At 36.4% G+C, this 142,116-nt stretch overlaps 13 protein-coding genes, 1 long non-coding RNA gene and 1 pseudogene across 15 annotated transcripts; 6 read left to right on the forward strand and 9 right to left on the reverse strand.

Annotated features, from left to right (window-relative positions):
- Nucleotides 1-21,597: 21,597 nt before the first annotated feature.
- On the forward strand, nt 21,598-24,334 carry LOC110768307 ((-)-alpha-pinene synthase). 2 transcript variants are annotated; one of them, XM_088252666.1, is made up of 7 exons: nt 21,598-21,802; nt 21,900-22,179; nt 22,271-22,646; nt 22,723-22,941; nt 23,066-23,204; nt 23,295-23,543; nt 23,809-24,334. In XM_088252666.1, exons 1-7 carry the CDS (start codon nt 21,677-21,679, stop codon nt 24,103-24,105), a joined length of 1,686 nt encoding a protein of 561 aa, XP_088108792.1. In that variant the 5' UTR covers nt 21,598-21,676; the 3' UTR covers nt 24,106-24,334. The 2 variants fall into 2 exon arrangements, with proteins under 2 accessions (XP_088108792.1, XP_088108793.1); XM_088252667.1 differs by having other exon boundaries at nt 21,598-21,799.
- A 7,407-nt stretch (nt 24,335-31,741) lies between these two features.
- Nucleotides 31,742-36,084, forward strand: OCT4 (organic cation/carnitine transporter4). Its single transcript, XM_088251349.1, has 2 exons — nt 31,742-32,276; nt 34,775-36,084. Exons 1-2 carry the CDS (start codon nt 31,835-31,837, stop codon nt 35,965-35,967), a joined length of 1,635 nt encoding a protein of 544 aa, XP_088107475.1. The 5' UTR covers nt 31,742-31,834; the 3' UTR covers nt 35,968-36,084.
- Nucleotides 36,085-38,475: 2,391 nt separating this feature from the next.
- Nucleotides 38,476-39,412, reverse strand: LOC110768311 (uncharacterized). The gene is made up of 2 exons (XM_021972023.2): nt 38,870-39,412; nt 38,476-38,730 (listed from the first exon to the last, which is right to left on the reverse strand). The coding sequence occupies exons 1-2, from the start codon at nt 39,187-39,189 to the stop codon at nt 38,673-38,675; spliced, it is 378 nt and encodes a 125-aa protein (XP_021827715.1). The 5' UTR covers nt 39,190-39,412; the 3' UTR covers nt 38,476-38,672.
- A 4,176-nt stretch (nt 39,413-43,588) lies between these two features.
- Nucleotides 43,589-46,621, reverse strand: LOC110768308 (RNA-binding (RRM/RBD/RNP motifs) family protein). The gene is made up of 4 exons (XM_021972021.2): nt 46,378-46,621; nt 45,205-45,273; nt 45,015-45,121; nt 43,589-43,978 (listed from the first exon to the last, which is right to left on the reverse strand). Exons 1-4 carry the CDS (start codon nt 46,520-46,522, stop codon nt 43,880-43,882), a joined length of 420 nt encoding a protein of 139 aa, XP_021827713.2. The 5' UTR covers nt 46,523-46,621; the 3' UTR covers nt 43,589-43,879.
- Nucleotides 46,622-50,399: 3,778 nt separating this feature from the next.
- Nucleotides 50,400-53,796, forward strand: BGLU41 (beta glucosidase 41). Its single transcript, XM_021972024.2, has 13 exons — nt 50,400-50,535; nt 50,619-50,685; nt 50,809-50,867; nt 51,286-51,361; nt 51,448-51,519; nt 51,621-51,708; nt 51,783-52,038; nt 52,164-52,279; nt 52,360-52,583; nt 52,955-52,986; nt 53,070-53,172; nt 53,247-53,355; nt 53,501-53,796. The coding sequence occupies exons 1-13, from the start codon at nt 50,419-50,421 to the stop codon at nt 53,724-53,726; spliced, it is 1,545 nt and encodes a 514-aa protein (XP_021827716.1). The 5' UTR covers nt 50,400-50,418; the 3' UTR covers nt 53,727-53,796.
- LOC148295059 (uncharacterized) lies at nt 52,169-54,420 on the reverse strand. Its single transcript, XR_015835263.1, has 3 exons — nt 54,177-54,420; nt 52,939-53,446; nt 52,169-52,565 (listed from the first exon to the last, which is right to left on the reverse strand). It is a non-coding gene; the product is annotated as an uncharacterized LOC148295059 (long non-coding RNA).
- Nucleotides 54,421-55,197: 777 nt separating this feature from the next.
- LOC110752201 (mRNA capping enzyme family protein) lies at nt 55,198-59,727 on the forward strand. Its single transcript, XM_021952799.2, has 13 exons — nt 55,198-55,479; nt 55,975-56,114; nt 56,206-56,274; nt 56,360-56,431; nt 57,312-57,413; nt 57,576-57,632; nt 57,744-57,882; nt 58,106-58,170; nt 58,296-58,346; nt 58,464-58,526; nt 58,745-58,868; nt 59,053-59,114; nt 59,246-59,727. The coding sequence occupies exons 1-13, from the start codon at nt 55,404-55,406 to the stop codon at nt 59,339-59,341; spliced, it is 1,116 nt and encodes a 371-aa protein (XP_021808491.2). The 5' UTR covers nt 55,198-55,403; the 3' UTR covers nt 59,342-59,727.
- Nucleotides 59,728-60,383: 656 nt separating this feature from the next.
- On the reverse strand, nt 60,384-62,614 carry LOC110752202 (Uncharacterized conserved protein (UCP012943)). The gene is made up of 3 exons (XM_021952800.2): nt 62,105-62,614; nt 61,225-61,411; nt 60,384-61,066 (listed from the first exon to the last, which is right to left on the reverse strand). The coding sequence occupies exons 1-3, from the start codon at nt 62,461-62,463 to the stop codon at nt 60,671-60,673; spliced, it is 942 nt and encodes a 313-aa protein (XP_021808492.2). The 5' UTR covers nt 62,464-62,614; the 3' UTR covers nt 60,384-60,670.
- A 3,975-nt stretch (nt 62,615-66,589) lies between these two features.
- LOC110752204 (serine protease, putative (Protein of unknown function, DUF538)) lies at nt 66,590-68,094 on the reverse strand. The gene is made up of 2 exons (XM_021952802.2): nt 67,546-68,094; nt 66,590-66,915 (listed from the first exon to the last, which is right to left on the reverse strand). The coding sequence occupies exons 1-2, from the start codon at nt 67,997-67,999 to the stop codon at nt 66,860-66,862; spliced, it is 510 nt and encodes a 169-aa protein (XP_021808494.2). The 5' UTR covers nt 68,000-68,094; the 3' UTR covers nt 66,590-66,859.
- Nucleotides 68,095-75,636: 7,542 nt separating this feature from the next.
- On the reverse strand, nt 75,637-77,765 carry MORF9 (plastid developmental protein DAG). Its single transcript, XM_021952801.2, has 5 exons — nt 77,369-77,765; nt 76,405-76,502; nt 76,253-76,318; nt 75,996-76,172; nt 75,637-75,914 (listed from the first exon to the last, which is right to left on the reverse strand). Exons 1-4 carry the CDS (start codon nt 77,713-77,715, stop codon nt 75,997-75,999), a joined length of 687 nt encoding a protein of 228 aa, XP_021808493.1. The 5' UTR covers nt 77,716-77,765; the 3' UTR covers nt 75,637-75,914; nt 75,996.
- Nucleotides 77,766-86,401: 8,636 nt separating this feature from the next.
- On the reverse strand, nt 86,402-88,884 carry DFL1 (Auxin-responsive GH3 family protein). Its single transcript, XM_021952798.2, has 3 exons — nt 88,404-88,884; nt 87,373-88,304; nt 86,402-87,271 (listed from the first exon to the last, which is right to left on the reverse strand). Exons 1-3 carry the CDS (start codon nt 88,727-88,729, stop codon nt 86,685-86,687), a joined length of 1,845 nt encoding a protein of 614 aa, XP_021808490.1. The 5' UTR covers nt 88,730-88,884; the 3' UTR covers nt 86,402-86,684.
- A 16,611-nt stretch (nt 88,885-105,495) lies between these two features.
- LOC110752206 (Transducin/WD40 repeat-like superfamily protein) lies at nt 105,496-109,922 on the reverse strand. The gene is made up of 4 exons (XM_021952804.2): nt 109,464-109,922; nt 109,085-109,252; nt 108,328-108,812; nt 105,496-106,036 (listed from the first exon to the last, which is right to left on the reverse strand). The coding sequence occupies exons 1-4, from the start codon at nt 109,765-109,767 to the stop codon at nt 105,665-105,667; spliced, it is 1,329 nt and encodes a 442-aa protein (XP_021808496.1). The 5' UTR covers nt 109,768-109,922; the 3' UTR covers nt 105,496-105,664.
- Nucleotides 109,923-117,299: 7,377 nt separating this feature from the next.
- Nucleotides 117,300-117,725, forward strand: LOC148295060 (pyruvate decarboxylase 4 pseudogene; annotated as a pseudogene).
- A 10,677-nt stretch (nt 117,726-128,402) lies between these two features.
- On the forward strand, nt 128,403-131,644 carry LOC110752198 (transcription factor bHLH123). The gene is made up of 7 exons (XM_021952795.2): nt 128,403-128,909; nt 129,112-129,712; nt 129,897-130,004; nt 130,132-130,197; nt 130,405-130,470; nt 130,552-130,602; nt 130,740-131,644. Exons 1-7 carry the CDS (start codon nt 128,593-128,595, stop codon nt 130,890-130,892), a joined length of 1,362 nt encoding a protein of 453 aa, XP_021808487.1. The 5' UTR covers nt 128,403-128,592; the 3' UTR covers nt 130,893-131,644.
- Nucleotides 131,645-135,094: 3,450 nt separating this feature from the next.
- Nucleotides 135,095-138,888, reverse strand: FQR1 (flavodoxin-like quinone reductase 1). The gene is made up of 4 exons (XM_021952803.2): nt 138,731-138,888; nt 136,862-136,955; nt 135,754-136,016; nt 135,095-135,658 (listed from the first exon to the last, which is right to left on the reverse strand). The coding sequence occupies exons 1-4, from the start codon at nt 138,751-138,753 to the stop codon at nt 135,427-135,429; spliced, it is 612 nt and encodes a 203-aa protein (XP_021808495.2). The 5' UTR covers nt 138,754-138,888; the 3' UTR covers nt 135,095-135,426.
- Between the last annotated feature and the right edge of the window lie 3,228 nt (nt 138,889-142,116).

The raw sequence follows: 142,116 nt of genomic DNA on the forward strand, positions 1-142,116 counted from the left end.
TTCTTGACATTTTATAGCTTTTTACTTCCTTTTTGTGTTTTCATTGCTTTTACCTTGGTTAGAATGAAAATGAGCTAAAAGTGCATTATTGGTTATAAATTCTGATTTTGTTCATTTTCGTAGGTCAACTTCTTGGCCTTGGATCAGCATGCTCTGTTGCTCGGATGAGGTGAAGATCTTCATGAAACTTGTTCCAATGGATGTTGAACAGAACATATCCAAATTTGAGCTCCATTGGAAAAGTATAGCCTATCCAACTGATCCTACATGTTACAGCAGCTCTAGAAAATTGTTTTGCTCCAGCTTTTACCTCCATAAGTGTCATCTTGATTCTTCTTGCTACCATACCATTTGGTAACAAGAAATTACTTTGGTTAAGAGATATTTTCTGAAGCAATGAGCATCTTTGTAAAGACAAGAACAAAAACAACCCATCATGGCAAGGAGACAAGGCAACAGGCTTTGGCAAAAGAATGAGTTTTATATTAGAAGTGTGAGCTGGAAATGATGGGCAAAGGAGAATGAATGTACAATCTGCAATTCATTCTATCATTCTACAACTTTGCAGAGATTTTGGAGCTGGAGATGAAGCTTGGAGCTAGGGCTCAAGGAGGAAGACAAGGGCAACAAAGCAAGAAGTGGAAGAGATTTCCACCATTGAAGACCTTGAGCTCCCATTTTCACAAAATCTGTAACTTCTTTCTAGTTTTATTTTGAGTTTGTATTTGAAATAAGTATGAGGAACTAAACTCCATAGCTAGGGCTTAGGTTGAAGCCCTAAACATGATTACTCTGTTGTTTTGATGCTTGAGTGTATGAATTTCTAGATTTTGTTGATGAATTTCAATTCACTAAAATAATCTATCCTTGATGTATGTTCTTCTTTGATTGATCACCTTTGAAAGCATGCTTCTTGAGGTTGTTGGGATTGTGTGTATTCTTCATATTTTCCTAAGCAACAAATGGATAGAGTAAGAATCATCCATGTGAATTGGTTTCTTGAATACCTAATGTAAACACCATGCTATTAGGATTCTTGTGATGTTCATATTCTCTTTGAACTTAATGGGTTTTCCTTGTAATTAAATCGAACTACGAACCATACCTAGGTTCAGTTATGGGGAGGGCACAAGTATTGTAGCACGAACCATGCACTTTACGTATATTAGAGAGAATCAATGCGTCTTGAGCCACAACCCATGGTCTTGATTGCGAACATCTTCATCAACACGTTTAGAGTTCATCACTTGAGCATCCATGAACACGGGTAGAATTGTTTAGGGTGGATTCCGAAACCCTAGTGTTTGTTACTTGGTACTTTCACATTTTGATAATTCATCTCTGCCATTCTTGTTAAATTTAGAGTTCATTTACTTTCATGCATTAGAATTAGGTCACTTGAAACAAACCAAACCCCCCCTCCCCCCCCCCCCCCCCCCCTCTCAAGTGTGTTGTGTGTGTGTGTTTGAAATGTTGTGTGTCTTATTTATTTGATTTCTGTTTGTTTCCGTAACTATTTTTGACATTTGGTCTTCGTTGTGTTCTTCATTTTTGTGTGCTGAATCCAACTGTATAAAGAACTTGAAATTTGGACAAACAGTTGGAAAGTTATAGGCAAAACACTGGACAGAGGTCGAAACTGGAAAAACAGAGAAATGAATCTGTCCAAAAACGACCGGTCGTCACTGTTCACGACCGGTCTCACTGTTCACAGGTGATAAATAGGTGCTAAAAGGGTGATAGAAAGTGCTGTTTGTATTTTTCTTTGGTTTCTTGTGTTGTTTCATTTCTTTTACGCTTCTTTACTCATTTTTAGTTTCCATTTTGCATTTGTGCATTTGTGGTGTGTTAAGTAAGTGTTAAATAAGTGTTAAATAAGTGTGATGGAGGAAGCAAATGCATTTGGCTCATTTCAGAATGAAATGCCTATGAACGAATATTTCCCACAAACATACAATCAGGAGTGGAGAAATCATGCGAACTTTTGGTGGAGCGACAATCCAAATGTTCAACAGGGGCCATATCAACCATATCAAGGCCAACATAATACTTGTCCACCTCATGGTCAACCTCAACATTACAATCCATCACCACTTAGCCAATCTCACCAACAACCTACAGGACAATCTTTGGAAGAACTTGTTGCTTCTTTGGCTAGAACCACAGATACTTTCATGAAGGGGACAGAAAGCTACATGCAAAGGAATGACGCCCACATGCAGAAGAGAGATAAGGCCATATCCAATCTAGAAAATCATGTGGGACAAATTGCCATAGCTTTGAGTCAAAATGAACCTGGGATGACGCCTAGCCAAACAGTGATTAATCCAATTGGGCGTGAGCATGTTCAAGCAGTTACCTTGAGAATTGGTAAGGTACATGGTGAGGTTGATAATTCTGAAAGTCTAATTAAAATTGATGATGAGATACAGGTTGAGCAAGTGATTGTGCCTAATGAAAGCGCTTAAAATTACTTTTGAAATCTACTCATGTGCGTAAAAAGAAAAGAATATGAAAGGGGTTGATTAGATGGCAAAGAGATTTGAAGAAACTTCATGTTCGACACAAGGAGGCAATTGAGCCAAAACCCCCCAAGTGACCATAGTATGTTGGAAGTCCGGCAAAAGACTTTAAACTTAGCGCTTCTTAGGAGGCAACCCAAGGTGAAGAGAAAGAGTTTGATGTCGTCCTAATCGCTTCAAAGTGGAGTTTCTCTAGACTCAAACTTTCTTTTATTTTATTTTATTTTTATTTTTATTTTATTTTACTTTATTTTATTTATTTTATTTTTGAGTTAGGGTTACAATTTTCCAACTAAGGTAATTTCGAATTTCTTGTTGTTTCTCTTTGTTTTTCTTACTCTTTTTTTCTTTTATTTGTTTGTGTTTCTATTTTGTTAGTAAGTTTGGGAAGTAGATTGCTTCATGATTGCACACTCTGAACTTTGGCTCAAATGCTTATTCATTTCATAACATGTGATTCCAAATATAAACTTGAAAATGCATACATAAATTTCTGAATCACATGTTTCTTTTGCATTCTGGGCCACCTGAGGCTTCTGCTAATTGCCTCTATTTGCTCGCACTTGTAGAATCTGCAGCAGCTCTACATGGTCCTCAATTTTCCCCTGCAGTGTTTCCACATGCTGATTGGCGCAGTGGAACGGTTTCTGCAAGTCTGCCACTTGAGCCTTCAGGGCAGCCACCTCCTCACTCAGAGCTCCACACTCTCACGTTCTTGCTAGTAGGCGCAAGCCTAGATTTGTGCTCGAGACTGCGTGGAGCATGGTAAAAGTGTGGGACTCCTCCACTGCCACCTTGTCAGACCTGTGCGCTATATGCCAATGATCTGCCGGTGTGAGCTTGCTTGCAGTCATGCCTTCCGGCAGTACTACTCTACTCGGCACCGCCTCAGAGAAGTTTGAGGCCGAGCCATGGTGATAGGAAGAGTTTGGGAAGACAGGGGTTGGAGGAACCATTATCTGGGCATTCAGTGGTGCAAGTGATAACTCAAGGTTGAGGTCATCAATGAGCATAGCTGAGGATGCCATTGTTTTGTTTCTGGATTATTTGGTGGTTTTCCTTGAGTTTGCAGGAAGAAATGCAGGGTATCATTAGCTTACCGAGGCGTGGTTTAAATAGACATCTACTGATGAGGGATTCGCGGTCCAGCTGTTTGCCCTTTTGTTTGTGCCTAATAAATCTCGGTTGTAAAGCTGACCGAAGGGACTTCCTCGAGGCCCTAGCACCTGCCCATGAGCTGAAACGTGGCGTTTCGTTGGGCATTTGCCTCCCTAAAAGACAAAAAAAAAGCTGCGAAGGCAGAATCCTCTCGGCCTCTCGACAGCGGTATTATCGGCCGAGGCCGAAGGACGCAAGAGCCATAGCCGAAGATATTAAGGTCACATCGCCACATGGCAGCAGGGTCCCACACTTTATTTAATGAAGTAACGCCTCTGTTTATTGCAGCAAACCCGCTGGCCGCAAAAAAGCATTTAATGCACGAGGGAAGATGGAAAGTGACTGAAATCAGGGTTTGGTGATGGGAATCAGAGTAGTTAGGCGCAAACATTCTCTCAAATATTCTTACAACTTGAGAGGTTAGGTCACCAACCACCAGACCAGGGATTTAATGCGTTCTCACTGCCAAAGGTACAGAACCCACGATCAGGGCGGCAGCCGAGATTTACCGGGATTTATGGGGTCACACCACCATGCTTCACGATCCCAAATGTCGATTAGACTACCCACTTGCTCTGATCAGGCTCCACCATTAAGATTTTCAGCCTCGATTACTCCTCCAGAGCTCCTCCTATAAATACCAAGTTCAAATTACATTCAAATGGTTCAAACACCAAACCAAAAGCCTCCCACGGAGCAAATTTATATTTTCCTGTACTGCACTTTCAATACCTTTACTTGCTTTCCTAGGAGTAGTGATAGATTGTAAGGAAAATCCATTCATCAATATATCATACGACCCTTGATTTTCAAGGCGCTGGAGCACCATCTTTGTTACTCTCTCATCCACCCCATATATCATACGACCGTCACTCTCCGAGCAACGCGCCAGAGCACCGCCCAAAACCCACCATCAACACCACCACTAAACGGCCTTGTAGCTCAGGCCATGAACCTAACGACCGAGATCAGTTCCTCTCTCGGCCACAATCGTTTGATTAGGAGTCGAACTCAAACAGGCGCACCACTTAACCATTTTATCCAAACCGCATCACCATCTCGATGCACGGTAGACCGTGCTGGCACGCCCGCGCACAACAGCACCGCATCCAAAAGAAGGACGTTACGTGTTGACGCATATCCCCTCGGCCCAGAGCACCAGGCCTTGAGATTTGCGTAGCCAACACCTTTTCTCTCTATCCCTTCGCTTCACGAGCAATCTGCCGTTCGCGTCCTATACAGGGGAGCATTTCTACTATCACTTTATTTTTTTCCCCTCCCTGTTTTCTAGTGCATTGTGTTTCGCATGTCCCTTTCGACTGTCATCTTTGTTTTATTTAAGTTTGGGAAGTGTGTTGACTTTTACAGTTGTCGTCTCGTTTTAAGTTTGGGAAGTGTGTTTACTTTGTCTCTGTCTTTGTCTTTTGTAACTTTCTTTTCTTTTATTTCTGAGTGAAAAACAAAAAACAAAAAAAACAAGGGAAGGGCGAAACAAACAGGCACACCAATAATACATTAGAAATCACTTTTTCACAGTGCTCGGTGTCTCGACCATAGGAGCTTTGAGTTTGGCCCTATGGCTGTCCTCCTCTGGGTTTTCACGCACAGCCTCTTGGGGCTCATCACTCGAGCTCCCAAAGATCACACTCTTAGCTTGAGCATAACTTCTCTCGCGATCTGCTTGCTTGCGTTTACCCGGTCGGCCTAGGTCCTCCAGCTGTTTTCGCATGTCTCGAGAGTACAACTCTACCATCTTTGATAGGTTTTTATTCTCGTCTCGCAATACTTCCAGCTGATGTCGATTCACCTCCACTATCCTTGCCCTCTCCCTTTTCAAGCTTTTTATAGCACTCTGACACTCTTCAACCATACTTCGCTCCGCCGCCAACTAACCTCTCAGCACCTCTACCTCATGGGACTTCACAAGTAGGCGATGCCCCAAACTTGCGACACATGCTGTACTCTACACGCTCAGTCCAGGGCATCACTTGTGACCCGGTTATCATCTCTTGTCCCGAACACACGTATATCTTTGGGAGTCACTAAATTCCTGCCCACTCCAATGGCAACATCGTTGTCCAGGAGTATTGAGTCAGTTACTGTCACGGGGCCCCGTGCGGAGGCAAAGTAGGGCACCCATACTGGTGCCGGTGCTTGGCCCCATGTATGAGTCGGTGGAGCAAGGTTGAGATCCAATGAAAATGGGTAGGAAGAGGCCATTTGATTTCTCACTCTCTTTTCTTCTTTCTTTCTTTTCTCTTTTGTGTGTTTCTGAGTTTGTGTTTTTCACACTTTCTTTTTACCTTTTATAGACTTAGTTTTTATTAACCCTAGCCCCTGCAGTTTTGAGTTCTGCGCGGCCCTTACGGCTTATCTCTATATGTTGCCGCACCCGCTCCCCAACCCCTTTAATTGCATTTCTGCCTTTAAGTGCTTTCAAGAAACAAAAGTCGTCACGCCTTCCTAAGAAGCCAATAACTCTGGCTTGGGAATGTGAGAGGGACCTCTGCTTGTCGACACGTCTCTCACTTTGTTGCCCATGACTCACAGGAGCCGAGACATCAGGGCCCACTTTTTTCTATTTTTCAGAATTCTCGCTCTTTGTGCTTCTGACAACATTTCTTTGTTTTCATTTTCTAAGCGTTTGGGCTTTCATTTGGGTTGTGTTTTCAATTGGTTTGGGCGTTACAATGGGTTGGATTTCTGTGTGCGTAGGACTGTTGTTAGGGCTTACTGTTTTGTTTGGTTTTGTTTGGTTTTGTTTTGTTTTGTTTGCAACCGTGTTGTAGTTTTAATTCTTGTTTGTTTTTATTTATTTATTTAATTGCTTTAATCCCTTTATTTCTTGTTATAACATTGTTGATGCCTAAATTCTTCAACATTGAGGACAATGTTTATTTTTAAGTTTGGGAAGGGATAGCAAGTCTTTTTTGTTTCACTTAATTTCTTGCTTTCTTTTATTTTGTTTTCTTTTCAGTCTTGAGTCATTTTGTTTTCAAGTTACTTTTCGGACATATATGATGAGATTGTGATGAATGTTTACATGACTTGATTGAAAATGTCAAAATATTTTTATTTATTTATTTATTTATTATTCACTAAATGGCATCATTCTAGCATGATATGTTTGAAACCCTCCATGCACTTGCCATTTGTTTCATAATTCTCCAGTTGAGGGACTTGCATGATCCAAAGAATTGTATCAAGCATGAATTAGACTTGTATAACCATATAATGTGAGCTTTGAGCCTTGTGCTTCAATTCATGAGTGTTATACACATATTCTTATTTTCTTGTCATCCGAGTTGTTGTTTGATCTCATTATTCATTGACCTGGTTGAGCACTTAAAAGACATTCATTCTTGTGCAATTTGATTACATGACATTTGAGAAATGATATTAAGGCCCTCTTTGGACCGTTTGTGCCTTTCAAGCTAACCGTATGCATGCTTAAGCATGATTTTTCATTGTAACCACTTTGAGCCTACATGTAAGCCTTTTCTTTCATTTAACCAATTATTATTCCTAGCCTTAGCCTGAAAAACAAGAACTTACCTTTCTAAGGAACTCATGAGCTTTAATTTGGATGTGTTTTTCATGCTAAGTTTGGGAAGGGGTTTTACTATTAAATAAAAATAAATAAAATAAATAAAAAAGAGAACTTCACTCATAGGGTGAAAGAAAAGAGAAAAGTTGTGGTTGAGTGACAATGGATTCAAATTTCAACTCCAAGTTTCGTTATTGGCCACAAAATAAATTGATGGTTGTTCAAATAGAAGAAAGGAGTGTGAATCAAAATAAGTGGAGGTATAAGGCTTTGTGGTCTATTTGATCACATAAAAAATCGAAAATCTTAAGCATGGGGATTCAAAGTCTTGTAATCAACTGTTTTATGCTCTTGGACTGTGAGTTCCTTGGACTTTGTTGTATCCATATCCTTCATTTCTCACTCATCTTACACCCTTAGCCCCATTACAACCTATAGTAAAGACCTAAATTGATCCTAAATGTCATGTGGTTGATTGCACCCATTTTTCAGCTTTTAAGTGTTTAGCATCCTTCTGAGATCATATTCATGCATGTTTTTCATCTTGCTAATTGTGAGTTAAGTCCCTTATGGTTTAACTCTATTCTCATGTCAATTATTGAGTGATGCATTGTAACCCTCTTCCGAGTGATTCATTTGTGAGAGGACAACTTTGGTAAGATTTGAAGTTACATTTGTGCTTGGTATGATTTTCGAAGTTGTGTGAAAACTGAAATTGGAGAATTAGTAGAATTTGGCCATCACACTACTACACTTTGAGCATGTTGTGTTTTGAACTTTGCTACCTTGTGAATGATGTCTAAACTGAACTTTTCTTGTGAAAACTTTTAAGTCATTTGCATAAGTCGCTCTTGTTCGGTTCATTTTTACACATGATTTTTCATGTTATTCACCCACTATTTTGAGTTAGTTCTTGACATTTTATAGCTTTTTACTTCCTTTTTGTGTTTTCTTAGATTTTACCTTGGTTGGGATGAAAATGAGCTAAAAGTGCATTATTAGTTATAAATTCTGTTTTTGTTCATTTTCGTAGGTCAACTTCTTGGCCTGGGATCAACATGCTCTGGTGCTCGGATGAGGTCGTGATCTTCATGAGACTTGTTCCAATGGATGTTAACTACAACATATCCAAATTTGAGCTCCATTGGACAAGTATTGCCTATCCAACCAATCCAGCATGTTACCACAGCTCTGGAAATCCGGATTTGGCCAGCTTTTACCTCCTTTGTGTCATCTTAATTTCTTGTTACCATAACTCTTGGTAACAAGAAGTTACCTTAGCTTTGAGATATTTTCTGAAGCAATTGGCATCTTATTGAGGACAAAGCTTCATCATGGCAAGGGGACAATGGGCTAAGGCTTTATCAAAGGTGGTAGTTTAATATTAAAAGGTAAAAGCTGGAAAGGAGGAGAGAGGGAAGGAAAGGAATTGCAATCTGAAGTTGGGGGAGCCTTTTGAACGTGGGAAAGGAAGTCATTGAAGAGATTACACAGAGGAGAGCAGATTTTGGAGAGCTTGGAGCTTGGAGAAGGCCAAGGTGCAGCCAAGCTAAGTGGAGAAGAAAGCTTCCACCATTGATGACCTTGAAGCTTTCATCATTTTCTCAAAATCTGTAAACTCTTTCTAATTTTATTTTGAGTTTGTATTTGGAATGAGTATGAGCAACTAAACTCCATAGCTAGGGCTTAGGTTGAAGCCCTCAACATGATTACCTTATTGTTTTGATGCTTGAGTGTATGAATTTCTAGATATTGTTGATGAATTCCAATTCACCAAATTAATCTATCCTTGATGTGTGTTTTTCCTTGGTTGGCCATCTTTGAAAGCATGCTTCTTGAGATTGTTGGGTTTATGTGTATCTTCATGTTATCCTAAGCAATAAATGGATGAAGTAAGAATCATCCATGTGAATTGGTTTCTTGAATACCTAATGTAAACACCATGCTATTAGGGTTCTTGTGATGTTCATATTCTCTTTGAACTTAATGGGTTTTTCTTGTAATTGAATCAAAGTACTAAGCACACCTAGATTCGATTATAGGGAAGGCACAAGTATTGTAGCACTCGTACTGCACTTTACGTACATTAGAGAGAATCAATGCGTCTTGAGCCACTCGTACTGGTCTTGATTGCGAACATCTTCATCAACACGTTTAGAGTTCATCACTTGAGTATTCATGAACATTGGTAGAATTGTTTAGGGTGGATTCCGAAACCCTAGTGTTTGTTACATCTTGATTCCACTCTTTGATAATTCATCTCTGCCTTTCTTATTCAATTTTAAATTCCATTTACTTTCATGCAATAGAAATAGGTCACTTCAAACAAATCAAACCCCCCCCCCCCCCCCAAATGTGTGTGTGAGTTGCGTGTTTGACACGTTATGTGTCTTTGTTACTAAATTTTATCTATTTCCGTAATTGTTTTGGACTTTTGGCTTGCGTTGTGTTCTTTCATTTTCTGTGCTGAATCCAACCGTATAAAGAACGTGAATTTTGGACGTACGGTTGGAAAGTTATAGGCAAAACATTGGACAGAGGTCGAAACTGAAAAACAGAGAATTCGACTCTGCCCAAAAAGGACCGGTCGCTTTTACCTGACGACCGGTCGCTTTTCACGTCAAAACAGAGAATTTCGACTCTGCCCAAAAACGACCGGTCGCTTTTACCTAACGACCGGTCGCCAGACCAAAAACGACCGGTCGCTGGTCACTGTTCACAGCACATTTCCTTTTTTTTTTGTGTTTTGTTTGTTTCTTTTACATTTCTTTACTTTCTTTTTAGTTTTAAATTTGCATTTTTTGCATTGTGGTGTGTTAGTTGAGTGTTCTCTTTGTACTCGAATTAGAACTTATAGGCAACCGACAAGTTCTTCGTGGGATCGACCCCGTACTTACATAATCTATACTTCGATAGATTCGTGCACTTGCGGGTATTTTTAATTGGTTGTTTGCACATTAAATTGTGTCCTTTTAGGAATGCAACAGCTCTCTCTTTGGAAAGTGTTCGGAAAGATTTGTTTCGAGTCTTGTTTTAGTTTCTGTTTTGCTCGAGGACTAGCAAAAGATAAGTTTGGGAAGTTTGTTCGGTTCATTTTGACACATGATTTATCATGTTATTCACCTAATATTTTGAGTTAGTTCTTGACATTTTATAGCTTTTTACTTCCTTTTTGTGTTTTCATAGGTTTTACCTTGGTTAGAATGAAAATGAGCTAAAAGTGCATTATTGGTTATAAATTCTGATTTTGTTCATTTTCGTAGGTCAACTTCTTGGCCTTGGATCAGTATGCTCTGGTGCTCGGATGAGGTGAAGATCTTCATGAAACTTGTTCCAATGGATGTTGACCACAACATATACAAATTTGAGCTCCATTGGACAAGTATAGCCTATCCAACTGATCCTAAATGTTACAGCAGCTCTAGAGAATTGTTTTGCTCCAGCTTTTACCTCCATAAGTGTCATCTTGATTCTTCTTGTTACCAGTCTTCCGAGGTCGTCTCACCTTTCGAAGAGCATTAGTTTGACCTTAGAAACTCCCCGGTAGTCATGCACTTACACATTAAGTTCCGGGAACTAGGGGTTGAATTTTAATTTGCAGATGAGATCGATTATTTGAGTTATGGTGGGAGTGGACAATTGATTTAACTGTGCATTACTTTTTTATAATCGGAATGTTTTTATATTGTCTCATAATATTATTTTAATTTTGAGATCATAATATTATTTTAATTGTGGGATTATCAGATTATATTATGACATTTGAATTTGTGAATAAGTGGGTTATAGTATTTATGTTTTTGGGATTTTGATATCTATATACGTATAAATATTTGGATATTAATTGCTAGTTACTTTACCACACGTGGCGTTGGATTTTCCGACATGTGGTAAAGAACTCGGACACAGTGGTCAATATCACTTTACTACACGTGGCGTTGGATTTTCCGGCGTGTAGTAAGGATCCGGGCACCTTTGGTCGGGTGTGTCGTAGGCCTTGACTGACAGTCTGCGTTCGTAGGACATAGTTGGTTGAGCCACACGTGGCGTTGGATTTTCTGGCGTGTGTGCTCCTTTGTATATTGGTTATTTTACCCACATGTGATGTTGGATTTTCCGACGTCTTGGCCCACTTGGTTACTATCACTTTACTACACGTGGGGATGGATTTTCCGATGTGTAGTGAAGATCCAGGCACCTTTGGTCGGGTGTGCTGTAGGCCTTGACGAGTAGTCTGCGCGTGTAGGACATGGTTTGGTTGGGCCACACGTGGCGTTGGATTTTTCGGCGTGTGTGCTCACTTCGATACTAGTTACTTTACCACACATGGCGTTGGATTTTTTGACGTGCAATAAAGGATACAAACACTTTGGTTACTGTTACTTTACTCGTGGGGTTGGACTTTCCGACGTGTAGTAAAGTAATAGGGAGAGAGAAAGGGATTATTGTACTATATCGGGAAAAAGATTAATGCTTAAAAGAATTATGCTTAGCATATGTGAATTGTTGTAGGGAAAGGGTTGTTGAGTTATGAGTCTCAAGAACGGAGTGAGTAAAGAAAAATGGGTTCACGAACTAGATATTGTGATTTTATTTAAAAGGAAAAGATGATTCTAGAATTAACTTGTTGGTATTACTGAAAATAATTGTATATTATCTAGTTCGTGATTATTGATTGAAAAACTACATGTGGCTTGATCCCTCAATAAGGGTATGTAGGTAGCATGGAGTCTCACCCAGGTGCAAGCATGAGATAAATTATATTTTTGGAACTTTAATTTGGTCATTGGGATCAAATCCTATTTATTAGATTTGTTGAGTTTGGTTTTGAATTTGTCAGTGGGCCTGAAGGCCAATTGAAACTTAGGCGAGACTAAATGCCTGTTTATATTCCATTTTGTACTGAAGGGATGTGGTTAAAATGTGTTTGTGGTTGTGACGGGGCTGAAACCCGTTTTAGATTGATGAATGACTGTGGATTGGGTCTTTACAACTACTTATGAATGTGCCTGGATGGTAGACTATGCATGTTGAAGTTTGGGAATTTTAAACTATGATTTTATTTTTACAAGTGAAAAATAATTTGGTAAATATCCGTTTTTCAAGGGAGACTGCCGAAATTTTGGCAGAAGTCGAATTGTCTATCCTTTAAAACTAGGGTTAATGAGCTTTTTAGTAAAGTGGGCTCATCATAGGTTAGTTGTCAGACGGTGGGTTCATCATAGGTTAGTTGTCGTCTATCCTTTTGACAAAATATTTGTACGTTTAATGCTTATAAATATAGCTGGAAAAATATTTTTTCAACAAACTTCCATGTCGAAAAAGCACAATTCCAGCGAATTATATTTATCACAAATAGTAATTTATGGTGGGAAATACTATTTTCAACAAATAGTCATTGATTGAACAAATAGCATGGCAAGAACAAAAGATCTCGATCAAAAATTATTTCCAACAGGTGCGCAAGTATTTGCGACCACATTTATGGTTGGAAATGAATTTCTATGGTCATTTTGAAAATCTATTTTCGATAAAAATATAAACAATATCGATGAAATATGGGTGTCGAAAATACATTATTTCCGAAGGAATAGTCGGAAAAGGGCATGAGACTTTCTGCAGAAATTTCGGCAGAATCTCCCCTGTAAATTGAACTTTTCCCAAAATTTTCAACCTGTTAACAACACAATTAATATCCACAACTAGTAGCATGCACAAATTAACCTTCAAGCAGTTTACAAACTAGGCCTCTGGCCTTCAATAATTCAAAAACAGAACCACCAGCGAAGCTCTTAAGTCAAATAATGAAATTTAACAAAGCAGATAATGAACGCAAATTAAATTATGCATGCCCACCATAATTAACACAAAATAACTTCTAAATTTCCATCATGCGATGTTTAACAACCCAACACAATCACAAGTAGTTTAAGCACTCAGTTTCAATCGAGCTTTAAAACCACCAACAAGGTCGGCACCAAATTCAACCAAAAACCAAAATAAGTGAAACAGGAATCCAAACAACTAAATTAAAGTTTCATAAATATCTTTAGTTCGCGGCTGCACCTAGGTGGGACCCCAGGCTACCTACGTACCCTTACCGAGTGATCAAGCCACACATAGTTCTTTCACAAAAATCCCGGTTCAAATAACATACAATCAATTATAGCAATACAAAATAGTAAATTCTAGTATTATCCCTTTCCGTTTTCTTTAAATCTCATCATACCCATCACAATCCCCTATTCATCTTCCTGTTATTTTACTACACGCCGGAAGATCCAACGCCACGTTTGGTAAAATAACGGTAACCCAAATACACAGATCCTCTATCACACGTTGGATAATCCAACGCCACGTGTGATAAGCTAATAACATAACCGTACATGCCCACACGCCGGATACTCCAATGCCACGTGTGGCAAGGTAACTAGTATTTCAATAAGCCCACATGCCGGAAAATCCAATGCCACGTGTGATACTAACAACAAAATCATATATGCCCACACGTCAGAAGTTCCAACGCCACGTGTGCGTACCATAACACTAAATCCTACGCGCACAGACAACTTTATCACACGCCGGAATTCTCCAACACCACTTGTGATAATCCATAATAAATCACAGTGTCTCACATGCCGAAATATTCCAACGCCACGTGTGAGACCCGATAATCACAAACTTTCCCACACGCTGGAAATTTCCAACACCACATGTGAGAAATCCAGTAACTGAGGGATGGTACTTAACATAGTGTAATTATATAATTTCCAACATAATCCACATTATTTATTTAAACCCAATAAACCATAAGTCATCCTAAACCTTATCTCAAATAATTTGACCTCTCACATAAACCCATTTGACAAAGCAAAATCAAGCTTTCAATCTCGAGATAAACAACAATCACAATTAAATAATACTAATATAAATATACTTGAATTTCCCAAACTTTATTCGAAAATCATATTTCATGCATATACGTTTAATTACTGAAAATAATGCATATTTAAAAACAAAGTCCCCTCACAATTTAGCAATCTACTTATAAATAAATATATATATATATATATATATATATATATATATATATTCATTCCATGATCATATGAATCCACAGTAGATTTCATGGTCACTACTACAAAAATTGAAATAGACGACGGGGAAACGCCGTCGTCTTTTTCTTTTTCAAACCGTCGTTAAATCGACAGTCGTCTTTTTGAAAGTCAAACTACGACGGTAATTCATCGTCGTCTATTATATGTAAAAACGACGGTTTTTAAAAGAACCGTTGTATATTACATGTAAAGACGACACTTTTTCTGAAAAAACCGTCGTTATTGAATGTAAAGACGACACTTTTTTTTATAGAACCGTCGTCTATTAAATATAAAGACGACACTTTTTCTGAAAAAACCGTCGTCTATTTAATGTAAAGACGACACTTTTTCTGAAAATACCGTCGTCTATTTAAATGTAAAGACGACACTTTTTCTGAAAAAACCGTCGTCTATTTAATGTAAAGACGACACTTTTTCTGAAAAAATCGTCGTCTATTTAAATGTAAAGACGACACTTTTTCTGAAAAAACCGTCGTCTATTTAAATGTAAAGATGACCCTTTTTCTGAAAAAACTGACGTTTATTATATCCAAAGACGTCTATTAAATCTAAAAAAGACGGTTTTGTTCCAAAAATCGCCGTTTATTATCTGTAAAAATGATGTACTAATTTCATTTTAGATATCCTAAAAAATTATTTTTTTCATAAAACTTGAAGATTCAATTGTAATTACATTGTTTACCAATCTTGATTCCTACTATATCCATACAAAATACCATATTTATAACATTATAACCTATAATTACAAAATACCATATCCAAAGCATTAACCTATGGTTGTTGTATCTTCCACAATTTGTACTTGTTCTCCACATTCAGCTGTCATCTTGGAGTAGTGTTCTAAGTCATCTTGGTCAAATGGATCTTATATTCTTCTAAGTTGTCATCTTGGCCTTTGAGCTACACTTGATATAAGCTGCAGCACCTATTTGCCATGTCATCTTACCTGAGCAATCAAAAACCACAATAAGATTACATTATCTTGCTGTCATTTTAACTAACAAAAAATATGCATAAGCTTATGCAGGAAAAGTTCATTTGTAACACAATACAGAAGAACATTTTGACTAACTTAGAGTTTCTTTTGTGACGTGGATGGCGAGCTCACCAAGAAGGCGCGATGGAGATCTGTCATCGAACCTCAAGCGACATCGAAGACCAAATCTGATGTTCTAGGATTTTCCCATCTCGCAAGGTCTCTAGATCTGTTTTCAAGGTCATCTTAACTAACAAAAAATATGCATCATCTATACAAGCATAAGCTTATGCAGGAAAAGTTCATTTGTAACACAATACAGAAGAATATTTTGACTAACTTAGAGTTGCTTCTGTGACGTGGATGGCGAGAGCTCACCAAGAAGGCGTGATGGAGATCTGTCATCGAACCTCAGGCGACATCGAAGACCAGATTTGATGTTCTAGGATTTTCCCATCTCGCAAGGTCTCTAGATATGTTTTCAAGGACATCGTCGTCGTTGACTGTGAATATGGCGTCGATGGCGGCTAGTGATGACTGATGCGAAGAACGATGGCGTTGATGGCGTCGCTGCGTCGATGGCGTTGACGGCGTCGCTGCTTCGATGGCGTCGATGGCTGGTAGGTACGTATGAGGAGTAGAAAGGTGAGAGATGGAGTGTTTCAGATAGCTCAGGAGGGTTTCAAGAAGAGAGGAGCTCAGGAGGTTTCAAGGAGGGAGAGATAAAATTTTCAGATACAGGGGAAAATCTGAAAATTTGTCGAGCGCGAATTCACTTAAGTGGCCTTTTTTTAGCGTGTTTTAAAAGACGACGCTTGTTAATGAGAGATAAGGTTTTCAAAGACGGGAGAAAATTTGAAAATTTGTCAAGCGCGAATTCACTTAAGCGGCCTTTTTTTAGCGTGTTTTAAAAGACGACGCTTTTTATAAAAAAAATCGTCATCTTTACATATAATAGACGACCCTTTTTAAAAAAAAAACCGTCATCTTTACATATAATAGACGACCCTTTTCATAAAAAACCGTCGTCTTTACATAATCCGTCATTCGTTTGTTTTAAAATTAAGTCGTTTATTATGATTTACAACGTCTTTAATTTCTTAATGCCGACGTGGTTTGTGGGTTTTATTAATAATATTTTATTCTATTTAATTCAAAATATTCATAATAAATTTAAAATAAATCCAAAAAATGCAACGTCAACTCCTATGAAGTCATTGAGATATTTTCTTCCCCCTTAAGCTTTAAAAAATTAAGTTTGAGTTATACAAATTTAAAATTACCACCAAAAAGAAAAATGTTTTCATGAGTCACAACATCACTTATACTTTAATGGTTTAGGGTTTAGGGTTTAGGGGGTTAAAGGTTTATTTTTGGGGTTTAGGGTTTATGGTTAATATATATTAGGCCGTAAAACCATAATCCCTTTTCTAAAATTATTTAAACATATATATATAATTTAGGGTTTATATTTTATGGTTTAGGGTTTAGAGTTTAGGGTTTATGGTATAGATGTAATAAGCGTCATGTTTATTTATATTGTTAACGACGGTTTTTTTGTTTTCCGTCGATGATTATCGAAGAGCTCATTTCTAAACCATGATTTCTTTAAAATGACGTTGTACACACATAACAACGTCATAGTTTTTTAAAAAGCGACGTAAAAGGTTTTTCAAACGACGCTATTTTTCAAACCGTCGTCTTTACATATAATAGACAACCCTTTTTATTAAAAAACCGTCGTCTTTACTTCATAATAGACGACCCTTTTTATAAAAAACCGTCGTCTTTACATATAATAGACGACCCTTTTTATAAAAAAACCATCGTCTTTACATATAATAGACGACCCTTTTTATAAAAAAACCGTCGTCTTTACTTATAATAGACGACCCTTTTTATAAAAAACCGTCGTCTTTACATATAATAGACGACCCTTTTTATAAAAAAACCGTCGTCTTTACTTAATAATAGACGACCCTTTTTATATGAAAACCGTCGTCTTTACATATAATAGACGACCCTTTTTATAAAACAAACCGTCATCTTTGCATATAATAGACGACAGTTCTTTCAAAACAACCATGTCTTTACCAAAAAAAGGACACTTGATTTTTAAAAGACGACGCTTGTCATACCTGCTGTCGTTGTTTTTTGGTCAGATTTTAACTCTAAAGAAAAGCTTTTTAATAAGACGACGCGTTTTTATTTGTGTGCATCGTTATAAAAAAATTCTCAACCGTATCTCCATTTTTTAGTTGTTTAAGTCACTTATCCACGACGGTTTTTTGTTACCGTCGTCTTTTTCTGGTCGTCTTTTGCCCTTTTTGTAGTAGTGGGTACTTTAATCAATGAGAATAATACTACTTTAAACCAACGATCATTCACCTGAACATAAATTTCATAAAGATCCGAAAACAATTTAAATAAAAATTCAACACTTGCTTTCACACAAATTCCATATTAAAAGAACTAAACACTCTTAAAGACAAACATCCACTTAAATACTAATACTCAAAGCCAAGACCCTAGACTCGCTTTCAAAACCCATCAATCAGGTGTCTCATACTCAACCATTCCACAACTTCAATTATCAAACTAATAATCTAAGAATTCATATGATATTATAGAACCATCTCAAAAACCCGACATAGTCAATAAAACTCAAATAACAATTAAGACTTGTTTACTAGGTTATCCTAATACTTTTCGAAGGGTGAAACAACCTCGGAAGACTCACGATCAACCGAGGGTCAAACTTTCCAAAATTTGGTCAACTGGGCCCGTTGGGCCCACGACCTCTGTTTTATGATCCGAACGTTCCTATGGGTTCCACAAGATTTAGAAAATACGTCATGTAAGTTTGGTCCAGATTGGACGGTCAAATCACTCGCGATCGCACAATTTGGCAGTTATCGTAAAACGTAAATTTTAAGTTATTGAATCGGAACATCCGGGGCTCCGATCCACGATCCGCGAATTCCTACACGATCCTAGGAATGCCTAGATCAACATATATTAACGAACAATAGGCGAAATCCGTTCGAGACTCAAACGACATCAGAATTGAAATCCGAGCACACCTACGCTCTCGTGACAATAAGGTGATCGCATCGGGGCACAATGCCCCTCTGTCACAGTACCCACACGCGGGCAGCGCGTGGGTGTCCTAAGCGATACCATTCGCCGGAAAACTTCAAAATCAAGGGCTAATATTTCTACCCTAGGTTCAGGACATCAATTGGAGCCACTTTTGTTCTTGGACCTACCCCAAAAAGTCGACGGAAGTGGCCGGAATCGGAGGCCGAAAATCAGCCAAACTTCCCTCGCTTAATCGACTACCAAAACGCATAAATTTCTCAAAACTAACACAACCAGAAACTAGAACGTCTCGAGAGGTTGAGAAAGCATACTTGGATCGCAAGATTTGGTGCCTAAAATCATTCGAACGAATGCTGGGAAGTTTTGACAAAAATCAAGCTGTTTTGGCCTTTTTCCGACGACCAGGTGCAGCGGTGGCGACGGCTGAGGGGTGGGATAGGAAGAGGAAGTCGAGCTTGACGTTTTGGTACAGGTCCCGCCGGATTTGGTGGCCAGACGTGGCCATGGTGGCCCAAAAACCAGGCGGATGAATAGTAATAAGGGGGAAGAGGTGGGAGAGAGGGAGGAATAAGATAAATAGAACCCGGGTACTGTAGCATCCGGTACTGTAGCGACACTGTTGCTACAGTGACAAACTTGAAAATTCTCGTTACAACTCGGAATCGAGCGTGCCGCATGTCTATAAACTCGTATCGTCGAGCTCTACACAACGGTACCACCCAAATCCCCAAATTCTTTCCCGAACTAAAAATGACCTTTTTGCCCTTTAGTATTAATTGATATTTTAATTTTCAAAAACCTTAATTAATTCAAATCATTTTACTTGATTATTTATTTCAATTTATTTTCTCATTTAAACTTATTTCCTATTATTTTAATTATTTAATCTTCCCTGAATAAAAAGCCAACTCTTAAATCATTTAAATATTCCCAGGGTAAAATTGTCTTTTTCTTGAATAATTTAATATTTAACTATTAATTTAGGACTGGATAGTTACACCATCATCATTATTCAACCCTTCCAATTTATTCCTTCTCCTTCTAATGACAGTAGAAAGATGAAAAAACTTAGTGTTTCGATCTCCTTCCTCAGCCAAGTATTTCGAGATTTTTGCAACAGCTTTGAATTCTTTTAAATTCAATATTTGTAAATTAATTTGGTTATGGCACATGAGATTTTGTCACTTAAACTTTCAAGAACGAAGACTACTTTTAAACAAAATAGAGTGGGCTATTGCCACACAAATTCTTATATCCCAACCCATATTTTCTAAGAATATAATCACTAGTCATATTCCTTTGTGAAAATTATATTTTTCAAGCTTTATCTATCAAGGCTGTATATATTAGGGATTGTAAGGTGCTAAGTGTGCTCAGATCTATGTGGATAATATTTCTGTACTGAATTGTCAATATGTCCCCCTTATGTCTTCTCAAAAACTTGTCCAGCTCTCAAAATTCAATGTAAGGATCAAAATTGAGGACCAAAGAGTAAACATCTTAGTTTTCATTTGATCCTTACTGGTTGGTGGGTTAACCGTACCACTCATGCATTAGGCGGTTCTTCTTTTTCAGGATTGGCCCATTTAACCGGTGATCAAAATTATGGCCGTTCAATATCTGAATTTCCTATTTGTCAAGGCTGTATATATTTTTGAATTTTTTCTGAGTGTGGATATTATGCCAAGATTGTAAGGTGCTAAGTGTGCTAAGATGTATGTGGATAACATTTCTGTACCGAATTGTCAATATGCCCCACTTGATGTCCTCTAAAAAAACTTGTCCAACTCTCAAATTCAATGTAAGAAAGGATCAATGGCTTGATTTTTGGTTGTTTTAATTTGAGTTAGCACTCTTAATTTGGATGTCCATACCATAGTTTCTTTGATCCAGTGTGATCGTTAATGGAGGAGCCTTATATCTTAATTTTGATATTAATAAGGGTAAACTTGAAAAATAAAAATTAGTTTATGTGATACATTAATGATATTGTTTTAAGTGTAAAGAAAGTGACACATGTCCTTAGTTAAAGGGGTAAGGTCCAAACGAATTTATGACAAGAGAGGAGAGAAAATATATTACTTATTAATCATGTTTAAGATGGTGTTGATTTGTTTTTCAATGTCATCCAAGCCATTAAAACTGATTTCATCTAAGGGTTAAAAAAGTGTGTATCCTGCATTCAAAATAGTGAAGGGGGTACCATGGAAATTGTTGATTGGACAATGCATGGGTCCTAATATTCCTCCTCAACGGCTAACGTGGCTTCTTTACGAACAACACGTGTTTTTTTCCTTTTTATTTTTGTTTTTCTCTCAACCCCTTTAACTCAAGTCTTTTGCTGGTTTTTTTTAACTTGGGTAAGTTAAGGAAAGAGAGACGAAGGCGGGGGAGGGTGACTTGCAGGTTTTTTTTTTTTTTTTTCTAAAAAAAAAATTCATGGTTGTTGAAGAAAGGAGGAGGGGAGGGAGAGGGAGAAGGAGGAGAAAACTTACAAGCTAAATAGAGGTGAAACCAAAAAAACTTGTCGGTGCCATTCTAGCCACACCAAGTCAGGCAAAAATGTAAAAAAAAAAATGGCCAGAGACACCATACTAAGCCAGCCAAAATGGAAATAAAATGAAGATCTATCTTCAGTTGATAGGAGGATCGTGGGAAAAAAAAATGGAAAAAAGGTGGTCTTTATTTCATCAAAATTACTAAATTATAAGAAGGAAAAAAGAAAGAAAGAAAAAACAGCCAGAGAGAGGAAAGAAAGAAGAAGGGAAAGAAAAAAAAAAAAGGTTGAAGGACGAAAGAGGGTAATAAGCAGCTAGCGGAGGGAGGAAGAAGAACGTTTTAATATTTTTACTATTTTAACCTATATATTATATCTATTTCTTATAATAATATTACTTATACTAGCCTACCTACCAAGCCCAAGGCACCGCCCCTGCCTTCGTCTTTTCCCCCTTAAAACTAACCCAAGTTAAAGAAAACCAACAAAAAAAACTTGAGCTAAAGGAGTTGAAAGAATAAAAGAGAAAAGATGAGATAAAAGAAACACCTGTTGTTTCAGGAGGCAAGCATTGTCCTTGTTGATGTGGAAATTCTACCTGCTATGCACGATTCTATTATTGCTTTGCAATAATCTTATATCCCAACCCCTTGCCTATATATATCCATGTTTTTCATAGCAAAGCTCTAAGCATATAGAAAACAAAACCGTACTAATAAGTGCACCGTCTGATTTTTTTTTCTATAAAAAAACATGTCTATCCAAGTTTGTGCTGCAGCTCAATCACCAAATGCCAAGCCTGAAATTATTCGGCGGACAGCAAACTTCCCACCAAGCATTTGGGGTGATCGGTTTCTCAACTATGATTCCCAAGACGTTGTAATCTCATGCAAATTATCATTATATTTCATGTTAATTTTTCTCAAAAAATAAATTTCACTCATGTTTTGCTTATTTAATTAATTACTGGCCGCAGATAACAAATGCCCGGAACCAACAAGAAGTTAATGAGCTGAAAGAAGTAGTGAGGAGGGAAGTGTTCACAACTAGTGCAGGTGACTTTTCACATCAGCTCAAGTTTATTGATGCAATCCAGCGCCTTGGCGTGGCATACCATTTTGAAAGTGAAATTGAAGAAGCATTGGAGCGTATGCATGCAGCGTTTCGTGACCATGACTTTAGTGATGATGGAGATCTATACAACGTTGCTCTTGGTTTCCGGCTACTAAGACAACATGGATATAAGGTTTCATGTGGTAAGTTAATCAACAAATTATAATGTAGTGGAGTGTAATGTGACTGATTTTGGCCAACTAATGCCTGTTCATTTTTATGTCAATCAAGCAGATGTGTTCAACAAGTTCAAAGACGAAAATGGCAGCTTCAAGGAATGCTTAATTGCTGATGTTCCGGGGATGCTAAGCCTTTATGAAGCTGGGCATCTAGGCGTACGGGGAGAAGAAATACTAGATGAAGCTCTTGCTTTCACCACCACTCACCTTGACTCTGCTGCAAAAGCTCATGGAAGCTACGAACATGCAGAACAAATCACTCAAGCCTTGGAGAGACCTTTGCGAAAAGATCTAGAGAGGGTATGTGCCAGGCGTTACATGTCAATCTACCAAGATGAAGCTTCACACAATGAAGCTTTGTTGAAACTTGCAAAGTTAGATTTCAATCTTGTTCAGTCTTTGCACAAAAAGGAGCTCAGTGAGATTACTAGGTAAGTCTCTCTTTTAATTGTAAATGTGAGCATATTTACTCAAGTTACATATACAGCTAATGTTATTGCTCATTAGGTGGTGGAAAGAAGTAGACTTTGAAAAGAAGCTGCCTTATGCAAGAGACAGGATCGTGGAGTTGTACTTTTGGGTGGTCGGAGTATACTTCGAACCCCGATACGTCGGAGTAAGAAAATTTCTTACAAAAGTGATTGCCCTGGTATCAGTGATGGATGATACCTACGACGCATATGCTACGTTTGAAGAACTTGAGATCTTTACTGCAGCAATTAAGAGGTACTACTTTGAAATCATAATTTTCTTTTTAAGAATTTAGAGCTGATTTATTGTAATTGCAGAAGTCTCCTAAATAAGCCAACTTATAAGCTTGAGATGAATGAATGGTTTATCAAATTTTCAGGTGGGATATGAGTTGCATAGATGAACTCCCAGACTATATGCAAATATTTTATCGTACCCTTTTGAATGTTGTCGATGAAATTGAGGAAGATATTGCAAAGGATGGAAGATCATACCAAGTTTATTATGCAAAGGAATCTGTATGTACATAATATATATACACTTTTGCTTATAATATATTTAAATTATTTTCTTCCACAATTATCTAGCTATAACGTTATGTCCTCCAGTTGAAAGCTGTAGCCCGAGCTTACTTTGAGGAGGCCAGATGGTTCAATGAAGGATACACCCCAACCATGGAGGAGTATCTACATGCTGCAATAGTTTCTACTGGTTACCCCATGCTTTCAACTGTATCCTTACTTGGCATGGGAGATATTGTAACAAAGGAGACATTTGAGTGGCTGTTCAATGACCCAAAAATTGTTAGAGCTTCCGCAACCCTCTGTAGGTTCATGGATGATATTGTCACAAGCAAGGTATGAAATATTCTTGTCATGCTATTAGATTAGGTATGCATGTTTAAAATGCAAAGTTTCATATCGAAAACTTGACAAAATAAAATACTATATATAATAAGTGGTTCCACAACTAATAGCATCATGGCCTTTGATGATAAAAACTCACACTAGACTTTGTTGGTGGTTAAGTTGGGAACAACATCGGTGTTAGCAGTAGTAGTAAGAATCACAATCTGATTTTCTATAATATTACCGAATTAATATTTTGAATTTCTATAAGCAGTTTGAGAAAGAGAGAGGCCATGTTGCTTGTAGTATTGATTGCTACATGAAGCAATATGGGGTGTCGGAGCAAGAGGCACTTGATGCTTTGAACAAGCAAGTGGTGGATCTGTGGAAGGACATAAACGAGGAGTTTCTCAGACCAACTGCAGCACCAATGGCTGTCCTAACGAGAGTTCTTAATTTAACAAAAGTGATGGATCTCCTTTACAAAGGTGACGATGGCTACACGCGTGTTGGTAAAGTGGTGAAGGATAAAATTGCTTCACATTTTATTGATCCAGTGCCAATTATATGAGTTTTTATGCCAGACTGTCTTTCGGTCTTTGCTCAAATAAGAGAGGGACCTCCATGCTTTGAGTTAGGTCCTGCCAATAGGCGTTTGAACTTTTATTTAAATGTGTGTAATAATGTCCTGCATGCATCAATGAAAAACATAAACCGACACTACTTGGGTCCTGAATGCTGAGGACTGTATCTTTTCCTCATTTCCTGAATGACTAAATAAACTTACCTTGTGGATGCCACCATGCACTGTTGTATGCTTAACTTTGCGACAAGACAGTGTGTCATCGGCATAGAATATTAGTATTTTTTATTGGGTGGTGTGTTGTGTGGATTTCAGCTGCATCCTCAACTTGTGATACTCGCAAGTGCACGAGCCGTTCGGTAGTATAGCGTATGTAAGTGCGAGGTCGATCCCACGAGGATTGGTGATTGAATGATTCAATTCATTTTCCCTACACAAAACAGAAATGAAAAAGAAGGGAAATAAATAAAACAAGGAAGAAAGAAAATAACTAACTCAAGCAGATAAGTTCCCAAGTTCAATTAGATTAACGGATTGATTCTAGCTAATGTATGATTAAGCCATGGTGTGTGGTCATAACCTTGTGTTCCTAATTCCCTAATTTGATCATTTGTTGTCTAACCTAAAATTAAGCATTAGGAACCCATTAAGCATAGAAGAACAATTTAAACAACCAAGCATGTATCTAATCCCTGTTGTCGAATGTCCATACATACTCTTCCTATTCATAGTTCAATTCGAATTAAAGTATGGTGTCTACTCTTAATTCAAACCAAGATAGCTAACATGCAAGCCTAAATGGTGATCAATCATTCAAACTAGCATATTAACTTATAAGCATAATGAATAAGAACAAAAATCATAATTGAAACTTGGAAACTAATCAAACTTGAAACTAAAGAAAAGAATTTACATAACAATGAAAATTAAAGTAGAACTTGGAAAGACTTAAAGGAAAATTTCAGAACAAAGATCTCATTATAACAATTGAAAACTAGAAAGAGAAACTAAGAGAATTTGAGGGAGAGAAGGGAAGGGAGCTCTAGAGAAGTGTTTGAGAGCTCCCCCCCTTGGGGTGTGTTTACAAGCTTAGAGAACTTCCCTATTTATAGGCCTAGGGGAAGTGAAAATCTGAATTCAATATGGCTAATGCATACAACACTTGTTTTATAAAATCTGAAATGGTTGATGCACTTGTATTAGAAAATCTTGAATTGGTTGATGCACTTCACCAATAGATCCCACCAGCAGCCCTAGCTCATCTTCATGTCACCATGACCAAGCTTCCAACCAGAAATGATAGCTCATACCTAGCTCACCATGACCAAGCATCCAACCAGCACTTTAAGCAACTTCAAGGGCTTACAACTTGGGCTTCTCTTAATCAAATTAGGACTTTAAGCACTCGAAATTGAAGTTCAGAATGTCTTCTTTCCAGCCATACAAGTATTGGCCCAATCCAAGCTCGGAGGAGGAAGTTAAGGCCAAAACAAATTGCTAACTCGTTTTGCTCGCTGACAAAAATCCATCCTGAGCATGGTTCTGTGTTTGCTAGGTAACGGACTCCAGATTTATCCAATGGGGCTGAATTTTGGATATGTTATAGTACACACCAATTGGAACAACTTTCATGAAGAATGTGGCCTCATTCGAGCTATGTAGGTTATTGAAACAAAGCTTGCAATGTGACCTACGGAACTGGACTGGCAGGGGGCTGTAGCCAAAATGAGTTTGTCTTTAAGCTCTTCATCCATTCATCCAAATTAGGCCTTAACATGCTTGAATTGCATGAATTATGCTCTCTAAAGCCATCATTATTACCTAAAGCTCAATGAACTGAAAGATAAACACAAAAAGGATTAAAAGCACAAGTTTAACTCAAAAACATAACCAAATCATAAGCTAGAAGGGTACAAAATGATATACAATTATGAACCGATCATGGTGCTAGAGGCATCAACTTTGGGCACCAACTTGCTCACCAACTCTCTAATAGAGGTGGAGCCCGCCAATACAACGGGTCCCACGCTCTATTAGAGAGTTGGTGAGCAAGTTGGTGCCCAAAGTTGGTGCCTCTAGCATTTTCCTTTTTTATTTATATTTTTTGTTCTCAAGGGTTCCCCCATTTTCTTTCTGCTGACCATTCTATCTAATTTTCTTGGGCCCATGAAAGGGAGACAACCCAAGATATTTTTCATGACAAATTGTGCAAGATTTTTTGTCTAAGATATTGCTCTATCTCTCTCTTTTTTTTTTTATCAATTTGATGTGGAGACTTGAACTTATGATCGCTCTCAAAATTTCAAAATTAGAAACAAAAGTAGCACTAAACGAAGAACTAGTTGGTCCATCTTTCTAATCCAAACAAATTAAATTCAGCTGTTAGTTGTTGGGAATAAGTTATTGCATCCACAATGGGCTCCCTAAGAGCATCTACAATTATGCTCTCTATTTTTTAGTTAAATTTTAGCTAAAAACATATAAAAGTAATTTTAGAAGCTCTGTATCAAATTTAAACTCCAATAATGCTTTCTAGTTTAGAGAGTCATAAATGCTATAACTCTTTTTTAATTGGTCCATCTTTATTAAAATATATATATATATATATATATATATATATATATATATATAATAGTTAGTATTAATTAAAGATTTGAAATACTCATTAAATAAAGCAGCATTAAATTATAGGGAGCCACTACGAGTCCTTTCTTTCTCCTCATATTTAGGAGCTTCTAAAGGTCTCCATACTTTAGAAGATGGATAGGGAGCATGTGGTTGAGTTGTATGTTCCCAATTCCTTCTTAAAATTTGTCTAAGGAGGTGGCTTAGGGAGCCCATTATGTAAGTAGAAGCTCATACATTCCTGCCAATAGGAGTGTGAAATGTCTACAAAAGGTTTTTTTTTTTTGTGTGTTTTTTATGAATTATTTTTGTATATGTGTCAAACTGTGATTCGCAGGAAGAATTATTATCTTAGGTCCGTGGAAGAATCACAAGAGAAAGCTTAAAGTAAACCCTTTTCTTTTTCTGTTTGTCTTTCTTTTATCCCACACACACCACCACCATTTTTCCTTTATATATTTTGATGCAAATCAAAAAGTACACACCTAAAAATTGATTTGCACCACCAAAGGCAAATCAATTTTTACACCACCACCATCTTATTCGAGTGACCGAAGCCCTCTTCTCTCTCCAACAAGAAAACCTGTCAGAGAGTCCGAATCAGAGAAGCTTTGCATCGACGACATACTCCAAAGTATATCTTCAAGTAGGGGTGTTTGCGGTTCGGTTACCGCAACTTTTCAATTAAATCATGAACTAACCGACATATTGTGGTATGCTAAAAGGACAAACTGTGAACCGACCAACAAATTGAGGTATACTGCATGTTGGTATATTGCGGTCGATATTTTCACAACACATAACCTTCATTGTCTAATTAGGAAAAATGTATTTAAAAACCACAGCCATCAACATTAATCTTCACTTTAAGATACTGAAAAACCAATTAACAAATACACCAAAGACAGAGGCAGAGCCACAATGGGGTCAGTGGAGTCGCACGACCTCTTGGAAGCCATGGAAATAAGCTTAGAGGTCCCTTGGAACTGCTGGTGCGACCTCTTGGAGTTGCACACCAAGTGGTCGACGAAATGTCTGAAAGAACCAAAGGGTTTGCAAGCTGAAGAAGAAGGCTACGGCGGGCTTTTTTTTTTAAAAACAGCCTGGGCAAAATGACATCGTTTTGGCCCAGGGAATTTTTTTTAAATGACCTGGCCAAAACGACGTCATTTTGGGCCAGGTCTGAAAAAATAAAATAAAAAACAAATAGGCCAGCGTATCCCTCTCTCTTCACAGACCCGATTCCTCCATTCTTAAACCCCTTATTTTTTTGTTTTCTCCTCCAACCCTTGGAGCTGCTGGTGCGACCTCTTGGAGCTGCACACCAAGTGGTCGACGAAATGTCTGAAAGAACCAAAGGGTTTGCAAGCAGAAGAAGAAGGCTGCGCGCGGGCTTCTTTTTTTTAAAACAGCCTGGGCAAAATGACATCGTTTTGGCCCAGGGAATTTTTTTTAAATGACCTGGCCAAAACGACGTCATTTTGGGCCAGGTTTGAAAAAATAAAATAAAAAACAAATAGGCCAGCGTATCCCTCTCTTCACAGACCCGATTCCTCCATTCTAAAACCCCTAATTTTTTTGTTTTCTCCTCCAACCCTAAGTTCCCAACTCAATTAGGGATGGCAACGGGCCGGGTAGGGGCCAGGTATGACAATACCATCCCCGTCCCCGCTCTCCATCCCCGCCCCCATCCCCGAACCAATCCCCGTTTAATAGGTTTCGGGGAATCTCCGTCCCCGTCCCCGTCGGGGGACTATCCCCCATACCCGCCCCGAATCCCCAATTTTTTTTGCATAAAAAATATTTATCATACATTTTAACATTAAGTTTCATATTAAATTATCATTAAACACATTCAAATTAACTATAAAGTTCAACTCAACTATTCAAAATCACATCGATATGAAAATCCAGAGAAGATTAGGAAGAATTAGGAAAGGGAGGTTAACTTAGGGTTAAACATAAATATTATAATTATATATTTATTTATTTAAATATAAACATATATATTTTCGGGTCGGGTTCGGGGATGGGGACGCCAATACCATCCCCTCCCCATACCCGTCGGGGATCCCCATACCCGATACCCGTTTGGCCCCGAAATCTCCCCCCGTTAGGGTCGGGGAACCAATGGGGACCCGCCCCCACGGGGATTTTTGCCATCCCTAAACTCAATCCCCCCCTCCCTCAAACCCTCAACTCCATTTCCTCCCTTGCTGCCGCCAATGGGGTGCTTCTGTGCTGTCGTCATCGCCGCCGTGTGGCGGTGTGGCCAGCTACTCTCTTTGTTTTTGCTCATTGTTATTGTGAAATTTCACAATTCAAGTAAGTTCTAAACCCTATGTTGCTATGTATGATATATTTAATTTAATTGAAACCCAATTCATATTTATTTTGATTATATTGTGAGTTTTTATTTTCGTTATTTTGTATATGTAGAATATATTTAATTTAATTGAAATCCAATTCATATTTATTTTGATTATATTGAGATTTTGTTTATATTGTGAGTTTTTATTTTCATTATTTTGTATATGTAGAATATATTTAATTTAATTGAAATCCAATTCATAATTATTTTGATTATGTTGATGGTTTGTTTATATTGTGAGTATTTATTTTGTACATGTAGAGTTATTATGGAACGGTTTTTTAAGAGATAGTCATCATCGGGTTCGGGTAGTTCGGATAATGTTGATAGTTCAAATAATGTTGGTAGTTCAAGAACTCCAAGTTCAAGACAAAGTTAGTTAGATGGTGTTTTGGGTCCGAGTTCAAGACAAAGTCAGTTAGATGGTGTTTTGGGTAATCTTCAAGCGGATCCTGGATTAAGAACTCGAATGATAGATTATGATGCTAATATGAGAGATGAGGTCCGAAGATCATATCTACAAAAAGGACCTCATCGTGGACAATTATAGCTTGTAATGTTGTTTCCGTTATGAATTATGAATGAAAGTACTATGATTTCATTTTCAATATTTTTTTCCATCCTAAATTTTTATTGGGACTTTTACATTAAGACCCCTTGTGGTAAGATTCCTGACTCCGCCACTGACCAAAGATGCTTTAATTACCAAACCCATAAGACCCTTCAAAATCCATCATCACTTAGCAATATTGTATAGGAACTCCTACAAATCAAATATCGAAGTCCAAAAAGACTCGTAAAAGACATCCAAGTCATGAAAGCAAATGCAAAACCAACTTGCAGTTGCAAATCACAAATGTTCAGCAAGACAGAGGGTTTGGTGGAGGATGTTCCTCGTATTCTGGCTTCTATGCCATCTTTTTCTGTTCATTATGTTCTCCGGACTGCTAATGGGGTTGCCGATCGTATTGCACTTTATGGTCTTAGTCAGGAGGATCTTGCTTTTCTTTTTTATGTGCCAAGCCTATGATTATGGGACTGTCTCTATGATGACCGTCCTACCAGTTCTAGTTTTGTATGACTCCTCGTCTATGGCGTGTGTGGTACTCTTTTCTCCTATGAGGTTTTATCCCTTTGGGTTTTCCTCAAAAAGGTTTTAATGAGGCCATCTTATGTGCACGCTGTCACATCTTGTATTGTGATCTTGATGTGTTAATGAAATCCATTTTCTCAACAAAAAAATATAAAAAATAAAAAAACATTACAGAACTATCTATAAAAAAAAAAATGTATAGACAAGTACTGCACTGTATTGAATCGGCCCTGCATATTTCTTTTAATTTCTCCAAGTAAATGTACCCTTAGCAGGTGTACTGCTGAAAGACACTTTGCTTTGCAAACATAGGAGCAATATTTAATATATCTTAATGTAAATTGCAATTTCAATCTCAAATAATTATAAATATTTATTTTAATAATTAATTATATTATATTGCGGTATACCGCAGTCTTTAGACATGCAGAACCACATCAACAAAAAAACCGCAACTTGCGGTCGATTTTCCCGACATACCGGTTCCGTTGCGGTGAAAATATGGTCAATTTTTGTGGTTTTGCGCTTTCTCGGTAGAAAATGTCAGCTCTATCTTCAAGCAATAAATTTCAGACCAAAAAAAAATTCTTCAAGCAATAAACCAAATCTAGAAACCACCAAAAAAAAATTAAAAAGAGCTCGACTGGCTATAGCCTAGTTGATACCACCAAAAAATTAAAAAGAACTTGTAGAAGTCATTTCTATGGCCTAGTTTTTCAAAAAAGAAGGCCTTTTGTAATATCAACCATAGCCCACTACCCAAAGGCCCAGTCCATCCCTGCCTTCTTGGCAGGCTCTCCCATCAAAAAGGCCTTTTGATGCATAAATGTTTACAATTTAACATACCTTTAAGCTGCAACCCAACATAACAATAATATCTCACCAAAATGTATGAAATTTCGAATGAAAAAAGAGTAGGGAACTTAAACGATGGTGGAAGAAAGGAAATACTTCATTCCTTATCATGTAAGCAGCAGTGTGAAATGTGTACATAAGTTTTTTTTTTCGTGTTTTTAATGAATTATTTTTCATATGTGTCAATCTGTAATTCACAGGAAGAATGATTATTCTTAGATCCGTGGAAGAATCCCAAGAGAAAGTTTAAAGTAAACCCTTTTCTTTTTCTGTTTTTCTTTCTTTTATTTTCTTTTTAAAAAAAATTTTATCCAGCTTTCTCGTTCTCTCTTTTGGGCTAGGAGTTAGTGAATCTTGACGACCCACACACACCACCACCAGTTGTCCTTCAAATATTTTGGATTTACACAGCACAAAACACCCGTCACTGAAAATAACTATCTCCATGAAGAGTGGGTTAGTGCCAAGAAAAAGGATCCCAAGAACATTCCATAATCTACACAAGCTCCCTTCGTTTTAAGACCCCACCCTACAAAACCTATCTCAATCAAAAACCGTAGTCCAACAAGTCAAGGGCTGGAATGCCCTCCACGTGTCAAGCCAAAGGTATCACAGTCCTAGTGACGCGGTACAAGTATATATATCCCATACATAGTTTTTACACATATAAAAAGGCTTGGCAAGTTAGCGTATATTCAACTTCCATATGATAAAAAACGCCGCCCTCGCCACCATCGCCACCAACTCTTAGAAGAGATATTTAGCCACTTAACATGCCGGCCACCTTATCATCATCTGATTCGAGTGACCGGAGCCCCGAGCTCCGGTCACCGCTTCTCACTCCGACAAGAAAAATCGCCGGAGAGCCTGAATCAGAGAAGCTGTGCATCGACGACATGCTCCAAAAATACTGCGGGCAGTTTGGCCCGTGGCAAATGAGGCACTTTGTGCTGACCAGCTTGGCTTGGGCTCTGGAGGCCTTCCACACCATGGTCATGATTTTTGCGGATCGTGAACCGGATTGGAGGTGCTTGGGGGGAGCCGCTGGCTCTGGCTGCGATGTGACGGCCAGTACGGTTTGTGGGCTCGAGCCCGGTTCGTGGGAGTGGACCGGCGGTCTAGGGAGCTCGACCGTTGCTGAATGGGGGTTGGTTTGTGCGGAGAAGTATAAGGTTGGGTTGGCTCAGGCCTTGTTCTTCGGTGGCTGTATGATTGGTCAGTTGTCCTACTCTTTCTCTTTCATTTATCTGTTTGTTTTTCTTGTTCCGAAAATCAACCGATTTCACATTGATCATGCAAAATAATCGGCCAAATTAATAATTAAATTTAAATTAGATCGATCACGACGGACATTAGAAAACAAATAAGATAAACTTGAAACGAGAATTACGTTTTTGAACCAACTTGTTTGATAGCGAATTTGTCGATGATAAGATGTTACATGTGGTTTGACCCAAAAACAAAAATAAGATGTTTACATGTGCGAAGATTACGAGCATATTATAGATGCGAATATACATAAAATATGCGAGCGGAATATATTTTCACTGTAAAGAAATACAGTAATTCAAAATATATTAGGTTATATTGGGTAAAAATAGAATTTCAAAAGAGGGAATTTCGATGAATAACATGGACAATTATAGAGAATTGAAACATCAATGCCCTCTTCACAAGGAGGGTTCCAACCAATTCAAATTTTACATTACAAGCACAAAGACGGTAAGTAATAAGACCATCTCATATTTAGACCATAAATTTGGAGTCATGTGCTTACGGATAGGATGACATGAGATATACTTTAGTAGTTTAATGTGTTTTTAAAAGGCTTCTATATTGTTATCATTATCAGTGGCGGCTAAGTAGTTTTGTCTCTTTCTTCGTAATGAGAGCAGCAAAATATATAAAAATAATACTTGCAAACAAAAGTGTAATATTAAAACAAAGATTGTAGCAAGTAAACAAATACATATATATTTATGATAATAGTTAGAGTTTCAGTTGAGAGATCTGTCTTGTTTTTCACTAATTTGAATAGTCTATAAGATTATCTCTGCAAGATATCACTTGAATCAGATATCATTTGACCATTCAGTTAAATTACTATAATTTTAGTATTTTCTTGAAGCACCGTATTCATCGATTTTGTTGAACACAATTAGATGTCAAAACTATTTCCGATTTGCCTAATTTTTTGCAAAGATAATCTATAAATATAGAACTAAAAAATAAATGAGTTGAATCGTTGAAGAAAATTTCGCAGTAATTCCGATAGGTGTCCCTCAATAGAAGATGAATGTATATAATAATACATATTTCTCGACTTTAGAGGGAACTGAGCTGAAATGAATTTAGCGTGACTAAAGTCAAAATATGCGGATGCTTTTGGAAAACAGATGAACAGGCCTGAGCCTGTCACGTGCTCTTCTGCATATCGAACCTGAAGTACGTCATTTAGGTTATAAGTATCCAAACAGACAAGGGAAACTTTCTTATGTTTATTTTCTTCTGTTTTTTTGCACAAATATTTATTTTCTTTTGTTTTCTTTCTTCTTCTTTTTTCTGTTTTTTTGCACGAATATATATGCATATATTCCTGGTCCCAATGAAGGTACCATAAGGAAGAAGGAAAGGAAACAAGAGTGAAAAAGATTGGAGGTGGTCCCAATCTTTTCGAAAGTGGACTCAATTGTCTGGGACCAATTCCAAGCTTTTTCACATGAAAGAATAATCCATTTCAGGCTTCCAGCATACCTGTAAAGCACTTCTTTGGTCTATCCCTAAAATACCAGAATTATCTTTAACTTTCTCTTTTTCCTTTTGACGCTTTATGTGTTCTCGAGTCTTGGAAAAGAAAAAGCAATAGCTGCCCCGCTTAAAAGAGAATGTAAAATGTTAATCACTTACAAACTTCTCTTATCCAAATAAGAAAAGAAGTTAAGGGCCCCTCAGTTGAAAAGGAAGAGACTTGAAATCTCATGTTCGAATTCCAAGATATCTTAATTGTGTGTGTAAGAAAATTCCCAGTAGTTTAAACTATGGATTCTACTTTTAAAACATAAAGTACAAAGGTCTTAGGACTTGACATGTAGCGTATAGCAGCCCTCTCCTTTTACTTGCATGTGTGCCCAAATAACTGGCCATAGTTGTTGGTGGACATTAAGTGGCACAATTATCCCTGTTGGTGGACATTACTTGCCGTGAACCTCTGAGTTCTTCGGGAATGGTAGATGAAGATTTTGAATGTTATAACACAGATAATATCATAGCAGTCGTGATCATGGTTTTAATTATAGCACCACGAAAGAGACTAGTGAGCACTGAATCATACACAAAATTAGCATCAAAATTCATACAGTGCGATTTGGTGAAGGCTCATTGCAACATGTCATTTATCATTTTCCCAGCCCAGTATGTAACATCGACCTCAAAGCTTCTTTTTTTTGTTTTTTGTTTTTTTGTTTTTTTGTTCTCTTCTTTCATCAAATTTGATTGTGTAATGCTATTCATGGTTCTAATATTTATATTCCTTAGCTATTAATTAGCTTGTTATAGAGATTACTAATTTACAATAGTTCATATATTATTAGTATTAATCTTTTCAAAGTTATTAAATAATAACAATGTATCAGATATTGTAGATTGATATCGAAACCAGGCCTTCCCTGTTATATTTCAACTGGCTACTAACATTTATCACACATTGATTCCAGGTGCGGGAATTTTTGGCCACCTTTCAGACTCATTCCTAGGAAGAAAAGGCTCGCTAACCGTTGTATGCATCTTGAACACCATTTTCGGTTGCCTAACAGCTTTCTCCCCAAACTACTGGACCTACGTCCTCCTCCGCCTCCTTACCGGCTTCAGTACGGGCGGTGTCGGCCTCTGCGCCTTTGTCCTGGCCACCGAGCCAGTGGGCCCGACAAAGCGGGGCACAGCAGGAATGTCCACATTCTACTTCTTCTCAACCGGGATCGCAATCCTCTCCGGCATAGCCTACATTTTCCCACAATGGCGCGAACTCTACATTGCCTCCTCCATCCCATCCCTGCTCTTCTTGCTCGCCGTCCTCCCATTTGTCTCTGAGTCACCAAGGTGGTACCTCGTACGAGGTCGAATAACAGAAGCTATGAAACTAATGCGCGCCATTGCCAAGTCCAATAACAAACACCTTCCTGAGGGAGTTGTCCTAGCCCTAGATGAAGAAGCAAACAACGATAGTCCTACAACAAACGAGGAAGATCAAACTTACAAGGAACTTTTGGACAGCAAAGACGCAATAAGTGGTTCTCTAATTGATGTCGTCAAGCTACCAATGACTCGAATGAGGTTATTTCTAGCCGTGGCCATAAATTTCTTATGCTCCGTCGTGTACTATGGGCTGAGCTTGAACGTCGTCAACCTTGAAACCAACCTCTACATCAACGTTCTGCTCAACGCCGTGGCAGAAATGCCAGCTTTCACGATCACGGCAGTATTGCTTGACAAGTACGGAAGGAAGCCCTTGGCGATCGGGACGTTGTGGTTTAGTGGGGTGTTTTGTTTTGCTGGGAGCTTTGTGGGGAATGCTGGGGTGTGGAAGGTCGTTAAGATGGTGTGTGGGATTTTGGGGATTTTTGGGATGGCGGGGACTTACAACTTGTTGTTTATTTATACGACGGAGTTGTTCCCCACAGTTGTGAGGAATGCTGCGCTTGGCTGTGCCACGCAGGCGGCACAAATGGGGGCAATTCTGTCGCCGTTCGTGGTGGTTTTGGGCGGGGGTTTGCCGTTTGCGGTGTTTGCGGTGTGTGGGATTGCCGGAGGTGTGCTTGCGTTTTACTTGCCTGAGACACTTAATAAGCCTTTGTATGACACTATGGCTGGGATGGAGGATGGGGAGGGTGCTTGCAGAAGTGTGAATTAATAATTAGTGTCATGTTTCTGCATTTTTTTCTTCTTCAATTTTTTTCTAAATCTAAACTATTTGATTAGAATAAGTTTGTTAGATTCACTTGATATAAATATATAGATTTTATATTCTCGAGTATGTTATGTATTGTTGATCGTTTGCAATCAGGAGCCAATCATGCATGACCACCCCTCAAATAATCTCATTTTAAAGATATAAGTTGAGAATTAGGGAAAAATTATCCTAAGATTAACAAAAACAACACCACATATTGTTTTTCAATTTTAATTGCAGTTTGCTTCTCTCCCAAAAAGGCCAAACCTGTCATATTGTCAACTATTTAATGGACGATGGCTTGGATTTAACCCCACCCCCAACATAATAAGAAGAGAGATCTCAAGTCACCTCGGGGTCTAATTGGGTGGAAAACAACCTTAACTTGCAAATCAGGGTCTCAAGTTCGAACCCCAATGACACCTTAGTAGTTTGTGTTTGAGAAATCCTCATTTCCTTTGTAGTTTAGACTATCGTTTGTATTTTTTTTTTTATAAAAAAAGAGAGAGATACCTCAACTTCCATGACTTTAACCAAATATGTCTGCATTGGGCTGAGTTGAATATGACCCAGCTTTTGCCTCTTGCCAGTGCCATTAGGAGTTGACAATTATATAAACGTTTATTATTGGGCTTGACTCTCACCTGTCTACAAGACTCTCCCAATCCAGTTGGCGGTCCTTCCAAGCTTCAAGTCAAGAGAAAGTGTAACTAATTAAGCCCAATGAAACAACAAATAATGCTCTCCGTTTGCAACATATATAAACCTAAATAAGAGCAACGAAGAAATAGGTAAGTAAATGACTAGACTATGACTATGTTGCGGATGAGGAAGAGATTCATTTGATGATCTACGAACGATACTGCTTATAATCTTGCGGGCCAAATGGAGATCCTGCCCTAACACTGCAGACTTGTAGCTAGTTTCTACGTTATAAAAACCAGTGCTCATGTCATGAGGATCCAACCCAAAGAACCAAAAAAAAAAATGTTTATTGGCATCTATTCTTTCATTCCCCGCAAAATATAGAAAATCAAACATCAAAACCCAGTAGTGTTACTATATTGGGAAACCTTATCCTCCGATGACTAAGCCCCATTACAAAGGACTCGGCTTCTCTCCTAATCCATCATTTCTTAACCTACCTAACCTTTTAAGCCTTAATTACTATATTAGAAAATTGTTCAAAGTCTCAACGTACCATATCTATTTCCGGTATCCAACCCAACAAAACAGCTAACTAACTTAATTGGATTTTGTCCCGAGAATTTGGAAAACGTTTTTATTTGAATCAATTGTCAGTTTTCATGAAAGCCATTTTTTTAAGGTGCACGTCTAGGTGAGGCAGCGACGAATCATTTGAGGAAGAAAATGTGTTTTTTTTTTTAAAATCAACGTAGGGGAATTTGAACATCAAACCTCTTCTAACATAAGAAGAGAAATATTAATATAGACCAAGAGCCACTTATTGTGTTATGATGGCCGCCTTATTTTCTTCACAGGTTTTCGACAAAGGAAAATGTTAGGCTTAACACATTTTTATACCACATTGTGTATCACCTCTCGAATAGAGGTGGGCTCCCATCTATTAGAGATGTAGTACGCAATGTGGTATAAAAATGTGGTAAGCCTAGCATTACCCTTCCACAAATGATGCCGTTTTGGTGTGCGTGATGTCGTCTTTGATGACATGAACTGTTTTTCTTAAAAACGTATATTTGTTCTTGAACAAAACAGCGTTTTTTACACTGTGGGATGGATTTTTCTTTAACCCCAAGAAAATAATTTCCTTCCCATGGAAAACACACAACTTCCATAATTTTCATAATTTTCAGTCTAGCTCACACAATACTTTATTTTCTCTAACATTTTATGGGTCCCTTGTTCTGTTTGTTCTTACTCCAATATGTTGAATAAAAATTATATATATATAAAAGAATATGGGTTAGTTGAGTAGGGTTAAGATGATTGCTTTTGGATTTTAGAATCTTGCCTCCAAGCTCCACAGTGTTGTTTTTGTACTATTGAGTAATTTAATGACCACAATTTTGTTTCTGATTAAGGTAATACAGAATTTCAAAAGGCGTAGGCCTCAAGATTTATGTCTCACCTTATAAAATCAAAAACTTCTTATGAGCTCAATGTCTTGAAAAAAATTGATATCTATTGACACTAACCAACCAAACTCAAAGTAATCCCATTAGATATTTTAAGTGCGGAAACATATAGACTCACCTTGTTCAGAAAAATTAGGACATAGGTTTGGTTTTTTAAAGATTTGAGTTTTGTATCGTGCGGGTGAACTCTTTTTTTGTTTTGTTTTATTTTGGTTATAACTAGATTCGAAAGTGAGACATCTTTCAATATCGGTAAGAGATACATCACTAAAGCTAATTTAAATTCATGAATTATTGTAATTGTAACAATTTCTTTCTTTATTATGTCATTTTTTTTCTTCAACAAAAGAAAGGAGAGAAAATGAAAACTTAATAACAATGGTGGAAAATATACAATTGCACTAATTGAGTACGAGGGTACACAATACAAGAAACTTTCAACATGTACTTAATTGTTATTTTCCTAAAACTTCATATACACACCCACACTCTTTCTCTCTCTCACCCAATTTCGAGCATCGACAATAGCTGACTGTTAATTTAATCTCATCAAAACATAAACGGCGTCGGAGAGAACGCCGGAATCGCCGTCGTAAGTGAAGCTCGCCTGAAAATTCCACCCCAAAAAAATTAACATCAAAAGCTATAACATAAACCTACCACCAAATACAAGTTCTGGACCTTACGTCGTCGTTTCGTTAAATAGCAAAGCAACGGACAGTTTTACTATTTTACTATTTACGTACCCGTAATCCTCGCCGTGGCTGCGGACCTGAGCTATCGTCCGACTCTGGCCGCTCTTCCTCTTCACGGCTCGCTCAACCTCAGCCGTCCGATTCACCACCATCGCAACAACGTTGTCCTCGGAAATCGAGCTGAGCGACGGCCTCCACTCTACCGAATTCGGCGACGTGGAGCCAGAGTTCCCAGGCCTTCCCCGTTTTCTGCGCCGGCGCATTCGACGAGGCACAAGCGAGCTGGTCTCGTCAGAGAGAGGAGCCTGCTCGCCTGTTGTAGCGGGGCGTGCGATCCCACAGCAAGACACGAACTCCAACAAGAACTTCATGGCGCGGTTATCTACGAGACTACGACGATGTGTGCGTTACCTAAGGAATTGTGCAAAAGAGAGGGGGCTTGGAACTGGGGTTATTTACAGTTTGTGCCACAGGCGGGGTTTCATTTTGGTTGAGGGGGTTTCAGTTTGAGAGGGTGGAGAGATGAGGTTGAGGAGTAGACTTTGTTTCCTGACTCTCTCCTCTGGTTTTGGTGGGAGAGCGCGGGGTTTTTTATAATGTGTTGTGTTAACTTTGGATCAACTGCGAAAGATTAGCCATTTTAATTGGGATTAGTTTTTTTAATTCATAAAATAAAACCCTGGTGGGAAAATAAAATTTGGAGAAAATAGTTGGGGCCACAGGATTTGTTTTTTATAAAAAGATTGTAGAAAGAGGACGTATTGAGCTAAATGATTGCGATCCATATAAATTCTTATTTTAATTTATAATTATAAAATAAAATTATTTTCTTAAAAAAGGATAAGGATGTGTGTGACAAACTGATATAATTTAATTTTTAATAAAAAAAACATATTGCTTTCCTAATCGCTTATACTAAAAATATGATATAATCTAATTTTAATGAGTTGGATGTCCACCTTAGTTGCCATATCAAATGGTATTAAAAATGTGGCATATATTTGATGTGGTAATCATAATATTTCTCTTTCTTTTGGTACAATTGATTAGGGGAGGAGGGTTTACATAAATATTCATTGCGTGTCGAGTTTTTGATCTTTTGTCAATATGAATGGAGGTGAAAAAACTTAACCAATTGAATTGTAACTACAGGCATAATTCTTACATTTTTTGTTGCAAGACTATAGAAAAATTGGGGATCAAGTTGGCCGCCTCAATGAGTTCCCCTCATAGCTGACCCTAAGAGCATCCACAGTGGGGGGTGTATATGGGGGTGTATGTTAAATATACACCCCGAGTCATCGGAATCGTCTCCAATGGTGAGATGTAAATGTATGTAAATATACATCACCACCATGGGGATGTAAAATAAAATGTATATTTACATCCATTTTTACATCCCTTGCAGGCGGGACCCACCCGAGAAAAAAGAACAAAAATGAAGAAAAGTCAACATAAAAGGCTAGGACCCACGGCTACACCCCCGAATTTACACCCCCCACTGGAGCAAAAAACATATTTACACCCCCCGAAGGTGTAAAGGGAATGTAAAAGTGGCTTTACACCCCCGAATTTACACCCCCCACTGTGGATGCTCTAACCACGTCACAACTTTAACATAATAAAATGTGGGAGATTTTCCATTTTGAAAGCTATGTAGATTATTAATTAAATAACACAAGCAAATGACTTTTATAAGAAATAATAAAGAATTACGCATAATTGACACCATGTCCTTATTTTTTCCTTCGATTTGCAATTACTTGAATTGGTGTACATACCGAGACCACGCAACCCAGTGTAAAGTGGTAACTAAATAAATCATAAAAATGGTATTGGTACAATTTAATATGTGATGATATATATAATTCAAAGACAATGGAAATTTTGTTTCTGCAGGTTGTTCTAAGTTCAAAAATGTGGCAATGTCACTCAAGCTGCTACCAGTAAGAGAGCATTAACTTTGGATTGTAAAATAATTCTGGACCGACTAGCTTTTGGTTTCTTATCTCACGTTTTTAGGTAATGAGATTTGTCGAAAATTTTGAAAAAAAAAAACTCGTCTAGATATGTACAATCACTTACAAACCACACTATATATTGGAATATTTGTTATGACAATATGGTTTCATCATATATAGCATCTTATCAATTTAATAAATTTGTATATTTTTAGTTTGCACTTGATTTTTGAATTGTGAAAATTTTTTATGATTCAAAATATGTGTCACTTAGTTAGGTTGATATTTAATCTGCTTTGATGTGATTGGTGGTCCTGGTTGGTAGTCAAGTTATGAGCAAATTAATCAATATTTAATTGAATGACTTAACAGTAAGACTTTTTCTTTTGGTGAAACTCTACGTACTAATTTACGATGATAAACAAATAAAACCGATAATTTAAATTACAAAAAGGAGGATGGTTTCTCTCACACACACACTATTAATGTGTCATATACAAGTTAAGACCCTTTTTCACTAGATTAGACCTTGTTGATGTAGCATTTTAAATTAGGCAAAAGTGATTTGGGGTTGACAGTCTTTTAGTGTTACTTCAGGCAGTATTAGCAGGTGACCATACAGAAAATACTTGGATTTCTTTTTTTCTTTTTCCTTTTTTTGAGAGAAAAAGAAAACCAAAAACATATTTGTATATATATTGAAGAAAATAGCACTAAACATGCCCTAGAGAAAAGGGAGAGAGGGAACAAATATGGGCTGCCTGGCTGCATCAAGCCGATAGATCCATTTCAACAAGAAATGAAACGTGTAATGGTGAAGTGTCCAACAATTATGGAGGGACTGTGAAAGAATTGATATCCAAGAAGCTCACCTACCAACATACCCAAATGCAAAAAGACTATATCTGAAAACCCCTTTAAATCGCATAATGAAATCTTATCTCCTAATTAAATAGATGGGTCATAATCTTTGACATCAGATTACCTCATGACAAAAGGTTACTAGGATTAGTGCTTGCCTACAGGGATAAAGAAAGACTTGCTGGACAGCTTTTGGTCCATAAAACGTGCCACATAGGAACATGTTGTATATGGAAATGGCCAAACTCCCTGTCCAGAAATTGTATGGACACTCTTTGATAAGTCATTTGTTTCTGTGAAGTATCAAGTTTTGTTAGTGCTTTTGAAATGACTAAAAACATGTTTCTTTAATAAAAGTAACAAAAGGTGCTTTTAAATTATAAAAACCATTTTTAGTGCTTTCTAAATAAATGCCAAGTACGTGCTTAAATTATCCACGTAACACTTCAAAGTAAGTCTAAACAAACCTTAAATCTCGAGCTTTGCTAAACACAATCGTTCACAAACGCTGACTAGCTGGTTCGATACGTGACACTCATATCAATCAAGGATTGTCTGTCAAAATAGCACAGCATATGGTATATCCTCTCAGAGCCATATTGGTGGCTCTCGATTTCATTCATTAATTCAAACCTTCAACTAGAAAATTCTTTCTGCTTAGTTCTCACTCTAGAAAGAAAGAAAGAAAGAAAGAAAGAAACAATTCAAGAACCTACATGTGTCACTAAATTGGACAAAACCAGCTGTACAAAGAAGTGAAATATTGCTTGGTGGTATAGCTGCTGAGAAACGAAGACGCATCAAACACTGTCGTCTTCTAATTCCCCCAACAAATTTCCATCTAACTAAAACGATTTGTGCTGTCCTAATTGCATGACAAGGCGCTTTAACTTAGAAATATCCCAAGTCTGGTTACTTTCAGTGTCATAAATTTTCTTGGATTGCTTCGATAAGAAGGCGTTGCTCAATGCCCATTGGCCCATCGGCCCACGTCAGAATATATGTGAACATGCCATTGGCACAATCAGGCCACCTGTTTCTAGTGTCATTAATGGCAAGAGAGGCTATCAGAATCTGGATTTGTTTTATTGTGCAAAGTTCAACTTCATCTACCATATGCCTAGAAAACAAAACTCAAGAAGATCACATATATACGAAGCTCCATGAAAGGCAACGGCTACAGGAATAAGATTTTGTTAACTTTACAGCCATTACCCTATAAACTTTGAGCTGCATAATCATTCCTTGCCAAAACTTGAAAATGAAAAAGTTTATAATCCGGATGAGGACGATCCTGACAAGACAAAACGGCATGAAAGACAGCCCACACCAAAACGGCACGACTGGAGAAAAGATTATTAGGATGACCATGTCCACTTCATTGACTAAGTACCAACTTAGGCCTAATGCCAACCACTAATCAACAGCCCTAAGGATAATCATAACTCAACGAGAATAAGGGCTGACCACATATTGCAAAGCTAAACCTTGAGCCACATACCCTCAGAAAAGTAAAACCCTACTTATCCCTATAACAATCAAGGAAGCCGGCCACAGGCCGGTGCAAATCCAAAACGAGCAACTTGCTCGCCTAAACAACTCTTAGACAAAGACTTTAACCTACATTCTTTGCTAAAGTCCTCTTGGTAAACCTAATTTTACAAATTATGATAAAGTCATTCGATCTCATAGAAAGGCCTCATAATGATGTGGTGCTTGTTATATTTAGTTTCGGGCTTGGCGGTGACTAAAGATAGCTACGCAAACACAATGGATCTTCAAGAGACAAGCAGTGAACCTTGACCATTTAACATACAAAGCAAGTGAGAACCCAAAAAAAACAAACCCTTCACAAATTGAAGATACAAAGCATGTGGTGAACCTTAGCTATTAATTTGCTCAAAGGAAAACATAGAAACAGACAACCCCCAAGCACAATCAACCACAATTCAAGTTGAAAACGAGGTCTCGAATATATTATCAGTACAAGTTTCTCAACATCTTAACAAAAGCAAACAGTCTTACACACTATTGTCATAAACACAGACGATTTCTAATACATATGATTTCCAATCTTGCTTGGTTGTCAAATTAGGATAATCCCCACCTCATTTTGAAAATCCCAGGCAATGAAGACCAACCCAACCTCTAACCAAAGAATGATGAAGTATAATCAACGACTTCCACTTGCTGACAAATATTATTAAATTGACAAGCTTTCTTGCCTTGGATGCAGAATTTAATAACGGCTATATGGTGGAGACATATTGTTCTCAGGCAGTGGAGGTGGTTGTCTGGGTCGTGCGTATTCAGCAAATATGACCCAACCGTCAAGAAACTATACACCAACAAAACACAAATTCAGTACCAAGATAGATAAGTGTCTATAATAACAATGATAACAAATAAATGGAAGATCATTATCACTATCAACAGAACCAAATGATACCTTCCAAAGTAGAAGTGACAGAGAAAGCAAGGCCAATTTGGAAAAAAAAAATCATATTTTAAAAGCCTCACATGTAAACTAGAAAAGATTGCAGCATAAACAAATAACAAGGAAACTAGATATCCGTAAACTTCCAGCATTTGTTAGTTTGGACATCACGAAAGGGATTATGTTTAGAAGGATGATTCCTGTTGACATATCTAATTTAGGAAGTCTTCATTTTTCCCCTTTAATTTGGTGGACACCACAGCATGTGGTTTTGTAGGTGAGGGAATGCACTGGTAACTTACTTGGTGAGAAGGTTTGGTCAGAATGATAATTGTTTTCATTAATCGGGACTATCATGCCATGTGAAAACCAAAGAGTGAGAGATGATAGAGATGCCCAACATTAACAGGTACCAGTACTGTCATACACAATTCTGATAATTATTTGGTTGACTATTTGGTTCAAGGGGAAAGACAGTTCCAATTAATTGTTGCAAAGGCAAGAAAACTAAATCTGCTCAACTTCTGCTTCAGTGCGTGGAAGCATCTTCTAATCTCCATGCTGAAAATTCCTTATGTTGTGCTTAGATCAGTAAAAGTATGTCCATTTCGTTTGCCTTAAAACATAAGGAACAGAAACAGAAAACAATTTCGAATGGTAGCCAATTTTGGACAAAGTTGTTCTCTTTTTTACAAGGAGTTGGTGTAAGTTTTTCAGAAGCAAAAGTTTCAGTTTATTAAACTTCTTTACTTTTGACAGTTGTGAGCTTTGAACGCCAACATATACCCAATGGAACAAGGCTTCCATGACATAATATAAAGAACCATTTTGTTGGCTAGGAGGCCACATTGCAAATCACCAAAATATTGTGTTATAGATTAAATTATCATATGGTGTCAAACTAACTATAACAGTGCAGGGAAATCTGTCAACTGACCTTTCCATCCATGCCCTCTATGCCTTTGCCAGCATCTTCTAAGGTAGCATACCTTACAAAACCAAATCCTTTAGAATATCCTGATACCCGATCGGTTACCACTCTAGCTGTAAACAGCAGAGAATAATTAGTTGATTTTTATGAAGGAAATAACCAATAAAAGTAACAACTTCACAGAATAGAAACAGACCATGAACTACTTCACCAAACTGGGAAAAGGCTTCCTGTAGTTTTTCTGAAGTAGTACGTTTGCTAAGTCCTGCAAACAAACAGATATGTGATCCAATAAAAATCATGGTACATCAAAATGTAACTCAAGTGTGAATAAATCCAGACTATTAAAGTCCATGAGTCACATATCACTTAAAGGAACAGTAAAAATAATTTTACTTGAAAAGAAATGAAAGAAAAAGAAACAGCCCACAAGATCATCAATGGAAAAGGTTTGGCCCTGAAACTCTCCTGGATCTTAATAGAAACAAATTGTCCCATTAAAATAGAAACAGAGGTCTCACTTCCAACCCTTAATAATGAAAAGAAAAGGAACAAAAAAACAATCAACCAACACTAACATTCTCCAAAATTTGTTTAAAAGCTGGTCAGAACAGAACATATAAAATACATCTCACTGACCGGAATTGACCTGTAACAACCATGTAAAACAAATATCAACTATTGTTTAAAAGTCACCTATCCATTGTTAACATCAAATGCCTCATGAATTTTCAGAATCCTCTTCCATGCCCGGTATACATCAGTCATTTGCACACTCACAAATCAAAATGATTGAGTGAGAGTTAAACAATCACTTCCAAAAGATACTATTTATTCCTTCTATTATACGTGAACTAAAACCTTTATATAAAATAAAATAAAAACCCACACATCCGCTCAGACAAATGTCAAAGAAAGAGATATATCAAAAATTGGCATTTATACTACCAACCAACATATCCAACATCCAATATGAGAGCCTATAATTAAAAAGTTGCAAACTTTGATTCTGCAACCCTCTGTTTGGGCTCTGAAGAAAGGAACAGCTTGTATCTAATTAGGGATCCTACAGTTTAGAACAAAATGGTAAATGATAGAAGTAAAAAACACCAAACAATTAAGTGGGTTGTTCAGTTTTTAGGTTACCCAAGTCATTAAAAGAAAGAATTATGATTTCCTATCCTCATTTCTTCCTCATCCCAGCAGCCACAAACTCATAAATTCCAAAATCATTGAATTACCGGCACAAAGGTACCAGCTTTTTACAACTTATAGCAAAACAAACCAAAACGCCGATGACCCACTAGAGAAATAGATGAAATATGAAAGAAAAGTAGAGGTAAAATGGAAAAGAAAAGAGGGGATATACCAGAGACGAAGAGGTTGGTGCTTGGCTCAGCCTTCTCTCGAGCCTGAGGAGCCGGAGAGTTCATTGGGGGAATGAAACTTGTTGAGAAGAGCCGTCTCAAGCCACGAGTGGGCCCCGCCGCCGCTGCTCTCAGAGTCAAAGCCATTTTCTGTGCTTTGGAGGGTTTCTGCTAAAGTCTTTCCTAAAACCCTTTCTCTAAACCCTCGACACTGGTTTTCTAAGGAGAGAGAGCGTGATTGAGGAAGGTCAGCTATAGGAGAGAGATTGGAGAGCTAATCGTTGAAATTACAAAACTGACCTCCATTTTGAACAAGTTATTTGTACAAGTGGTTATTAGGATAAGGACAGTTTTGTCCTATAACAAAATAAATTTCAGGCCGAAGGTGACAGACCAACAAGCAACTGTTTAATGCTGCACTTTGGGTTTAAGAGTCCATCCATTACGAGCTGAAGGACCCTTCTTGATTTTGAATTCGACAAATTGGGCCTTGATTCTCTGGTTAAGAGCCTTCTTACCAATGCCTCCTTACCCGTAAGGAGATACTCCTTTTTATTGCGAATCACAATTTGACATATTTGCAAAAATAATTCTTCAAAAACATTATATAAAAAATTATGCACACATGTCACACTGCTATTGGCAAGAATGTAGGAACTCCTACTTACCTGGTAAGGAGGGAAGTATTTTCCAATAAGTATGTCTTACTCAATTTTTTTGGTTCTTTAAATCTTTTATAGAGAGGAGATTCAAGACTTCTCCCATTATCTAAGAAAAATGAAAAATAGGGTCCTTGGGTTTACCTCAGTGGTTGAGGTGCTCCCCCTTCCCCCCATGACCTAGCTTCAAATCCTAGAGAGTGTGTGTCCCCTCCTCCTTATCGGTGTACCTAAAAAAAATTTAGATGTAACAATCGTACGATTTACTAGATTCAGAACTAGTTGATTTTCACTTTTATTTTATATAAACAAGTATAGGGGACTCGAACTTAAGACTTTCATTATCGTGAGAAGTAATACTACTAGACTAACTAGTTTGTATTTATTAGAGAGTTTAGGGTAGGAAATAAGCAAGTTGAAAATTCCCAACTTTTTATTCAAGATGGAAAAAAATTATATAATTTCTTTCTTTTGGGTGAATTCTCGATCACACATGGCATATGACTAGTCAACTTCTTTTGGGATGCGTACACAACACAAACCAATTGGACGAACAAGGTATGATACTATTTGCTATCCACTTCATAAATTTTATATATATATATATATATATATATAAATTCTCTTATGCAGACATCCGGATGTTATTATCGTGCGGACGCTGTGTATTTTGTACTACCCCTTTCTGTTTTCCTGCATGTTTACAATAGGATCCGCACGATAATAATGTGCGGACATCCGGATAAGAGAATAACTGTATATATATATATATATATATATATATATATATATATATATATGATCTTTTCGTAATGATGGGCAGCTCCACTTCACAACAACTTAAACCTTGTAGTTCTTAGAGTTCATGTTTCTTTATTAATTAAGAGTCAATAATTTTGAGCAGCATTAGCATCCGACCGTTTACCACAGCGACCAGTCCTCCTTGCAGCAATGAGACCACATCATACTATCACCGGAAGCTCTAACAAGAACCCCACCACCACCAACATAATATATAATGTTCCACATACAAACTACACCACTTTGCCAATTAGTTTTGGTGTAGTCCAACTCCTTATAAGCTTTTGTTAGATTTCTTAACTTTTCAATATGGGATATTTTTACCTTTACATTCTCACAAGTAGCACGTTCCCCACCGTCAGATTGACCTTTCTGCCAGTCTATATAAACTGACATGTCTACAGTATATGCCTTCCATGGCAACAAATAGCTCATTTTGCTGCTTGTACCGAAAGGGGGGTGGCGGAATGTGACACGAGCAAGCAACACACCCTTACCCTGGTCGTTAACGATGTCCCCAACACCCTTAGGTTTAGCTTTGATAAACCATCCATTAGGGACGAGTAAACGTTTAGAGTCTAGGTTTGACAGGAGAGGAGAGGATGTAGAGAAGTGAGTATGTGATCACGAGCCTCTGCATTTAGATGTTATGCATTTACCCGCATTTCGTTACATTTAGACCATTCTAATGATCTAACTGTTTAAGACGTGACACATCAACAACTTAGGTATTAAAAATTAGTTTTTTTTAATTAAAATTGTTTAAAATTAACAATTATATTATTGTTTAAATTTAAAAAAAAAAAAGTAAAAAAGACGAAAGTTGAGGGTAAGGGGGTTGGGAGGAGTTGGGGAGGAGAAGGGAAGGAGAATCTGGGCTGAGGTCAGGAGGGAAAAGGAGCTTGGGTATTGATCCACCCAAATTTGGTTTTGAAAGTAAATGAAAAAGTTTTGTATGGAATATCAAATTGGAATTGTATATATTCATTGAATAAACCTCTCCACTCACTACCCTTCTCAATATACTCAATTGACCAAAAACTGTATCCCCAAATTTAATAATTTGGAGAACCAGTTTGATTTGTATTCAAACCCTGCTTATTTCATGGTTGTGGGGGGTCAATTTATGCATGAGAGGGAGAGAGAGATGGTGGCTTGTATGGTGGCCAGAGTGGCTTTGGGTTGGGTATGGGTGGCGGGGATAAGGGTGGGAAGGAAGAGTTGCCTGCCTTCTTTTTTAATCTTGAATTTTTTGAATTTTAAGTTGAATTAAGTTATTAGATATTTTATTAATTTTTTTCAAAGTTTGCTTATGTGTCATGCGACATATCTTAAACGGTTAGATCATTAGGATGATTTAGATGTTGTGAAATGCGGGTAAATGCACAACATCTAAATGTAGAGACTCGGAATCCGTGAGTATGATTACTTGGGAACCAAGCAAGGGTACATGTTTGTCATGTTTAATTAATGGGTATACTTTTGTAATAAAAGAATAATAAAACGGCATATGAAAATAAAAAGATTCGGCCACAAATTCTTGACTGTTTTCATTTTTACTCCATTAGTGCTGCTGCAGAATTTGTGCCACAAGCCGTATTCTTTCTTCTTTCTTTTTCTTCTTCTTGTCCTCTCCTCCCGATTTTCAGAGGCTCAAAGTTGATAAGTTCGTATTTTACACGCAATTCATGCACGCCAAGCCAAGGTCCCTTGTGTTTCAATAATAATCCATGTTTTAAAATAATATAATTAAGGCAGTAGATGATGATCTGTCCCTTTTTTTTTTTGTTTTTCTTTTTTTCTTTTTTTGGGTTGATGACTAATCAAAGCCACCAAATTTTCATACTATTCTAGTAAGACGACAGCGATTACAAAGTCATATCCTATCATGAGATGGTGGCTACATTTTTTTTAAAGGTCAATAATAACAAATAAATTAAAATAAATGAAAAGAAGGCAATGGAGGTGAAAATATATTAGTCTTCTTCTTCCTACCAACTAGAGCTTATTTGTAGTTGACGACGTTGCTCAAGGTTTAAGTTTACCCTTCATTTGGATTCTTGCTTCGTGCTTATCATTCCTAGCAATCACAATCCCCACAAACAGTCACAAAATTATAAAACAATATAAATTTTTAAAATAAAATAAACCTTTCAAATTGATTATTAAATGTGTAATTTGCTTCCTCTAGGGAGTGTTTTATTTTCTATAACGTGTTGCAAAGGACCCACTAGTTTCAGTATCTGTATTATGCGTGTGAGTTTAGTATACCCCTCTCAATAAAAAAAAATTCCTCAAATCTTCTATACCGTGCACACAATGGGCAGCCAACCTCCCCAAGTCACCTTCTGGTGCAAGAGAAAGCCACATCGTTTTTGCCCATTTTGACTCCCTCTCTCTCTCTCTTTTCTTCTTCTTCTTCTTATTTTCCTTTTTTTTGGTGAGTGTGGGAAATATTCTTCACTTTACAACTACGATAGCTTCTACTTCCTCTATAAATTAAGAATCTTCAATGAAGCTGGAAACTAACCTGGAAGCACCTCAAGAACTTCCTATGCAGAAACTGAAGAAAAGCTCACCAATATGAGACTCTGCCTTATCCTGTTTTTGATAACCAGGCTATTTACAAACTCTCAATCTATTAGCAGAGCTGATTTCCCAGATGGGTTCGTTTTCGGAACGGCTTCTTCAGCATACCAGGTACTTCTTTGTTTTGATTTTAACAACATGACAGAGCTTAGAACATAAAAGAGCAGTTAATCATGGAGTGTTGTATGTGGTAGTTTGAGGGGGCTGCAAATGAAGGAAACAAGGGAGCTAGCGTATGGGATACTTTCACAAAAGAACCAGGTAAGAACTCAAATTTGATTTGCTGTTTAAATGATGCAACAAAATAAATTTAAAATAAAAATACAGAACATATGATCCGAAGCGGCATCTTGTGATTGCTTTGCTTGTTTTCTATGCTAACAGGGAGGATTTTGGACTTCAGCAATGCAGACACAGCCGTAGATCAATATCACAGATTTCAGGTGAACTGCAGAGTGACATTGATTGACTTTAAAATTAACATTGTAGAGTTTTAACCTTACAAGCAATAGCAGATTATCTCCAACTTTTCTTTCTTTTCTTTTCTTCTAAGTCTTCTCTAGTTTAGATATAAAAAAAAGTTCTCTTTTAATTAAACAAAGAACCTGTCCATTGAATGGTTATGGAGAGAGAACTTATTTGGATAAATAATCTTCTAACAATGAAAGAAGTATAAAAGTATAAAAGTAAGAACATTGAGATAATGCGATGCCAATGATGCATCACCAACTTTAATAGCATAACAGGAAACAAATCCAAACAAGACAATTGGCAGAGTTCAAAAAAATTATTAGCCAACGGGTGACCGCTAATCTCTTACTTTGCCACAAAATAGAGAGACTAAAAACTCAAAATTTACAGAGTGATATAGACTTGATGAAGGATATGGGAGTGGATGCATACAGATTCTCGATATCGTGGCCAAGAATTTTTCCAAGTAAGATCTGATTCTGTTCAGATTTTCTTTTTATCTATTTCATTGCCATCTGATTACTTAACGCTTTTGAAAATAACCTTAAACAGATGGAACAGGAGAACCCAACTCAGAAGGAATAAACTACTACAACAGCCTTATAGATGCTTTGCTGGAAAAAGGTTACTCCATGAGACCTCTCTAATAAATACATTCTTAGAGAGATAATTCTTTTTGAAGAATATAATTTGATCGATTTTTAAATGTAATTCCTCTCAATCAGGGATCAAGCCTTTTGTAACACTATATCACTGGGATCTTCCACAAGTGCTTGAAGACAGATATGAAGGATGGTTGAGCACACAGATAGTGTAAGTATCAAACAGCCGCAGGAGACATTTTGAAAATGCTGATAAAACGTAATCCTTACCTCGCTCGCTTACAGAAAAGACTTTGAACATTATGCCTTCACCTGCTTCCAAACTTTTGGAGATAGAGTGAAGCACTGGATCACCTTCAACGAGCCTCATAATACCGCTCTCCAAGGTTATGACTTAGGCATACAAGCTCCTGGGAGATGTTCGATTCTTGGTCATTTGTTTTGTAAGAAAGGGAATTCATCTGCAGAGCCATACATTGTTGCTCACAACATCCTTCTCTCTCATGCCGCTGCTTATCATAGTTACCAGCAATTTTTCAAGGTACCCTGATTTCCATAGAATATTACTTCCTAACTCAAGCACTAATCATTATGCTAAGTGTTAAAGAATCCAAAAATGGAATTTAGGCTTTCTGTATTTTTTACTTTTTCTACTGGGACACCTAGGAGAGACAAGGAGGTCAAGTAGGAATTGCACTGGATGTCAAATGGTACGAACCTGCATCTGATAATGATGAGGACATAGATGCAGCACATAGAGCAATCGACTTCTCATTAGGATGGTAATTTCTGTTTAAACATTTTATGCAATGCATTTAGGAAGAGTCCAAAAAATTGTTTATAACACTGAAAAGTGAACCAGGTTCCTTGATCCACTATTTTTTGGCAAATATCCTCTTTCAATGAAGAAGCTTGTGGGTCAGAGATTACCAGAGATTTCACAGGCAATCTCAAAATTCCTGGTTGGATCTTTGGACTTTGTTGGCATAAACCACTACACCACACTATATGCTCGAAATGACAGGAATCGGATTCGAAAGTTCATAATGCAGGATGCTATATCTGATGCTGCAGTCATTATAACCCGTAAGATGCCAAAGTACAACCTTCTACCCGCTGGTAGTGTTTGGTTGCTGGAATGATCATTGGGATGGAATGGAATGAAATAAAAAAATAGGAACGGATGTCAAAAGAGTCAAAGGTTAAAGTAGGACGAATAGAAAATTGGTAAGGAAAGCAATTGGAATCCATCATTTTGGGGGAATGGGGAACCCTCATTCCTTTATTTTCTGTCAACCAAGCAACGGAATGGGCACTCCATATGGCATTCTTACCTATGGAATGCCTATTCCATTCCAACGTTCATTCCAATCAACCAAACACTTCCTAAAAGTAAATATGAAAAAATGAAAATCAGAATTTCAACTGATAATTATTATACCTGACTTTGATTGTAGCATATAAAGAAGGAGTGGCAATCGGAGAAAGAGTATGTATCAACCCCTTGCTAAACCCCTGAATTCAGTCACTGGTTTCATATTTAAGAAATTTCATCAGTTATTCCTCCTCCAGGCAGCTTCCCGCTGGTTACGCATAGTCCCATGGGGCATCCGAAAGTTGGCTAGACATCTGAAAGATAAGTACCAGAACCCTCCAGTGATAATTGCAGAAAATGGTGAGTAGGTTCAGATTTAAAATTTACAAATCAAACTTTGAGAAAGTATTAACAGTTCAAATTCATGAGAACAGGTATGGATGATCCAAATAAACCTTTCATACCTTTAGAAAAGGCTTTAAAGGATGAAAAGAGGATAAGATTCCACAGGGACTATCTCTCGAACCTATCTGCTGCCATAAGGTAATAACAACTCCCCACTTTGATAGCTTGGTGTATTTTCCTGGGTTGCTGCAGGCTTGGATTGGGATGATGGAAAATGAGACCCCAATGCCTGAGACCTCCAACCTTGTACATGCCACATTAACAGAAAACTAAATGAATACAGGCAAGACAACTGCGATGTTCGTGGTTATTTCGTGTGGTCATTGCTCGACAACTGGGAATGGAACATGGGCTACACTGTTCGGTTTGGACTCTACTATGTGGATTACAAGAAGAACCTTACAAGGATTCCTAAAACTTCAGTCCAATGGTTTAGAAGATTTCTCCAAGTTAACGATGATCTGAGAGACTACACCAGATCTAAGAACTTACTTTTGGCTACAAATTAGATAAAGCACATGTTGTACAATGCATTGAACATTCAAAGGAAAAGTCAGTAAAGTTAAAAATTCAATTAAACTCTCCAAAAGTTCAAACATTCTTATCTAAATTAGACACCATTTAAGCACACACACAAAAAAAACACAATTTATTCACAAACAACCAAACATCATGATTTATACAATTTGATTGACATAACTGATGTCTTTCATTCAAACAACAAAGAACAAACCATGTTCTGCATACAACACCAACTTGGAAGCTTGCATATTTAACAGGCGCTTTGCTAAAGCAAAGGGAGCATATGGGTTAACATTAACAACCCCCAGCCAGGGACCATGAATTATCATGCCAATTGCAAAAGCTTGGAATAATTAATATTTTTTTGGGAAACCAAAAAAAAAAAAAGCACATAAATTTTGGAGAAGGAATTAAAGAGCGCAGTGAGAATGGCATACCGGCCTTTGCTCCAAGAGGCGAAGTACGATTTGAAACAGTGAAGTCGGAATCATCGGAGGCTAAGATTCCAGGAAGGAAGACAGAGCGAGAAACCTCCACTGATACTGTTGTTGTTAACTTGTAGCTGTCGTTAGTTTTGTAGTTTTGTGTTGCTGTTATTGTTTGGTTCATATTTTGGGAGACCCTCAAAACGGATTGTTCATATTTTGGATTTTTATTATTATTTTTTTTTTTCTGTAAGGTTTTTATTTTGAGTTAACTACATAGAATAGAACCTTGAATTTTATTTTTTCTATATTTCTAATATGGCCCTCTTTGAACAATTCTTGCTCAAATATTCTCTTCCTAATGTGGAGTATGTTTTGAGTAATTTCTCATTGCTTAGGAAAATAAAAATAGAAAATGGTTTTCATGACTCAAACTTATAGGAGTTTTAATCTATATGCAACTAAGCTCATTATTTCGTATAATTTTTTTTTAAATACAAATGACAATGAGATTGTATTCATAAATCATGCCACAAGAGTAATGACAACTACTTATAAAGAGTTACAACCAATATAGAGAGATTCAACGACAACATTAAACTCATACGATATACCTCTATGATAGAGCATAGAGAATGTTTGTTTAATTTCTCATGAATCGAAGTTGATCAAACCGGTCAATTATGTTACTACTTTGAGATTTGAATTAAATCAATCTCAATCATAATTTTCATAGTTTCGGTGTGTGATTTGAGTACTTAATAAGAATGAGAGAAATCATGAATCGAAATACCGAATCAAAAGCATCACCAAAACACACTGTATAAGTGAGTTTGCGGCTGTCGATTGTTACTTTGATCATATGCGCCAACGGTGTCATATCAACCCAAACCATGCCCTAGCAAAGACCAACTTCATTCAACCTAGGATAAAAATCACATACGCACCATACCACGTTAAACAAAATACACCTAGTATTATTAGGTGATGTTAGGCCCACGCAGCCTGCAAGCATAAAATCTGATACAGAAAAACACTCAAAGCTACTTTTAAGCCTTTGAAAACACCCTTCTTATTCATTCTTTGTCTCTCTCTCATCTCACTAAACACAAATAGAAAAACGTTGCTGTCTGTGTTTGTTTCCTTTGCCTTTTGAATAGCAAGCTCTGATTTTGAGCCGGCATTCGATTATTTACCGCAAACCCGGATAGTGTGCTAGTGTTAGTTTGATCCTTGGCCATGAAACGAGGGTACTCAGAATCCCCATCCACCTCTCTTGGGCCACCTCAATCCAGGTTAAAGCCCAACCCAGAAGGTAATATTTGTGATGCCAAACTCATATGCCCTTTTGTTCCCTGGTTCTGATTTGTAGCTTCTTGTGGTAAATTGTTCATCTTTTTGGTTTGTTTGGGAGTTTTTGGATCTGGGTGTTGTAGTTTTTGCTGATAAAGTGAAGGGAGAGGGAGTGGAACATCAAAGTCTGAACTCGTTTTCTATTTTGTGTTTTCGATTGGTAATTCATTCAATATTTGTTGTGTTCCTGATTAGTGTGGCTGTTTAATTCGAACCTGGGATTCTTAGTTCCCCAACTAACGTATTTGGTTTATAACAGTGGAAACTGAGAGAAGGTGAATATAACTAAATTTTGATTTTGCTAACTTTTTACTCTTATCAATCACTACATAATGAAAATTTCAATATTGAAATATTTTTTGCTCTTCCGTACAAAACTTGCAGTGATATTGAACGCAACAATGGTGTTAGGTTGTTTTCTTTTAATTAATCAGAGTTTCTTACAATGTGGCCTTAGGTGATTCACAATTCTTGGAAGATGAAAGCACAAAAAATTTTGCACGTAAAGTGGCAGATCATTACAGTGCAAGGACGAATCAAACGCTGGAAGAACGAGAAGCCAGTCCAATCATCCATTTAAAAAAGCTTAACAATTGGGTATGTCCTTTAATCTCATAGATACTCCATAATGGTATAATCACACTCCATATTTTTCCAATTGCTTATAGTTCCTTCTCATGTTGAGCAGATTAAGAGTGTCTTAATTCAACTCTATGCTCGCAGAGGAGATGCTGTACTTGATCTTGCATGTGGCAAGGTATTGGTAGTCCATTACATCTTCCTTTTTCCCCCTCCTTCCACTAATATTCTCTTTTTAATATATATTTTTTCTTTTTGGCTAGGGGGGTGATCTCATCAAATGGGACAAGGCCAAAATTGGATATTATGTTGGCATCGATATCGCTGAAGGCTCAGTAAGTACTGAAATTTGGTTATAATTAGCTCATTGGTTCACAATTTTCTTTCACGTAATAGTTCCATATATTTATAACTTAGATGTGATTGAGGCCGTCTAAGCTTTTCATCAAAGTTATCTTTCTATGGAGTACAAAAAGTGATTCTAGGACCATTTTACTGTATTGCTACTCAATTGCTCACTTACGTTTCCAGAATGCATAAATTTTGCACTAGTACTAGAGTTGTAGTTGCTCTACATTATAGCTATTATGAAGAGTCCTTTGTTCTATTTCCAAATTTGCCCTGATCAATGCTGTAGAGGTTTCTTTTTTTCTATTCAATACTTCCTAGATTTTTATTTGGTGCGGAAGGAAAGTATTTCCCTTGTCAATCAAGGAATGAGTTTTGGGGAACTCTAGTATTAGGGCCTAGTCCAGGGTTTAGGATGATGCTGTATTGCTCCGTGGAGGCCGTGAGTTGAGACTTGAGAGGTTTCAACAGTACCTTTAACTTATCCATATTGTCAATAGTGGATTTGATCTCCCTCTGGATGTGGACTATTTTTTAAATCCATGTAAATTCTGTCTTTTGTGTGCTTGTTTGCCTTTCTTGTGAATTACATAGTTTTTAATTATCCTGCACCTCATCATGTAGTGATAAATTGCTCAGTCTTTACGACAGTAAAGGATTTTCTGAACACCATCCTTCTCTTTCAAGCACGACATCTTCCTTGTATGGGTATATTTTCTTGATGACAAATAAATGACTTCTTTTTGCTCAAGACCTTATGAAGATGTGCTGTAGTCGTTTTGTTGTCTGCCTTGTTGTTACGGTTTACTTTTTTCAAATGTGTGCCACCATCAACCATCTTATTACCATTTTCAAATTTACGTACAGATAGAAGATTGTCGTACCCGTTACAATGGCGATGCTGACCATCATCAACGCCGTAAAAAATTTACATTTCCCGCCCACCTTATATGTGGAGATTGTTTTGAGGTACTTGCAAATATAATAGCTGCTCATAAAACCGTTATTTTGCCCCTAGGGAGCTTGGGTTTGACTCAATCAAAGAAGCAGCCATTACGCAGCAGCATATGTGGTAATGCTGCTATGTTGTTCTATGCCCTATGATTATTAATGCTATGTGGATGGTTTCAGGTTCGCCTGGATAAAGTCCTGGCTGATGATGCCCCCTTTGATATTTGCAGTTGCCAGGTGAGCCTATCCATGCACTAATAGATTTCTACCTTCTGTTGTAACGTAACTAAAAATTTGAGGGGAAGAAAGCTTTGAAACAGAACCATCGAAATACATTTTATTTTGCAGTTTGCCTTGCATTATTCCTGGTCTACTGAAGCACGTGCACGACGAGCCTTGGCTAATGTCTCGGCTTTACTTCGTCCTGGCGGTACTTTCATTGGAACAATGCCTGATGCCAATGTGATCATCAAAAAGCTTAGAGAAGGTCTATTTTTCACCTTAAACATTTTCATTTCTTTTGGAGAGTAACCAAGGAACACTCCTTCATAAGTCCTGTAAATCCTCACATAAGCAATAAATGTTCTTTTAAGCCCAGTAGATAGAGAAGTTCATTAGATATAGAAATATTTAGCATTAAGATTTTTGGGCATGGCAAACTGCTTTTGTCATTATTGATTTGAGTTCCTATTTTCGTTGTGAATGTCCAGCTGAAGGATTGGTCTTTGGTAATAGTGTCTACTGGATACGATTTGATGAAGAATTTTCTGAAAAGGTATGTTGTCACTCATGTGCTTTATTTTTCATTTATTTAGTTATTCTCCAAGCTGAGACATTACCTATGAAAACACGAGTATTGAAAATTTTCCAAATTTGACGATTACTTCATGTATGACTCAGAAATTCAAGTCTTCAAGCCCCTTTGGTATCCAGTACAAGTTTCACCTGGAGGTATCTAACATGTTTATTTATATGTTCTGTTCATATATGGTTGTATCTAAAATGTTAAGCTAGATGGTTCCATTTAACTTTTTTTCCAATGATTTCTGATATAAATTTTCTTTGCAGGATGCTGTTGATTGTCCTGAATGGATTGTCCCCTTTCATGTCTTCAAATCCCTGGTAGAAGAGGTATAATTTCTTCTTGTATATCAATGTCACCAGCTTTTGAAAGCTGTATCTTACTTGTAAATACAAGTGGTGATGGAAGTGCATTCAGAAGAACACTCTTTGCTATTTGAATTTTTTTTCTACTTGTAACTGAGAACAAGGTATGTAAAATTTTTTTTGCAAGATATGGAGCTAGTTTTTGTGAAGAACTCCCATGAATTTGTGTTTACCTTTTGCAGTATGATATGGAGCTAGTTTTTGTGAAGAACTCACATGAATTTGTGCACGAGTATATGAAAAAACCAGAATATGTGGAGCTAATGCGGAGGCTTGGTGCATTAGGTGATGGTAACCAGGATCAGAGTATGTTCATTCCCTGTAACCCTTTATTTCCTCTTTACATACAAACAGTGGATTAATTGTGACCCAAATTTGTTTCAACTGCTTATTGATTTTGTCATTCACTAAAATGATGTGTTGTCATTAGAATGCCCCTGATGAGTTTTTAGTACTGATGATTTTTCATTATTGCTTTGGCAATATCCAGGCACGCTATCACAAGATGAATGGGAAGTAGCGTATTTGTATTTGGCATTTGTCTTGAGGAAGGTGAGTGCATGTTCCTAGTGCAAAATTACCTGTGTGATTAATCCCATTTTGGTGTCGCTGTTGCTGTTAATATAGTCCGTGTTTGCATTCGTGTGATTGTGTGTTGAGTAATAAATCTGTGTTATTTTCAGCGAGGCCAACCTGATCGGGCACAAGTAAACGGTAGAAGAGACAAGGGGAAGATGCATATATCAAAAGAGGACATAATGTACGTCAGCAATGATTAATGGAAAAACAATAATGTCTGAAATATCCATTTTCATAGCAGAAAAAGAACAATGATTTTGCAGCATGGAGAAGCCTCTGCTTGGCCAAATGGGAAAGGGAAGAGAGCTCAACTCCCCACACTGTTCTACTAGCTACTTGTAGAAATGGATGTAATTACTCAATTTTGTAGATTTAAACAATGATCTAAGATTCGTAATTTACATTTTAATTGAAGAATGCTCCGGAGGAAATAACAGTTTGTAGTCTCTCTGGGATGAGAAATATAGTTTAATTACTAAAACGTGACCACCAACCGAGTGTTTGGTGAATTGTAACATCACCATCAGATTAGTGTAACAATTGAATAAAACTGGGTGGTTGTATTTGAACCCCCCAAATTCGCTAACTTTACTTTCCTTTATTTTCCCTCAACGCATGTTTTATTCCTTACTTTGTTCTAGTATAATAAATTGCAAGTTTTATTCGTAGATGTGGATTAGACTAGTTTGCCATTACAATGTGTCTGCCTCCTTTCTTCCGAGTTCAACCCCTTCCTCGTACATTAGAATATGACATTATCAAGAAAAAAAATACGTATTTTATCGTTCACAATTTAGGAAGTTTTTATTCGCACTCTAGAAAGAATCGTCATGCATTTTTTTGTAATAATTTAATGGATGTGTGAGTGAGTTGCAAGAGGGTTCTCTTCGAGTGTTTGGAGGCGTTACTTATTCAACAAGTAATTCAGTTTACACAATAGTTAATCCAAAAGTAATTCAAGGAAGGATATATACACATGATATCATCATTCATAGATCTCAAATCCATGATGAGGTTGGAATGCAAAACATTTCTATTTTCTGACGTAACATGATGCTAAAATCACACACTGTAAACCCTAGGAAACTTCATCCTTCAGCATAGAGCCACACAGCAATTACCTTCCTCGCCTGATATGACCAAGCAACAATTATCTTCTTCTGTAAAAGTACGTAGGCTATGAATTGCCAGTTTGTAAATAGTGAAAGATCAAAAAAAAAGAAAAGAAAAAACACTCGATGGTTCTGTTCAAACACAAGATTAAGCTTGCATATCCTCTAACCATGATGAAAATCTGACTGCAAAACTGTACATGTCATTTTCCTACTCTTCCCTTAAAGGATCAATAATGGACCGACCCAAATGGAAAACGTTCAATTAAGCTAAGAAACTTATATGCAGCACGCAAACCTAATAGCAATACTTCCCGGCATCAAATTTGTGTTTATTTATTCTACAAGCACATGAGGCAGAGACACTCATAAGGACTGTGTTTTCGGCAGATTTAAATAGGCAGCCTATAATGAACTCTACGAACGCTTCATCAAAACCACCATAACAACCATAACTGCCAGCCCCATGAATGCAGATGCTACCGTCTTCGTATTTGCATTCTCATCTGCATCTCCATTCTCAGCTGGGGAGGGAAAAATATTCTGGATGTAAGTTGACAAATCGCCCACCCACCTATCCATGGTAAGCTTGATTTTCTGCACAAAACCACGGAACACAGCTTCAAAACCATCAGATTTGTCTTTGTCTTCATGCTTCTTGGGTGATACTGGATCAGAAAACTCAGTATCTGACGCATATTCAGGCTCATAAAGATTATAGTTCTTGTTGGACTCCAAGAATTGCTTGACCGCAGAATTTTCCATCATAGCATTCCAGATATTTGGGTCGCTTGCAATTGAAGCAACAACATTCTGGGCATGAAACCAAAAAAATAAATTAGTCCCCTAACAAATGGTATAAGCCAGACTATGATAACTGAATTTTGGTAGCTAAAAGCGCCATACACTAACTTCCAAGTTCACAGCGATAACATCTTGAAAGGATATGAGTTGGGAGTTCAATCAAATACCTGAGCTTCAGCACTTCTACTCAGCATTTCAAATGCCTGAAAAGCATGTTTTGGCACGGAAGTCCTAGTAAGAACCAGGGATTCCACCTCCTCAGGTTCAGGGGTCGTAATTTGAGACAGCCCAGAAACCGTATCAGCGGCAGACTGCTCCCCAAATTCAGTAGATTTGGGTGAAGACAGATATATCCTGAAAGTTCATTTATTGAAAATTGAACATATGATGGAGAAAAAAAAAATTATTCAAGCATGAGACTACACAATAGATCAACCTACAAGCTGACAAACGGGCAACAACAGCAAACACTTTCAATTTCATGAATTCTGTGGTGCTTGGCGTAACAAGAAACTATGAATTTAGAATTTAAAACACTTTCAAATACTTTCAATTTAGTTTCAAATACTTTCAATTTCAAGAACTATGAATTAGAATTTTAAAAACCAATATATAATTCACACACAAAAAAAAACTATTTGAAACTAAATTCTTTCACCATCCATTACTCCAACGGCAAAACTCCAATTTACCATCCAATCATTTCTTCATCCCAAATGAATAATCCCCAAAAACCACATATAAACAAATTTTCACCACCTACGATCATCAAGCAACTTCGCAAAAATCTATTTGGGTTTCAAATAAAGCAATAAAAACACCATCTTTAGACAATAACAGAGCAGAAATATAAATTTCAATCATTTCTGCACTTATTCGCTTCTTTTGCACTCTCTTCTCGTCAACGAAACAGAGCATAACACAAATAAATACAAAAGGGGACGTCATTGCTTTGGAAAAAAAGAAAATTTTAATAAGAAATCACAAAAGCAAAACAGAATTAACGAAGAAAAAATAATTAAGGCTTTTATTGGCGGAGAAATGTACTTATCCAGGGCATCTTTCAATTCAGTGGTGGCCTCTCTTGCCTCCTTGAAGCTCGGCGCGGCGTCGAAGACGACTCTCGGTATCGGCTCGCCGGCCGACATCACCAGCTCCTCGTCTGTGGCTCCGACCACTTGCCAGTCGACGAAGTCGTCCATCGCATCCAACGCCGTCTTCTCGATCGGAGACACGTCAACCCCGCCGACATTCTCAGCCGTGAGGGTCGCGGCGACGGGGATCGAGGCCTTTCGGATGGACTGACCGGACGGCGTCGGAACCGGCGCGCCGCGAAGCATGCCGCCGTGAACAACGCCGCCGATCCCCGCCACCTTAGCCGCCGCCCTCATGACTCCACCTCCCATTGATATTGATTGGACCCTGTGAAAAGCGTGTGTGATAGAAACCCTTGAGATCACTCGACTCTCTCGCTCTCCGTTTCCTTCCTCTTGAGGTCTCTCTGAGTCCGAGAGGTGATGAGATTTATTTAGAGACAGAAAGAGGAGGGAGAGAGAGAAAGAATGAGGGAATAAAGGAGTCATTATCTTCAGAATCTGTGGCCCTGTCACCTTGATGATCGCTCTCGTGCTGCCACGTGTGGGATAAAATAGTTTTATGTTTTTAATTAACAGTGGATAAAATGGTTGTTTTTTTCTTTTTTTACCGTTGGTCGATGGATAAATCATAAATTTGTGTTCTTTTATATTCTTTTAGTTTAATTTGTTGGAGCTTCAGTTTTAGCTCTCAACTATTTTTGACTTTCTGTTGACTTTCTTTTAAATTTAAAAATTTATAGTCAAACTCTGAAGAAAATAGAAGATTCTATTTTTCTTTCTTTTTACTTTCTTCTTTAAGAAGTGAGCAATGGTTTCATTTTTAAAAAAATAATAATAATAATAAGGGCAAAAATGTAGTAATGGCTCTTCAACTAAGACCCGACTTGACCTTTTTGTCTTTCTGTCAGATAGGTATCTGATTCAATTAGAGAGTGGGAGGAGATTTTTCTTTTCCTTCAAACAGAGGTCATCGCAAAAACCAACGGAAATCCATAGGACAGGAGGAATACCCATTGGACAAACGACTCCATCCATTCTCATTTTCCTCTGCGAGCTCTAATGGGGAAACCAAGGAGAAAAGTGGATGGCGCCTCAACCACATGAAGAGGTCCAGCTACGTAGAAATCATGGAACCCCAAAGGATTTGTTACCCATGCGCTCTGGTTAAAGAAATCTCACCAAAAGGGAGTGAATGGAAAGAAGTAGAAAAATGGGAATGGATGATCGATAGAATTAGGGTTCTAAGCGCCTATAAAAGGGAGCTTTCTCTACCCAGCAAAACAACCACATTCAGAGAGCAAGCTTCATCTCTCATCCCTGAAATCTCTGCAATTTTGAGCCCCATTCCTCCATCTCTTCCCATTTTCTCTTCTGGTAAATCATCTAGAGCGCTACCAAGCTTTGTCAAGCGGCTGGGAATTTACTCAAGACACCCCATTCTCTATTCCCATCTCCACCTCTCTTCCTTAGTCAAAAATCTCTTCAGATCTCTCTCCCCCTTGCCTTGAATATTTGTTTCCATAAGAAATTCAAGCTTTTGTCTCTCTCTGAGATTGCTAAACTTGTAAAGGCTTAGCTCCCATGCCACAAGCTCCTCAAGCCAAGCCAATCAATTGCTAATTTGTCACGTTTATTTGATTGATTGGTGAAAGAATCCAAGGTGTTTTCTAAGGTTGTCACTACTCCTTTCAAAACTCTATTGGAGCCTGATCTTTGAACTCAGAAACAGGGGCAATCTCCTCTGCTCATCCTTTACAGCAACCCAAGCCCATTCGTCTGGCTACTGGAACAAAAAGACCCATACACCTTTTTTTTTGGACCTTCTCCCTTCTCCTTTCTCCTCATGACATGTGTCATTTTTTTTTTACACTTAAAACAATGACATTAATCCATTAGACAATATATATTTTGTTCCCAAATTTACCCTTATTAAATATATTGACGCAGGAGGTATTTTAAGAGACTCCCTTGGAAATTGGATTAAAGGCTTTACTATAAACTTAGGTGCTGGTTCCATTGTTGAGGGAGGGAGGCTGAACTTTGGGGAATATTCTATGGTATTAACTTGGCTTGGCATATTGGTTTCAAAGTGGTGGAGATCGAATGTGATTCCAGTTCAAACCCAATTGCCCTGTTAAATAATCCAATTGCTCAAACCCACCCTCTGTTCAGTATTATGAAAATGCGTGAAGATTGGAACTGCTCTATCAAGCATGTCTTTCGACAGCAAAATTATTCTGCTGATGCCTTGGCTGCCAAAACTCATGAGTTTACTCATGCATGGCCTCAATGTTTTTTAAGAAACTCCTGCCTTCCTCGGAGCCATTTTAGATGCTCATGCTCGAGGTGCTGCTAGACCTCGCCTTGTTCCTATTTAATTGTTTCTGTTTTGGGGCGTTTGCCCTCCCCTGTACCCCAAAAAACAACACTCAAATAGATGTGTTTTTTTATTTTTCAAGAACACTCAAATAGTTTGATTTATATAAAAACCCAAGCAAAAATTCAAGCACAAGTATGGCAAATCCCATCCAAACCCAAACCCTAATTTTTGGCCCGATATTGTAGACCGGATTGTTTTGATACGTGAAAGGCCTTGCTTCAATGCCCATTGTGTAGTTCAGTGACTATTCAAATTGAGTTTAACGGGGAGAAAATCCTTGATTTATTCAGTACATTGTCTAGCTGCAACCAAATATTAATACGGAGATTCACTATTATACCCAATATAGGAGCCCAAATTATTTATATAAAAAAAAAAACCTATATGAAATGGACTTTGGAAACACACCCAAAGCTCATTTAAAACATAACATAAAAACTTTTAACTTTTTTTAAATTACAAAACTGCAATTGATTTTTTAAAACAAACCCAATTCCAATACCTCATAAAAAAAATCTCAAAACACTCAATAAGGCATCAAAGTAATCTAATAATTAAAATTAAATTCAATAGGATCAACTATCATTTTTTGGGTGTTTTTTGGGTTTGTTTATAGAAATTAAATTGTGTATGGTTTATTTATAATTTTAGTGCTAAGAATGGGTATATGACTAAATATCTCATATTGATATGGGTCATGCAATTTGTGACATGCATTGTCAACCCATTTATTAGAGTCTTCCCCTTCACGCAAAGCAATATAAATTGAAACTCAATCATAATATGATGAAGAAGAAAAAAGAGCAACTATTGAAACAAGGTCAAGAAGTTCAACGGGTTACAGGGGTTTATAGCTCAAATGATTAAGAGCATTTAATCATACACCTAAAATTCTAGCTCAAATGATCAAGAGCATTTAATCATACACATGAAGTTCTAAATTCGATTCCCCGCTCATAATATCGTCCGTATAAAAAAATAAAAAGAAGTTGGACGGTTCAATCCAATTGCTCAAAACAGTGATTGCCTTTCTTTAATAAATTTGTGTATTTAAGTTGCTTGGCCACCATTGTTTGAAACCGACTTGCTAACATGACCTTTCACAAGCAAATAAACATTAAAGAACAAATCTAAGGCTAAGGAGGAGGCCAAGAGGTGCCAATTCCAGCAAGGAGGTTCTTGTGGGCCCATACAACAAGTAGGACCCCCGCTTTGTGATTGGGTAACATTAAAATAATCCAAAGGATAATACCACTCCCTAATATGAAATATTAGAAGAATAACAGAATCTGAATATCTGATAATACAACCAAGGAAGAAAGGTTTGTCTGTACGACAGCACCCCAGTCACCCGTGAAACAAGGCTTTTCTCCTTCCTACCCTACCTTAATCATAGGTTATTAAGAATCTATGTTCTAAACAATTCCACACCCTTTCTTCTATAAATCACGGTTTGGGATTGCTTCGATAGAAAACACTTATGCTTGTAAGCGCTTTTTTAAGAAGCAAATCGATATTTTTATTTTAAAAAATTAATAAGTGTTTTCTGTAGAAGCATTGCCACTCTACTGCTGAGTTATATCCCTTCTCATGCTCCATCGAGAAATAGACTCGAAAACACTTTTAAGATTTTCCTATCAAATACCTTCTCAGAATTACTTTCGGTGGTCAGAAAAATCAAGTAAATGGCTAGAGAAAACCAATATCATTAAGAAAATAAAAGGTTGAATAAGTAAATTCAAAAATTGTGAACCTGGTGTAGATTAGGATGTAGCTCAATTCCAAGCTCATACAATAGGCGGCAGGTTCGGGATAGAGATTTGTTTAATGCAAACTTACATTTTGAGCCCAAAAAAAAAATCATAAGTTAATAAAAAAGGTCAAATTTTTGTGATGAAAATTTTGTTTTTATCTCATACTCAAAACAATTAAAAAAAAACCGGCATGTTAGAAGAAAATTCTTGCCTTGTCAATTCGAACTTGAGAAAAAAAATAAATAAATATAGGTGAAGAGAGAGAGTAAAGAAATTTGATCCTTTGCTTTGCTTAAGCAGATTAGAGAGAGTCGAATAACGGAATTAACAAAAGTTAGAAGATTAGAACCGCTAATATGATAAGGACATCTGATTCCAGGAGTTCAAATCTTTACAAACTCCTCTTCCTTCTCCTTGTCCTCAAAACCCCTTCCTCTCTAATCTCAGGCCACCTACAACAACACCTACTTAATTATATCATTAGACCTATCAAATTTAAAATTGCATTTTAAAGAAAGAAGAAAAAGAAAAGACAAAGTTGAAACAGGTTGGCAATGGCATGCATCTCTTCCTATCTCAGACCCTCAAAGCCTGCCTTTTCCTTCCTCACATGATTCTTCAACGCACCTGCAAAGTCACATGACATATTAGGCTCCACAATCAAGCCCCATCTTGCATGCAAACTTTTAGTAACCCCAAACCAAAAAACAGCATAAAAGAAAGGAAATTTTGGTTATCAAAATTCAGAGTTAGCGCAAGCACTAGGCAAGCAAGCTACCTAGCCTAGGTTCCAGGGAAATCGATGCAACCAAAGTTCTGTTGTTTCTATATAGGAAAGTTCTTGGATACTCTGTGTTTCTTTTTCTTTTCTTTTTCCTAAAATTAATTGTTTATAAGAGAAATTTGTATACATCATGTGTATGAATAGGAAATAGGGACAAAGGAAAATATCTCATTGTGGATAAAACAAACAAACAAACAAATAAGAAAATAAAGTCTCTCTCTCTCTCTCTCTCTTGGATCAGTTTCTGAAACACTAACATGTTTGTCTCTGCAATACCAATACATCAATCGTCAGACATGACATACATTAAAAACCAAAAACGGCTCAGCACACCAAAAAAAATAAAACAGAAACCCAGAAATAATCTATGTCCATAGAAACTGCAACACATGTCAAAAACTGCAAAATATAATGAAATGAATAAAAAAAATTAATTAAGCTAATCTGATACATAATCAATTAAAATGAATTACCTGATGAGGGTTTACAGTCAGGTGGATCTTCAAAGAGTGATAAAGAGAGCTGTTTGTGGGCAACCCCAATGTCAAAGAGTATGAGGCCTGATCTTGGATCATCCACAATGATGTCTTTGACTGGCAGCCATAGAAAGAGCTCTTCTTGGGTCAAGCCCTCCACTCCTATGAGGCTTCCATAGCTGAGATTGGCTCTCACAACACTTTCAAAGAAGACCCTGTTCTCAAACTTGGTCAGGCAAGGGCCATCAAGGAAGACCTGGAGCTGGCCATTGTCAGAGAGAGTGTAGGACTTGACCTCCTTTGGTAGGAGGCCTGCTGGCAAGCCTTGGGAGATAAGAAGGTCATGAATGGAGGAGGAGGAGAGGGAGAGGGGTAGAGAGAGAAAGATGAGAAAGGTCCATGGAAAGACTCTGATGAAGAAGAAGTAGTGGCTGGTGTTAAACAAGGACATGATGGCTTGCTGGAAATGTTGAGAGAGAGAGAGAGAGAGAGAGAGAGAGAGAGAGAGAGCATGTAGAGGGTTTTGTTTTTAGAGGATGATATTTGGAGAGTTGGAAAGTTTGAAAGACTGTTTTAATAATGGAGATTGAATGGTGAACTTACCATTTTGCCCTTGGGTTGGTGACTATGGGGGACCTAGAGTTTAATTATTTTGTTCTGTAGCACCTAATTATAATGGAGTATATGCTTTAACCAGATATGGGTTTGTTGTCCTTCTTATAAAATTAAAATGAATCGGTGTGCTTGCTTCTTGTTGTATCTAAACCATATGTACTCCATTTTTCTTGTTAGATACTAATCATATATTCCATTTCAGTCTTAGTTGCTGTAATTGTAATTTGTAAGTATGAGATTGATTACTTTAAGTTAAATTAATGTTCAATTGCAAATTTCTGTAAGTGCAATTTAATTAAAGGTCGTCTTCTATGACAACCTTTGTGACAACTCTTGTGATACAAGCGATAGTGGGGGAGGGGTTTTCTCACACACATTGCCAAAGTGTTATGGAGATTTGAACCCGAGGCCGCTGATAATAATGTGAAAGTAGTTCACATTTTCTTTTGCTAGCAAATTTATGAATGAATAACAAATTCCTTAATACAATTAGAATCTTGTCAACCAAATTAACAGTAATCACGACAGAAAAAGGCGACGAGTGATTTTCAAGAGTAATGAGATCGTAAAGAGATATCCTCCCTCCATAACATATGCAACCTAATTAGCTTCACAAAACACATGCTTTTCACTACATAATATCAATTTTGCGATATCATCATATTATATATATTTCCTAATCAAAAGGCAACTAAAAATGAAAAAATGCCAAAATAAAAGACGGTGTAGTGGTCATGTACAGTCTTGATGACATAATCATGCATAAACAATGGGTTAATTATACCTAGAAGTAGAACCAGAAGAAATGTACACTGAAAAAAGTCTCTGGGTGGTCCAAACTCCAAAAACAGCTCAGCCAACGGACCTCCTGCTGCCAACATTTCATCATACAAATTGACAACAAAGTATGACTCTCTATCATTAATATTTTTCTATTAACTAATTTTGCCTAAACAATTCAGCAAGACTAATTTATAAATAAATAAATAAAAACACCCACTTTGGCCTCTCTTTGATTTTTGCAGGCGAACCAACCTAAATTTGGGAAGGACTCATTGAACAAAGAGGCTTTCTGATAGAGATTGCTAGCAGCAACAAGGGTATTTTCGACATTCTACAATCCCACATGAACAAACAATGGAGCATGAATGATAACGAGACTGTAACGGCTGCACCTGCAGTGGAAAAGTCAGAATCCAGGAGGTACCTCACATGAATCCTGCAAACTCAAGGGATGGTAAATGAGTAATTACAGACCCGAAAAACTTCTCTTTTTCTGCAAGACAATATTCAATCAAAACTGCCTCTAATGCACGGGCAGAAGGATCGAACCCGAGTGCAAGGGACGAGCGAGCTTACTGCCTTAACTAATTGGACTATGCACATACGCAGAGTTCATGTTACATATCGGGTAAAATGGGCTTAGAATTCGTTTAACATGGATGGATTCAGGAGGAAATTATGAAGTTGATGAAACTTTTGTGACAAAAAAGGACATGAAGATTTTTCATATTTTATTTATTGTTTTGCCATTGAAGAAGACTGAGAAGAGTGACAGAGTACCAGCAGTCCGCTGTGCTTCAACACAAAAAAGTTTTCAAGGGGGTAATGATTAAAGTTTGCTGTGGGGAGGGAGACCTGGTTAGTAGATGCCCCAGCTGAAATGACTTGTCACACGTGGACCAATGAGAGGTCGGTCCATTGCCAGTGAAAATTTAGTGAGTATAGGCCCACGTGGGCACTGTGCATGCAGGTCCCCATGCGTGACATCCGCGTCACTTCTTCTTCCTGTACCAACAAATTGTATGGATTTATAATTTTTTTTGTTTGTCATGATTATAATTAAAGGCGGAATCAGAATTTTTTTAATAAGTGGGCTAACAAAAGTTATTAGCTTTTTTTTTTTTTAAAAATCTTTTTGCTCTTACATTTTTTGTAATATTTCTAGAAATAAAAGTATACATTAAATCATATAAACCACGCTAATTCATAATTCTATTGACTAATTTTCAAAAAAAAAATTTGTATACAATTGATATTGGGGAGGGAGAATTGAACTTAGGACCTCGAGTGTATGGCTAAATGCTAATTTCTAATAAGATTTAGCATAAAAAGAATACATATTAAATGCAATCAAAAAACACATATTATCAAAATCTAAATATGTTACATAATCGAAAGTGTACATATTTTTATATGTATTTTTATTGATGCCATGCAACTAAATTCATAAAGAATTTGATTTATTTTTAACTTTAATAGGTTAATACATACTTGAATATATTTAAAACAAGTCAAATATATATAATGGCATGTTTACTAATCCGGAATTGAATTAGGGGGAATTGAATTGAGGATGAATTGAATTTAGGAGGAGTTAGATTGAGGAGAATTAGATTCCGGATTCATAATGAAGTTGTTTACTAAACCATATGATTGAGGGGAGTTAGATTCCGAATTCCTATTGAAGTTGTTTACTAAACCATAAGGAATTGGGGTATAAGTGGTACTAATTACTAAAATGTCCTCATTTTTTGGTTAAAGTAGATGGTGTATTTGGAATTTTGTAAATTGTGTGAGGATATAATGGGTAAAAAAGATGAATTCCTAATGGGTGAATTCTCCAGGAATTAGAATACCACCTCCCATTCAGTAATTGAATTCCTCCAAAATCAAGAATTCAATTCCTAATTTTGTGTGGACCCCGCTTACTTTTTCAATTCCTTATGTGAAGTAAACGCAGGAATTCTCTATAAGCGGAATTCAATTCCTGATGAGAATTCCAATTCCTGATTAGTAAACATGCCATAAGTGTTTTCGGAAAGCTAAAACCAATTTCAAACAAGTCACATATATAAGTTTTTTTTGAAAATAGTTTTTTTTGGAAAGATAAAAACAAATTTCATTAATATATCATTAGCAACATCCGCTCTTTTAATGAAATTTAAAACACTAGGGATATTTTGGAAAGCAACCAAATTTTAGATATTTTAAAAACTTTTAGCCTACTTTTTAGATTTTTAGAATTTTAACCACTTAGGCTCCGTTTGGTTCATGGGAAATGAGACTTAGGGATGGGAAATCAATTGCTTTCCCATGTTTGGTGAGTCCAGGCATGGGAAATCATTGCCTAGCCCATGGGAAAGTAGGGGAAAAGTGAAGCCACCCTTCCAACTTGGGTTTTGTTTTCCCTCCTCATGGGAAAGTTTGGGAAAATGAGCCAATATGAAATAAACATTTTTCATGACTATTTTGTCCTCATTAACAATTTAGAATTACAATATATCATTAAATGCATTCTTTTTTTATTTGATTTAATATGGGCATAATTGAAAATTTATACAAACTTTGTTTTCCATTCATTCTCAAAACAAACATGGGAAAGGAAATAAAATGATATCTCCCGGTTACTTTCCCAGCATTACCAAACGTGGGAAAGGAAACATGGGAAATGATTTCCCCTCAAATTCGTTCCGTGAACCAAATGGGGCCTCAAGTGGTAATATTTCTAAATCTTAAATCATAGTTTTCTAATTGTTATTTTATGACTGATTCACTCCATATTATTTTACATTCCAATGCAAATTCATATTGAGGATTTGTCATGTTATCGAATATGAAGGTCACGTTGGGGCTGGTCACTGAACAAGGGTTTATCCACCCTCAGCACCATAGCAATAGAGTTGCTCATCATATTGTGCAGTTTGCTCTTTGGATTCAAGAAGTGATTAATATCATTCAAGATTTATTACTTGAGGATTTTAATTATACTCGCTAATAAAAAAATAGTTGTAAGACATGTGAGCTCTAAATGATGCAAGGTGAGAAGGTAATCCCACATCCCTCAAGGATGGAAAGGTGAAGTAAGTGTCATATATGTGTGGGCACTTGACTTCTTAGCAAGAGACCTTTTTGGGCAATATATGTCACGCCCCGAACTCGGGGGGTCAATGGAAACCCGGGGCCTGGTGCATGAAAAAAAAATAAAAAAAAATTCAGAAACAGGGTTTAAAATAAACTTCTCTTACAAAAATAGCTCAAATTTCTTACAACTTTACAATTAATAAATAAAGCTCTAACACTGATCTCATCTAATTTAGCCTCAACTGGTTTAGTCCTTTTCTTGCCCACTAATTCATCTGAAAAATTAAACATGGGGAGGGGTGAGCAATCACCGCTCAGTAGGGACATGAGACCTTAGCACAGTAGATTGATATAACTAAATTAAGTGACATGCAATCACACAGCCAAATATCACATTATTAATAATAATGCATGAATGCTCTTCATCTAATCCCGTTAATTCATATAACTGGACAAGCAGACCTGCACGTCCCATACCATGCTTATACCACTTGGTCCCGAATGCCCATTTATATGAACTAACACCCATTTCAACCGTCCCATAATTCCCCTTTTGTTAGTCATATTGTCTAACTCCCTTTCACCAGTCCCTAATCACCCAATAAAAAACCATGTGCATTGTGGGATCCCTAAGACCTGGTACCTGCCAAGAGTTAGACTCAACTACACAAAAGACTATTTCCATTACCCTCTTTTCCATCATTATTTTCTCCAACCAACATCTCCAACTAATTTCCAGGACATGATATAGTTCTTCTTTTCATATATCTCATAAAAACAATGTAATCATTTAAATATATCACCAATGTACATATAATCATGCCAACATTAATTAAATAATTAACAACACGTAAACACCCAATATCAAGAACATTATAATATCAAGAACATCCATCAAGTTATAATATCACATATAATATAGAGCTCACACAATTTAATTAGATCAATCCCCGTAAAAGCCTCCAAGAAACCCCTACCTTAACACCAAAGCTTTTACTAGATTTGTAAGACGACTCCCTAATTTCCACCGCATCCACACTCAAATTCTTTATCTAGTATTTCACTTCCTTTCTCTCTTTCTCGTTTCTTTTTGTTATTAACAAAATAGGGAGGCCTTATTTATACTCTTACAAAATTTGGGCATAAAGTAAGAATAGATATATGGATAAGCTTGATGAATAAGAATAAATATGAATATAGGAAGATAAAATCAAGATATTTATTAATTAACTAATCTCTTATAGGAGCTGTCAAAACACACACAAGCTTTGAGCTTTAAAACAATGACACGTATATATTGGTGATAAGGATGAAATATGCATGTGCCTAACCACACGTCTACCTTAAGATGATTAAAACTCATAAATATAAAAAATTACCATGTCAATCCTTCTGTCCAAATTAACTTGCTCAAAAAGATAAAAAGAGATTTTTTAGCTATTTAATACACAAGATTCGAATAACACAATTCTAATAATGAATATTATTATAAATATATACAATTATATAAGTTAAATATCCAAGAAATATCTAAGGGTACCCATTTAGAGAAAAACAAATAATAAATATATTTTATAGTTATTCAGATGAACATATATATATTTACTAAGTACAAATAATTATTAAAATAGTATTGTAAACGTAAAACAGTACACATATATAAACGTTTAATCTTCTTTAAAAACTTTTACGAATATGGATTCTCACAATATAGCATAAGCTTGAGCCCAGGAAACAAAACCGTGAAGGCCCATGCCCAAAGCAAACAATATCTTAGTAGTGAAGCAAGGTCGTGACAATAGTTGTCCAAAAATTCCTATGAAGTGCTCAATTTCGTATTGATTTGGATTTTTCTTTTTTCTTTTTATGTCCAAAAGTGAAAACTATTAACCACCCATTTCACATTGTGTTTATACTAATAATGCGTCTAGAAATTTCATCTTCAAGATGATTCAAATTCATAATTTCATCTTCAAATTTCACCAAAAAGTCTAAATTACAATAAAATAAGGTTATAACCCCCAACTCTACACAACGACATTCGAACCCCATATGCAAAAACCTAAAACAAGGGTGAGACTTTCTTCGAACTGAATCGGGCATTTAGGTCTCGAACTTGAGAGCATCGATCTACAAATCCTAATCTAAATACCATACCCACCAATACCAAACCCCGAACATATGATTGCGGACCTCAAATCCTAGACTTGAACCGCATGCACTGTCTTGTATGCGTAAATTAGTGCCACTAATCCATAAATAAAACAACGTAGATCGATAAAGAGAATTGTAATTAGATTAGGCGAGTGGCTGAAAAAGATGCCCGAACATGGTGTGCTAACAAAATCATGGGACTTCTCGACAAAATGCAATTGCAATCGGTATTAAACAGTCCAATCATTTTTACACTCACCTTTAAATTATCTATCATCAATGTGGCATGCTAACAAAACCCTCATGTGCTTCCTGTTGATTTCTTTTTTGTCCTTTTATGGTATGATTTTTTCCTTGTAAATTGTAATCTCGTGTATCGCATGTGTATTTATATCTTGATTATAATTTTCTTAATCAAATTTGAAGAAAATGAGACTGAATCAATGATTGAATTGGGTTTTGCTAGATGGGAGAACCCAGAGCATTATATTAAAATGAAGAGAGTTCGCATCCTTACAAGAAAAAGGGGATCTTCCATTGAAAGCACAAAGTTATCTTGCAAAATCATGAGCTCTTATTGCATCTTCTAAGAAGATAAATACAAATAGAATGGCAACGGGACGGGTCGGGGCCGGATATGCACTAACAAGGCTTTCACATCATGAACCACAACCCCCACCTCTGCTGGGACCATTTCCCCTTCACTGTTTTTAATCTCTTGGAGATGGAGGCCTAAGACCCGTCTCAACAAAGCCCAAGATTTTAGTTTACGTGTTTTGTTTTGTTTTTCTTTTACTTGGGGAAATACCATAGCCATTTGACAAAAAAAAGTCGCTTGGATACGTCTCTTCGTTTTGCAAGAACACAACAATAAACTCTAGTAAGGCCAATTTATGCACCGGAAGTACCCAGTAAAAATCTTTTGTACACAGATACCCTGCAGTGTACAAGAGAATGAGCTTTGCTGGTAGGACCTACACATTTTGCCTTTAATTTGCACAAGAGAAAGACCAAAGCTAATGTCTGGCTTAAAGAAAATACAAATAAAAGAAAAGGAGCAGTGGTAATGAGGCAGGATATCACAAGAAAAAGTGAAACAAAAATCCCCATAACTCATTTCTGACGATTTATAGTGTCTTAGTTTTCATGATTTGCATACTTGCAGGACTCTGTTTTCATGATTTGCATACTTGCAGGACTCTCTGCAGTTGTAAGATGTTGCTCTCTCATCTCAGCTTTGTCCAGGGAAGGAATCACCATCACAGGTTTGATCATTTTGTGCTGTGAATTTAGGTCACTCAGATTTATGTTGTGTGTTTTATAATAGGCTAGCCTATCAGTGCAAAGAAATCAGAAAATATCTCGCTAAATTAGCGGGCACAATTGCATATGATGGCAATCAAGCATGAAGGGAGGGAAAGAAAAAAAAAAAGACAATCATAAATCAAACATCCGTACAACTAAAATCAACTATATAGCTGAACTTAAATTCTTAGTGTTGAAACAAAAACACTATCACAAAGGTAATCTTAGGTCAATCAGGTAATTCACCAATAGTGATGCCTCGATAACAAGCTCATAAGACAATATTTCTTATCCAGGCAAAACACAAAGACTTCACCACAAAAATCTAAGCACAGATATGTGAACCCCTGGATGAGTTCCTCCATTAGATGACCTTCACTACCAGTTTCATAAAGTACTATTTGTTTTTGCAGTCCCACGTTAATTAACTGTAGAAGTAAAGGAAAATAGAGTTAAAAATAACTTTAAAATTAAATAGAATTGGTTGCATACAATGGCATTCTGATTACCTCATCCAGAGGCTGATTCTGATGGAGTTGCTTCTTGCTTTGGCTGTGTTCGTTCAGGAGGAGGTCCATCCCTTCGTCTTTCATATCTTCTGCTCTCAAATTTTGATTCTCTTCGTTTCTTTGGTTGATAAACAGGGTAGTTGCCAGGAATTATCTCTCCATTAACGTACTTATCACCTACATGCAAACCCCCAAGATGAAATCATTAGAATGACACTGGAGTGGTAAAACAAACCATTTGTTTGTGACTTAAATACCTCCATAATCCTTGTTTTTAACATCTATATATGAATCTGGCAATACCCAGAGAACACCAGGCAATCCTGCATCAGGAACAACCGAGTTAGCTCTACAAAGTCACTGTTATACGAGAAACCCGCAGAAAGATGCACCTGAATGCAATACATACCTTTGAATTTTTCAGATGTTTCTTCAGAGACAGTACACTGGAATCCAGTGTATGTGGTGGTGCTAAAAGCATACATATTTTTCTTTGCTTCTTCCATGCTGAAACATAAAAAACCAAGTTGTGAGATTGATAACTAAGTGCTTCCCACTAAGTGTGTGTAACCTAGGAGAGTATCAAAACCCACATAGGCTCAGACTGAGTTAAACAATCTTAAGTTAACTGATCTAAGAAGAGCCTTCCACATCATCAATCAAAACTAGTTCAAAATGATTCCATTCGATAAACGCAACAGCTAACATCAATTCAGATGCCATTGGTCAGATTCAAACTATCAAGTTGTTTTGCTAGCTAGTTATGATAATTGTTATACTAGAACGAACTTGATTTCCCACATAAAAACGTATTTGGAGTTCACTCAAAATTAGACGATAGTTTATTATCCAGTCTCTGAAAATTACAAACACTACTTCCAGAATATAAGAGAATCTTCTGCTTAATGATAAGTGATCAAACATACTACACTTTCCAAGCTTCACTGCATTACTTTTCTTTTCATTTTCTTGGACCTTTCATAGAAGGAAAGTAATTTTCTATTTATCTAATAATTAATTATTTTCTGCACTATATAAACACAAACAGATTACTCCCAATTACCTGCATAGACATTTCCTTTCCTTGATATACTATCAAAGAAATATATAATCACACTTCACTCAACTTGGAATTCGTGAACAAATTATTCTATTTACGCAAAACTGAACTTATATCTCCCCTTAACATATTCTAGGAACTATTTCCAGTCGAAACAAACACAACCCAGAAATCCTTGACTGTTTTCACCAAAAATTTCTCCACAGCAATAAAATTTGGCCCAAAACAAATAGAACCCAGAAACATTTTCTATTAAAACAAACAAAAACCGTTAAAGAAGATAAATTTAAAGCATAAATAAGTAAAGAAGCACCTTCCAAGAACAGTAGCGAGAGTGTTGAGGTATGTCTCAATCATTTGCTCTCTAGTGGGAGCAGGGTCTTTAGGGAACTCCATGACTATAAGCCAGTGGTTATAGTCACAGCCAGGCAACATTATCGTCTCTCTCTGCTCATTGCTGCTGCTCCTCCTGGACGAGTAGTCGCTGTCGTTCACAGCTCGAACGCGCAGCTTTGAAGGAACCGAGCGAGTTAAAGGCCGAGTCTCCGCATTGAATCGGAGAGAAGAGAAAGAGGGTTGTAAAGAAGGAGGAAAGAGAGAGGGTCTTGGGGTTGGTATTAGGGCTTTGGAAGTGAGATAGAGGCTCGGTGCCATTGCCATTTTCAGAGTTCAGAGTGAGAGAGACCGAGAGTAAACGCAGATAAGGAGAGAGAAGGACGATATTTTCAGGTTTTATGTTGGATAGTTTTGAGTTGGGCTTGGGCTTATGAATTGGGTTTTTTTTGTCCAATGGCCCATCAAAATTTTGTCAAATCTTTATAAACCTATACTATGAAAAAACACACAGGGCGTTCCTTAATAGCCGTCCAATTTAGTGCATAGTTATTATTGGACTGCTGAATTGAACTTCCTCATTTTTATCCCTCATTACCGAAGCTCCCCAAATACACAACCGTTGGGAAATTTGAGGCTCCAATTGTTTGCATGCATAGAAGAGTATGAACCATGTGGTGCTAGCGGTGATCGTCATGATGGTCGGTATTCATTGTCCATTCCCATATACATATGTGGATTAGACCAATTTGTCATGGTTTTCCTTTGTGAAGTTGAATTCGACTGTCATCCCTATATATTAAACTAGTTTAGACTATTACCTTGTTGAAAAGTAAAAAAAAAGTTATCTACCCATTTGGTTAAGAGGAAAGTATGGGAAATCAATTGATTCCTCGTGTTTGGTAAGTCTATGCATAAGAAATTGTTGTCTAGCATATGGAAAAGTGGGAGGAAAGTGAAGCCCTCCTCCTCCCGAGAAATTATAGAATGATACCGTACCACCACGTCAGTCGGTGATACTCCCACTCAAAATTTGACATGTGTACAACCTTTAAAGAAAAATTTAAAATTTATACAGCTAGATTTAAATCCCTTTTTCAATTTAAATTTAAATTTACAAAAATGGAAATATATAAAATAAATAAATAAAATTTCCTCAGCAACATCAACTCCTTCTTTAAACTTGGCCCCCACCACCACCTATCTGTCATGGTTTGTCGCTAGTCTTTCTCTCTTCCCCTCCCTCTTCCTCCCACCTCTCTATTACGGGTAGGGTTCAAGGAATTTGGATTGAAACTTTCTGGGGGGTGAGCTTATGGTCTTTGGGGAATCCAAGCTTTCAACATATATCAAGAGCAAAATCAAAGTTTTTCTCTTGATTGTAACTCGAAGGATTCATTTGCCATGGGCTGTCATCATATTCACTGATAGAGAGACATATAGTCATGACGGGAGGCTTCGTAGCCGTCGATGAGGCAAATGATATTTGAGTTTTTCTTTTTCTTTCTTTTTTTATTTGTAAGTTTTTAAAACTCTTTTAAATTTATTTTTAAGGGTAAAAATGAAAACTAAATCCAGTTGTCAAAATGTTATACACATGTCAAATTTTGAATGGGAGTATCACCAATTGACGTGGTGGTACGGTACGATTCTATAATTTCTCCCTCCTCCTCCTTGGGTTTTGTTTTCCTCCTTATGGGAAAGTTTGAGAAAATGAGTCAACATTAAATGCACATTTTTCATGTCCATTTTGTCCCCATTAACAATTTAGAATTACAATATAGCATTAAGTGCATTTTTTTATATATAAATATTTCATATGGTTATAATTAGAAAATTAAACAAACTTTGTTTTACATTCCTACACAAACCAAACATGTGAAAGGAAATGAAATGGTATTTCCTGGTTACTTTCCCAGGATTACTAAACATGGAAAAAGAATCTTTCATTTCTCATCTCTTGGGAAAGACATGAGAAATTATTTCTCAACAAATCTTTTCTGCAAACTAGATGAGGCCTAAAAGGTTATGCAAAGGTCATAGAATGAAGCAATCTATGTTTGGATAAAGGAAATAAAAATTGCATAGAGTTCTTAAATGACGCAATTTAGATCTCCATCATTTAAATTTATGGCAATTAATAATTTCAATGTTTAGATTTATGTATGTCAAATTTTGTAAATGACAGAAATGACAAGGAAAACAAATTCTCACTCAATGGAAATTGTCAGATGATGCCTCTTTTAGGGGAAATTAAACTAAAAAATCTCGATCCCCAATATCCACAATTTTTTCTGTGCGTCATTTAATAATTTCTATACTTAAGTTGCCAAACAATGGAAATATCAATTTCTCCTATTCAATTCCTGACTTTTAGCTAAATCCCGAGTTATTTTCCTTAATTCAAACGGAGGGTAGATTTGACGAGCTATTCCATGGGTTTTATTCTTGTTAATAGTATTGGGCTAAAATTTATTGCAGAAGTTCTCTTGGGCCAAATTTGTTGTCAAGACACTAAATCACATACTAAGGCCTCTAAAAAGTCTTGTGAGCTCTTTGATTTTGGACATTAGAAAAGCTTCTTGTTCTAGGCAGTAGTGTATTGGATGGTACACCAGCCAAATATAAGAATATATTAGTGCATGTGCAACCTTATAAATATGTTCCAATTTGATTGTGTTATATGTTCACGATAATGATTTAGTGACTACCCTAGTCCATACTCACGAAATCAATACAACATAGCTAGAGAACCTCCTTTTGATACCATGATGGATACTTCTTCTTTTCTTCGTTTTTTTTTTTTGGGGTCAAATCATGAAAGAAACATAAGTCACTAAAAAATGAAACAAAAACTTTAAACTACATAATAATTTTGCTTCTTAAAAATTAGACTAACATCAACAAATGAGATCACTATGTACCGTTTTCGAATATCAAAACCCCAAATAATTCAATGGAATAGGATTTGGAAGACGTTCTTTTCACAGTTCTTAAATATAATTGCACAAGAAGAATAATGGTTATATATGAACTTTGAAGACGTAACTGTTTGCGTGAGGAAGCACAAATCTAGTTGTTTATAGCACTGTTTGATGGTAGGAAGCAACCTCCAAGTCAGTGTCGCTGAGTTCTTTCTATAGCTATCTAGCTACCTAGCCAGTAGCCTGATTACTTGGTCAATGAAATTGAAGAAATTAATAATATCTTACACCATGTCTCATTCTCAGCAGAATATATATTGATTTTTGGTATCATCAACTTTAATATAATCATTTATGTCTAGCTTATTGTTCAACAATGTCTTTTGTCTGTTTTGATTTTTTCTTCTCTTGACTTCTGTCCGCATCATTATTTGCTAATTTTTTCACACTTTGAAGACGTAACCATTATAGCGTGAAGTTGAATGATATCAACAGCCCAACAGAAAAATTAAACAACAATATATTAGCCCACTAATAGTATAATAATCAACCTCGTCAACGATATATTAATTAACATGTTATGTCGTAAGATAGTCGGGTCTGATAAGAGAACATTTTTATTCATATACATATACATATACACTTGTTATATATTGAGATTTATTTTCATGGAGAGCATGTCCTGATCTGACTGATAATAACTTATATGTAGGACTGAAGTGGTTGAAGTTTGGAACAAACGTCTCCCTTAAATTCAAACGCGCATGCAGCATTTTCATTACTCTTCCACTTTTCATTATCGCATTGCAGTCTGCAGACGCCATCTTGAAAGGAACAGAGACCTAAAATTGTTTTAAATGACAAGAGAAACAGAAAAAAGAAAGAAAGAAAGAAAAGCATCTTTGAACGACATGTATTTTTTGTCTTCTTTTTTTCCCATTGATTTGAATATCTGGACTGTAAGACGAACATGATAATCTTCAAGTGAGATCACTATAACTTTATAAGGCATTTGAATACATGAAAAAAGTAATCAGTTGTGTGCTGCAGAATGTCTGAAGTAGTTATATTAGTGATGAAAGCTGATCCAACCAAAGCTTTTTGTTTAATGAATTTGTTCTTCCAGTGACTTCAGTGATGGGTGGTGACTGCAGTGCTGACCTGAGGAATTTTGAACTGTTGACCAATCCATAAGAATGGATGCTTAGAAAAGAGAAACTCTCAAGTCCAAAAAGTTGAAATTAAGGCAAATAAATAAATAAATAATAAAAAATTGGTTTCTATATATCCAACCAACTAATGTTATGTCAACATGGAGTTAGGTGTTTATGTGGTTGCATTATTGATTCTCATTTGTTAATTGTTAAATGTTTTAGTTCTCGTTCATTCTGCTTAATTAAGAGAAATGCTAGCGTCAGTCGTTCACGCGCACGTAGATGATTGATAGAGATTAAAGAATATGAATCGAATGAAGAGCTCCACACCTATGAATGATTTATATTCATTGCCACACATTTTAGGGACGAGATTGACGTCAGCCAAATTCTTCCGTTGAATTACACGATTCTACAACCCTTTTTCTTGTCCTAACCAATTTGAGCACTCTTTTTCTTTGTGCATTGTTGCATCACAGGAGCAGCTCATAATTATCTCATATATAATTGGAGATTACTGGCTATCAGGGAGCAATTATACAGAAACGAGATTATAATAAGCATGATTAGGAAACAGCTATAACCCACTACTGATTGTAATTAAGAGAGAGAGAAGAAAAAACAAACCCTAGCAGCAGCAGCAGCAACAGCAACAAATAAATAATAACAACAACACTGTTGATAAGCGAGTAATGGGCCCAACCCGACCCAAGAGGGCCCATAAAGTGAGCCCGGCAAGAAAACAAATCAGATATGCCCTCACGTGTGGGTGGGGAGGTTAAACCCCTGAAAGGGGCCCACAGCCCACGTGTGAGGTGACCTGGACCCCACTCCACAACCACAACCAAAACCAAAACCACCTAAGTTGGGCCGTCGCCTTCTAGTTAGTCGGATGGGACGTGACATTTCACGTGAAGTTTGGGCCATTTTCGGATCTATAAACGAATCGGGGGGTCCATTTTTGGCCCTGCCCCTTTGAGTTTGAGCCAATCATTAATAATATTCTAATATTATGTGGTATTTTCTTTCGACACATTCTCCTCTGCTCTTTTCGGAGGGTCCATTTGATTTCAAACAAATTTAATTTCCAAGTCCTAAGTCCACTTTTGACTTCTCATGTTTTAATTTAATTTCTAGTGAGAGAGAGAGAGAGAGATGGCTCTTACTAAAATGGCAAACAAATGCACCTTGTGCTAGTAGATATGATTGAATGCGTGTTTTGTGGGCATACGTAAACACTGCTATAAGAAAAAACAAATTCCCACTTGAATTTGTTTGTTGATTGAAAATTTTAATGTGCCCAAAAAATAAAATAAAATAAAATCTTTTAAGGAAGTATGTAGAATAGGTTTTGTCCGTGTCTTGATTAGGTCGGTGGTATATTCAACGTGTCAACAGTAGAGGTAGGTTTTTGTGTCGTAACGTGCATTGCATGATATGATACTAATATAAGGTGTCATTTTGACTTAATTACGCTAGCCATTAATCAATACGTAACTCATCGAGTCATTGTATGCTACACTACACATGTACACAATCTACATGCATGACGTAATGCATGGATATATCCTTGACTCTATGTAATTAAGGTCAGATTTTCTGCACCTAATCCTAGGGTTAACAACCCAATTACTTTTTTTTCTTCTTTTAAATCTTGTCTTTGTAGTCAATCAATCACCCTCTGGATACTATCATTTTCACCTTTGTTTCATTATCGACTCAAAATCTAGTTTATAAAATTGGTTGCTATCCCCATCATTGTTTGATAAATTGTCGCAAAAAGCATGGTGTAATTTCTGTTTCAGTGCTAAAACTTTTCTCCTCTCTTATTCATATGTCTTTCAATCTCCATCTCACATCGCATTTTGCTCAATAATTGCTTTGGTACCTCACTCACCCATTGAGCTTCAAAACTAATTGATGGTTGTGTTTCTTTCCCTTCTGCTACTAAATCATGTACTTGTGTATTCTCCATTTTTGTTCTTTGCATTATGCTTTGATTGGTGAAACGTGTAGAGCCTAGAATTCTCCTAAGTGTTTAATGGTTTGATGAGACCTCTCCCAATAAATTCATTCAAGTTTAGGCCATATTTGGTGACTAAGATTGGATTCAAGAAGATAACGAGTTGGATTAGCATAAATATAATACGATTGGACATAATTCATTCCAATTTTATTCCAATATTTTGGTGAGATTCACACTACAAGAAAATCATGAAATTAAGTACGGATTAGTTGAAACAGATGTGTGATCATGATCGTACTACATTTAGGCCTAGTCAGATTACAAATAATCTCATCCAAAATTATTTTTATGCCACTAAATATTTGACTATGATTATAAATTCTATCCAGCCATATAATCCAACTCACCGAACGAAATCCAATATTGTTGTAAGATAGGACTTTATAGCTCAAGTAATGAAGTACTTACTCCACATTTAGGGTGAGAATTGATCATCCATTTTTTCCTTCATAAATCTGTATTTTTCTTCAAACGAAGTATTGGATAATTCGATAATGAGAGTTGGGAGAGAGTCCATTCCAGCAAAATGTCTTACCCAATTAGTTTCTGCCACATCATCAACCAATAAACTCCCCTGTATGTTTTCCCCACGTGGCAGCACCAAATGAAGGTAGACCACCTTCCTCCAATGGCACCACCACCACCCGATTCCTGTGACTTACTAGAGTTTGCATCCTCTATGTTGGGGCCGACCAAAGCAAAACCCAAAACGACAGTCCCACGTGGATTTCTATACTCTCATTGGCCCAACCAGGTGGGCCCCGAAGTCGCCTTCTCTTTTAGAGCAGCAGGAGAAAGAGAGAGACCAACACGTCAGGTCAACGCTGCTTTCACTGCCACGTGTCGAGATCTCATACATGGTCCCCCTTCCCCTTTGAAAATGAGCGGGTATTCTATGCTCCTCGCTTGTCGTACTGCATGGACTGCGGGACCCACAAATAAAGGTCTATAGTCGGTCCGTCGAATTGGCACTTTCCTCGCCGATTTGTTGGTTTTGAATTTCAACAGCTGTTACACGAGGAATTGTAGAAAATCGTTAGGACTCAGGGGCAGGGCTTGTAATTTTCCTCCGTGCCAGTGATTTATCAATCTCATGAGTGAGATTGTTTTTGAGTTCTTCAAATTGTTTTTATTCATTGATGATTGTGAGAAAAATGAACTAATTATATCTCTAAGTTGGTGTTCATGATAAGGTTTTTGGTTTTTGAAATTTTAAGTAAAAGACAAAATGTCCTCATAAGATAAGGGAAAATGATATGGAATTATTCTCTAACAAGGTCCTTAAATAAGGATCTAAATAAGGATCTATAACCACATCTTTTTTTATTTTTTTTCAAAATAAAGGATGGATCATGACTTACATGCCCAGAGAGTGACTATCTTGTGTTCCGATATTTTAAGGAAAAATACTGCACTCTCTTATGTAATATTAAGGTGGCCCACCTCAGTTGGAACTAGCTAATAATTTCATTCTGAATTATGTTACTATCAGTCACATGTAAACGGGTGATGTTAAAATAGTGTTTGATCCATATGATACTCATTATGAAACTAACCACACGTATTTCCGTTTATACACAATATTTGCACAGATTTTAAAAGTTGTAGAAAGTTATAATCAACTTTTTACAAGTTGGTTTAGTTACTAATTAATTACAAAACCACATGCATAAACATGAATCAGCTTTTTCCATAAGCGATTCCTCGGCTAAAGTGTGTTGGGTTGGGTGGCATTGGAGTGGACATAGTGTAGTTGCTTTTGGTGCTCGACCACTTGTTTGCTTTGATTCAATCTGTTATAGAAAATGGGAAATTCATGAACAAGACAAAGCCATATGATACAGTAGCTTGCACCACTACAGCAACAACAACACCACAAAATAGAAAAAAAGAAAATTAAAAAAAGAAAAAGGAAGGCATAACCTTATCTTCTTCACCAGTGCTGCCTCTGAAAAAAGCCTTTTTCTTTTTATCTGAGACCATGAAATTCTGTCTCTGAATTTGTCTCTATCTTTTTCTGGGTTTGTCTGCTGAGGCTATTATGATTTGGTCTGGCTGATACTCTGAAAAAGAAAATATATATATATATATATATTTATTGATTTATTTATCTTTTTTTCTTTAATTCAAAACCAAAACTGTTTTTGTTTGCTATCAAAGACAATGGCCGAATAGGGAACAATCTCTGCTTCAACCTCATCTGCCCTTCCCTGCTGCCATGCCAAACCAAAGCAGCAAGCAGTTTTTGTCCTTTGACTGCTTGCGCCAAATTTCCGGATAAATTCAAATCAAACACTCACATATAATAATGCCAAATTATTGCATGCAATTTCGTCACAATCCATTATTGAATACTTCATAACTTTGTTCCTAAAATATATAAATCCAAAATTGGAGGTGACCATGTACATCTCTCAACATACAGTGTCTATCAAGAATGTAGTTTATCCAAATTTTATAAATAATTTCTTAAATCTCACAACTTAAAAGGGTTTTTTTAATTTATGAAAATCTTAAAAGGGTTTAAAAAAAAATAAATATGTGATTAATATATGTGAGTTTAGCCTTTTGTTGGAGTCACAATTTGTGGTCACTTTGACTAGCTCGCAGAACCAGTCATTGGGCTGAATATGATAATTTATCTTTAGAAAGGTGTTTAATTATTCTTATAGTAACTCAATTGCAACATAAACTATGGGAAAAGTTGGTGACCTTTGGTTGGGAGAGAGAGTAGAGAGAGAGAGAGAGAGAGAAAGGAGTTCAGAAGAGGTTGGCTTTCTGATAAGACTCTCACTGAGTGCCGTTTTAGCATACAAGGCACATGAGACTTCAGTGGGCAGGATTTCTGGCTGGAATTAAGAATCAAATTCCCATGAAACGTGATAATTATTAATGCAAAAAAGAAAAAGAAAAAAGAAAAAAACAGAGCTTCGTTGAAACAGGAACTGTTTTTGTACATGGTTATGCATATTAATTCAACAACCGCTAAAAACTTCAAAAAAGTGAAGGAAAAAAAAAAAAAGATGAACATGAAAGCATAAAGGTTAACCTAAAATGGGTAGTTGTTACTTTTCCCTAAAGATGATCACAAAAACAGTTCTTGTGAACCTCCATGAAAGCAGCTATAACAAATCAATTAAGAGGCCAGAAAAGCACATAAAGCTAAGACCCCTTCATTTATTTTCCTTCCTTCTAATCAAGATTGCACCATTGCTTGTGGCCTGGAACCCATTTTGGGCACTTGGGGCTGAAGTAGTTTGAGACCACCCTCGAGTTCAAGAGCTCGACAATGGGTGCAAATTTGACACATCTTGGTGTCTTGTACTGGTTGATTGAAGCTCCCAAGCTAATGGCATAATCCATGAGCTTGTCAAAAGTCCCCGCCTCCACAATCTTGATCTCCAGGGGCCCAATGGATTTGTCTGAGACTCGGCCTTGCCGGTAAACGCTGTTGAGGGATTCTTCAACGGCCAAGCAACAGTCCTCATAAACTGAGGGAGGGATTGGGGTTGAGCCATTGAGGCAAAGCTCCCAGAACAGCACATAGTGGCCTGGGATTGTTGATGTGTCTGCAAAACTTGTGTACTCAGAGACAGTTGCATCAAATGGCACCAAATGGCTCACAGCATTCTTCACTGCGGTTTGCAGCTCAACCTCATCAGTTTTGTCTGAATCAATGCTTAGGACCACATTTTTCCTGCATATGAAGTTGAATTGTGGAGCCTTGTTCTTGAAACCAGCGACTCTCAGCACATCTCCAACTCTATAACGATATAGCCCTGCAATGAATTAATAGTACCAAATCAATGTCGAGGACTAAAAATTAAGTCCCATCACAAGTTGAGTTGGAAGAAAAGAAAAAGAAAGTTATACCACTTACCAGCATAGGTTGTGACAACAAGCTCATACTCTTGGCCAAGCTTGACATCAACAAGATCAACCAATTCTTGTTGCTCCTTTTCATTGAGTGATTTGGGGACAGAGAGAGAATTGGAGTTGATCCCATTGTTTCTCTGAACTGGGAGGAACTCAAAGTAGCCCATGGAGGGAATGAGGGTGTAAGAGACCTCACTGGGTTTGCACAAAGGGTTGAGATTCAAACCAAAATAGCACTCAGAAGAAGCATACATGGTGCAAACCAAAGGCAGCCCATTGCTGTAATAATCCAGTGTGGGAATGTACTGTGACATAGTCCCAGTCACAATCACATCCACATACTTTGTGTTGGGCCAAAGTCTTGTTATGATCCCTTGCCAAGACTTCTGCCCACACTCAGTTTCAATGTAATTTGCAAGCTTTGGATCAGGCTTGAGGGTTTTCATCACAGCCTCACGCACTGAAGGGTCTGTGATTTGGGGGTTTAGAGTGCCAGAGGCTATGTCCTTGCAGAGATTAGGCCAATGCTTCTCAAGGAATCTGATGGCTCTGATGAACCCAGAGGCAAAAACAGCACCAACCCTGATGACCTCTTTGTTTTGGCAAAGGCCACAGAGCAGTTGGGAGTACATGCTTTGGTAAGAGTCAGGGCAGAGAATGGTCTCATTTGGGCTGGTGTAGTTTGTGTAAGGGTCATAAGGCCTTCGTTTGAAATGAGAGCTTTTGTAATAGCTTGTGAGAACTGGTCTTGCCACAAGCCCCCCTGGGGTTTTGGCCTCTGATTTTATGAACAAAAAGTACATTCCTTTGCCTTTGTCCAATTCAGGCACAGATTGGCTCATCACAGGCATCAAAAGGCTATAAAGCAGTGACCTTCTCTCAAGCTCCTCTTCAATTGTTGGCATCAATTTTCTCTCTCCACCAGATGTCCCAGAGCTACAAAGAAAATACAAACAAACCCATTTAGCTAAACCAAACAAATTAATTAACTGATGATCATGATTAATCAAAATGTGTAAGATAACAAAAACCCACCTTGTCAAAAACTCAGAAATGGGCTTAGAACAGAGGATTGGGGAGGTGTCACCATTGGCAATACGGTTGATATCAGCTTCGATATCTTCATATTTGATGACAGGGATGATTTTTTTGAAAGTGTCACGGTCAGTGTGACCATTAAGGCCATGTCGCTGCAAGTACTCAACATGAGCATTGCGAGCCAAGATTTCAGCAAGCACACGCTTCTGAACCTCATCGGCGTTTTCTGTGACTTCTTCAATGAACTGAAGGGCCTTCTCGTTTTTGTCTTGGAGATAATAGTCCACTGAGGGATTCAAAGAGTTTTTTGGTGCTTCAGGCATGGTTTTTGTAGTTTGAAATAGAGAGAAAGAGATGGGTTTGAAAGTGTGTATGAGAGAGAGGAAAAGGAGAGAGAGAGAGAGAGAGAGATATATGGAGATAGAGATAGTTGTTGTTGTTATAAAATAAAGATGATGGCTTAGGTGTGGGGGAAAAAGAAAGGGAGAACCGGTGTTTATATAGAGCAGGGAAATGGAGGTGCCTTTGCTTCACCTGTAGGCTATACGGATTAGAAAGTAAACAGAGCAATATTATGAAGGGCATAAGTGTAAAGATGCAACCTTGGTATCATTTTGTTTTCCTTTTCTGAACATGCTCATTTCACACATAAAAACATGGAGTTTCAATGCATTCAACGCCAATACACTAGTTTTATGCTTAGGGGTTTTTTTTCTGGTCATAAGTTTTATGCTTAGTAGTACTGGATCTCTTATACATAATTATACTGGTAATGAGAATCATACATTCAATTAAGAGCATGAATTTATAACATGTCAGTTTACCAGAAAAATTTATCAAGGTTTGCTCTTTTCACGAGGCAGTACTGAGATATAATGTCTATTTAAGTAACAAAAGCTTATCACTAAATTTGAAGACACGTAATTTTTTTTAAAACTCAACTATTGTGTTGTGTCACACAGTATTAGCACATAACAGGAACATCCTCACATTATCATCAACATAAATATCAAAGGTGAAAAAATCCAAAGAAAAGTGAAGCAACTTCCTATCAAGTAGCCCTCCAAGTCTAGACTTGTAAACCAATATCCCATACCCAATTGGCCAATTCCATTGTTTCATGGAAACCCCACTAACTAAATCTCAAAATGAATCATCTCCTTCCATATCAATTTTGACTTTTGCAAGCTCAAGGTTTTAACCCTTTTTTTAAAAAAAAAACCCCTCCTTTTATTTTTCCTTGTCTTGGGGAGAAGCGCACAACCAAAGGTGGGCTTGCCGTACAAGGAAAAAACGGAAATAGCTGGAGCTAATTACAATACATTTAGAATTAGAAGCCACCTTCCGAAGGCGTTTAAAAGCCACTGGAGTTCATAAAACTAAACCATTTTTAAACCGGCAATATCCGGTAAACCCGCGGTGAGTACACTCTTTTTCATGCGCGCTTGTACTGCGGATGTTTCACAAAATACCGGCAGCCGATTAAATATCTCTTCCTTGCCCGGTAAACCAAATTGGAAAACGGCGTAACCACGAGATGAACGTGGTATTTTTAAGTCAATGAATCGCGAGTTTATTAAGGAGGGAGAAGAATAGTGTGTGGTCTTGTGTACGGTAAAAATTATTTGGGGTTACTTGTTCAAGTATCCAAGTAGGACCACCCAGCTGGCTGCCAACTTGGTTTGTCGACACGTGTTTGCACCATTTCTTCACGTACTAACTCTGTGGGAGTGTGGTTGGCACCATTTCTTCGGCTGAAACTAGTCCAACGTAGCAAAATCATGCAAGAACTAAGATTGTTATTTTAGAGTTAATTAATCTCTATTAATTTTCAGGGCCAAAAAATAATGAAATTTGGGTATTAATTAAGCTCAACCCAATGGATAGTTGGATGCTACAATTGGATGATCTTAATTCATTAAGATAAGAAATTTCCTTAAACCCATCCTTATTATTACATTGGATAATCTTAATTAGGTAAAACACATTCGTACATTTATCTGCAGAGACTTAATGTTTGTCACAATGTTCAAGGATTAGGAGCATTGTAACATACTGGACGATTTAGGATCGTTAGACATACGTGTTTCGTGATGCTTTTCGAAAGTGATAATTTAAGAAGGTTGAATTTTTGATAATACAAACAAAAGTATAAAAAAAGCAAACTTAGCCTAACCAAGATACATTCATACCAATTAGTACTAAAGTAGAATGATATAATGGAAGTTCATATATGTAAGTATAAAAACAAAAAACCTTAGTGGGCATGAGATGGCAAAGCCAGAAAAGGCTCATCTTCCCTTGCAAATTTGGGGAGAATTTACATTGGCATTTTGGCATACATGATTTCTTTGCTCCTATAAAGGGGAAAAGAAGAGGATGCACGCACCCACAGACATCAAGGACGACTTAACTTTTTCCAATGCCATATGTAGTGAGAAAATAATTTCATCTCATGTACTTTAATTACATGTTTTCTTTTTGTTTTTTTGTGTACTTTTGTTTAAACAAGATAAGGATGTAAGCAAATTAAGCTGCCTATAATTATTTGTTGAAAATGAACGAAAGAAAGAAAGAAAAATAAAAAAATAAAAGGTTGTTTGGAACATTATACAAAATATCTTCTCTTTTTCTTTTTTTTTTTCTTTTTTTTTGACTGGTCTTAAAAGAAAATATATGGGTTCCACTTGTTGCTTGCAAATTAAAATGACAGTGATAATGATTTCTAAGTAGATATTATAAGGAAGGCACAAAAACACTAAGAAAAAATACATGGAACTTGAGGGTATAGTAGTAATCAGCCATAACATTCTATACCTAACAAATCCAAAATTACAAGGTAAATCTCAAGGTCAAAGATAATACTTCATACCACACGCAATGCCATGCCTAGGGGACCATTTTGACAATATTGCTTTCATTTGACTTTAACTCATTCCCTTTATACTTCAAACAAGCAAAGGGTCGACAACGCTTTTATTTATTTTTCATCAAAGTTTGGAAGGGGGAGGGGGAGGCGTCATTGAAGTTAGAACATGAAACCATTGATCCCGAGGCAAATGTCCTTACCACTGAATTATGGACCCTTTAACGTCCTTACCACTGAATTATGGACCCTTTAACGATGTTACAATGCTTTATTTATTCAAATGTTTGTCTGTTTTGAACTTCATTTATTTTCAACAAATAAGATATTGATATGTATACTGACACATTATTGTACACAATTTTAATAATTCGAGCTTTAAGGTTAAAGAATAACTCACTACTTTTTGGGAAAAACACATATCCAAGTGCTTCCATATGAATATATATAAAGCACTTACGCTTTTCATAAATTTTCTTATGTGATTCTAAAAAAAGCCAGCAAAAGTAATGCTTAAAATAGTCCCACACACAGCCACGTAAGGGCTTATAGTTTTGTTTGTTATATCATATAGGGGCATATAGTTTTTTTTTTAAATGCGACAAGAAATAGAGGGGCTTATTGTTAAAGTTGTAGACCATTTCTATAAGAAGAAAATAAATGAAGTTAAACCCTTTCTATGAAAAAAAAAAGTTATATATTAAGAGCATCACCACGACCAAGTAAAGTGCAAAACCAAATAGTTTTGTCATGTTTTGCATTCTAACCAAGCTGCCAATTATTTGTGAAGCACTTTCTAAATAGTCCCATCCCATACAAAAGTATGAAGTTTGTTTACAGCTCAAGTTGAGCACATATATTTTCATACTTATGGTAGAAGTTAAACTCTTGTGTATCTTCATTGAAATATAAACAAAAATGGGTAAAATATGAAACCTTTTACTAGAAAGAAGAAGAAATCCCGTATAAAAATAAATAGTAAATTTGGCTTACCCTCTCCAAATTAAATTTTTCTTAACTGCAATCCATTACTTTTTGTTTTTATTAATAAACCCCATTTTTTATAAGTAAAAATCCATTACTAGGATCCACCTTATCAAGTTACCTTATCAAGCTCAAAATTTGATTTGTTGTAATTTTCAGATTCCCAAAATACCCCTACGTATTTGCAATTGTTGTTTTCTCCATTGATTATGCTGAATATACTTTGAACATATTTGTTGCAATTCAATGTCATTAATATTCAAATGGTGTTTTTTTTTAGATAGGAAAATGGTGTTTTAAATTGGCTTAAATTTAGGAATTTTGAGGGCAAGTTTTTTTTATAAAAAAAATAAATAATATTCAGTATCTAAAAAAGTCATGATTTAGGGCCTATTGAATGTTTGAAGAAACATTTAATATACCTATCAAGCATAAAATAATGTCCCTATTATTTGTACCTATTTTTTCCACCCTTTTTTTTTAATGAATAATATACCTATTTTTTATATATCTTTTGCAAATATACCTATTTTGTGTACCTATAAATAACACACCTATTTTTTTAATAAAGAATGTACCTATTTTTAATTTATGAAAATGCGCAGAAATTTCAATTACACAATGTACTTATTTGTAAATAATGTTCCAATTTTTAATTCATAAAAACATTTACATAAATTTCAATAACAAAGTGACAGTTCCCTTATTTTTTTTGGGGGTAAATAAAGTACCTATATTATATACATATTTATAGTTTTTATAGGTATATTGGATATGTAATTTAGGGATTTTTTGTTTGTTTGAAATTTTAGGGTTTTCAATAAGGATTTAAAAGTAGATGGGTGTATGACTAGGATATAGTAGTAGTAAGGGTATAATACAAAGAGACCTCGTTGCTATGGGGATTTGAATATGAGATTATTAATCTTTGAGTCAAGGTTAGACTTAGTCGGGAGAAAAAGAAAAGAAAAAGTAAAGAAAAAAAAAGAAGGTCTGGGGAGCTGACGTGAGCGCCATGTGAGCAGAATAGAGTCCAGCGCGAATGTCTGGAGGTGACCACGTGTCAACGCCCCACCTGAGTCGTCGCTTGTCCACCCTTTTGGGCATAATCTAAGACTAACGTGTCGCACGCAGCGACACATTGACTGGTCAAGCCCCCGACCGGTAATATGATCGGACGGCCAGGAACGAAGAAAGATAAAAAAATGATGGTGGGAAAATGTGATGAAGATTTTAAGCCATTGAGGAGGTGGGACCCCAGCGGGGGCATTTGGTGGAGAGGAGAAATTGGGGGGAGGCGAGTGCACCGAGGAAGCAGGTAGGGCCGCGGCCAAGTGGGACGCATAGTGCTTGGTGTGTGAAGAGTTTTGGGGAATGTTATTAGTGTTTTATACCAACGGACGTGAGTGTGTGTAAATAAAATAAATACGTACAAACTATAGTGTGGGAGACAAAGACAGTAATGCAAATCTTTGACCGTTGACTTTTTTGCCATCCACAGATATTTATATATATATATATATATATATATATTATATTTTACTTTTTTTAAATTTAAAAAACCAAAACAAAAAAAATCTAACTGTTTTTCATTTAACATCTCGAGGAAAATTGTGAGGTTATTTACATGGATAAACATTCTATAAAGAATATTGTTTTGGTGTATTGTATTAATAATAATAATAATCACCATAATCAAAAGACGTGAATGTGCAAAGTATATTAATATAACGGAGGTCAATAATCGAACCCATGTCAACTAATCTTTAGTCTAGTAGTGCTCATATGCACTTAATTGAATTTGATATTATGTTCGATTCACATAAATTCAAAATCAATATTTATTTGTGGTGGTTCGTTATTCAGTTATGCTTGATCATATTAAGAAGACGTGACCTTGTTGTTGGAGGTGTGTCATCTCCTTATAAATTAATCCTAACTATGTTAGATCATCTCCAGCCAGTGGCGGATCCAGGAATTTTCATTCCGGAGGTCAACGTGTAAAAGGTAAAAAAAAATTATACAAAATAGACCCATCGAAATGAAACGATAATATCATACTTAATAAATAAAACCATACAAAATACTCATGTTCATTATCATAGAGAATTGCATCTCTTCATCTCAAATTGATACACTACTTTGTAATACCACCAGTTCAGCAAAGTCTCGATTTTTCTTTTTTAGTGCTTCTATATGTTGGTTTGCATGTTTGAGGAGCCTATGCAATTCGGTAACTTCATCCTTCAAGGATGCGACTTGAGCAGTCAATGTGGCACACTCTTGGTTTCTCGCTAGTAGACACAATCTACATTTGCTACCGAAGCAGCACAGTGAGCATTGAAAAAATTGGTCTCCTTCATTGCAGTCTTATCAGACCTCCTTGCCATTACCAAGTTCGCATATGGTGTAAGCAAAAATAAAAAAGGAAAATAAAAACAAAACACAAAGTAAAGAGCAAAAGTCAGACCAAAAAAAAAGAAAGTAAAGAGCGAAAGGAACAAAGAAAAAAATTAACTGAAAAATAAGAGAAAAGGCAAGATTGGGAAAAGAAAAAAAATTGGAAACAGAATAGTATATTTCATATGAATTGTCTAATGTATTTGGATTGTGGAGTTTTATCGGGTAGCAGGTTGCTGCCCCTGTTTTTTTTAATATGTTTTTAAAAGAAAAAAAAACTTAAACGAATGGTGTCGTTTCAAGGTGAAGCAAAAGATGAAAAAAATAGAAGGAGCGCGCTGCACGCAGAGCTGCTTGCTGAGCTGAAGGTTCTGCGTTCCTTTCAGGCATTTCCTCGAACAGATGGCGGGCATGAATTGCCCAGCCATCCAGCCCTTGCAGGGGTCAATTTTCTTTCCTCATGTGGCGGATTCAAGGGTTGCGGGGGTCAATTGACCACCCTTACTCCTCTGTGGATCCGCCCCTGTCTCCAGCAGTAGGTTAAATTCATCAATTTAGCATTTTCACACCCAAAAGTTATACCCAGTAAGTAGGCTAAATGTGCCATATAACTAGACCAAACCTACTCAGCAAGCAGGGTTTAGGCTTGATTCTTGGGTGGGTTGTATCCTTTTATTATTATTATTTTTCCAAAAACATGCAACGGCTTCCTGCAAAACTCCAACATCTCTTGACGTCAGCTAGCCATTATTATATTTTTCCAAAAAATCTAAAAAATTGGTTTTTTCTTTATAAAAAAAATACCTAAATTTTGCCTATAAATACCAACCTCATTTCTACATAATTTCTCACATTCTTTTTATCATTCTATCTAATTTCCCACATTATTTTCATCCTTCATTGTCATCTTTTTTAAGTTTATATGTTTTTAAATTAATGCATTGTTATTGTTTTTAAAATAATGTTTTTGTTATTGTTTTTCGATTGATGTTTAATTGTCAATTTTATTACAAATTCAAAAAACAAGCCACAAAACACCATACATGAAAAGAAAGACTCTAAAATAATTTATTACAAATTCAAAAAACAAGCATGACTCAATTTTTCTAAAACACCACAAACATGACTCAATTGATTACAAATTCAGAAACAAGCAACAAAACACCATGCATGAAAAGAAAGACTCTAAAACAATTTCATTCGAGCGCTGGTTTGGCCAAAAGATGTGCAACAAGATCTCGTTGTAGGTTGTTGTTTCCGGTACAAGAGTGTACCGACCTATGACGACGCATGTTTAATTAAATTAACCAATATATTTAAAGAATATACTAAAAATTAATAAAATATTAAGGGGGCTATGATTTAGCCCAACACTGCTAGAGACGATAAAAATATAACCCAACACTATTCCTTAAAAAACTATAAATGATGGGCTATATTTAGCTCTCCATTACTGGAGATGGCCTTAATACCCTAAACCCTAAATCTTAATTAATGTTGGAGTTATAAGAGTGCTTTACCAATGAAGTTAAAATTATCACTTGCATGATCTTGTTTTGATTTATAGCTATGTAATTATGAGACCATTGAACATGAAAAATTGTTGGACCATCAATTTTAAACTGTTGGTCAACTTATTATGGTACTTTTTTTTTGACCTTTTGTTGCGAAGCAACTTAAAAGACACTGCCAAATTGGAAATTGGGATAGGCTTTGTGAAACCAAGATGGATGCAATTGGAATATGTGATAGCTAGCATGTCCTTATTGTTTATTGATTTGAATCGTTACTCACATAAATCATTGGGATTTGTTGTGATCTACAATTACTTCACCTTCGTTTTTCACAACATGCTTTAGTTTCAATTCTCATAAGAGATAAAAAGGCATCACCAACCAGAAGCTTCATAGCTGAATTGTGGGTTATATTCAAGGGGCAACATTTCTTGATTCAAGGAGTAATATGGAGTATTAACTCGATCTAGTTGAAGTCCTCAATATTGGTGCCTTGAAAATGTACAGTACTTGGAAAATGAGAACTGCTCTTTATTTAGAAGTCAATAAGGAATTAAAATACATTAGATAACACTAATGAAAGACTAGCACCTTGATAGTATGTGTGTGTGAAGTCAACGAGGTCTAACCCAGTGAAAAATGGTCTTTACTTGCAAGACTAGTGATTTCAGGTACCCCATAGAACCTTGGTAGTGTGTGTGTGAGAACCCATCTCCGTCTATAGTTTAGACTAACACTTGTATTCAAGAAAAAGACTAATCCTATCTTTTGCTCTCTACATACAACAATTGCATGGCTAACAAAAGGATCACAAATAATAGAAATTCAATAATTAAGGTAGATGATTGAGGCAATTGGTATTTAGGGCAACACGGCATAAGATAGTTTAGTTTTGTGTGAGACATTACTTGGTCGGTTTATATTCATTCTTTCATGCACATGTACCTCAACGTAGTGCAAATTAAAAATGTGCATGCACAGCCATACACATTAATCAATGATGGTAGTATATTTACAATTTGTGGGGCATATATATATATTTTATATGTTTACATGATGAAGATCTCTTGTTTGCCAAGGCAGAAAATATAAGGCAGAATATATATATATACACTAAGTATAAAAAACCAAATTTCCAGCAAAGATAACATAGAAAGCCTAAATCTTTGGTTTAACAGCTTTTTAAGAAATGATTAACTTTAAGAGGCCCATATTGTGGTCCCTAATATCATGCTGCCCTTTGGGTGTAACATTGTCACTGACAGCACAAACATACACAAAAGGAATAATTACCGTATCGTTAAGCCAGGATCCTGCTGCCTTAATGTGACAATTTATATAGTACTTTGGGTTTAACTTATTAACTAGCTATATAGCTACCTTGATTATTCAAATAAAGCACACCAGCAAGCTAATTGACTTCATGTTCATTGGCCACCACTGATTCAAATTTTGATGCAAAATCTGAGTAAACTATTACTTAATCACATGCAAAACTTTTGGGTTCGGATTAACATGCCATGGTAGATCACTCGAGGTAACTTTTTATGTTACATTTTACACTATTTGAAAGTTGAAAAGGGGTGGGGGTGGGGCATTGGAGATTGTGCATGCATGATTTTAGTATTTTCTGAGCACATTCATCTTTGAATGATCATTACATGGTGGCAGTGGCATGGGTCGGAGAAAAACTTGAGTGTCACGGATGACAGAATATAATTGGTTAGAGTTGAAAAAATAGTGCTATTTCCGTAACATGTAAGTTCTTCTCCATAGGTTGGGTAGTTTTTTTTGGCTTTTGAACCCTGCCCACAGGAAACTAAGAATCAAAACCTCAGCAAGATTTTCCTATTGGTGTAATGATGGGGTGAGGACCCTAATGCTTATGGGTTTGATGAGCAGCAACCCTACCTTGTTGAATTATTGGTGAGATTGGAATCTTTTTATCTTGTTCAGGTGAAAAAGTAATCAAGTAACAAAATGATGAGGCTTGTGAAACATGTTTGAAACAGGAAAAATATGTGGCACATTGAAAGTTTGTAGAACAAGTCTTCAAACTGAATTTCCTGCACTCCTATTGTCTGTCTCCAATCTTTAATATATATATATATATATATATATATATATATATATATATATATATATATGGCCCCCCAACTGAAATGCACCCTGAGCTTTTCTGACCCTACTTGGGCCCAATATTATTAGCCTATTGCATCTGTGGGAAATGTTATGAGATATTTCTGATAAAACAGATGTCATATAGTTTCTCTCATATATTTTTACTTGGAAAGCAATCACAGAGGAGAACTGAAGAAGAAGAAGAAGAAGAAGATGAAGAAGGTGAAGAAGAGGGGAATGATTTTCTTCTCCCACATTATCATTAGTTATTTTTGTTGGTGATGCCATTACATCAAACGTGTTTGTGTCATGTCATGCTTGACTTTGTGTGTATTGTTGTCTTAATTATGAGAGGGATATTTAAAGCATGTGTATATCACCATGTCATCCATAATGAAAGCATAGGAATACAAGTTGTGTGGTTCAAATTGTGTAGGCCTAGGCTAGGGTTGCAATAAAATCTTGGGGTTATGGAGGACAATGACCAAATTAAGGTTTAACTGTCAATTGTCAATTGCACGGTGGCAGCTTGATTTGTACATATTAGGGTACAGTTTATTTTCTCTTCTTTTTTCCTTTGGACTTTTTGGGGATCTCGATTAGACAAAACTAGGTTAAAAGATTTGTGCTTCATTATCTAGACAAAAATAGGTTAAAAGTATCGTGATACTAAGAGCATCTACAATAGTAATAGCAGCAAATTAAACTCTTCAAATTAAAGTTTGTTGGCCTATGTGTCAATTTGAAAATGTTTATTTGCTACTTGAATAATTTTTTATCCAACAGACTGTTCGATTCAATTAATGCAATATCGTCATGGAAAAGAATGAAAAATATGAATAAATGTGAAAAATGTCTATGTATTTATTAACTAAAAAGAAAGAAAAAGAATGTTTTTAACATTTTCAAGGTAGGCTTTGTTTTTCCAAAGTAAAATTAAATGTTTGAAGAGGCAAGGTCAACTTACCAGTCTTGAAGAGAGAGAAATAAGTTGCAGCTTTGATGACTCAGTTTGACAAGGCTGCTGAGGAGACCTTTTATGACGTGTCTCACCTATTTGAACATCCCAAAGTTGTTGAAGAGGCTATTGGAGATGCTCTAACTAAGCAAATCAAAAATTACTCGAGTTATAGAAAACTCAAAATTGGTTTAAAATTATAGAGATTGTATTATTTACGCATGAAGATAATGAGAGCAAAACAGTGATGACAAATAGAGTTAATGGGAGATGTATGATGACAAATTTTCATAATGCATGAACAAAGAATTGAGATTTATAATTTCTATTTCGTATTCATATCCATGCAACATGGGTGGTAATCGATCTACCAAAACTTGCTAACAAGAACAAGTTTACTTACACAACAGTAGACACTCCAGATATTTTGATATTATCTAATTCTTACCACAATCTCAACATGTTTCTGATATGATCAGTTTCTTGTTTTGACTTGCATTTTATTGCATTTTCTGGTTTATCCTAATTTTATAGAAAGAAGATTAACATCTGATTCTATGTTCTTGTATATATATTTTTAGTAGTGATCTTATCTCCTTTTCTCGCCGACACAGGAAGTAATTTGCTAAATTGGCCGACAACAGGATCATTCATGATCATATGCAGAAAGGTAAAATGGAAGGGACATCGATCGAGTAGCTCAACTCCAGTACTTGGCTTGTACCAGCATGCCCTTCGTTTCATTCAATCACATGCATAAAAAGGAAACAAAGAACATCGAAACCAGAGCAAAATAGAAATCATTTAAAGGAGAAAATGAAATCTAAACCCTATAGCTAATTACCTTTATACAGAACACATGATGCAATGCCCTCCACGTCATGCATGACCCAAACCAAGTTTTGACAACACACTGCACAGCAGCGCACCATGTGTCCACTTTCACAAAGAACTAATCGACACCCTTTGACAATTTTTTTGAAGGAAAAGTGATAAAATATTATTAAGAAAATGATGTTAGGCGAGCATGTTTATACATAAGGGGTTTTGTGTCGATCTAACTAAGTAGCTTATCTTTTTTCCGCAAAGCCACCAGACACCCTTTGACATTTTTGAATTAGATATATGTGATCGCATTATCCATGACCATGACCTTAGTTTTGTAACGATTGCATGACATAACAAGAAATGTTGGCGGAACTTTGCCTTTTTTGCTTTATCTCTATCAATCTCTCACTTTCATCTGATTGAGAGACTGATTTTACTGGTTAGAGAAATGGGAGCTTCACCATGATGGTCTACAGATGATGGATGGATGGTGGTTATGGGGCTTGTTGCAATAGGCTAGGCTTGTAAAGAGTCTTTATCCACAAGGGCTAAAGCTACCTGTTTGTGCACTCCTGTCGGTCAAGTGCCCCAAAAATAAGGGGACGCTGTTCATGATGCTGATGTGAGTAGGTCAATCCCACCTGATCGAACAATCCAAAATAAGTGAACGTTGAGAAAACCTTGGTTGCAACGAAGATGACACTTTGTTGTTACTTCCAGTTAATAATCGTTATGTTATGTGAAAAAGTTATCACGTATATTACATTATGTTTTAATTTTATCCTTTGGTTAGATACATTATTATAAATATACACGTAGATACGTTATTGTAGGTGTATATATTATTTGTAAGTACATTGTATGTACTGCGTATATATTCATAATCATGTACCTAATGCAAAGAACTCGAATCATAATCATATCTTGTTAGCAAACTATTACCATTACATGCAGCCTTAGAAACCGTTCTTTTATGTTGGGAGAAAATTTTATATGTATGCAAACGTCCGGATGTTATTATTGTGCAAATGCTATATATTTTTCTATTATCCTCCTTACTTTTCTTATTATTTATAATAACATCCGTTCAATAATAACATATGAATATCCGGATAAGAGAATAACTATACGGTACCTACATATTATTGGAAACCATCGTCTGGCCATCACTTGTATCTTAATTCCCAGTGAGACATAGAGAATAAATATAGGGAGAGTCTGCTTAATAGTTTCCAACTAAAATAGTTATTCCCCCTAAAATAGTTTCCAACTTTCTAGTAATTAAGTTATTAACCCCGTGATTCTGTTGATAATTGATATCACGTCATATTGTCTAGAATTTTGCTTAATTTTTCGAGGCCAGCTAGCAATCTTTAATGGTAAGATAAGATATCATTGCCATGGGAACAGTAGACCTACCTACCTAGCTATCTAGCTATCACCTAAGCTGAGAGATATCTAGTTGACTAGAATTTCATGCAATCTATGCATGAACAGTGCTACTATTCAATAATTCAGCTACCTGTGTGTAGTGCTCAGGAAAAAAGCAGTCTGGTAAAATCTGAAATGAAGAAAATTTCCAATTAAACTGGATTCTAGCTGGACTCAGCTTTTGTAGACCTTGGCGTCAACCGGTGACATAATCTTGGCTTTAGCTTTTCAGGATATCATTGCCACTAGAAAAATAGAAATTCTTGTCTATTTAGTGAGAGGTTTAGGTTAAAATTAATCATGTTTGTCACGTCTGTTTGGGGCATTCAACGACATGAAGAAAGAGACTTTTATTTTTTATTATTTTTTCTAATGAAGAAAGAGACTTAATCATTTTAATTACATAAAAATGAACTAAAAGCCATCATCACTAGATAAATAGCTGCTACAACACAAGGCCTAATAAGGAATACTTCCTAATTGGGAAGAACACGACATTTAACAAAATCATGATTGGTTCGTTTTTTTCAAATATATTACAATTCTTCATCCAACTGTGAGCACAAAAGAAAAAGAAAAGAAAAGAAAAAGAAGAACCAACCAAATTGGTTGAGGCCACAAATCACATGGCCAATAAATATGAGTCTGTCGGCTACTTTTCAAGGCCAGGATTGGAAGAGGGGTTGGTGATATCGATATATGTTAGACTTTGTGTCGAAAATAAAACATTTTGATTATGGTCTAGCATGTAGGAGAGGATAAACATTTATCTAAAGTTGAAAACAGAAACAAGAACTTGACAAGATAGATCACAAATATCCATAAAAGAAATGCAACAAAAAGACAACGAACGAAACGAGATTTAGTCCAATGAAAAAAAAACATATTAGTAATTTCAGCTTTAAATTCTTATGATTCATTGATAATATGTGTGTGAGAAAACCCTATCTTCTTTACTAGTAGAACCACACTAAGAACTATAGTGGGATGTAACCCAGTGAGGAGAATGGAGGAAGAGAAGAGGGGATAGGGGAGGAAGAACATTGGCTTCCTCCCCCTCAAATTGAAAACGGCTTTAGGAGTGTTTTTTAGGAAAGAAGGGGCTAGGGTTTCTCTCCATCAAACCTATTTAATTTGTTTTAAATATTAGCCAGTATATATTAACTTAATAAAGTAAAATAATAATAATAATTTTTTTAATGAATTTAGTTGGAGGCAAATAATAAAAATATACACTAAAATAGGTACACTTACAATTCTATTGTTGAACATATTTTTATTTTGATAATATGTGTTTTTTGATTGCATTTAATATGTATTTTTAATATGATAAAGCTTGTTGGAACTTAGTCAATGGAGCTATGAATAATGAGGTTTATATGATTTAATGTTTACTTTTGCTTATAGAAAGATTATAGAAATTGTAAGTACAAAAAATATCATTAGATTTTAAGCCAATAATTTTAGCTAGACTACCCGTTAAAAAGTTCATAGTTCTACCCTTAATCTCCTTGTAAAATTCTGACGTATTAAAATAAAATAATAATAATAATAATAACGAAGGAGAGTGAAAAATGTGTGTGGAGGTGATTACAAAGCAACGATTATGCATCGTTAAGCATAAGCTTAGATTCCCTATAATTTTGTTTTTGGTTCCCTAATCAAAAGCAAAAGCATCAATTTGATTAGGACCATGAAGTTCATGTCCAATCCGAAAGATCAATTGGCTTAGGTAAAACCTTTCAGCCCATCGTTTCATGTCCCTATAGAGGCAGGCTAGTGGGAGCCTCATGGTGCGAAGACCCGCTTGACCACAAGTACAGATATATTTTTTTTAAAATTATTTATATACTTTTTATCAAAAAGAAGTATCTCTTTTAGATAATGATTGCAGTCATATGGACTTGTGGAAGAGTAGGGGCAAAAAAGTACTTGAGCTTCCCATTTTCAGCTTCTAACTTTTTAGCTATAGCTATAGCTTTTCCCATATGCTTACGGATTAATGGTGTGACAATTAATAAAAAGAGAGAAATAAGATTGTAGAGAGAGAAAATTGGGTGCTTGAGACCAGGTAAGGTGGGGAGCATATTCATATGAAGGTTGAAAATAAACAATGCAGATAGGCAAGTAGGCTGTATGAATGTGTTCCTTCGCTTTAAATGGGATTAGGGTTAGCTGCCATATTTTCCAATAGAAACAGTTTTAAGAGGGGGTTGCATGTGGACCATGAATGTTTTGAAGAATTGCAGGTGTGTCTGGATAGTGCTATGGAAAATGGAGATATAAGCATGCTTTTGATTTTGTTTAATAATTTTATATTGAATTTGAGGGGAATTGTTGGTTGGTTTTTTCTTATGGGGTTGTGCTTCTTCTGTCTGTCTCTGTGTATGTGTATGTGTGTGTGTGTTTGTGTTTATGAGGTGGTGTTGAAAGATAGGAGTTTTTAGGGGCTTGGTCCCATTTGCAAATGCATCTAAAAAGGGAGAGAAGTGGTGTGTTATGTCCCCCTGCAAATTGACCCCCATAAAGAATGAAAAAGGGAATTGCATAATTGTGTCTTTTTGGCCCCCCCCCCCCCCCCCCTTCTCTTCTCTTCTCCCCCTCCTTTCATGAAAGGGAGGTGGATGATGAGGAAAAGCACAGTTTTGAGTTTGCCCCCACACAGCCCCTCTTAATTGAATCATATTTCTGTTCTTTGATGGTAGGTGTAAGTTAGAAGCATCTAGACATTGCTATCAACTGCACCACTGCCGGATTGCCCCATACCTAACAGCAATGAACCCCCTTCAACACCCTCATTTATTTTATTCAACATTCATCCTAGATTAAGCAAAGTTTCTTGTTTATTATATATAGACTTTGTTTCTTCTCTCAAACTTAATTAATGTCTATGCACTTACCTTGACAGTTATGTTAAGAGGAAAACTTTTTTTTTTTTTGGGGTCGAAATAAGAGGAAAATTTTCATGTAACAGATGAATGAAACATCTTATCTACAACACTCATCAATTAAAAACCTTACACACGCATCGTCACTATGGGGTACGTAAGTTTTTCTTCATGTTGAGGGCCAATGATGATAGAATCAAATTTCATGAAATCGCAACCCTAAAAAATACGAGTCAAAGCTTTCACGTAATGGAGAAATGAAACATACGTGTCTACAACACTCATCAAGTAAAAAACTCACACGCCTCGTCACTATAGGGTATGCACGTTTTTCTTCACGGTGAGGGCCAGTCTTCCCGGTGAGGGCCAGTGATGACAGAAGCAAAGTTCACGAAATCCCAACCCTAGAAAAAAGGAGGCTCAAAAAAGCATATTCAATGAGTTGTGCCACAAGGTGAAGGTGGTGTCAAATGGGTTCATTGATTTGCATTGACAGGCATGCCACAAGATGAAAGTGATAGTTTAACTGATATGTAGACCAAGTCGCTGCTGAGTTTGCTTGCTAGTGCGTAACACGGCATCTTGCAACAATTCGGATGATATTTGTCATGAATTGGCAATTTTTACATTAATTGTGATTTATGATGGCCTCTTTGATTGAACAATACATGATGTTAATTCATTGGTGTCAACTCAGACATGATAAAATTTTCAGCACTTTCACAAATCATATCCTTAAAGTTTTAAAGAAAAGTAGAACTTTGCGGAGCTCCAAATCCACATTTATCAAACACTAATAAATGTCTGATGTGAAATGTGTAGTGTGACATGGCCTTTTTTGGAGCCTAATTTATAGGATAAAAGATCTACAATAGGTTAAATGAACCCACAATCCCTAGAAGAAAGAAGGAACAATACAATAATTCAAATCCTAGACAACAAGTTTAGAAGTACAAAATAAAATCAATAGGAGTAGATCCCGACGTCCGCATGTTATTATCGTGTGAACGCTGTTGTAAACAGGGAGGAAATGAGCAAAGGGTAGTAGAAAATACATGGCATCCGCATAGGAGAATTTCTGGAAGAAAGCAAACACAAAAAAGCAGAAAATTCAATTCCACATTTTTCTCCCTTTTAATTTTTCATTCAATTTTTCAGCGCCAATTCCACTTGGCTATTACATGTAGGAAATTGCTTGCAACATCACTGATCTCTTTCTTAGACAATCAAAGACTGCCTTGTAATGAAGAAAGTTTATATAGACCATATTACTCAAACACTGAAACCTCTCCATTCCAACTACATGAAGCAATCACATTAGGTATGCTGGGGTGGATAGCAATGTCAATGCAAGCCTGCTCATATGCCTTGATTTTTCTGACAAGCTCAGAAGACCTATAGTCGTAGAAGTATATAGAACCATCGGAGGAGCCTGAGACTAGCTTTTCCCCATCCACGCTAAACACGCATTTAATGGGAAACCCTGATACCCCATGGCTTTCATACCTCTTGTACTTGTTCAGCTTGAAGGGGGGGATTGAAGAGAAGATTGCAATATAATTACCATTTGACTGGGCAACAAAAAATGGTTCAAATGTGTGGCATCTCACACAGGGACATGTGTAGGCTTCCACATAAACCTGATACAGAGGGAATATCAGTTTTATAGAACCTCAACCAAAGGGAATGGAACATGCATGAAGCTATGTAATTAATGATCGAACATGTCGCAAAAAAATGGTCGAACAGGTAGCAGAAAAATGGATTAATGATCACAAATGTGGATACAGTAAATACACCATAAAAACGATACATCAACAAAAAAAGGAGCAGCATGGAGCAATGTCTCAATTGATATTGCATAGAAAATTTAATCTCATAATAGCTACTATGCAATTGCCTATGATTAGGTTCTATGGTTTCGATTACAAATATTGCTTTCAAATTTTGATCATACGTTTCTTTCACTAGTAGCAATGTTAGCACCCCACTGTTGAAACCAATTTCTCTCAAAGGTAAATGGAAATGGTACATGGACCTACATGATTTACAATATTGGCTAACAATAACATTTTAATCCTACTCTAGAAAGATTATCATCTGAAGGGCAATAAAGCATTATAATATACTACCCTCAACCATTGCTCTTTTGAGAGAAAAATTCAAAAGCCAATGTACAACAATTCTAGTTTGAGCTTACTCTGAAGTGTTGAACATTTACTGTTTCTTACTTTCAACAATTTATCATCAATATCCCTGACGTGATGGAACCCACATTTGAGAAGACTTATAAAAATGAGAGCTGACTAAAAGTTGCCAAAACATGTTTTCTATGACATAATGAATTAAAACTAAGTCGTATGAATATTACCTATTTGAATGAAGTCAAATGATATTCTATACATTATTCAAATTATAAATGATGACACACAAAATTTACATTATAATAATTATATTATATTTTATAGACTAAAAGGCTTCAGAACCCTTCACTTCTGTACTCCATAGGTATTGCCATCAGAATAAAAATCCACTGGATGCTTAAAACTGAAAAGTTTGTTTTTCAAATTGCGAATCGTTTATATCAGACATGTGTCCAAGAATATTCTTCTTCAATTGTTTGGTAATGTGCCAAAAGGAAAATTGATGAGTGCCCGAGTCCAACATGAGTACATCAGATTAAAACTGTCCATGCAAGAACCATTATCAAGTGATGAAAGCAGAGCAACTGAGCAACAAGAAATATCCGAGTTGAACCTTAAGCATTTTATCAAACAAACCTAATCATTATGTAGTGGATAGTATTATAAAATAAATTAAGATCTCACTAATGCTTCAGTATCAGACTAAAAAATACGGCTCCTATGATATGTATAGTACTACCAAATCCTGCATAACAAAATTAATTAAACCTATCCTGCAGAATCTTTCTTTGAAAAAAAAAGAAATAAGTAATTTACATTTAGTGTGAATCAGTTAAAACTAACTTCATTTTCATGTCTGAATATTTCTTAAGAATACATCTTCTTTCTGATCCAATGAGCTTGATGTATTTAAAAGATACTGAAATATATGTTTGCTAAAAACCATGGTTTTTTTGCTGCCAAAAGAGAATTATCACCTTCTGAGCATTAAACAAGCACATACCATGATGTTTAATTACTTTACTTATTTGAAATCAAAAGGAGAAGGAATCAAAATAGGAATCATAATGATGCATTGTCAGTTTTTCTAACTACCAGGAACTGGAAGCAGAATCATGATGATTCCAATTTAAATGTTTATTAACTTTCAGGAATCAAAATCAAAATGAGTCTGATCACTAATCTAGTACAAAATAAAATATTTTAACTACTGACTAATAAATATTTCAAATGTCAAAAAGCACGTGTTATGACTCCAAAGAAGTAAGAGATCCTAACATAGGAAATTTCTATAGTTACGACACGACCCTTGAACAGATTATGTGCAACATATTCAACGTGAATCGTGTCACGTATATGAGCTGATGCAGCCAACATCTTTAGTATCGCATATCTTTCATCATTAAGAAGATAATTACAAAAGGCCTTGTATTATATCTACATCTTAAGTATACAATGCATGCTAACCAAATTAATTCATTATAGGCAGGTAAAAGTCTCACAAGCGTTGAACAGAAGACTAGATGATAACATATAATGAAATCTAGAAAGGTCAAATAGAAGAGGATTTCCAAAAAGACCGTAAAACAACGTTACAAGGATGAATGCAAGTTCTTACAGGATAATGCAAAATTAATGTACATACAAGTTCTGCTTAATATATAAACAGGATATGCAGGGGCAACCATATCTGTAATCAATTGCGTAAGGATGTAATTTTTATAAATACATGAAACACACTGCATTTGCAACACATATTGAAGTAAGAACTGGAAGAAGTCTCTTACCTGATTAGAGAGTGGAACTTGTCGTGAAACATCCCAAACAACAATAGAATTTTCACTAAGGTTGCATCCAGATACATCACTAGACGATATAATCTGCTTGCCATTCGTGGTGAATTCAACATCAAGGATGGGATTGTGACCTCGAACGTATTCATGGACCACCTTGCCATTTCTAACATCCCACAACCTCAGACCGCCTTTGGACCCCCCAGAAACGAAGAGGTTGAAATTATCAGGATGGAATTTAACAACACTAACAACTTGATCCTCCTTAAAAACCTGAGTCTCTATCCCCCTTTCAACATCCACTAGCTTTGATGAGGAGTCATATCCACAAGAAAGTACAAACAACCCTTGCCCCGACCATTTCACATCTTTGATAGCAGCATTGTGAAAATTCAAAACACGGGCTACCTTCTGATCACTACTCCACACATTCCATATGCAGATTGTTTGATCCATCGAAGCAGAGGCAAGAAGGTGAGCTGTAGACTAACTCCAATGAACAGATCAATAAGGCAAGTGAGCTTTAAATGCAACTGGCATATACAAAATAGAATATTGCTTGTTTAAGGATTTAATCTAAACAACAGACAAAACAACCTTCTACTCAAATTAATAAACCAATAAATTCAATCGTCAGAAGTATTATAAGGGCATCCAAGAACCAATTTTTATAGCAAAATTTAGTGCCACAAGACCACTAATCCAAAAGGGTAAGTGTCAATACAAGAGTTGGTGCACAAGCAGAGCTTACCATGAGTTGGTGACCAATGTAAAGCATTAACAGCTTTGGTATGTCTGCTTAGAGGCACAGACATTCTTTGAGGCATCTGGCCAAGCTGTGCACGACCCTTTTTTGCTTTGTTTCTCAACAATGATTTAATATCACGAGGAACATCAGAATCCGAAATACTCCCAAAAACTGCCAGCAACAACAACATGACTGACTACATCAGTGTACCATACACATATGCTATGCAAATATGCACATGAATGTGACATTGTCAGCTTCAGTGAACCCGTCATGAGCATTTCTTTTTCTTCCAAATTTAGTAATTTACATTCTTAAGTTTCTACAAATAAAGAAAAAAAGGTGAATTTATGAATATTTCCAAATGGAAAGAACAAAGTACCAGGCGAGGTCGTCAGCAGCAAAGCATCCGGGTTCGGGTCGGGGGCGGTAGGTTGGGAACCCAAGAGAGCGCGCTCTCTCTTGGATACGTATCTACCAGGAACCGGAGCTTCTATATGGAGGGCCGGGAACTGGGTTGAGCCCGACAGAGGATTCTGAGTTTTAGTATGTGTAAATGGGTTATCGGGTTTGAGCCTCTTCGAATTCGGGGGCGTGAAGTTTTCGGGTCTGGGTTGCTTAGCTGATTCTTCTTCTTCTTCTTCGTTGTCTGAGGCGTTTGAGTATGCGTTGCAGAGAAGATCCATGTCTGAAGTCTCAAATCCAGGAGCTTTGCTGCTTCTCAAATTCTCATTGCCTTTTATCCTCTGCCATCGAGGTGGAAGCTGCGGCCGCTCTTGCCAGAACCTTGTGCAGGCAATTGGAGACTTTACCAGCTCAATCAATTGGTCTTGGATTCGTCGCGAAGCTAACGCTGCCGCCAAATGGACCAATTGGGCTCTTTTTAGGTGTTTGTTAAGATTGTTCACTGTTTCAAGGGAGACCCACTTATGCATTGGGCTCGTAAGCAGATATATGAGAGCAGAGCCTTACTGAACTTGGGCTCAAGCATCTTGAAGACTCGTTTTATGGTTTATAATACAACAGAGTTGGCCCGTGATTTTCTTCTTTATACAAGTGAGAGTTGAGGGAGGGGAAATATGATTTCGAATGCATGGATAAATACTTTTAACCATGAGTCCAGATCTTTTGTCCCCATTTTGTTTGTCCCCTCCCTGTCCCTTATCTAACTTTTTGACAAATGCCCTTTTTTTTTTTTTTTTGGTCTGAACCACGATGTGGTCCTGGATGGGCCCCAACTATGGGTGGCACCTTTAAGCCCTAACCACAACCCAGATTAATCCCCGCTCACACCGGGTTGGCCCGTAAGGGGTAAAGTGCTGGCCAAAGTGGTGACTTCATATGAGAGCAGGGATCGAACCCCTAACCTCTCTTAAGGAATGAAAGTGCCAAACTACTCACACCAACCACCTTGGTTGACACATGCCCTTTCAATTAACCATAACATAACAGTATTAGATTTTAATAAAATTAAAACTAAGGCTTAAATGTCAAAATGGTCCATGTGTTTTATCTGTTGGCCAATTTAGTCCATGTATTTTTAATTTGGTCAATTTAGTCCCTGTGTTTGAAACCATTAGCCAATGTAGTCTAATCCGTTAAATTTTAAATAAACATTATCCACTTTTTTGTCTTTTAAAAACCTATAAATTTTTCTAAAATTAATAAAAATTTGAATTAACTTAAAAATTCCCAATTAATAGCACTTGATGGATAGGACCTCGGAGAAACTAAATTAGCATCATCTCAATTGACCTTAACACAAGTACCAGTCGTAATTGAGTTTAAAAGATAATATCTTTGAAAACCCATATATATGGGCAATCTAAAATTATAAGAAATTTCATTCTTTTGGCTAGGGGTGGGCGCGGTCCAATTCGATCTAGTTTGGACCTCACACTGGAATCAAATTCGGTACTATTTAATCGGTTCGATTCGATTCCATTTTTAGGAAAAATAGGAGGAAAATTGCACCGAGCCGAACTGCCTATTCCCGATGCGGTTTTCCAATTTGGACCGGTTCCCTTTTTTGGTTGTTGGACTAAAGTAGCATATAAGGCCCTGTTTCACATTTGTATAACAATTGGGCCTAAACTTTAATAGTTTCAACATGCCATGCAATCTAATTTCACATTTCAATCGGGCCTAAACTTTAATTAAAGCCTATCTTTCACATTCAATACAATCTAACAAAGCAAACAACATACACATGATACATGCATATGCATTTTAACTTCCAAACACAAAACATGCATGCTGCCATGTGCCATCCAATCCAAGATTACAATCTTAGGGCTCGTTCGGTAACGTTTTAAGAGGTTGTTTTCATTTTCAGAGAACAAAAATGAGGCAAAAACACGTTCGGTGGCCCAAAAACAGAAAACATTGAGAATGTTTTCATAAAATGAAAACAAGTTCATGTGTACTTGTAGAAAACAGAAAAAAGTTGTTTTCATTCTCGTGGAAAACGTTTTCATAAAAATAACTCACATATTATTATTTCAAATTGTACTACCATACACGTTTTCATTGTTTTTGTTTTCTGAAAATGTTTTCTAATTAATCTACCAGACGCATTTTCATTTCCTGAAAATGCAAATTCATTATCTTGTTTTCATTCTTTGAAAATATTCTCAGAAAACATTCTCCGAAAACGTTATCAGACGGGCCCTTAAGAATTACAAGCCAATATAAAAATTGATTATTAAATTACAAACCAAATTAGAAATTCTAAACATAAGCCAAAAATTAAAACATAACACCACCAATGGAAGCTTCACATATTAAAGGGCCCGTTTGGTAACGTTTTCGGAGAGTGTTTTCTGAGAATATTTTCAGAGAATGATAACAAGAAAACAAATTTGCATTTTCAGGAAATGAAAATGTGTCTGGTAGATTAATTAGAAAACATCTTTAGAAAACAAAAACAATGAAAACGTGTCTGGTAGTACAATTGTTTTTCAAATGTATTTTTGATAATTTCAGTTCTAATTTTTTTTTAATTATGATATTTTTAGAGGCTAAAATTATTATAAACAATGAAAAAAATTAAAGCTCAAAAACTATCTTATCTCCTATCTTTTTTCTTTCTTTTTTTCTTCTTTTTCTCCTTTTCTCTCTTTCCTCCTCCTTTCTTCTTCTTTTCCTTCGCATGGCTGTTTCGTTTTTCTCTTTTTCTTCCTCTTTCCTTCTTTCTTCCTCATTTCTTCTTCCTTTCCTTCCCAAGGCCGTTTCTTTTTTCTCATTTTCTTCCTCTTTTCTTCTTCCTTTCCTTACTAGGCTGCACCCACTCCTCCTTCCTTCCATGGCATGAATCCCATACACCGAACCATCTCTCTCTCTCTCTCTAGTTCCACTAATTAATGGTTGTGGTGGTTTGATTGGGTGATGATGGTGGTTGAGCTGGGTATGTGGTGGTTCTTCTTCCTATCTCTGGTTTTCTTTTCTTTTCTTCTTCCTCTGTATTTTTTTCTCCTTAGTTTGCAGATTTGTGTTATTTTGGGTCGGAGAAGATGGGTGTTGTTCCTATTGGTAGAGAGGAGTGAGCCAAGCCAGAGAGAAGAGTGGTCAAGAAAGGGGGAGAGAAGAGAAGGGTGAACGAGGAGAGAAGAATTTTGGTTTTTGGTCTGATAGGGAGAGAAGATTGAGCGAGATAGTGTTTTGAGCGTTTGTTTTCTAGGAGAACAAAAACATCTTTTTTTCTGTTTTGTATAAGTAAACGTGAAGTTGGTCTCATTTTATGAAAACATTTTCAATGTTTTCTGTTTTTGCCCACCGAACATGTTTTTGCTTTGTTTTTGTTTTTTGAAAATGAAAAAGGGCCTCTAAAATGTAAACGAACGGGGTTCAGGGTTTAGGGTTTCGGGCTTGAATTGGTAGGTGCAGGTAAACTCGTAAGATCTATAATACAAACCTCCTCTTTAATACAAAATCCAAGTTCCCCAACTTGTACCGAGGATCAAGAACAAGTGCTACCATCAAAAGTTAGTTCACTTTACCAAGGTCACCCTAATACTTCTTAAATTTCATCTTCATGCTATATGCCATATCTTTCAAAACCATGGAGGTGTGAGTTTGACTTGGTAATTGCTCTCTAAAGAACAAATCACTAATTTCACCCTCTATTGCAATCAAATTATGAAAGGTGGTGTGGGAAGCGGGATGCAAAGAAACACTCATATTCAATATCATATCATAAAAGACCTTTAAAAAATTGACAAAGGTAAGAGCATTTCTCCAATCTTTCTTAGTTGGTGGCCCTACCCTCTTATTAGGCCTAGATGCAACCACCCCATTATCTTCCCTAACCGGTTCATCTTCACCAAACCAAGATGCAAATGAGGCATCATCATCTTCTCCCATTCTCACAAAGGTTTTTTCTAACCTTAAAGCGGCATTGAACATCATATATGTTTAATTCCACATAGTTGGAACATCCAACACCACAAGCCCTTTGCATACAATTCGCTCTTTCAAAACACAAGTTTTAAATTCCTCTAATATTTGTGGAGAGGATCTTACATACTTAACTGCATTCCTTATTTACAATATGCTTTTCTCTATTTTTTTCCAGCCATCTCGAACAATCAAATTGACAATATGAGCACAACACCTCACATACATGTACTTTCCTTCCAACACAAGACTACCATTCTTCTAATGACCCATCTCTGACTTTAAGTAATCTATTGTTTTTATGTTTGAAGAAGCATTATCAACCGTGATTGCAAGTATCTTTTTCAAATCCCAATGAAGCAAAGAAGTCTCAAGGAGTTTACCAATTGAGTTCCCCTTATGGTTAGCAATGACACAAAAGTTCAAAACTCTTTTGTGCAAATTCCATTCACCATATATAAAGTATGTCGTGATCACCATGTAATTTATGTTTTGAACACTTGTCCAAGTGTCCGTTGTGATGCACACTCTATGTGATGCTAATTATCCTTTCAACTTTTGTTTTATCTCATCATGCATAACCATAAAATGCCTTACAAGTGTCCTACGAGATGGCACTTGGAAATGAGGGTTCAATGATTAACAAAATCTCCTAAACCCTTTACCTTCAACCACACTAAAAGACAACTCATCCATCACTACCATTTCTACACAAGACCTTAACCAATCTTCTTTAGTATGCCTGGTTATTGAAAAACCACAAAGTGCTCGGTCAAAAGACAAGGCCTTTTGTCTTTTATCATTGTCAACCCTTCCAGGGTATTTTTTACATAGAGACTCAATTTGTTTCCTCAAACTTGATGTTTCATTCAAATTGGGGTCCGCGGCATAAGTAATAGAGCAATACTTGTGCCTAGCTCTCTTTTCACATATCGAAGATTTTCTCTCATCCTTCTTCACACTCTCAACCACATCATCATATTTTTCAAAGTGACCCCATACCTCCGATTTTTCTCTTGATGATTTTCTAGTCTCGGAATGAGTTAATGGTGGAAGACCACTCGATTTTTCTCCCATGCTTCTTCACACTTGCACGTAGCTCTCTTTTTACATATCGAAGATTTGCTCCCATCCTTCTTCACACTCTCAACCACATCATCATATTTTTCAAAGTGATCCCATGCCTCCAATTTTTCTCATGATGATTTTCTAGTCTCGGAATGAGGTAATGGTGGATAACCACTCGGTTGGGAGGTGTTTGGGCTTGAGGTTGGGTTACTGGTAGGCTAGGTGATGGTGATGATGCGGATGTGGAAGAAGAGCATACTTTATTACTATTACTAGGCAATTGTTCAAATTGATCAATCCCTCCTTTAATAAGAACCTAATATCAAAACAAAACCAACATAGCAACAGCATACCATAATTAATAATTATGCAAGACTTGTAGAACCTAAAAACATACCTAAAAAGCAATTAAACAAAAATCATAACCTAATTTAACAATCTAAAAAACCAAAAGTCAGAACCAAAAATTAGATTTAGAACACAAAAAATACTAATTTACACAACCTACTTTCAAAAAAATAAATTTTATAAAAACAAAAACCAAACTAATAGAAACAAATTTCAATTCCAATTTAGCAAAAACAAAAACAAAATTTAGTATGAAACACATTCAAATCATCATCCATTAATTAACATCATTATATAAAGAAATCTATTAAAACAGATTTCATTATCAAACAAATTCAAATTATCAACGTTTTCATCAATTCATCATCAATTTATTCGTCAATTCTCATCCATTCAAATCATCAATTCTCAATATATCAATTCATCATCATAATCATCATCATCATTTCTTGCCATCTTATTTCATCATGATAAAACATATTTGATTATAGACTACAAATCATCATGAATTCATGAATTCTCAATTCAAATAATCACATGAAGATATCAATCCATCAAACCATCATAAGATGAAGATATCAACAGCAGCAACACAAACATGCCAATCAATTGCCAAAAAAAAAAGAAAAAAAGAAATGAAATCAAAGCGATAAAAATATATATACCTTCGGGAACAACAACACAAACAGTTTCAAGTCTAATTCCAAGCAACATCAACAACAATTCGAAGCCCCCGTCGTAAATGGAACTGATATTAGAATCAACATGCCCAAATTGAAACCCTAAAGAACAAATCCCTAATTTGATACCTTAACCCAAAATCCATAACTGAAAGCCCAAATTGAAACCTGTCAATCAATTCAAATCCTTAATTGTAAACCCTAATTGAAACCCCCAATCTGAAATTAAAGAAAGAGAGCTATTCCAGTTCAAAAAAAAAAAAAAAAAAAAAGAAGGAGAGGAAGAAGTTCTTACCTGAGTTGTGTCAGCGGCGGCGGCGGCAAATGAGCAGCGAGGGAGCGAGGAGCAAGGAGCTATGTCGTCGGCGTTGCTATCCTGTCTCTGTCTGTGCGTTGCATTTCATATCAAAGAGGAAGACGAAGACGAAGAGACAGAGAGAGAAATGGGAAGAAAAAAAAAAAAAAAAAAAAAACCTAAGTCAATTTAGACTTAGCAGCGCTTAGGGAGAAAACGTTACATGCAACCAGTTTTATTATAACATAATGGAATTGGCCGAAATAATATATTAAATACAGTAACTGGTCACCAACATGAGTTGGTCCAAGTGGAAGGGGTTTGGATCCTTTAAACAAGAGGTCCAGGGTTCGATCCCAAGCACTTGCGAATAGAGCAGACTCTGTTGGGAGAGGTCCCCGCTTTGCGCCTGACCGTACAGTTACTGGTCTGATTCGGTCTGGTGCTATGAGTTGTGAAATCGAGATCAAGACCGGTTGAAACTAGTCTGGTTCGGTTTGGTTGCGATTTGTTGACTTTTTAGTCAACTCAGTTTTTGACCCTTTTTTCCCATTTGGTTCTGCTCGGTTTTTTGGTTTTGCGAGTTTGCGGTCTCAATGCCCACCCCTACTTTTGGCTTCCATCGACTTTCTGGGAAACTACGCAGGGTTTTAAAGTGAAAACATGGGAAATCAAGGTAAACGCATTACAACATTGGACTTAAACAACCCAAGTGAAATAGAAACATGAGATTTGACCTTAGCTCTGTGAGGATGATGCTGAAGCTGAAACAAGTAATGTTGCAACCCCTTCTTTGTAAAATTGCAATTGGCACCATGCTTTCATTAAAACACAACATTCAAAAAAAGAAAGAAACATGAAAGATAAAAAAACAACATGAGGTAGCAAGGAGGTGAGGGGATGCTCAGCGACTGGAGAAATGGGAAGGGGTTTAGTTCTCTTGAGAAAGGGAGATTTGGGGTGGGGTGGATAGAGTTGCGGTAGTGGGTGTGGCTTGGGGAATCGGGGCATTGAGGTGTGGGTGGGGAAAGTGGTTGGGAGGTGGAGGTGACATGGTTGTGGGTTGTTGTTGAAGAGAAAGAGAGAAGATAAAAGCATGGTGGTGGCTGGTATTTGGGGGGGGGGGGGGGGGGTGTGGTATTAGATAGCGGTGCCTTTTTTAAATATATATAAAATAAAAAATAATCATCTTGATTTCTTTAGTTTTTTTTTTTAAATTTATAAATTGAATCCACACCATCAACCAAAAAGAAAAAACAAAAAATCACATTTCTCGCAACACGACAATTGTCATCAGAAAGTTTCGTTTTATTTTTCAAGTCCAAAGTCTCCATTTTTCTTTTGTTTCGAGTGTTTTTGACTGTGATCAAAGTCACTCAACAATCCATGGACACCAAAATCGGAGTGCTTTAAGTTAGCAAGGCTGCAAGAAATGAAGTGGGCATCCTCTACCAAACGGCGCCGCTATGGGAACTCCACCGTGATCAACTTGTCCGAGGCCACTTTGGGTCGCCACCTTGTTCGCCTACCCATCCAAATCGCCGTCACTGATGTCTTCATTGTGCCCGGTGACTTTAACTTGACCCTCCTCAACCACCTCATCGCAAAGCCCGGGCTTACGAACATTGCCTGTTGCAACGAGCTCAATGCTGGCTACGCTCACTCTCGTGGTGTCGACGCGTGTGTTGTTACTTTCATTGTGGACGGGATCAGTATTCTCAATGCGGTCGTTGAAGCCTATTGTGAGAACTTGCCTCTGATTTGTATAGTTGGAGGCTACTGGTGGATCAATGAATTTTTCAGAGGAGGTGCAACATTCAAAAGGCTAAAAGCTCATAAAAAAATATGTAAACAATAAAGTCCCTTATAATTTAACCTATAAATTAATCTGACGAAAATAAATATCAATTAAATCTAATAAAAATGCATATCAAATTATCAATTAAACAAATAAATCAAAATGCATACCTCAAGTCGTGTGCCGTGTAGTCTCTTTGAATTTTCCAAATTAGAACTATTGGGTTGGAGGACCTAACTTTAGTGACTACGGAAGCAGGATTCTTCACCACATTAGTACTATTGGGTTGCCTGATTTTAGCCAAGAGCTTAAGTACCCGACAAAAAAAAAAGAAAAAAGAAACGAAAAAGGTAGACATAGAGAATGAAGCTTTGTTAGTCGTGGGGAGGAGAGGGGGTTGCCGCCGCCAGGGTGGGGTGGCTGACGGTACTGGGTGGGTGGGACTTTTGGTGGCTGTTGGGTCTTTTGATTTTCCTCAAATAGTTTTTATTAGTTTTAATTTTATTAAAATCTAACAGTGTTATGATAGGGTTAATTCAAAGGACATGTGTCAAAAGTTAGATAAGGGACAGAGATGGGACAGACCAAATGGGAATAGAAGATCCTTAACCCCTTGAAGTTTGAACTGTAAGCCCATTGCGTATGTGAATAGGAAAGGACTTAGATGGGTTGATGTGATATTGCAAAAGTTTCAATCACATTGTAAAGATAAGATGGTTTAACTCTATGTTCAGATAATTGGCTTGTTGACTTCCTTCAATAAATAAAAACACATAAGCTTGTTGATATTAACTTGGGATTCGTTTTTGGTTTTTGGTTTTTGGTTAGAGATAAAGAGAATATAAGGGAGAAAATGAGAGATGAAGAAGGGTAGAGGAAGAGCGGTGGGAGAGATGATGTTGAAGAAATGTGTATGGAATTTACATAAAATTAAAATGAAAAAACACTTTTAAATTTTTTCCATCTTCATTTCTCCCTCATTCCTCCCACATGCTTCCTCCATCCCCTTTCATATCTCTCTTTTGCTCCATGTATTTCTTTTGTATTTCTAACAAGAAATGTGAAAACAAAAGGCAAAGGGCCCGTTTGATAACCATTTCAATTTTAGTTTTGAGTTTTTATTTTTTGTGTTAGAGTATAGAAGAAAATGATAGTGAGGGTGAGATTCAGAGAAAGGATGAGAGGGAGGAGTAACAAAAGTGAAAAGAATTTCAAATAGATTTCAATTTTTTGCCTTTTGTTTTCACTTTTGTAACTCGTTCCTCCCATCCTCCCCCTCAATCCCATCTTCACTCTCATTCTTACTTCCATTCTCCTTCTTTTTCCTTTATACTCTAGCACAAAAAATGAAAACTAAAAACTGAAATTGAAATGGTTATCAAACTGACCCTAAAAGGTTGCCAAACAAGCCCTTCAATTATAAATTTTAAAATATTTTAACAAGGCAAAAACGAAAGAGAAAGAAAAAAAAAACTATATATTTTCATGAATTTATAAATTTTATATAGTAAGTTATTTTTCTTTTTCTTTTTCATTTGTTAATAGTTCGAGAAATGGTATTTGCATATCAATCCTTGAGTGTGCTAGTGGCTGCCATTTGGGTCTTGCGCTCATAATGATCCAGAAGATACAACTTTGTAGCCATGGCCATGGGTGTGAAGCTTCCCCTAAACTCAATCTGGGAAGTGGGTATATTTTACAGCCCATGGTAAGCCCAAAGGAAGAGATGAGGGCGACGTTTAGACATTAAAGTGAAAAAGATAAAGAGAAATTAATGATGGTCATGTGATTTTGCTGGGAAAATTTAGACGACAACAAGTTGGAGTATGAAAACTAGTTTGAACAGAAATCAAAGATAAGGCAGAAGGGAAGAGCGCCCCTTCATCAGTATCCATCATGACAGCTGAAGAAAGGGACCATATCCAAAGCCCTTCTCTTCGTATTTTCATCATGATGAGGCCTTTAAAATTATATCTGAAAGCTCCCATACAGTTTCCCTCATCGCTTTTGCAAGCCAAAAACATCTCCTAAAATCAAGGGCCAGCCCAAAAAATATCCTATAAATTTCAATGACGCCAATCTGAGGTCATGCTGTGTGCACCTGATTATCGGGTAATTAGGAGCTGAATGAGTCTATGATACAAATACTCTTATTAATATAAATTGTTGGTTCTAAACTTAAGCATATACAATTAGAGCTCGTTTGAGAGTGCATGTCTCAGAAGTTAACACAAAACGAGAGTTTTGCTCGTTATAGGACTTGACCAAACATCTCACGACACAAGCTTACGACAACCATGCAACACCTGTATGAAAGAATTTTGGGAAGACCAAAATCACTTATGGGGAGAAGCACCTCCCATTATTTACTTTTTAAAAAAAAGGTGTTCCTCCCAATCATTAATGTATATCACTGGACATATACTAACCCACTCAAGAGAGTTTAAGAACATTAAGTGAGTTTCTTTTTTCTGGGTGAAACTTGATTTCTTCCATATATATATATAGCAATGCTTAGTTGGTAGATATATGACAAAACATGTGTTACATATAAAAGTGGTACTATTGGAAAGTAGACTTGGATTTAATATTCCACAGACCAGATGAGAAACTAGACTCCTGATAACATAATTTGCAGAATTTTTCTCTTTCTTTTTGAGTGAGATGCATGTCATCACTTCCTACTATTCACTTAAAGTTGTCAAGAATAAGAAATTTCCATAGAGCATCAACCACAACCAGAGGACAAGAGAGAAATAATAGAATGGTTGAAGTTTTTTTTTTTTTTTTTTTTGGAAAGAAAGCATAAGAGGACAAGCTATAAATCAGCATTCCAACTTTCAACCCATGTCCTCAAATATTGTAGGATTATAAGAAGAAGGCTCGCAAATACAGCTGGGGGACCAATAATGACCAAGGGAATGTTTCATCGAAGAGGGTCAAGATCCTTTTCAACCCCACCAGGTGGGGGAAGACTCGTTTTGGTGACAAAGCATCATCAGCCCACTAGTCAAATTATTAATTCATGATCATCAACCCATTGAACCAACAACAAACTCTTTTTCTTTCTTTCTTTATGTTTCAAATGCCACTGAAATTTTCAAACCCCACAAAATTCAAAAACAAAGTCAATGAAAAGAGAGATGGTCGCATAAGGCGCACAAGTAAAAACCTACAATAATAATGTGAAGGAGGAGGAGGCCCCTAGCTCTAGCATGGCTTACCTACAATTACCAACCAAAAAAAAAAAAAAAAAAAAGAGTTTAGGGAAGGTTGGTGAGGATGACAAGAACTTAGACAAGTTTAAAAAGAGGGGATATTTTCACATTTGCTAAATACCACACGTTTAAAACTTAATCAAACTACTAATGATCATTATGACAATGCACTTAATTTATATTATTTTCCACTAAGGCATTTTTGTATCTTACTTGAATAAGAAAGTATGGCCTAGGCTGGTCTACGGCTGCCTCGAATTCTTTTTTAGTTGTTATATGTATAAATATATGTTATATTTATAAATATCCATAAAACTTTGTCCTTTGGAGAGCCAACTTTTAGAAAGTTGGCAAACAGTCTTTCGGCTAGTATTATACAAATTGTACTGTCTTGATGAACGTAGTGGAAGTCTTAGTTGGTCTCTTTAGAGAAGATTATGTGTGATGGGTGGGTCGTCATAGTGGCTGAGTAAGCGGAAAATAGAATATGAAAATGGATAACATAGTTTTCTATCTTGCTCGAGTTTGAAGGATGTTGAGGTTTCACTCCAAAACTAATTGGCTATGGGGGAAGTAGTTCAACTCTTTATAAGTCATTGCAAAGTTTTCTAACTTCCCAATGTGGAACATTTTACCTTCACATTCTCATAGTCTTGGTTCCTTTTACCGTTATTATGAATTCACCAACATTTGTTTTTAGTTAAAAAGAAACAACATATACTGATGTAGCTCAAGAAGAGTCACAATCTTTAAAGAGAACATTGATCCTAAATGAAGTTAGGGGAATCCTCAAATCATAACATATCAGTCTTGAGAGACAATCCATATCTAGCTAGGCTATGGCCACCCCACAATTAATATAGGAGGAGGAGGAGGAGCCATTTCCGTTGACATTATTTAAAATATCTCTGACATACCCCCCAATTATAATGAAAAAGACGGATATGGCATCATTGAGGCACCTTTGCCCACCGTACGTCGTGGCTAGTTGGCTACGATCCACCGGAAGGAGATGAGAGAAAGGGGAATGGAAAGATTTTATAGAATTAATTTTTGTTCTTTTATAGCTTTTTAACAAAGATGAATAGTGTACTTTAAAATTTACAAAAAACTTGAAGGATGACTGAGTTCGGATCCAAATAGAATCATCTTACAAATTTCATCTCCTTATTACTCCATTTTTATTTTAGCGCATAAGTGTTCGCATGAAGAGAACTAGTTTGAAGTTGTTAGCTAGCTAAAAAGAAAATATATACACTCCCCTTTTTTCAAGGATTCTTCAAATAATTTTATTTGAGGGACACCCTTTAGGGCCCCCTACAAGTTTTTTTTCAATGATTCAAACCATCTATTTTATAAGTCTACATTCATATATCTGATTATGTTCTACAAAATCAATGAATACGGTGCTTCAAGAAAGTACTAAAATTTCAATAATTCAATTGAGTAGTCAAATGATATCAGATTCAAGTGATTTTTTTGTAGAGATTATTTTTTTTTTTTTTGGCAAGTTGTAGAGATAATCTTTAAATGAATATGTCTACAAAATAGAGGGTTTGAATTAGTGAAATACAATGCGGAGTGAGCCCTACAAAAGTGTCTCTCAAATAAACTTATTTGAAAAATCCCTCAACAAAAACTCTCTCTCTCTATATATATATATATATATATATATATATATATATATATAAAATCACAGAAAGTATAATATGAAAAGGGTTATCTTTTCGTACATGCAAATCAGTTAAATCAAAAGTCAAAACCCATTCATCTTAACCATCCAAATTGCTCCTGATCCTGAACGTTTGTCCACCCCCTTAGTCAACCTCCAAAATCATGGCCGTTGACTTGTGAAATGGTTAAATAACATATTGACTTGTGACTTAGCAAAACGCATGGCCCCATTGGATCGATGATCACTACTAGAATACATCACATCAAAAAACTGAAGTTGCATTAACATTTAGCTAGCTGATTAATTAGTGAATTAAGCTAAGCTCCAATCAGTTAATCTAGTTAGGAATAAAAAGAAGACTAATTATAAGTTTGGTGAGTGTCTTCCACAAACTAGACCTACCCATTGAGAATGGAGGGCGTGTACGCGGTGCGTGCATCACTCTTTTAACTTGTGTGGTTGACCTCAAAAAATAATATAAAATATTAGTACAAAAGTATGAAAGATGAGAAAATTAGTCAGATTAAAGCAGCTTTGGATTGACAAAAATACATGGACCTAAAATAAAGTTACAAAGGCAAGGAAGTATAGTTTAAATTTGCGCAAAGTTTTCTTGTATTTGCATGCTGCTCAATGCTCAATGCTCAATGCTCATGTCATGTTCTTTGTATTTGCTCTCTCTGTCAACCAAATGTGACCCGAAACCAAAAGACCCCACATACATGGTCAGCTCATCATCCTACTACTTCAACTTACTTCTCTCTCTCTCTCTCTCTCTCTCTCTCTCTCTCTCTCTCATACGAGGGATGTCACTACTTTGTGTCTCAATCCCCTGAGTAAGCATCTTTTGATTTGTCAGCTTGCACACCTCAAGCTTACTGCGATATGACATCATTTTCTTTTATTTTCACGTTGGACAACCAATGAGCTCCTCCGAACTTCAAATTGCACCAAGCTAGGCTACCTGTATCTAATAAAAAATTCTAATTGGCGAAAAAAAATTATGTTGGCATGTTCACTAACTTGAAATCGGAGTAAGTATGAATTAGAATGATTGTTGAAGACTCCTAATTATCAGGAATCACAATATCACTATCCTTTTACTATCGAGTCTCACTCATAATCAGGATTGTGATTGCTAATTTTATGCGGGTCTCACTCTTGTTTTTTATTCTCAAAGTGTTAGTAAATACTGGAATGACCTTGAATAGGAGTGTCTCCCATTTTTTGTTAGTAAACATGTCATTAGTTCCTTACCTTGATCTTCCTTCTTATTATCGAACATGTGTCAAACTGTGATATGTTAATAAGGATGAATGGTTTCTTTCCAAACATAGGGAGACAAATATGTTCCTATAAGAAATGAAATTGTCCTAGCTACTTCTTAAACTCTATTGAGAGGAGAGGAGTTCCTTCACTTGTTGTCTCCAAATCGCATATATGACTAAACTTTCAAATTGGTTCTAGTGAAGTAAAGGTTAATATCAAATGACGATTATTTGTAATTATCATGCTTTAAAGCTAAGGAAGTTGTGCAATTATAATAACCATCTGATCTGAAGACATTTCTTAGAGAAAGTCTTGAGTTGGACAAAATTTATTGTTTAAAGAAAAGTTTCTCCAAAAATCAATTGAAATCTTCATACTAAAATTTTACAAAAACAAGAGCATAGGATTTGGTAACAAAATATTCTTTCAAAGAAAAGGAGGGAATCACACATATTTACTTATGTCTTGGAATTAGATATTGTACTTTTGTGTGTCTCAGGGTACACGATGCTATTACTAACCTAATTTTGGGGCGTGACAAAAAAAGTTAATAGAAGATAGTGCGTCAGTATTCCATTTGTTCATATCACGTGCTGTCAATCAGTAATTAAAATTTAGATAATAGTGTAACAAAACAAAAAAGGAATGATATTTAGTGCCTCTAGTATTATTGTTTAAAATCCCCAATACATAATTGCTTTAATGAGATCTCAATCTCATGATTGATTAATTTTTTATCCGATGCATTTTTCATTATACATACATTGTAGCCTAAAAACCCTCGCATTAAGTAGACATATTCATTATCATCGCGAATACTTTTGGTATGTCTCTTTTTAAAGATTCAAGCATTCAAACCCAAACTCGAATTTTCGTGGAGTTGCATGGATTGCAAAGTGATCACACCAGAGGTTTTTTTTTTTTTTTCCTAGATATCTCATCACCTACAAATTTGAACATAATTGTACTGGAGTAGCTAGCATATTTAAGTAGAAAGCTGTTAAATTCAAAGAGATGGGCCAAGAGTCCACTACTAACAACACCGATATTGTCCCCAACTTAATCACCTACAAAGCCCAGTAGGTGTGAAGTTTTATCACAAAAAGCCTCGGTGATATTAATAATGGAACCATTCATTATATATTATATTTTATTTAGTCAAAGAGAGAGAGAGAGAAAAAGAGACTTTTGTCCGTCGTCAGCATAGCAATGAACATTAGGGGCTCGTGTTGAGCACGAAATTGACAAATGTGTAATGGAAGAAATTCACAAAGGGTTGACTACAATGTGAAAACACATTAAATATTAATTGATCAAATTAGAAAAGTCGTGAATAATCTATTGAAATTTGACTAAGTTAAAAGTAAGAGTCCAAAAGGTTATTCATCCTTCCCTTTTCATACTTCTCTAAATGATTGATAACATAAATTTGAGCGTCTAAAGGCCGCATTGGGGACTTTCTAACGAGAATTAGGTTGAGAGAAGGAGAGGGATATTTTGGAGTTTATGATAGAATACTTTTTAATCCAACTTGGATGAATTATGTAAATTCTTCATTTTAGTAATTGCGCTTGCTAAATTAAGAATTTATAAAGAACGGGTCATGTGTGATTGATTAACTAAAGCTCTTCAATTAAACCGTAAATATGACCAATATTGTCCATCAATTCAACAAACTTTCACAAATTTGGTCTTTACAAGCCCCCTTCATTGGTTAAACTTAAACGTATGATTTCATCATGTCCAATTTGTTAACCCTAAAACCATGATACCATTTTCATTTCAAGAGAGCAAGTAGTTTAAGTCACTTCATATTTCTTCTGGTGATTTGTAAAGTCTCTCTCGGTACTGTCAAAGTTTCTTTTATATAAAAAAAAAGGAGCCATTCGAAAACCACTAAAATTGCACCACTTGTTTGATCAACATGCTTGATATGTACAGTTGAATTTTGTCTCTCTTTCGCATAGAAACACAGAGACAAAAACAAAAAAACAAAATGAAGAGGTGAGTTTAATGTGATGATTAAGATTAGGGAGATATTTTTTTGGTGATGAAGACGAGATGGATGGGAAGATGGTGGGTGCATATTATGTGTCATGTGTGTGTTTGGGTAGGCCAAATGATTAGGGTGGGAGAAAGAATATACAATCCGGTCATTTTCAGGGCTCTGACTCTTAGGGTGGCTGGGAATTTTGAAAAAGTGGGTCCCATGTGTCTTCGCACGCTTGCACGCCTTCTGGGCCCCACTCGTTGACTCTGGTTTCCGAAAGTCATAATAGTATTAAAAATCTAATCTAATCCCCACCCCCTGCCGCCTCTTCATCCCCGCGGCCCGCCTTTTGTTTTTAGTCAAAATGTAACATGTTTTCATCATATGTGCAGTACACGTCAATTTTTGAAATAATTATCTAATTCACTAACTTTTTATTATTATTTTTATATACAGAAATCTAATTCACTAACTTGGAAAAAATACAATTATAATATGTGAATAAATTAAATACTACTACAAGTAATTACAAAGTATCAAAAATAATATTACAAAGCAAATTGATAGTTTATTACCAATATTGGAAGATTTGTGAGGTTTAAAAGCAATTTCCCGTGCACCTGAGATTATAGGTTTGAATTCCCCGACTTTCAATATCGCTTGACATTATGAAGACAACTATATATACCACATATACTGCACAAGTTGTATTTAGTTAAAATAGAATATTTTTTTAAAAGTAAAATTCATAATTAAATTTCTCAGAAATTGGCATTATGAAGAAAAAACATATTGAGCGTAGAAATTGAAGTACACAAATCAATTTCCAAATTTCATTGGCCAAGATTTATATGGAAGTCAGCTTGCATGATCTTACGGTTGACTATAGTTAAAATAATCAACTTAAAACACACGCAAAAATTCTATTCCAGTTCCAACGGAATTAATAAAATAATGGTAAATAATTCTACAAAAGTAATTCCACGAAAAGAAATGGAATTCGTCAATATTAAATGAGTCAGTTTTCCACAAAATAACTTACTTAATTAGCAGTCACTAGGTAAACTGTGGACTTGTCAAGCCATAATCTTCAGCTGATGCGACAGTTTGACCCTATACTGCTAACAAATTTGGTTGTCAATCCTTCGTCAGTAGAAAATACAAAATTAATTAAAAAGTTAGACGTGTTTTTTGGGTTGAATTGAAAATTCCTTTTTATAAAACAAATATAGATATATAACAAGTTATGTAAAACTTATATTATAGACAAAGTATCACCTTTGCTCGTATCTTCCGGGAGGAGAATGATCTGGATCATCTCCCTCCGGCTGCTTCTAGAGCAGTTTTTTGGGACTACTTGTTTGTGAGTTGCCCTCGCGATTTTGCTTTGTGAACTCTTTATTTCCTAATCAAAAAATAACTCCTCATCTTTTTCTCTCCGCAGAGAGAGAGAGAGGTATTGATAATGTTTACATTTTTCTATTTCTAGTTAAAAACGAGAAAGAAGTGAGAAAGATAAGAGGAAAAATATGGACAACACGAAACTAAAAAATAAGAAGAAAAGAAAAGTATCTCGTAATTCTCTTATCGTTTGTATAAAAAAAAAAAGTTTTCTTGATTATTGATTCTTCCTTCTTCTCTTTAATTAAAAGGGGGAAAAAAAAGTATAATCAAACGGGCCGAAGTAAATTGAAGCAAAACCTTAACTTTTTGTTTACATAGTTTAAAGAGGTGATTAATTAGGATGATTGTAGGTTAAAAGTGGTATGGATCCGTCCAAACCCAGAAGGCCCCCTTCTTTATTTCAGCAAAAGCAAGCACTCTCTAGGTGAAGCTTTATAGCTCAGAGGGGTTTTGCTTAAATAATCATGGACCATCAAATCCTAGAAGGCTGGAATGGAACTATTTGCTCATTAGCCAATGGTGCATCAGGACGAGGTGGTCGATCAATATGTACCTATGAATGTACGGGCTAGTACATAAGAAAAAAGCTTCATTTTTTTAAATATATGATTGATATGTGGGTAAAAATCATTACCCACCACTATTAGTTCTAACTTAATATGTAGTGGTACTTCGGTTTGTGCTATTATACTGATGCTGCTACCTCTTTTTGTGGTACCACTATTGTGGATGATAATAACAAGGCCTTGCGAGAACAATTCATGCTTATTTATTTATCTCTTGGTGTCAAAGTACGGGTTAATATGAAGTGATATTGAGGGAGAAATGGATTCGACACACAAGACTTCAGTTGCATGCAAGAGTAATAGCTCTTAATTATTTGAGCTACAAATTCTTTTCTACGATACTGTTTTGTTGCACAATATGTCTCATAATTATCTTTGGATGTAAGAACAATATATAATAATTTCGCTGGATATATGAAAACTTTTTAGTACCAAAAAAGGAAAAAAAAAAGAGAAAATTTTAAAAATTTAAATACATAAAGCAATAAAAGACAAAAGAAAATAATGAAATTGAAATTGTCCTTTCATTTGTCTAATCGCCCCCTGAAATGTCAACCACATTCCGGTTACTTCTTTCATTCCTTCACCCAAACGGTTGAACTTCACCTAATATAAATATATATAAATACTGAGATGCAGCGAGCCGCTTTTCATCATCATTTTATGAGACCACAGCAGCACAGCTTTGTAGATTCCACAGAGAGCAGTAGAGTCCAAGAGGTTGAAGACAACGAGCCCAAAAGAACAGTCTAGCAGTCTACCAACTGTTTAATTAATTTGGTTTTCTGCACCAAGCTTAAGAGCCATGGCAGATGAATTTCAGACCACTGGGAACTGGTGGGATTCATCAACAAGAACCCGGTTCGAGACCGGGACATCACCGCCATCTTCAACCCTCAATAGCTTGGGAAGCTTTGGATGGCAACCAGACATGGTTGACATCAAGGCAAGGTCTTCTATGGATTCCGGGTCTGTTTCGGGTACTTCTTCAATGGTCTTCCATGGTGCTCACAAGCTGGAAGAAGGCCCTGACTCAGCCACGGGAAGCGGCGGAGACCCCAGCTTGCATATGATGGGTTTAGGGCTTTCCTCCCAGCCGACAGATTGGAACCATGCCTTATTGTAAGTCCAAGATTATTTATATTTTAGTTTTTCGTATATGAACAATTATATATATACAACTTGATCATGGTCATGAATATAATACAAGTTAAAACCCTATAAGGGAATTAATCGTTCACTTTTTTTTTCAATTATAAATCTTTCTATATATGTTTTCATGAAATTTAAATGTGAAATTGTATGATTTGATGTGTATAAACAGTCGTGGGGAGAAGGCGGAGACCAGTTTCCGTTCAATACTACAAGAAAACATGAATTCTAACACAAACTTTCATCAAGAAAATGACCAACAGCTCCAATGGAGGGACAAGTTGTTTGCTGGTGGTTGTGGAGACTCTTCTAACAACGAGTTTAAGCAAATGAACCGGGGTTTCTCTTTAGATCAAACGCAGTTTAGTCCTCAGTACAGCTCCGGCGACAGCACGGTGACGTGCCAAGGCTTGCCCTCTAGCTTTCAGATGGATTCAGGAGCAGCTTTGTATGGAAGCCCCTCAACCATATTGCAAGGACTATTGGGGCCTCATCATGATAATCAGCAGCCTAACTCAGCCCCTATGAATTTTCCTTATCAAGCAAATTATGGGGTTAACTCTAGCGATCAGCTATTGCCTTCTTGGTCTAAAGTGCCTCAATTTCTAAGAACATCTCCTCCCAAACAACCTCCTCAAAGCCATTTACAATTTTCTAATAATGCTACCTTTTGGAATGCACCTCATGAGGCCGCCATGAAAGATGTCCGCCCGAGCTTTTTCCCATCATTGCAGCAGCAGTTTCCCACGGCACGATTCGAAGAAAAACCCAAGGTAATTATATTGTTAGAGAAAACCACTGGATCCTTAAAGTTTAAGCTGTTAAGGAATGAGCCAACATTGTATATCGTAGCTTACAATTCTAGGATTACCAAGTTTCTTCTTCATGATCATGATTAGGGTTTTGATTACCACGATTGAAGTTTATTTAACAATATCTAAATATTGGGTTGAACAGAATATATCTGAAGTTCAGGAATCGGGTGCAGTGGGGAAGAAAAGTGGGAGTGAAACAGCATCCAAAAGGCCTCGGAATGAAACCTCATCACCCTTGCCAGCTTTTAAGGTACAATAAGACCAATAAGCCTTTCTCTTTCCATTTATTTTTTTTCTGGTGACAAGAGAATGAGTTGTGTTTATAAGCTTTTTCTTTTATCATAGACATAGATGAGAACTTGTAGCTTTGGTTGTAGGTGAGGAAAGAGAAGATGGGGGACAGAATCACTGCCCTCCAACAATTGGTTTCACCTTTCGGAAAGGTAAATTTAGCTCCAAAACGCTATCTATCTCCTTTACTTTCACAAAGAGCTAGCTATGCCTATTGCTAGTAGAGTGAGATACCATTCTCTTTCTCAATTCAAAAAGAGCACTTTCCTCTTTCTTTTATTTATTTATTTATTTATTTTGAAAGGAAACAAAATTGCCTGTGTTATATGATGATTTTAAATCATGTTTTGTTGTGTCAGACTGATACAGCCTCAGTGCTCTCTGAAGCCATTGAATATATCAAGTTTCTCCATGAACAAGTTAATGTAAGTGCCATAAACAATGCAAGTCATTTCCTACGGCACAAACAAATATATGCTAATTTATGTCTTCCCTTATAATATCAGGTTTTAAGCACCCCATACATGAAAAGTGGAGCTGCCATACAACACCAGCAGGTGTGTAACATATTCTCCTTCCTCTGTAATTCAAAAAAATAATACCCGTATGCTGATTCCAATGCCTGCGACTGGTACTACTTAATTTTTTTGTTTATAAATAATTAATTTGCTGATTTTTTATTTTGTTTATGCAGAATACTGATAAATCAAAGGACCCGGATCAAGGTCCGAAGCAAGATCTTAGAAGCCGAGGACTGTGTTTGGTACCGGTTTCGAGCACATTCCCGGTGACACATGGGACAACAGTTGATTTTTGGACGCCTACATTTGGAGGAACTTTCAGATAGAGCAAAGTGGAAATGGTGGAAGTATATGTGTATGTATCTTGTCAAAACCCTAGCCAAGTTGGGAACGATAAGATGAATGAAAAAAAAGCATAGAGGAAACAGAGATATGCCCACATATGTGATCTGGTCCGGGATGGAAAAGAAGTAATAACTGGTGAGGGGGCATAGAAAAGGCAGTGAGGACCCTCTAAAGAACATGACATTGTTGGGTCAGCTACAGGCAAAATGATGCAGGTTTGGCCATATTGGGACCAATTGGGAGCATATTAATTGTTGTAATAATTGAAGAATTATATGATTAGAGGTGGATTAAGAATAAGAACAGATGCTGATTAGAGGGAAAGTTTCTGATTAGTTTTAGAGCAAAATTAATTTGTTGTTAATTATAACATCTGATTTTAATAGAAAGATAAAGGAGCTTTTATTCCTTGCTGCTGGCACTACCTTTATTAGTTTAACACCAAAAGAAAGATGGAGAAAATTTGGAAGGAATAATTGGATTTTAGAATAGGAGTCAGTGAGTGAGTTTGTGTGGGGATGGCATTTGATTGGAGATCTCACTTTTGGATTTGTTTATGTGCTGGGAATATGTTAGTGGAAGTCAGAAGATGGCCCACACCTCCTCCTTTTTCAAGTTTATTTCCAATTTTTTTTTTATTGGATTTCTTTTTTCTTTTTTAAATTAGGAAATTGTAATATATATTTTTATTTTTATTTTAAAGATGCTATGATCTGTGCTTTTCGAATGGTCACATTGAGGGGCTTCCATTGGAAGGTAAAGGGAGGCCAAAGCTTTCTTCTTTCTCCATCCATAGACATATTTTCTATACTGGCTATGGTCTTCTGGAAATTATGAATGGTCCCCTCCTTCTCCTTGCATCTTATGTAGTGGGCTTTAAAATTATTATTATTATTCCTTTTTTTGAGATTGTCATCGGCTTATACGTATCATGATGTTTTATAAGTATATATTTCTAAATGGAATAAGTAAACATATTTAGACGTAAAGAAAACATAATAATAATCTTTTAACTAAGATTATGCTCTTGTTCTTTATCGTCACGTTTGAGTTATGAATTGACTATTCTAGCTATCCATCGTACTACACATCTTATGATATTTGTTAAATACAATATCTTTTCCAACAACAAAATCTTATAAGTGCATATATCTACCACATTAACTCGTGGGAACAATAACAGTTTGTAGAGTTTCGATTATTGTCTTCTCCTCATTTGAATGAAGTGAGCAAGCAATGTTAGGTTTACTACATGGCACAAATCCGAAAATGAGACAATCTTCTAGGATTAGTTAACTAATCTCATGTTAACGTCGAACACGAGTAACTTGCTTTTGACACAAGAAACCTATTTAAATGATATATTCAGTAAATATCGTTTTTATTTTTTTAAAAAAATTTATTGGCTTTGATATTTATGAATATATCGTTATAGAATTAGAGGTTTTTCCTCTTAGTTTTGCTACCATTTGGATATGGTAAACTGTTATTGTTCTTGTTTGAAGTGTGTAACACGACAGTAATGATTGGACAAACTAGGCATGATTGATTGATTTTTTATTTTATTTTTCGGTTAAAAACTAGCCATGATTCAATATCTTATTTTTTTTATTTGAGAAAAAAAAATGAAATAAGGTTGAGGATAAATAGCCATCAAACTTTGGTAAGAAACCAGTAGAAATTTATTATTATAATTTTCTTTGTTAAGAAATGAGTACAAAGATGTTCAGTTCAGTACAGCTTACCAGAAGACAAGAAGAAGAATTTTTACAGGGAACTTTTACGAATAACCCAAGTTCTGAAAAGAAAAATGGCCCCGGGCCATTACACATAACATAATAATGTAGAAATGATAAGAAATTACCCAAAGAATTCACAAAAGTTTAAAATATAATACTTGGTTTTGCTGAAAGATTGCAATGCTAATATCGATGATAAGAATAATTTGTGAGTAATTTGTCACAATGGAAGTGGGATCAAAGGAATAACTTTTGTATATGACCTTTTCAGACATCTGATTAGTTATCAAAACTTTATGTGATTATATCCTTGGCAGCAAAAAGTTTAAATAAATAAAAAAGAGAAGAAGAAGTGAGATTCACAATCCTACAGTAAAATTTTAAAAAATATAAAGAAGATAAAAGTGGTTCTTTTTAAAATTAGATCTACTTGATTGGGATAATCTTGGCACCTACTTTACCTTGGGATTGGCACCTTGTGATTGAGTACGCTAGGAAATTGAATTACAAAATAACCATTGAATGATCTAGGTTAAAGTCTAAATTGAAACATAGATAATGTCGTCAATAGAGTCCAGCATATTCGAAAATGACCTTCACTTACAGATTAATGATATGATATGAGGTTTGAATCTTATGGCACATTGATAGTGCGTGTGTGAGAAACCTCTCTCCTCTTTGAAGTTTAGACTATGCCAAAACTTTCAGAAAAATCGTATCTTTTAAAAATTCATCTAGTAACATCAACTTTAGTGAGAATCATAAATAAACAAACGTGATCATCGCATAAAAAAAAATCTAAGCAATGATCATTATCATTCATGCTACTATAGCCTATGTGATAATGTGAGATATTGTAAATCTTATAGCTTACTTTACCAGCTACTTAATTTTGTCTTCTCTTAGAAGTTAATTACCAATTCTTAAATTCTGTTGGTTTCCATTGTCTTATTACTAATGCCAGCGGTGAGAGTTGCTTTCTTGGTAACTACTTTTATCCCATAATTAGCAATCATTTCTCTGTTAGAACTTAGCAGTCATTGTTTATTAGCATTGAAGCTTACTTTCTCTTCTTCAAAAGTAAGAAATGCATCAGCAGTGATGCATGCTCTCCACGTCTTGCATACGTACATGAGAGGGGGACGGAGATATTGCTGCTCGAGTTTCAAATCTTCTAATCCGCGAACCAAACGAGCTCTTGATACCAACATAGTTAGATTCTTTCTACTTGGGCTAAACACAATTCTTAGAGTGGCAAAAGGTCCTCACTAAACGAGTAGGAGGACAAAAGGTCTAAGAGATTGAGTCTTTACCAGCCAAATGCTAGGTTATCCCACCAGCTGCAGAAGCCAATATGAATGAATGGCCACAATTACAAGGCTTTCCTACGGATATTATACAAGTTCAACCAACCAACTAATCTTGTTTCAACATGAACATGCAATGGATGAGAAAGGTTTGGGATATATTTGGAATAAGAAGCAAAGCATATATCTGGCGATTGGGCTAAAAACTTAATAAAAAAACCCAATCCTATCGGTCTGGTTTTTTTATTAAGTTTTTAGCCCAATCGCCAGATATATGCTTGCTTCTTATTCCAAATCGGAAAGGCTAGAATGAGGAGGTTGAGTGAGGATGTTATTTGAGGAGGTGAAATCTCACCATCAACAACAAAAAACAAAGCACATGGGGGGGGTGCATTGGGGGCTCCACACCCCTTTTGATGGTGAGATGGGCCTCCTCAAATAAACTCCTCAAATAGCATCCTCATTATAGAAGCTCCCACCAACGGAAAGATTGCCCAACCAATATGAAGAAACCTTGTTGAATATGATCATGTAACTTTTTTTGTCACTAATCTTCATTTGTCACTATATCTAAGTCTTTTTTTTTTGGTTTGAACATATCTAAGCTTTTAGGTTGCATTGATTGATTGCAGGTCATTTTTCTGTTAGCCGTTGTTACTGGATGATCTGTTAGGTCTGGTTTCTGGGCCTGTTTTGAGTCTGATTTCCTTTGTTTCTTTAAGGCTCTTTTGTTTTGGCTCTTCTGTTGAGCTTTGCCCTATGTATTTTTCTGTAGGGCTTTGCCTTTTGTACCTTTCTTCGGTTAATATATTCTTCACTCTCAGTGTGTTTTTCTTAATACTGTTTTGCTGGGCCATATCTTCCTTTACCATTTTCGAAAAGAAAACGGAAACCAAATTCAGAAACTCAATAACTGACAAACTCACACATGAAAGGACTAGGCAACAACTGCAAAGCACGCAAGTTATTTGATAGCAGAGGGCCCAAAATCCTCTAATATATATATCAATGTTGCCACTAGAATGAGATGTCCCAGAACAAGGTACAAGAAAAAAAAAACAGAAAGAGAAGTTGCAGATGTCGTCCACCATCGAGATCAACCGTAAATAACACAACCAGAACACTTTATGAGGAAACTTGAAAAACCAATCAAATGACATGGTCCTGATCTTATTGTGCATATCCTGCCCAAATTTGAAGGATTCCATCCCTTTTACATTGTTGGGAGTAGTAATTACACAGATTGATTAATGATGAGAAAAAGTAAAGCAAAAGGCAAACGTTCACAGGCTAGTATGCAAACTAAAGTTTTTCATTGTGAAAAATAATTGTATTGCATAAAAACACATAGAAAACATATATCAGATAAAGCAAGAATTATACTTGCAGACAAATAGAAATGGAAACTGAAATTGTAGGGAGAAAGAATTGATCAGGCTTTCCATTTGAGTATCTTTGTGCACGTAGTATTAAGCAGCTCCCTTGAGCTTCTTTGTGATGGTGGCAATATACTTCCCTTGGTGGAATGCTTGCTCCAGCTCAAGCGGAGTTGGCTGTCTTAATCCATCCCCAGCAAAAGTTCCGGCACCATAGGGACTTCCACCTTTGATATTCTCCATTTCAAACATGCCAGCTCCAAATGTGTATCCAATGGGTACAAAGATCATTCCATGATGAACCAGCTGAGTGATGGCGGTCAATCTATAAAAGTCACAATATCATTACTATCTCCGACTAAGATACAGACACATTTTTTAAAGTTCTTTTAGTTGATTAGATGTGACTTCAAAACTTACGCAGTAGTCTCTTGTCCACCACCTTGAGATCCAGTGCTGTAAAAGATCCCAGCAGGTTTGCCAGCTAGCTGTTGTGTTCTCCATAGACCGCCAGTTGCGTCCAAAAATGCTTTAAATTGAGCAGCCATCATACCAAATCTTGTTGGAAAGCCAAAAATGAATCCATCTGCATCAGCAAGTTCATTTGGCGAGATGATTGCTACATCACTCTTTGGTGGTGCACTCATTTTCCCAAGCACGTCCTCTGACAGTGTCTCAGGGACCTGTTTCATAAGTCCATTTTACTCAGTCTTATTGTTCAATCAAGTTCACCAGATTTAGAAGACCAGTTAATCATGAAATAGAACAGAATCAGCTCTAATTGAACCACCCCCCCCAAAAAAAAGGAAAACTCTCCTGTACTAAGAACCAGGATCTTCATATCTATACAAACAAATGAGCAAACTAAAATCATGATTTCTCAGAGGCACAAACAAAATTTAAAATAAAACTAGAGAAGACTACACAGTACACACAAGTATTGCCAATCTTGAAGCTATAATATAATAATTAGCATACCTGGCACGGTGTTATTGGGGCAGAATGAACAAAGAGAGAGAGTGAGGAAGAAAAATACAAAGCACATGATGGTGAACAATATACAAGTTCATCAAATATAGACAAGCAACCCTGAAACTCGGACAATCAGTCAGGGAGAAGCAATCCACTTTTCAACAGAACAGAAGGACACAGATCTGACAATTCTAAGAGAGCATATGAAAGCTCTAGCACTGATGGTAAAAGGGGGATTTAAATGATGGTCCGCTTTAAAGTTCAAAACTAGGCCTCAAATGTTGAGGCATGCCTTGGGAAATAATGGTCATGACTATTGAGCGCTAACTAACCATCAAGCAAGGTGACAACCTTGAAACCTTAGTAATAGGGCTAGGTTTAACGTTTTCAATCATCTCCCTTATGCAAAAAGATAAGTTTGATGTTTTTCTACAATGGCTTGTTTTTCAAAATAAACATTCTCACGTTTAATGCTCAAGCTCGAATTAAACACAGGCTGAAATTTCATGAAATGTTACAGATCGCAATATATGGATCAAAGGAAATGCACACTCACCTGCCATAGGGTGGCTTCTACACCTTCAACAGATGAAGCTCCTTTTTTAATTTCTTCTGCTAGTCTCCCTACATGTCCGTACATGGAGTAGTACCTGTAAAATCAATATAGGATTTTGATAAAGAGGGTTATTTTTATGTAGAAGAAATATAACAGCATCCTTGAGAATCAATTGAATGTAAAGCTCACTGTTTTTCTTTTTAAAAATTCTTTCCATGGGATAAGAAAGAGAGAGATCAAGTGAAAACATATCAATGCAAGAATGTGCAACTCTGACCGACTTACATTCAGTCACCTACTCACCATCCTTCTTTACAAATTACTGGGAATAATATTTTTCACAAAAGCAACCTCTCATTGAACTGCTGGATTCTGTCAGCGTTTCCATAGCCAATTATTTCATTATTTCACTAAACATAAATTCTTCCAAATTTTCAGATATATTGTCACAAGTTTGAGAATCTTAATATGCATTCATATCCATCCATATTCAGATTTGAAGCTTGATCCTCTGTAATGAGGAAATTCTAAGTTCGCCGTAAAACTATTCAACCAACTCCAACAGTAGTCTAAAACCATTACATGCCCCACTAGTTACTAAATTATGATACTACTACCTCCAGAATCAAGATCAACTATCTTGGACACACTATGTGCCAACCCACAGGCATGTGATGAAGCTCATGTCGTAACAAAACAAAAATTCATAAGGTTTTAAAATCAACCATAGAAGCCCCCACACAATCAAGAGTATGATAAATCAACATGCCATGCCACTCTGAGCATAAGGCTGCTCTTGACCACCTATCCGACCTGAACTTAAAGGCAGGGTCAGAGGATAAAGAATCCATGGTTTTAAATTTGGGCATATGGGACCTGCAAGGGATCAGTTTGGCATTTGAAAAAGAAGGATGTGCATATGCCTTTAACTACATAAGCAGCTGTAAGCATTAATGTAGGAACCTTCCATTTAATAGAAAATGTTGAGAACAGCTGCATGTACTCTGACTAACGACCTATTTCCAACCAAACTTGCAATGCCATTTCCTTTTTTAATTTTTGAGACATTAAATGGGTCACAGGGAGAACTACCCAAGTATAAAATAATTGCAAGTATATATTGAGGTTCTACTAAGACAAAAGAAACTAAATTTTCCTACCTTCAATTCCTAGCCCAAGTGGTTTCCAGACTTACAAATTCCACAACAGGATGAACACATTAAACAAATTTTTTTCTCCATTAATATACTCAGCATCGTTACAAAACCACACCATGGCCATAAGCACAACACAATCATCATAGTTTTCTACAGCACAAAATCAGATCTTGGGGGTAATCCAACCCTCTTCTATATGGATCAATGGAAGAAAACCAACAGTCATTCTGTTATATCTAACTTATATGCGACGCAAGAGTGTAATTCACATAAAGAAATAATCTAAACACAGAAAATTATCAGAGATGCATAAATTTCCCAATTCTAAACACAGAAAGCCACAGCCTCTGCCTCACCATCACAAAAATCTTCCTAAAAAAATAATTTTCAGAAACAAAAATATAAAGATTCAATCTTTAAACCTTTGTTAACTATCAAGAAATACCCAATTCAATAAAAAGTGCAAAACACAAAGATCCAACAAAGATAAATCAAATTCTTTCCTTCTACTTCAAAATTTGGACCAACCATATTCAGATAAAGCAGCAACTAACTTAAATTTTTAATAGCTTGAAGCTCTAACAGACTAAAAATGATCACTACCCAAGTAATAAAAAATCAAAACAAAAGGCCCGATCATAGAAGAACACATTCGCAGTTCATAGTAAATTGGAATTGAAAACAAAAGTAGAAGCAAAGAATTGGTACGTACACAATATACACTTTGGTAGCCATGAATGCAGTCCTCCGGAGTCGGTGATTTTACTATTTGCTGTGGTTTGTGAGCTAAATGTAGGGAACGTTGAAGATTTTGATTGCAGCACTAGCGGAAGAGCCAGAGCCCATTTTATAGTTGAATATCGGATTAGTTTTAAGTTTTTTTTAATCTCTTAACGGTGGCTGATTGGTTTGATTAATTTGCTGACCCGGATAAACGGTGCCGTTTCTATCTGAATTTTTTTTGAAAAAAAATCAAACTTGTGATCCTTCGGGGATATTGGGCTCAAGAAAATTTGCTTTCTATTTTTGTTTTTGTTTTTTCCTTTTATTTTCCTTGTTATCACAAGAAGAAAAAAAAGAATAATGATGCTAGAGTGGTGTCATGCTCATCATCATGATCGTTTCAAAGCAAAGGCTCTAGAAGGATGTCATTTTCTTAAGGATTTTAATTAGTATTCCACTTATTTATTGACTTTTGTAATTAGTTTTGGCTTATTGGAGGGAATATATAAGAGGAAAAGACAAAGGGAAAATGTTGATATGTGAGGTGAAGTGATATGTGGGGTGAGCTCAAGCATTAGAGGTTGATTTCAATAATGCAAGAGACTAGGAAAAAAAAAAAGAAGCTTTTATTCTAATTTTAATTATTAGTACTTTTTATGAACTAATTTTGATTATTAAATACCATGACCAAGTGAACGACGTCGTTAACATATGAAAGAAATTTAAATTAAACCGATGATGTATGTTTTGTAGACTCAAATTTAAATATAAGAAAGCGAGTTTAGTGCTCTGGCCAACTAATCTAACCTTAATTTTCGGTTACATTTTTACCTTATTTTAGTATTAGATGGAAAAGGAATTTAATGGCCTAAAAAAGACAAAGGAAGTTGATGGCATATGACTTTTACAAAAATAATGGGGACAAAAAGGATGATGACGTATCAGACGCTGCATGCTGACCCAAACTACCGAAATCACTGAAATTACAGAAGTAACCTACCTACCTACCAACTCCTATCTCTTAATTAATTATTAATTAATTAATTAATTAATTTGTTCAAGGTTACATACAGGGAGTACAGGTCATACCAAGTTGGCATGCCTTTGACCGAAAAAAAAAAAAGGTTGGTAAGCCAGATAATTAAAAAAGAAAATCATATTATTAAGATTCGTCAAACTTGGAAGGAAGGTCCTCAAATTTATATGTGAAAGTCTGCCCCAAAATTCTAGATTCAATGGTTGCAATTGAGTTTGTAAACTTCAATGATGAAATAATGACTCACTCATTTGTCATCTTTGTTAAGATATGATCTAGTTTCATTTTCCTCTAATAAAGCTCAAAAGACTTATAATGAAGGTTAAGTATCTAATAAAATCACTCATTGAATCTCTCAACATCATTAACCCTTTTATATTCACCAAATATCGCATTTTAGCACCATTTTTATTTATTTCTCAAATAAGTTCATTCGAATCGAGAGACACATTTGTTGAGTAGGTTTACGCTGTTTATTTTTCAAGTTTTTATCAATAAATCACTCTTGAAAATATTAGACAAACCCTTAAACAATTTTTTTTTTTTTTTTTATAGAGGAAAAGAGATTTCATTAATAATCCAATAGTTTCATACAAAGTCAGCATAAGAGCAATAGTTTCATTCATAATCAATTTTTTATGTGAAAGTTTGTGCACCAAAATTCTAAATTCAATGGCGGCAATGGAGTTTGTAACTTGAATGATGAAATAGTCACTCATTCATTTGTCATCTTTATTAAGAACTAGTTTCATATTAAAATATTTCAAAAAGGGGTTGCTCTCTCGTTCACGCGAGGAGAGCCTTTACGGCTAGGGTTAGGGTTTCTCTAGTTTTCTTTACTCATTCTTTGCACCGGCTCTCTTAGTCTTATATGATTGTCTCTCTGGATTCTTCTTGGTGTATTTGGTACTACTTTTTTTTGGCTCTTTTGTTCTCCGTGAGGTAGCTGCACCAGCTTCCTTTTTGAGTTCCTGATGAGGTAGTCATTGGTGTGGGGTCTACATCTTAACGCTATAGAGGTGACCACCGCCTCTTCTGCTCAAGGAGATGACAAGTATGCGGGAATCAGAAGCGTGTGGAAACTGGTGTTAGGCATCTGATTGTTAGTGGCATAACTTTTTCTAGTAAGTGTAGTTTTTGTATCGAGGATTTTGTTGACAAGGCGGAGGAGACCAGCCTCGAGGGGTCTCCAAGGTCTCCATAATAATTCTCCTATGGAACGTTGTGGCAATTGATGTACGTTCCTACTATGAAGATCTTTCTTCGGAAATTTCTTCATGTTAAGAGGCCAATCTTGGTCTACCTTGCTTGTCAATTGGGGTTTTGGACCAAGAAAATTGGAGGTGGCCATTGGGGTTTGGCTAGATCTGTTATGATGTTCACAATGCATTTTTGACTCTGTATGAAGAACTGTGATGCTTTCTTTGGATCATAGGAGGCTTTCTTTAACAATATATGCTTAGTGATGGGATGTGTTTCAATGGTTTTGCGGTTGGGTGATTGGCTGGAACTATTATGATACCCATAGTACATTTTTGACTCTGTACGAAGAACTATGATGCTTTTTCTAGATCATAGGAGGACTTCTTTGACAATATCTACGTAGTGATGAGATGTTGTTTTAAGGGTTTTGTGGTTGAGTTTTAGGTTTGTCTCTTTCGTATAAGTTGTTTGACTTTTTTGTTTAGTCAATAGCATGGGTGGTACTCTTTCCTACCCATGGATTTTGTTTTCTCTAGAAAGGTTTTAACGAGGCCGCCATTAACATACTAGTTCTTTCTTACCATGTAATGTTCTTTTTGGTTTAATAAAATACAATCTTTTCTATATAAAAAACAACAACAACTAGTTTCATATTGGTTGAGCTAATAAAGCTTAATAGACTTATAATGAAGGTTAAGTATCTAATAAAATCATGGCTAAAATGTGGTTTGCCCCCTAAACTATTCCATAATTATCAATTTATTCTCTAAGGTTTTTTTGTGTGTGGCTAAATTAATGACTTAAACTATATAAAATTGTTCAATTAGGGACTGCCGTCAATTTTTTGGATGTCCATCAAATTTCCGTATATTTAAGAGATAAATTCATAATTTTAAAGAAAAATAATAAAAATATATATGAAAATTCAGAAAATAAAAACCCCCCACCTCCATCAACCATACAACCATTGACGCCCACCCTCCCCACCCAGCCACCTCTTCCCCCAACAACAACCCACCAGCCACCTCCAGTACAACCCATACCCCTCTCTCTGATGGACCTCGCCCACCAACCTAGCCCCACCCTCGATCCACCTCCCCCCTCACCACCCCTTTATGTCTCTCGACATTATTAAA

This window comes from Prunus avium, chromosome 4, assembly GCF_965620075.1.
Source record: "Prunus avium chromosome 4, drPruAviu1.hap1.1, whole genome shotgun sequence".
NCBI lineage: Eukaryota > Viridiplantae > Streptophyta > Magnoliopsida > Rosales > Rosaceae > Prunus > Prunus avium.

Excerpts from the sequence above, each read along its gene's own strand:
- LOC110768307 (XM_088252666.1), top strand. The coding sequence starts at position 21,677 with ATGTCTATCCAAGTTTGTGCTGCAGCTCAATCACCAAATGCCAAGCCT. Across the intron at positions 21,803-21,899 it reads ACTATGATTCCCAAGACGTT|ATAACAAATGCCCGGAACCA; the intron begins GTAATCTCATGC and ends TACTGGCCGCAG. Across the intron at positions 22,180-22,270 it reads TGGATATAAGGTTTCATGTG|ATGTGTTCAACAAGTTCAAA; the intron begins GTAAGTTAATCA and ends TCAATCAAGCAG.
- OCT4 (XM_088251349.1), top strand. The coding sequence starts at position 31,835 with ATGCCGGCCACCTTATCATCATCTGATTCGAGTGACCGGAGCCCCGAG. Across the intron at positions 32,277-34,774 it reads CTTCGGTGGCTGTATGATTG|GTGCGGGAATTTTTGGCCAC; the intron begins GTCAGTTGTCCT and ends CATTGATTCCAG.
- LOC110768311 (XM_021972023.2), bottom strand. The coding sequence starts at position 39,189 with ATGAAGTTCTTGTTGGAGTTCGTGTCTTGCTGTGGGATCGCACGCCCC. Across the intron at positions 38,731-38,869 it reads AGCCACGGCGAGGATTACGG|GCGAGCTTCACTTACGACGG; the intron begins GTACGTAAATAG and ends TGGAATTTTCAG.
- LOC110768308 (XM_021972021.2), bottom strand. The coding sequence starts at position 46,522 with ATGGCTTTGACTCTGAGAGCAGCGGCGGCGGGGCCCACTCGTGGCTTG. Across the intron at positions 45,274-46,377 it reads CACCAACCTCTTCGTCTCTG|GACTTAGCAAACGTACTACT; the intron begins GTATATCCCCTC and ends GTTTGTTTGCAG. Across the intron at positions 45,122-45,204 it reads GTTTGGTGAAGTAGTTCATG|CTAGAGTGGTAACCGATCGG; the intron begins GTCTGTTTCTAT and ends TGCTGTTTACAG.
- BGLU41 (XM_021972024.2), top strand. The coding sequence starts at position 50,419 with ATGAGACTCTGCCTTATCCTGTTTTTGATAACCAGGCTATTTACAAAC. Across the intron at positions 52,039-52,163 it reads GTTACCAGCAATTTTTCAAG|GAGAGACAAGGAGGTCAAGT; the intron begins GTACCCTGATTT and ends TGGGACACCTAG. Across the intron at positions 52,987-53,069 it reads GAGTGGCAATCGGAGAAAGA|GCAGCTTCCCGCTGGTTACG; the intron begins GTATGTATCAAC and ends TTCCTCCTCCAG.
- LOC110752201 (XM_021952799.2), top strand. The coding sequence starts at position 55,404 with ATGAAACGAGGGTACTCAGAATCCCCATCCACCTCTCTTGGGCCACCT. Across the intron at positions 57,414-57,575 it reads TATGTGGAGATTGTTTTGAG|GTTCGCCTGGATAAAGTCCT; the intron begins GTACTTGCAAAT and ends GGATGGTTTCAG. Across the intron at positions 58,171-58,295 it reads ATGAAGAATTTTCTGAAAAG|AAATTCAAGTCTTCAAGCCC; the intron begins GTATGTTGTCAC and ends TGTATGACTCAG.
- LOC110752202 (XM_021952800.2), bottom strand. The coding sequence starts at position 62,463 with ATGGGAGGTGGAGTCATGAGGGCGGCGGCTAAGGTGGCGGGGATCGGC. Across the intron at positions 61,412-62,104 it reads TTGAAAGATGCCCTGGATAA|GATATATCTGTCTTCACCCA; the intron begins GTACATTTCTCC and ends ATGAACTTTCAG. Across the intron at positions 61,067-61,224 it reads GTAGAAGTGCTGAAGCTCAG|AATGTTGTTGCTTCAATTGC; the intron begins GTATTTGATTGA and ends TTTCATGCCCAG.
- LOC110752204 (XM_021952802.2), bottom strand. The coding sequence starts at position 67,999 with ATGTCCTTGTTTAACACCAGCCACTACTTCTTCTTCATCAGAGTCTTT. Across the intron at positions 66,916-67,545 it reads TGACTGTAAACCCTCATCAG|GTGCGTTGAAGAATCATGTG; the intron begins GTAATTCATTTT and ends GTGACTTTGCAG.
- MORF9 (XM_021952801.2), bottom strand. The coding sequence starts at position 77,715 with ATGGCAATGGCACCGAGCCTCTATCTCACTTCCAAAGCCCTAATACCA. Across the intron at positions 76,319-76,404 it reads AACATCTGAAAAATTCAAAG|GATTGCCTGGTGTTCTCTGG; the intron begins GTATGTATTGCA and ends TTCCTGATGCAG. Across the intron at positions 76,173-76,252 it reads TAAAAACAAGGATTATGGAG|GTGATAAGTACGTTAATGGA; the intron begins GTATTTAAGTCA and ends GTTTGCATGTAG.
- DFL1 (XM_021952798.2), bottom strand. The coding sequence starts at position 88,729 with ATGCCTGAAGCACCAAAAAACTCTTTGAATCCCTCAGTGGACTATTAT. Across the intron at positions 88,305-88,403 it reads ATTTCTGAGTTTTTGACAAG|CTCTGGGACATCTGGTGGAG; the intron begins GTGGGTTTTTGT and ends TTTTCTTTGTAG. Across the intron at positions 87,272-87,372 it reads TGTTGTCACAACCTATGCTG|GGCTATATCGTTATAGAGTT; the intron begins GTAAGTGGTATA and ends AATTCATTGCAG.
- LOC110752206 (XM_021952804.2), bottom strand. The coding sequence starts at position 109,767 with ATGGATCTTCTCTGCAACGCATACTCAAACGCCTCAGACAACGAAGAA. Across the intron at positions 108,813-109,084 it reads ACATTGGTCACCAACTCATG|CTCACCTTCTTGCCTCTGCT; the intron begins GTAAGCTCTGCT and ends GTTAGTCTACAG. Across the intron at positions 106,037-108,327 it reads AAGTTCCACTCTCTAATCAG|GTTTATGTGGAAGCCTACAC; the intron begins GTAAGAGACTTC and ends CCTCTGTATCAG.
- LOC110752198 (XM_021952795.2), top strand. The coding sequence starts at position 128,593 with ATGGCAGATGAATTTCAGACCACTGGGAACTGGTGGGATTCATCAACA. Across the intron at positions 129,713-129,896 it reads GATTCGAAGAAAAACCCAAG|AATATATCTGAAGTTCAGGA; the intron begins GTAATTATATTG and ends TGGGTTGAACAG. Across the intron at positions 130,005-130,131 it reads CACCCTTGCCAGCTTTTAAG|GTGAGGAAAGAGAAGATGGG; the intron begins GTACAATAAGAC and ends CTTTGGTTGTAG.
- FQR1 (XM_021952803.2), bottom strand. The coding sequence starts at position 138,753 with ATGGCTACCAAAGTGTATATTGT. Across the intron at positions 136,017-136,861 it reads TAGAAGCCACCCTATGGCAG|GTCCCTGAGACACTGTCAGA; the intron begins GTGAGTGTGCAT and ends CTTATGAAACAG. Across the intron at positions 135,659-135,753 it reads GGTGGACAAGAGACTACTGC|ATTGACCGCCATCACTCAGC; the intron begins GTAAGTTTTGAA and ends TGACTTTTATAG.